This window comes from Physella acuta, unplaced genomic scaffold, assembly GCF_028476545.2.
Source record: "Physella acuta isolate Inbredline_101_S28 unplaced genomic scaffold, ASM2847654v3 ptg001595l, whole genome shotgun sequence".
Classification (NCBI taxonomy): domain Eukaryota; kingdom Metazoa; phylum Mollusca; class Gastropoda; family Physidae; genus Physella; species Physella acuta.
This window is the reverse complement of record NW_026733109.1, coordinates 1-115,631: the sequence shown is the minus strand read 5'-3', so window position 1 is coordinate 115,631 and position 115,631 is coordinate 1. Positions and strand designations below refer to the sequence as shown.

The following is a 115,631-nucleotide window of genomic DNA, read 5'->3' as shown; positions in this document are numbered from 1 at the left end:
AAGCATGGCATAAACTCCGTTTCTGACAGCTGTTCCCATCTAAAAAAGTTGTAGCATTTTATCATAGCTTAAGGCAGAGTTTATTCCAGAGCCTCCCCCCCCCCCCCCCGAAGAAGATCTACCGCCACCCCCCCCCCCCTTCCTTCCCCAGAACGAAATGGAATTTATATAGAAAACATAAACTTTTACCAGTCCCCCCCCCCCCGGGAGAAAAAAAACGTCTGGTAGAAACACTGGATATATGACCTATCTATAATCCCATTGGGTAATAACCACAATATTTTTTACCATTATAATTTTGCCTTTTTTATAAGTTGTATGTTTATTTAATCTCTCCCCCACCCCACCCCCACCACATACACACTTGACACTAAGCTCCACTTTCAAGTCGTATCCGTTTTCAGATCGAAAGCCTTGAGTGTGTGGCTTCCCTGGAAACGCCCATTGTCCCCCCAAAGATTAAGTACACCAATTATCGATAGCTCGCTTTGTAATCACAAGTGTCCAATTAATTCTCCCCCACCCTCCCCCACCCCGCGGGGTATCGGGTTTATGCCTGGCGGTTTGTTTGTTTAAATCTCTGCGCTTGATGTGTCGACCGGTTACGTTGATAAAAAGTGTTTTCTTCTCAGTCTGTTGCTATCATCCATATAAAATTATAACGGATATATACAGATATAGAATAAAGTAAAGTACGCTTTCGAACCTTACGGTCCATGGCGCAGGTGAAGTAGAGCTAACATGTTTCAGTGTTCACGGCATATAATGGGATGGTGTGGCCAGCACTGTGCCCAGTCGCTTTTTTTAAACACGTCAAGTACCCATCTGAGCTGTGTCGACTCTGGGACGCTGTGGGCTGTATATACATATATTGCTACATTGTGTTGTATATACATATATTTCTACATAGTGTTGTATATACATATATTGCTACATTGTGTTGTATATACATATATTTCTACATAGTGTTGTATATACATATATTTCTACATAGTGTTGTATATACATATATTTCTACATAGTGTTGTATATACATATATTTCTACATAGTGTTGTATATACATATATTTCTACATAGTGTTGTATATACATATATTTCTACATAGTGTTGTATATACATATATTTCTACATAGTGTTGTATATACATATATTTCTACATAGTGTTGTATATACATATATTTATACATAGTGTTGTATATACATATATTTATACATAGTGTTGTATCCCAATATTCCATCCTGAAATCCTGATGCCACTGGAACTACAATACTTACTTGCTTATTCAGTGTATTTTTTTTAACTTTTAAACATCCGGCTTTGTGGAGATCAAACGGAAATCAGTCAATCAATATTGATTTTTTTTTTTTGCTCTCTGTGTTTTTTTTTAACATCGAGTATTGCGAGGAAATATAACGGTGGGTCTAGGGTTTGATTTGTCATAGAGTTATTTTGTTTATGCGGCCATTAACATTGTTAGCTTAGTTGGCTTTAATGTGACAAAATACACACAGCACGATCGTGGCATCGTAGAGTAGTGTCCTGTAATGTTAAACAGATGGGTCGATTTATAACAACATTGTAACCAGTGTCTAGAGATATTAGGCTGATTGTAGTGTAGGTAGTTCTCAAGTTTTAAACCTAGGTTAGTTCACACCCGAGTTGACGAGGCTCGATAGCTGGGGGCAGGTACCCATCCAAAATCAAACAACTGCTGCCTTGTAGTTTGTTCTTGGTTGGACAAAGGCTATGTAATCAAATCCAAAAAGAAATAAAGGGCCTATTCAGAGCAAAACATGTTAACACGTAATTCTTAATTGTGTTGAAGGAAATCCCGTCCAACATTATAATTAAGAACGAGAAGAAGTTAGAATACAAAAGTTTGTAACAAAAATCAGGAAAAAAAATCAGAACGGGTAAATTTATTAATGACGCTGTAGAAGACACAGTAATAGTTCACTTTGAAATTTTGCAAAGATAAATTTAAAAAAAAAGGAATTGGATGGGCTCGTAGAAAAAACTAATGGATCAAAATATAAAAACTACGGTTAGCAAAATTAACTACGATTCAGAGAAGGAAGTAGCATAATCCGTATCTTATAGATTGATCGAGTAAGATAAGTCAGATCTACTGTACAGTGATATGAAATTATGGAGAAATAAATTACCGGCACACCGGGAAAAATCTAGCGGAGTTGGCCAGGAAAATTCGCGGCTGTTTGGTGAAAATTGGGAGAAAGTTTAGAGAAAATAAGTGGGATAAGGAATGGTAGTGTGTCATTCCTTTCTTAAGTCACCCATCGGCGTAGGCGCCAAGGCTTTGATGGTTTGGTTGTGGCGATGTGAGTGTGGGTTTTCTTTCTTCTTCTTCTGCGTTCTTAATTTTAGGGTTGGAAGAGATTCCTCCAACACAATTAAGTATACGTGTCAACTTGTTCTGCGCCATACAGAACGCTGACTCCGATTTCAGCCTGCTTTGCTTTTTTGATTGCTTCCATAGCTTTTATCCAACCAAGAACAAACTACAAGGCAGCAGTTGTTTGATTTTGGAGTTGTCTCTCCTAGAAGAGTGGCTGCACCCAGCTGTCGAGCCTCATCTGCCCCAGGATTCGAACTAGAGACTTTTCAGTTTAGCAACCATGAGCTTTACCGGCTCGACCACGTCTACCCCAGTGTGGGTTTCATGTTAAAGATTCTGTGAGCACACGGTCAAAGAAATATGCGCATGACAAGTACATGCACACACGCACACACACACACGGACACGGACACCAACACAGACACGCACACGTAAACATACATATTATTATATACAAACTACGAACACATACATTCACGTGACGTACCCATACCCATACAAATACACGTACACACACATACAATACACGAACACTAAGACGAACACGTACTATATACACTTGTAATGAATACACATATATCTATATACATAAAGGCTCCCCATATATATATATATATATATATATATATATATATATATATATATATATATATATATATATATACATATATTACATATATATATATATATATATATATATATATATATATATATATATATATATATAGGGGATCTTTGAATAATGTTGGAGTAATGTCTTATTACATCGACATATCGATAACTTTTTTTAACAACTAACGAAGTCTATCATTAGCCGGCTGCTATAAATAGCTCCCAAACAAGCCCTAATCAAATCGATTTCTACCGTTGTCCTATTTTTCTAGGGTACCCGTAGAGTCGACTGGTGTAAGACTGTGTTGGATTCTATTGCCATAGCCGGTGGCAGCAGGTCTGTTGTCGTGTACATGAATGTCTGGTTTGTTGTTGTGTACATGAATGTCTGGTCTGTTGTGTACATGAATGTCTGATCTGTCGTGTACATGAATGTCTGGTCTGTTGTGTACATGAATGTCTGGTCTGTTGTCGTGTACATTAATGTCTGGTCTGTTGTGTACATGAATGTCTGGTCTGTTGTCGTGTACATTAATGTCTGGTCTGTTGTGTACATGAATGTCTGGTTTGTTGTTGTGTACATGAATGTCTGGTCTGTTGTGTACATGAATGTCTGATCTGTCGTGTACATGAATGTCTGGTCTGTTGTGTACATGAATGTCTGGTCTGTTGTCGTGTACATTAATGTCTGGTCTGTTGTGTACATGAATGTCTGGTCTGTTGTGTACATGAATGTCTGGTCTGTTGTGTACATGAATGTCTGGTCTGTTGTGTACATGAATGTCTGGTCTGTTGTGTACATGAATGTCTGGTCTGTTGTCGTGTACATGAATGTCTGGTCTGTTTTGTACATGAATGTCTGGTCTGTTGTGTACATGAATGTCTGGTCTGTTGTGTACATGAATGTCTGGTCTGTTGTGTACATGAATGTCTGGTCTGTTGTGTACATGAATGTCTGGTTTGTTGTGTACATGAATGTCTGGTCTGTTAGTGTGTACGTGAATGTCTGGTCTGTTAGTGTGTACATGAATGTCTGGTCTGTTGTCGTGTACATGAATGTCTGGTTTGTTGTGTACATGAATGTCTGGTTTGTTGTGTACATGAATGTCTGATCTGTCGTGTACATGAATGTCTGGTCTGTTGTGTTCATGAATGTCTGGTCTGTTGTCGTGTACATGAATGTCTGGTTTGTTGTGTACATGAATGTCTGGTCTGTTGTGTACATGAATGTCTGGTTTGTTGTGTACATGAATGTCTGGTCTGTTAGTGTGTACGTGAATGTCTGGTCTGTTAGTGTGTACATGAATGTCTGGTCTGTTGTCGTGTACATGAATGTCTGGTCTGTAAGTGTGTACATGAATGTCTGGTTTGTTGTGTACATGAATGTCTGATCTGTCGTGTACATGAATGTCTGGTCTGTTGTGTTCATGAATGTCTGGTCTGTTGTCGTGTACATGAATGTCTGGTTTGTTGTGTACATGAATGTCTGGTCTGTTGTGTTCATGAATGTCTGGTCTGTTGTCGTGTACATGAATGTCTGGTTTGTTGTGTACATGAATGTCTGGTCTGTTGTGTACATGAATGTCTGGTCTGTTGTGTACATGAATGTCTGGTTTGTTGTGTGCATGAATGTCTGGTCTGTTAGTGTGTACGTGAATGTCTGGTCTGTTAGTGTGTACATGAATGTCTGGTCTGTTGTCGTGTACATGAATGTCTGGTCTGTTGTGTACATAAATGTCTGGTCTGTTGTTGTGTAAATGAATGTGTGGTCTGTTGTGTAAATGAATGTCTTGTCTGTTGTGTACATGAATGTCTGTGTACATGTGTGTCTGGTCTGTTGTTGTGTAAATGAATGTGTGGTCTGCTGTGTACATGAATGTCTGGTCTGTTGTCGTGTACATGAATGTCTGGTCTGTTGTGTACATGAATATCTGGTCTGTTGTTGTGTACACGTGTGTCTGGTCTGATGTCGTGTACCCAGGAATCTCCGTCTAATATGTACACGAATGTCATGTCTTTGTTGTGTACACATGAGTCTCTGATTTATCGAGTACACTTAAATGTCTGGTTTGTTTTCCTGTTCACATGAATGTCTGGTCTCTTCTCGTGTACACATGAATGCCTGCTCTGTTCTATACACATGAATATCTGGTTTGTTCTGTACACATGAATGTCTGATCTGTTGTGTACACGTGTAGTCTGATCTGTTGTGTACACATGAATGTCTTATCTATTCTCCTATTCACGTGAATGTCTAGTCTGTTTTCTTGTACACATGAATGTCTGGTCTGTTCTGTACACATGAATGTCTGATCTATTGACTTCTCATGTGAAGACATCTTGTCAACTTGTCCCCACGACGCGGCCCTCTAGTCAAATCATTAAACAGCTTTAGAAATATATTTTTTTCATAATTCATATCTTATCAATACTCCGACATGCATAATGAGATTAGGCCTAATCCTCTTACGATTGAGGATCAGCCTTGTATTACTTATGGTTTATTAGTTATTTATGCTGTTCATTTTGACCCAAGATCGAACTTTCGTTTTTTGCATGTCATTTCTAGAATTTTTAATATTCAAGTATTAAAATTTTGTTTTCACTTTTGGATTTAGAAGAGGTTTGAAGGGATAAAAAACTGTACCTAATGATACTTAGGAATATATTTCGGTTGGAATTTAATATTGGAAAATCAATGAAACTAAATACAATGCTAGTGCCATAAACTTGTATGGCACTTGCATTCGATTTTAGAACTACGGAATACAAGAAAACACAAGACAAGAGAACACAACACTACACAACAAAACACAAGCCAGAGTTTATTCCAGGCATCTCTTCATGGGGTGGGCCGAGCCCCCACACCTCCCTCAGAAAGTCTACCGCCCCCCTCCCCGAACGAAACGGAATTTATATAGAAAACATTTACTTTTACCAGTGTCCCCCCCCCCCCCCCCCAAATATCAAGTGCCCCCCCCCTGAGAAACAATTCTGGAAGAAACACTGCACTGAGCTGTATAAACCTACACAATACTACACTTTTTTTTACCCATTTGTGATAATTGATAAAAGGTGAATCCATAGCTGATCATATAACGAAAATAAGAAGGCGTACAATAACATGATAGGGACGGTGTAATGGAAATAATTAGCACTCGGTTCTTAACAACATCAAAGTTTCAAGTTGGATGCAAGGTTTCTTTCAGAATTTTTGCTCCGGGTGCACTTGAGTAAGGGTGGGGGGGGGGGAGACACTTGAAATCTCTATGAAAGATGCCTGAAAGAAACACACTGGTTTTGTGCCAGTGTTCGAGTCCACCCAGCTCTAATGGGTACCGGAATCGATTCGGTAGGAAATAGTACTGATTACAGGCCGAGGTTCAATTAACCCATTAACTCTACTTCATAAGCCAATCAAGTTCAACAGAGGTCGGCGTGGCCGGGTCGGTTAAGCTCATGATTACTGAACCGACAAGTTCCGTGTTCGAAACCCTTGGGCAGAAGAGGTCCGATAGCCAGGAGAGACAACTCTAAAATCAAACAACTACTGTAGTGTGCTCTTGGGTGGACAAAGGCTATGGAAGCCAATCCAAAAAGCAGGTTGAATCTGGAGTCAACGGCCTACATGGCACTTAACAAGTTGACACGTATTAAAAACGAAAAAATAAAAACATTTCCAAGTTCCCATTTTTTGCTAATAAAATAATTTCTACACACAGAATATGTATGGTTGCCTCTCCAGACCAAGTCCACACACCCCTTCCCCGGCACGAAATAAAAATAACGAGCCGACTCGCGGCATATCATACGCCGCTATTTAGTTGTTGTTTTTTCTACTTTTCAGTAATTCATAATTTGTGAATTCGACAGTACCAATGCTGCCACTGAAAATATTTGCTTTAAAACACTATCAGTAGCTCGTTAAGGACGATACTAGCCCCACCCTCCTTTCCCCCAATCCCTACTCTACACACCCCCCCCCCCCCCCCGTGAAAGCAGCCTCCTCTTAGTTACCTTCCCTAAGTTTAAAATCGTTTCAAATTAAATTATCTGCCCTTAATAGCCGTCACTAAACCCGGCTCTACGATGGTATACGTTTAGCGTGAACCACAGCTCACCAGACCATGAAGGGGTGGGGTGGTAGGGAGCGCGCTTACAGCTTGTTTTCTAGCGTCTCTAAGAAGAGAATTATATATATAGATAATTTTATAATGAAAATATATACTTTAACCATCGTCCACGCCACATCTCTCCCCCCCCCCCCCCCAAATTTAAGTCCTCCCTCACCACTCGAAATTTACAAGTGCCCTCCACGGGAAAATGTCTGAAAGAAACTGTTAGCATTTCACGCAACACCGAGCAAAGGAACGCAACTATTTTTAGACATACTCATAGTATCAACTCTACTTCTGTCACACCCCCCCTCCCTCCCTCCCCTTGGTGACGCCACCGACTGCACTTCATAACTCACTCATGGGTAAAAGACCATTAATTAGTTGAAATCAATCACCGCCGCTAATTCAATTGCTACACATGGACTGGTTCAGCTAATTAAAGCCAAATCAGCTGTGGCCAGCCGCACTGAACACACCCCGGTTAATGAACAGATTGATTCGGTCTTACGGCAAATAGCAATCTGTTATCGACAGCTAGCGTCCTTAGCAACGATGGATGACGAATCAAATTCGCGCATTTTCTTTTTACGTTAAATTTTTAAAAAAAAAATCTTATTTGTTGTGGTAATGGTGTATGCATGTTTTGAAACTAATCTTTTTAAAAACTTGCAAAAAGCTAAAAATGTTTGGCTAAAAAAGAAGAAAACGTATAAAAAAAAGGGTTTTGATGAATCGACCGTATTTTGATTGACTTGTTTTTATTTTGTTGTTTACCAGGCCCTCAGAAGGATCGTAGCCATGAAGGAACAGACATATGGGTGGTATCCGTCTGTTCAGGATATTTATAGACCTAAAGGGAGACCATCATCCTACCGTAAGTTATTGTGTCTACATACATGTGGTTTATATATATATATATATATATATATATATATATATATATATATATATATATATATATATATATATATATATATATATATTCCCTAGAAGCACGCCGTTCTAACTCAATTATTTATTTTTTTGGAGATATTTACACTGTTGTGTTCAAAATACACCAGGCATCATAGCAAAAAAAATAGTGGCCATATATCTCACCATTACACAACACTTCAATTTCACCAAGTGCTTAATATAGAAAATATAAGGAAAACAAATCTTTAAAGCCTTTTAAAAAGTCGAGTCAGGATAGTCTGGTTCCAGAGAAACGATATATAAGCCTATATATATATATATATATATATATATATATATCTAATATATAAAGCTCAGTTCTGTAACGTGTGGCAAAAAAGTTTGTCGTTGACAGTTCTACGGATTTAAGTGTTAGATTTTTTATCGTGCTCAAAGTCTAAATTTACGAGTCAAAAAATTACCATTGAAAGTCTTTAAAAACAATTTTCATTCTATTTACTTAGAAGATAAATTTTCAATTATGAACACGACATAAAATGTTTAAAAAGTGTATCGACGTTTATAAAATTTCTAAAATTGTGTCGGAAATGTATTGACTGCACAGTTACTTCCCTTTAATGAAAAATAAATCCTTAAGAAGAGAGAATTAACATTTTATTACTTTGTTTTTGGTGTTAAGAAAAAAAAAATAATTACACAATTAGCGGGGATTGATTAAGTGCAATGTCGTTAGGTATTTTTAACAGTGCCTTTTATTTATTCTATACACTGAACATACTGTTCAATAATTATTTATTTTTTTAAATCAATAACATTTAATAAGCCAGGTCCTACAAATCATATACATTTATTTCTTTTCATTTACGGATGAGCTTGGAGTATTATCATTTTTGTTCACTAAATTGAAACAGGCGCGTCCGCCGGCGCCCCTGCACGGTTTGATTTGGCACCCTGGGCTATCATGTGAGCGCTATGCTGCATCATTTTGTTTTAAACAGTGCGATAGACTATGGATAAGAAAGGTTACTATAGTCTTTAAGTGAATCAAATCCGGGCGTCCTCCGGCACCCCGACAGGGTGCTATTTGGCGCCCCGGGCCTTCCGGTGTACGCTATGGTATCTACGTTCGCGTGAGTTCAAAAGACTATAAATAAGTTATGCACTATAGGCGTTTACTAAGTTCAATCAGGCGGTGACGTCATGGTGCGTCCTCTGGCGCCCAGACAGGGTGCTTTTTGGGGTCCCGGGCCTCCCGTGTTCGGTTTCGCGCCTACGTTCATTAAAGTGAGTGCAAAAGACTATGAATAAGTTGGTGTACTATAGTCGTTTATTAAGTTGAAACAGGCGATTCAGCCCCGTGAGCACTTTGCGTTTATATTCGCGTTAGTGTTTTCTTTTTGTTTAGGTTGGGTTTGCGTTAGTGGTTGCGTTTTGATTTGGTTCGTTTTTGTTCTTTCTTTTTTCGTTTTCGTTTGTGTTTTATTTTCTTTGGGTTTGTGTTTGTATTTGTGTTTGAGGTTGGTTTTGCGTTTGGATTTGGTTTGTTTTCGTTTGTTTTTTCTTTTTGTGTTTTTTTCTTTGGGTTTGTGGTTGGTTTTGCGTTTTGATTTGGTTTGTTTTCGTTTGCTTTTTCGTTTGTGTTTTTTTCTTTGGGTTTGTGTTTGTGGTTGGTTTTGCGTTTGGATTTGGTTTGTTTTCGTTTGCTTTTTTCTTTGTGTTCGTATTGGTGTTTGTGGTTGGTTTGTTGTAAGTTTTTGTTTTCGTTTGTATTTGTAATTGTGTTAGCGTTATGTTTGCGTTTTGTTGTTTTGGTTTGTTGTGGTTTGGGTGGGCAATGCCGGGTTTATGATGATTACTAAACACACAGGTAATGGTCTTTAACGGAAAGGTTTTTCACAAAAGCCAGAGCAGGGCCTGGCCGGGACGGCTAGTATATATATATATATATATATATATATATATATATACTAGCCGTCCCGGCCAGGCCCTGCTCTGGCTTCTGTGAAAAACCTTTCTGTGTGTTTAGTAATCATCATAAACCCGGCATTGCCCACCCAAACCACAACCAACCAAAACCAAAACAACAAAACGCAAACATAACGCTAACACAATTACAAATACAAACGAAAACAAAAACTTAACAACAAACACAACCACACCCACAAACACCAATACATACACAAATAAAAAACAAACAAAAAAGCAAACGAAAACAAAAACCTAACAACAAACCCAACCACAAACACCAATACCAACAAAAAAAAAATCAACGAAAAAAGCAAACGAAAACAAACCAAATCCAAACGCAAAACCAACCAAAAACACAAATACAAACCCAAACAAAAAAAACACAAACAAAAACGAAAAAAGAAAGAACAAAAACGAACCAAATTAAAACGCAACCACTAACGCAAACCCACCTAAACACAAAGAAAACACTAACGCGAACATAAACGCCCGGGGCGGAATCACCTGTTTTAGCTTAATGAACGACTATAGTACCCCAACTTATTCACAGTCTTTTGCACTCACTTAAACGAACGCGCCTGTTTCAATTTAATAAACAATTTTAATACTCCAAGCTTATCCGTAAAATACCTACATTTGCACTTGATTAATCCCCGCTAATTATGTAATTATTTTTTTTCCCAACACCAAAACAAAGTAATTAAAAAGTAAATTATTTTCACGGAATGCAATGGTTTTATAAAGTTATAATGGGAAGTAATTGTGTTTTTCCTAATTTATCAAAGGGAAGTAAGTGCTATAGGACTAAATAAAGACATAATTAGAATTTTTGTAAAAGATAATATTTTTTTTAAAACTTGTGTTTAATGAACATGCCGACAATTATTACTATAATTTGAAAAATGAAAATTATTTCCCAACACTTTCAATAGTAATTTTTTAGCTCATAAATTTAGACAAATGCGCACGATAATTTTCTAACTTTTAAATTCGTACACTTCCAACGACATACAGATTACATACAGAACTGAGCTTTATATATTAGATACTAGCCGTCCCGGCCAGGCCCTGCTCTGGCTTCTGTGAAAAACCTTTCTGTTAAAGACCATTACCTGTGTGTTTAGTAATCATCATAAACCCGGCATTGCCCACCCAAACCACAACCAACCAAAACCAAAACAACAAAACGCAAACATAACGCTAACACAATTACAAATACAAACGAAAACAAAAACTTAACAACAAACACAACCACACCCACAAACACCAATACATACACAAATAAAAAACAAACAAAAAAGCAAACGAAAACAAAAACCTAACAACAAACCCAACCACAAACACCAATACCAACAAAAAAAAATCAACGAAAAAAGCAAACGAAAACAAACCAAATCCAAACGCAAAACCAACCAAAAACACAAATACAAACCCAAACAAAAAAAAACACAAACAAAAACGAAAAAAGAAAGAACAAAAACGAACCAAATTAAAACGCAACCACTAACGCAAACCCACCTAAACACAAAGAAAACACTAACGCGAACATAAACGCCCGGGGCGGAATCACCTGTTTTAGCTTAATGAACGACTATAGTACCCCAACTTATTCACAGTCTTTTGCACTCACTTAAACGAACGCGCCTGTTTCAATTTAACAAACAATTTTAATACTCCAAGCTTATCCGTAAAATACCTACATTTGCACTTGATTAATCCCCGCTAATTATGTAATTATTTTTTTTCCCAACACCAAAACAAAGTAATTAAAAAGTAAATTATTTTCACGGAATGCAATGGTTTTATAAAGTTATAAAGGGAAGTAATTGTGTTTTTCCTAATTTATCAAAGGGAAGTAAGTGCTATAGGACTAAATAAAGACATAATTAGAATTTTTGTAAAAGATGATATTTTTTTTAAAACTTGTGTTTAATGAACATGCCGACAATTATTACTATAATTTGAAAAATGAAAATTATTTCCCAACACTTTCAATAGTAATTTTTTAGCTCATAAATTTAGACAAATGCGCACGATAATTTTCTAACTTTTAAATTCGTACACTTCCAACGACATACAGATTACATACAGAACTGAGCTTTATATATTAGATATATGTATTACTAGCCGTCCCGGCCAGGCCCTGCTCTGGCTTCTGTGAAAAACCTTTCTGTGTGTTTAGTAATCATCATAAACCCGGCATTGCCCACCCAAACCACAACCAACCAAAACCAAAACAACAAAACGCAAACATAACGCTAACACAATTACAAATACAAACGAAAACAAAAACTTAACAACAAACACAACCACACCCACAAACACCAATACATACACAAATAAAAAAAAACAAAAAAGCAAACGAAAACAAAAACCTAACAACAAACCCAACCACAAACACCAATACCAACAAAAAAAAAAAATCAACGAAAAAAGCAAACGAAAACAAACCAAATCCAAACGCAAAACCAACCAAAAACACAAATACAAACCCAAACAAAAAAAACACAAACAAAAACGAAAAAAGAAAGAACAAAAACGAACCAAATTAAAACGCAACCACTAACGCAAACCCACCTAAACACAAAGAAAACACTAACGCGAACATAAACGCCCGGGGCGGAATCACCTGTTTTAGCTTAATGAACGACTATGGTACCCCAACTTATTCACAGTCTTTTGCACTCACTTAAACGAACGCGCCTGTTTCAATTTAATAAACAATTTTAATACTCCAAGCTTATCCGTAAAATACCTACATTTGCACTTGATTAATCCCCGCTAATTATGTAATTATTTTTTTTCCCAACACCAAAACAAAGTAATTAAAAAGTAAATTATTTTCACGGAATGCAATGGTTTTATAAAGTTATAAAGGGAAGTAATTGTGTTTTTCCTAATTTATCAAAGGGAAGTAAGTGCTATAGGACTAAATAAAGACATAATTAGAATTTTTGTAAAAGATGATATTTTTTTTAAAACTTGTGTTTAATGAACATGCCGACAATTATTACTTTAATTTGAAAAATGAAAATTATTTCCCAACACTTTCAATAGTAATTTTTTAGCTCATAAATTTAGACAAATGCGCACGATAATTTTCTAACTTTTAAATTCGTACACTTCCAACGACATACAGATTACATACAGAACTGAGCTTTATATATTAGATATATATATATATATATATATATATATATATATATACATATGTAGCCTATATATATATATATATATATGTGTGTGTGTGTGTGCTAGATATACGTGTATGTATGTGTGTGCTACACGTATATATCTGTAATTCTCACGGTGCCAGACAATGACTTATTTATAAGCTGACCTACTGTTGGGAGAGCTGATTGGCACTTGTCCAGCCTCGGGCATACCTAAACAAGAGGTGACCCAACGGGCTAACGGTCGTAAGTGGACGGGTAATTTTGTTTACTGGGCTAGCTGTGTGGACTTCCACAGAGTTGCCTATGTACACTAGCTAGTGGTCAACATTACAAACACGACTCTACATAGTATTGTGTACAGTTGAAAATGTGTACTTCTATTAAGGACTTAAATTAGCTATCCTTACGACGGCTTATATATTCCCCGATACACACTTTAACCTAACATTAAACATAGCCATAAAAGGAGATTGCTTGAAAAGCTTAAATTAAGAAAATGCGTGGGAATGGCTGACCGATACAAAATTGTTTGACTACGACGCCGTTGCTAGAAAAATCAAATTCTTTCGAACCGTTTATAGCTGTGTAAAGATATGTAGTGCTTTGTTTTTCGTAACTCTTTGTTATGTAGCTCTGTGTTGAGTTGTGTAGTACTCTGTTGAATTGGGTAAAGTTATGTTAATTAAGCTATGCAATGCTGTGTTGAGTCGTGTTATTGAGTTGTGTGGGATGTAGTGTTGTGTTGAGTTATGTAATGTTGTGTTGAGTCGTGTTATTGAGTTGTGTAGAATGTATTGTTGAGTAATACTATTGAGTTGTGTAGAATGTAGTGTTGAGTAATACTATTGAGTTGTGTAGAATGTAGTGTTGAGTAATGTTATTGAGTTGTGTAGAATGTAATATTGAGTAATGTTATTGAGTTGTGTAGAATGTAGAGTTGAGTAATGTTATTGAGTTGTGTAGGATGTAGTGTTGTGTTGAGTTAAGCTATTGAGTTGTGCCATGTCCCATTTACCTTCTCCCCCTATTGACCTCCCTCAGACCTCGAATGCCTCTACAAATATGGAAACTCCATGTACTACCAGTCGAAGGCTGTACCCCCAGCACCGGAACTGCTGGTCAGGGGCGTTTCCGGGGCGTCGCCACCCCCCACACCCCAAGATCTCAGGTTAGTAACATTTGAAAACATTTTTCTTACTTTACCTTAAAAAAAATCAAGTGACCATTTTGTCACTTTAAGGTTTTCATTACTGATGCTGTAGTGTTAACACTACGGTATTAGAGTTAGGACGTTATTCATTAATGGATTTGGTTCTAAAGGGGTCGTCCATAAATGAAGGTGTGTGATGAAAGGGAGGGGGAGGATTCAGATGGTGCGACGTCACCCTTTTGCATATTAAAAAAGCAATGTTAGAAAACGTATTTTAGACGTTATTTAATTTCGCGTTTTAGAAAACTGTTTTAATAAATTGTAAGAGGAATTGATTAAAATACTTTATTTTGACGGAGTTCAAACAAGATTTTGGAAAAATATCGATGTTTTTAAAAAAAATTCAACTACAATTTTAAAGGGGGGGGGGGGGAGTTGTAGACTGAGGTGTGACGTCATTTTAGGGGGGGGGGGTGGGCTGGCTTTTTGTGACGATGTGTGACGGAGGGGAGGTAAAAATCGTCCAAAAAAACGTGACGTCATTGATGGATGACCCCAAATATATATCAACGTTTTAAAGCACTAGTAGATCTAATGAATGCTTGCATCTTCTTAAACAAGACTGCTTTTGTAAATAAAATTTAATTATTCGAAATTTTAATTAACCGCACGATAAAAATTCGAATTTTTTTTTATTCCAGAAGATCAAAATCTGTACCCATCCCCAAGTTCACAAAAAGCACCAAGATCCACATACCAACACCATCCGAGTGCTGGGCGGCGCACCGGAAGTTACAAGAGACACAATGGGGCGTGGCCAACGACACGACAGACTTCAGTTCAAGGCCGCCAACGGAGATGTGCTGGCCCCTACCCAAGGAGAAACAGCAGGAGATGCTCAACCAACAGAGACAGATGCAAACAGCTCCACAGAATGCGTGGGGTGTGTATTGTAATGGTGTTGCTGCGTGTAGCCTAGGGTGAGGTGTATTGGGGGGGGGGGGGGTTAACCGGTGAAAGCGTTTAAAGCCCTTTAAAGTATTTTTTTTTTTAAATAAAGCAGAATAAAATAAAATAGAATAGAATCTCGTAGAAAAGAAGAATTGCATACCAAGTGAACAGCAAACAATTCGTGCGGAATATTAGTACTTTATAAATTCATATGCGTTTTTTTTCTTAGAAATCGGAAATAGCGTAAAGTACTACTTTCGGTAAAGGGAAATTACTCAAAATTTGACAGAAGGTAGAAAATTAGATCTTTTACGTTTATGCGAAATTTCGTCTATCTGTCTGAAACAGTGCTCAAGTTATAGGCTTTTGAAAAGCCAAAAGTAGAATAAGTTCGACTTCCGGTTACCGGAAATAGCTGAAAAGTTGTTACAGAACTAAAATTTAATATAATATTTATATATGAAATTTAATCAACTTAGCTGTAACGGTACTCAAGTTATCATGTTCACAGACACTAAGACACACGTCCACACAGACATGCGAACACAATTACAAAACTATGTTTTTCTGACTCGGGGGGGGGGGGGGGGGGGGGGGGGGTGTAAAAACGTCGAGCTTTGTAAACGATTCGTAAAAATCTTGATTTTTTTGCACGATTACATGACTTTCTCTATACTTTGTTTCGTATACGAGGAAGTAAAAACCAGTGCATGGATCTTCGCATATCAAAATAATGTACATGTATTGGGATATATGATTTAGATTTTTATTAGTTGATGCAAATAAAAATATTTTGATCTTTTTTATTTCAGGTCTCAGGTCGAAAACATCCCCAGATTTATACGGCTCAGGTTCTGTTTTAGAATGGCCAGCAGCGCATCACAACAAAGAAGAGCGCCCAGATTCAGCAAGGGTTTTGTAGTTTGTAGCCATTCTGTTGTTTTTATTCTTCGGCCACTTCGATTTATTAAGTTGTGTTTATTCCTTGTGTAGTATCCAAATATATATTTATGGAAGAGAGGGACAGTATAGTACAGGGGGGGGGGGTCTTTTTGTTATTGGGTAGGGGTTTTGTCGTTTAGGGATTAAAGTCGGTTATGGAGGAGTGAATATGTTTTTGACGAAACACCGATTGTCTCCTAATTACAAATTTTTGGTGTGGATGACGTTATGCTGCAACTCCCTATTGTAGGTAACGGTCGAGAAGATGTCACGTGACAAGAAAAGCAGACCAGCTACATCTTTCGTCAGGTCATCACAAGGCAACCAGAGACCTACAACAGCCAAACCTGCTGTAGTGCCAGCGCCCCCTAGTGGCAAAAATACTCATCGCTAAAACGGGCCCTGTCAGGTAACTAATTTTGTTGTAAAGCCTAATTTCAAACCTCGTTGTGAAGACTTCTTTCTCTTCTTCGTTCTTAATTTTTAGTGTTGGAAGAGATCGAGCCTTATCTGACAGAGGGTTTGAACTCGAGACTTTTTTCGAATTTATCAACCATGAGCTTTTGCCGACTCGACCACGCCTCCATCGCAATTAAGGATACGTGTCAACTGGTTATGCGCCATTGAGGCCATTGACTCCGATTTCAGCCTGCTTTTCTTTTTGGATTTGCTTCCATAGCCTTTGTCCAACCAAGAACAAACTACAAGGCAGCAGTTGTTTGATTTTGGACTTGTCTCTCCTAGATGGGTTGCTGTCCCCAGCTATCGAGCCTCATCTGCCCGAACACATACATTCAAAAACACACTCTCCCTCACACACAAACATTCACACCCACTCTACCACCCACTCAAAATAGAGCAAACAGTCCCCCCCCCCACACCCACACCAGCTAACAATGTCTTCCCTCTCCACCAGAATCCAAAGCGCCACTGTACGCAGAGAGAAGACCCCTCTACCGTCCCGCCCTGTCACTGCCGGGCCCATGAGGCTAGTTACACCAGAGGAATCCACTGTAAGTCTTAGGTCTTAGCCGGGGTTTCTTTCAGTCCTCTCCGGGGGGGGGGGGGGGGGAGTGTAGGCGGCTTAAATTTCCGGGGGGGGGGGGGGAGGGAACGGACACTTTATAAATTCTGGTGTGGGGTGATGGTAGACATACTTCGGAGGGGAGGAGCGGTGCCCCCCCCCCCCCCGAATGGATGCTTGAAAGATACTTCGGGGATGGGGTGACTGCCCCCATTTCATTAAGTTGTCGATATGATCAGAGTTTTTTCGCCCCCCCCCCCCTTCCGAAGAAAGTCTACCGTACCCCCGAACGAAATGGAATTTATATAGAAAATATGTACTTTTAACAGTTTCCGCCCCCCCCCCCCCCCCGAAAATAAAATTTTAGTCCGCCATCCCGAAAATTTCAAGTGGACCCCCACCCCGGAGAAAAAAGTCTGGAAGAAACACTGGATATGATTCCAGCATACATCATCAGCCTCATCACCTCACTTTAGTCATCAACACCATCAACACCACCAACACCTTCAACAATATCACCACCATCACCACTACCAACAATCAACACTACCAACGTCTTTACCCCACTGCAGTCGCCTCCACCACCACCTCATCACCACCATCGATAACCCCACAACCCTCCTCTACAGGTTGCAAGTTACAAGCCACAGGTCTCGTTTCCCACGCAAGCAGTCGACCAACCGCAGACGGGGGTCAAAGTTCACCACACAACAGTCTATGAGGTCAACGCGTTGCGGAGCGCACTGGGAACACCGGACGAGGCGGTGACGTCAAATCTGGTGACGGACGACTATGACGCCATGGTAGAGAAGTACGGCTGGAGGGCGCAGATCCACGGGGACCCGTACGGCATCAAGTAGGTCTTTGACGGTAACAAGTAGGTCTTTGACGGTAACAAGTAGGTCTTTGACGGCATCAAGTAGGTCTTTGATGACATTAATTAGGTCTTTGACGAAATTAAGTAGGTCTTTGACGGCATTCATTAGGTCTTTGACGGCATTCATTAGGTCTTTGACGGTAACAAGTAGGTCTTTGACGGCATTCATTATGTCTTAGACGGCATTCATTAGGTCTTTCATGGCATAAAGTAGGTCTTTTACGGCATCAAGTAGGTCTCTGACGGTAACAAGTAGGTCTTTCACTGCATTAAATAGGTCTTTCACGGCATTAATTAGGTCTTTCGTGGCATTGAGTAGGTCTTTAATGGCATTAATTGGTCTTTCACTGCATTTATTAGGTCTTTCGTGGCATTGAGTAGGTCTTTGACGGCATTAATTGGTCTTTCACTGCATTAATTAGGTCTTTCGTGGCATTGAGTAGGTCTTTGACGGCATTAATTGGTCTTTCACGGCATTAATTAGGTCTTTCGCGGCTTTGAGTAGGTCGTTGACGAGGCTATAAGCAGCACCATACCTATGTAGCATGTAATTTAAAGAGGATGGGACGGCGTGGCCTAGCGGTAGAGAACTAGACTGCTAACCCGACTCTGGTTTTAATCCGGATTCAAGTATGTAGAACGTCTCTGAGTCCACCTAGCTCTGATGGGTACCTAACTCAGGTTTGGGAAAGGTGGCTGGACATAGTGCTGAGAGTGAAAACACTACCCTTTGCAATGCCGAGGTCTCTAAAACAGATGAACTCTACTTTCTCTGCCCCGTGTGTTTTTGGGCACGAACGGGAAAAGATGATGATGATGAATTTAGATAGGGGGAGGGGGAAGATAAAGCTCTATGCGTTCGGTATTTCTTTTATTATTCATCTTTACTAAACTCTAGTTACGGACAGATTAACTTACCAAATTATTGTATAGGATGAGATGGGATGTGTGTGTGTGTGTGTGTGTGTGTGTGTGTGTGTGTGTGCGTGTGTGTGTGAGCGTGTGTTTGTGTGTGTGTGTGTGCGCGTGTGTTTGTGTGTGTGTGTGTATCCCATATGCAAATACTCACACAAACTAAACGCCTGCACATGTTGCTTGCCGTTCCACCCAGGAAACCAATGCAGAGAAGGAGCTACGCCGTCAACTGCACCGAGCCAGCCCTGCTGCCCGACCCCCCGAACGTGCACATGGAGTCCAACGAGCCGTTCTTCTACAACACCATCCCCCACAAGCCGATGAGCTTCGCCGTCCACAAGGAATGGATGTCTGAGGTGCTGATGGCCAAGAGGCTGGAGCTTCAGAAACGTCAGGGTGGCATCAAATACAATTACAAGAACTTTGCCTTCGTATATTAGAACTATTATATATATATATATATATATATATATATATATATATATATATATATATATATATATATATATATATATATATATATATATATATATATATATATATATATATATATATATATATATATATATATATATATATATATATATATATATTCACACACAAATAAAGTGTTTATGTTTGTGAGAAGGCAGCATCAAATTCCAGTGCTGATTATGAGGCTTGTAAGTCTACGGTCTAGAAATCTACTAGCTGGCAAGTACGAGAACGAGAAGTTGTGACCTACTTACAAGCCCTATTATTGTTATAAATGTAGATCTAAATTCTTAATACTTCTTTAACTAGGATATCAATAAAATTCACTAGGTTAGTTTGGTATTTATTTTAGAGGAATTGAAAGTCATGTATACTATTTATTCAAACATAAGTTCATGCAACGTTAACTATTTACATTTACGAAATTATTTTTGTTCACTGTTTAAAAAATGTAATGACTTGTGCTAGTTTTCATTCAAATTTTTGTTTTACACTTCAGTAAAATGTGATACTATTAGCCTTGTGTGATTATTGTTACTACACAATGATCAGCCAAACGGGAGCTTCTTGGTACCCCCTGTAAACACACACACACACAAATCTTACCAACTTTTAATGAACTGCTTACCATTTCTGCCCATTGATGTATTTTTATATCTGATGTCACAGACAACCTCACCTCACCTCACTATTGGGAAATCAACAAAGTCTGCCCCCCCCCCCATTTTAGATGTGTGTACAAAAAGGCAGTTTTAAAAAAAAATTGAAAAAGGGAGGTAAATCATATTTTTGTCACGCCAAAATTTTTAGAATATGTGCAACTTTGCAGCTGTATATAATCTAGGATAGCATGTGTTATTATAACATATTTATTAATGTTACAACGTAAAGCTTTACTGTGATATGTGTTTATATCTGACTTACTTGTTTCAATGTTTTAAAAATAATTTATTTTACCTTCAAATAAAAATCTTTAAAGAATTTTTAAAGGTCTCAACTATGTATATAATCTAAGTTCGCTAAATGATGTTTAGAAAATGTTAATAAGACTATAAACCATGGGAAGTAGGGAGCGTAAAAGGATTCCAAAACACACGTTGAAGAAGCTTAAAATATAGTTTTTTTTAATCTCAAAATGCAAAAAAACAACCTGGCAGCCTGCAATTCTAGGTTAGGACTATGCACTGACGTCAATGAGGTTTTAGATTACAACTTTGAGTGCTAAAATCCAGAAACAAATTGATGTTTCTGTAGAAACAAATTGATGTTTCTGTAGAAACAAATTGATGTTTCTGTAACGTCTGGTGGTGAATGTAATTTTTGTCATGTTTATCATGTCAGGAAGCCTATTGACAAACGAACATCTGTTGTATAAACGGATAGATTTTTAACACTGCAGTTTTATCTTTCAATCATTTCATTATGTTGATTTATAGCTAAATATATATATATATATATATATATATATATATATATATATATATATATATATATATATATATATATATATATATGTATATGTATATATATATATATATATATATATATATATATATATATATATATATATATATATATATATATATATATATATATATATATATGTATAGCCAATATATATGCCTAAATATTCATTGTATGTGAATGTTATAGTTATGTTCATTGAAGTAAATAATGACCAAACTATGTTTTTCTAAGTCTTTTTTGTATTGTGAAAGAAAATAGTTTCATAGTCATAGTATGATTTTAAGTGTGTCAAAGGGTGTAGTATATTTGTATAATGATTTAATTGTAAGCAAGTTGTAGGACTGAGGAGATAATAATAACATTAATCAGCTTTAATACAAAGGGATTAGTGATAAATGTTCTGAAAATCATTCACAAAAAATATGGTCCAAATTTGAAGTTTCAGGGAAAATATTATGCGAAGGAGAACATTCCCGTACACTATGGCAAGGAAAAACACGAGTTTCAATATTTTAAACTGTTAGTAAATTTAATCTCAGTGCTGAATTATTTAAACAAAGCGAAAACAAAAGAGAGAAATTGAGATAATGAGATATCATATTAATCAACGATCTAAAATAAATAAATTGATTAAAAAATAATAATAAATAAATAAAAACAAGGCACTGGAACAAACACTGGCTAGGAGGGAGAAGTGGAGTAAAGCAAAGACGTCATTGGGTGGAGAACATCAAAGAATGAACTGGACTGCAGGTTGCAGAATTATGTAGAAATATGGCCGAAAATTATGAGATTATGGTACCTCAACGACGCTAGAGGTTAAGGAACTATTGATTGATTGATTGGTTAATATAATTAGGTTATTGTGGACTCTGTAGACATTGTGAGATCACTTTAGAGCCTTTTCTCTTTTTTTTGTGGAGGGATCGTGAACATATCGGGCTATAGATTTATACACAAACTGGTAACGGTTGGTTAATGATGATAGCGTACACAGTTAACATTATGATGTGGTTTGAGGGCAGTATCGAGCATTGCATTTCGTTTTTCTTTATTTTTATTTCTGCAAACTTTCTTCCATTTAAAACTAGCTTGCGATGTTGTTGTTTTTTTAGTTTAAACATATAATAGGTTACCTATTTGATTTACACGCGTTCTTTATATTAAAGATGTTATTTTTCCCCCTATATAATGGTACAATTTGTACAATTTATTTAAATAATGAAATATTTTTGTGTCGTAATGCACAAAAATAGGCTACCCATTTTAACCTTTTACATCTACTGACTTAGCCTAAACCTACCATGGGCTCGAACTTAAACTGGGTAGGACTCCTATTGGCCTACGATAGACTTGTAGTCTATAGATCTAATACTTGATGCGATCATTGGCGGCGTCTGTCCTTCTGTATGGATGCAAAGCATTGACCCTCAACGTAAACTTCAAGGGCCTAGAAATTATGTCTACGCTGACTCCTATGCTTCTCATACATAGATCACATAACTAATGAAGAAGTCCAGGAAAGGACCTCTGATGAGATTGGTCCCTTTGAGAGTCTACTAAGAACAGTCAAAGCAAGAGTTGTTATGGGCATTTCACACAAGCCAACTGTCTATCAAAAAACAATATTTTAAGGCACTTTGTCAGAAGGGAGAAGAAGAGGAAGGCAAAAACGTCACTGATTGGATGACATCAACGATTGGACGGGGCTGCCCCTCTCAAGACCAGTGTTTCTTCCAGACTTTTTTCTCCGGGGGGGGGGGGGGGGGGGGGGGGGAATTGTGATATTTTCGAGCGGGCGGTCAACATTTGCCGAGAGGGGGGGGGGGGGACACTGATAAAAGTATGTTTTCTATTTAAATTCCATTTCGTTCTGGGGGGAGGGGGGAAGAAACTCTGCTCAAGACTAATCAGGACCGAGATGTATGGCGGAGAATTACTAGGTCAACGGTGGTACCCCAGCGACACTAATAAGGGCTATGGGATGATTGGTGATGATCTTCATTACACCATTTAGGGGGTAACAAAAGAAAAATTGTAAAATTTACTCTCAAAACAATGTTTCATAGAAAAATAGTAGGAAAGGGTTGGGGGTCATCTATAAACGACGTCACGCTTTTTTTTTGACGATTTTTACCTCCCCCCTCCCCTCCGTCACACATCGTCACAAAAAGCCAGGCCTCCACCCCAAAATGACGTCACACCTCAGCCTACAACCCCCCTCCCCCCTCAAAATTGCAGTTGAATTTTTTTTAAAACATCTATATTTTTCCAAAATCTTGTCTGAACTCTAAAACGCGAAATAACGTCTAAAATTAGTTTTCTAACATTGCTTTTTATGATGCAAAAGTGTGACGTCGCACCATCTGACCCCCCCTCCCCCTCATCACACATCGTCATAAAGTTACGGACCACCCCCTCCCCCCTACGAGTGTGACGTCATTTATGGACGACCCCTTGACACAAAAGATAATGCACAATTTTGGATGAAGTTGGTCAGATGCAGTAGCGTAGCGAGGAGGGGGGGGGGGCGGGGGGGGGGACATATGTCCCCGGGCGCCGAGCTTAGGGGGCGCCAAAATGGGTTGGAAAAATAAATTGAAAGGTTGAGGGGGGTGCAAATTGAAAGTTTGAGGGGGGGGGGTGCAAATCAAAATCTCGAGGGGGGGGGGGGTGCAAATCAAAATCTCGATGGGGGGGGTGCAAATCGAAAGTTTGAGGGGGGTGCAAATCAAAAAGTTTGTCCCCGGGCGCCGGGAAGGGTCGCTACGCCTCTGGTCAGATGTCACCCGACCTTAAGACGCCACTCTTCTACCCCACCAATCAATTCAATCCTAGAAATAGCATATTTTTATAGTGTTAAAGGTTTTGCTACTATTTTTACGCAAACGCATAGTATTTGTTTTTGAAATTTATAATTTGTAGACATAAGTAGACATGTGTGTGTTAACAAATATTTGTTTTCTCTAATAGTTTTTGTTTTTAATGCGTTTCAGCTGTTGGTCCCATTGATGTTTTAGAGTAACCCATAGAATTTAATGTCTGCCAAACTTTTGTTCAATGTTTGTAAATACCGAGTGCCGACAACGCTCTGCATATTTTCAAGAAATGCAATGCATTCTTGTTATTTAGTAATTTTGAATTGTTGTAAAAATATAGCTATGAAGTAAAGTAGACATCAGATCAATAGTTTTACAGCGCTGGTGTGTAATAGAAATTTTAAACCACTCGCGACAAAATTAAAATTGTTTACATTGGTTACTGCACATAAAGTACGAGTTTACCAATTTTCGATAACAAAAAGGGATAGTGTTTAAAAGTAAAAATCTATAAAAATAAGGGTAAAGGGAATAGTAGGCCCTACTGCATGGCACAGGCATACGGATCTAGTATAGTACAGTAGTAAACGTAATAAATTAACTATGATAGACCTCATTAATAGTAATTAATTAATTAAGTAGGCCTATTATTAGTATTTATTTAGTACACAAGTAGTAGGCAAGATCTATTCTAGCTACTAGATCTAGATACATTACAAATGTACTAATTTAGTTTAAATAGTAGTAATATAGTAATAGTAGGCCTATGTAAAAAAAGGAAATAATCCTCTTTACTGACTTTACTCTCTAGACTTAGAGATCCATTGACCATTGGATATCTAGATCAAGTCTAGTAGAGTTCATATGTTTCTTGACCTCAGCATATGAAGGGATGGTGAGGTCAGCACTTTACCCAGTATGAAGTACATCCTTACGTCTTACTGTCAACTGTCCTATCTAAAATTAATTTTTAAAAAAGTAAAGTAGGCCTATCGCAATGAGCAAAAAAAAAATATATATAATTAATATAGTTTATAAGCCTATAGGCCTAGTTAATTTAATTATACATTACTCACTTACTATATTGTATCTGGAATCGAGATCTTGCTTAAACATTTCAATCCACTGCTTCTTATGGCGGCATTAATATTGAACTTTTATTTAACCAATTTATACACCAATTTATACACCAATAGGAGGCACTTTGTGCTAATTATTAAATTATTCATTTATTCATTCATGTGTAAAAAATGTAATTGATTAATCCAGAATCACTTAATTCTTTTCCATCTAATTTCAGGGTCCTGTGTAGCATGTGACTTAATTAGCTTCTCCAAATAGCAGCTGAAGACTCAGTTTTTATTTAGGGTAGGTAATTTGGCTAGATTTTTAGTGTAAGGACTAAGTTGGTTCCTCTTCTAAGCTGATTCTAAATCAAAACCAATAACCATCAATTAAACCAATCAAGAGGAGAGGCTAATCCAAAACTATATATTGAGCTAATGCCTAAACTAGCAATGTTTAAATTTTTTATATCTTTTATTGAAGGTAACTTAGTATTAATATGTTGGCAAATAGGCCTTTTGTTTTGAAATTAATTTAATTGAACCAAAACTGTTTTAAAAAAAAATAATTTGAAACACTTGATTTGTTATAGAAAATAGAATGGACAACTATCATGTTCTTGAAATTATTGGAGAAGGATCTTTTGGAAAGGTGTATAAAGGCAGAAAAAAGTACACTTCTCAGGTAATACAGTACAGCAAGCTTACTTTATACACTTTGTATGTAATTGTTATATGCAAATACAGTGTTAAATACTACTACAGATCTATTTTTCATAAACTGTTGTTCCCTCATTGTCTTTATGAAATAAATGAAAATAAAAACAATAATATTTACTTCTAATTTATAAAACTTTATCATTATATTTCTTACATTTTAAAAGATTGTGGCCCTCAAGTTTATTCCAAAAATGGGAAAATCTGAAAAAGAGCTCAAGGGTCTGAGAAGAGAAATTGAAATTATGCGTGGCTTGAAACATGATAATATTATTGAGCTTTTGGATAGTTTTGACACTGATAAAGAGGTAAAAATGCTGGCAGTTCAATACTAATTTTTTAAAATCTTTATACTTTTATTTATAGCTCTATGAAAAAGGCCATTATTATTTTAAAATATTGATTTAAATAGAATAAAATTAAATAGATTCATAATATTTATTATAATTCATAATAAAAGTATATCAATATGTGAGAATTTACTGTCTTGTTTGATCACTAGGTTGTCGTGGTGACAGACTGCGCTGATGGCGAGCTGTTTCAGATTCTGGAAGACGACGCTAGTTTACCCGAGGAACAGGTAAACACCAGTAAAAGAATAAGTTTGTCTTTGAATAGCATTGCTGTACAAATGTTGATTCCTTGTGCTCAATCCAGATCTAGGGTTTCAATGTAATCTAAAGATTTGGATCAGTACAGTTAGGGCTATGATCATTTTGTAGAGTCTATGCTTGAGTTGTATTAGTTTTTGCTGAAGGGTTATAGTCATGAAGTAGAATGCAGTCTTAAAGGTAAAAAATTCCAGGATCAAACGCTTCCATCTTGAAGTTGTGGTTTAGTTTTTGATAATGTACCTGAACCTACTTAGTTGAAAGGGCACATGGCATTAAATGCAGTGTGGGTTGGAGAGAAATAACAGTTGGGATTGTGCAGTCTACAACTTTCTTAGGTACCTGGTTATCATAGTAACAAATGGACTTCCTGTTTTAGGCAACAACATTTAAATAAAGCAGCTTTAGTTTGTTTATACATGGGTGCATGCACTTCCCAACTTAAGAGCTCTTCATTTCTTTACCATTAGTATTCACATGACAAAATTTATTGTTTTAAAAAATAATCAGCATTAGTTTAAAAAAAAAGGAATACTCAGTAGAGCAGGCAATTGCCAATCTTGGTTCCCTGACATTAAGTTTGTCATACATCACTGTGTCCATATAGGGTACCAAACATTAGTCTGGGACTGTTAAGTCCACTAGGCCTAATTCAGACCATAAATTCCATATGTATATATATATATATATATATATATACATACATATATATATATATATATATATATGCAGAGGTTAATTTAAAAAAAACCTTTTCATCTACCCTATGGATTGTGAGGTCTCACAGGCGTCGTGAGGTCGGGGGCAAGGGGTGCAGACCACAACGAGTGACATTATTTATGGGGGTGTGACACCATTAGGTGCTGCACTTGGTGACACCCGACCTAGCGACGCCACTGTGAGGTCTGATATACCTTCTGTTGACACATGCACTCTCCCTACTGCTAGGTCCAGGTCATCGCCGCCCAGCTTGTCTCAGCCTTGTACTACCTCCACTCACATCGCATCCTACATAGGGACATGAAGCCCCAGAACATTCTGCTCGGCAAGGGCGGTATCATCAAGCTCTGTGACTTTGGTTTTGCCAGAGGGATGAGCACTAATACGTTAGTACTCACCTCCATTAAGGTACTTACTCCATTAAGGTACTTTCTCCATTAAGATACTCACCTCCATTAAGGTACTTACTACATTAAGATACTTACTCCATTAAGATACTTACTCCATTAAGATACTTACTCCATTAAGGTACTTTTCCATTAAGATAATTATCCATAAAGGTAGTTACTTCATTAAGATACCTATCCATTAAGGTACTTACTCCATTAAGATACTTACTCCATTAAGATACTTATTCATTAAGTTACTTACTCCATTTAAGATACTTATCCATAAAGGTAGTTACTTCATTAAGATACCTATCCATTAAGGTACTTAGTCCATTAAGATACTTACTCCATTAAGATACTTAACTATTAAGGTACTTATCCATAAAGGTAGTTACTACATTAAGATACCTATCTGTTAAGATACTTACTCCATTAAGGTACTCACCTCCATTAATATACTCACCTCCTTTAAAATACATAAAAAAATAATGTTGTACAATTTTGTGACTGCAGGGTACACCCTTGTACATGTCTCCTGAACTGGTGGAGGAGAAACCCTATGATCACACAGCTGATCTGTGGTGAGATTCTTGTTTGTTCTTATTTAAAGGATTCTTTAAATTTTTTTTTGTCATCTAATTAAAAATATGTATTAATGTCACTAATATGATGTTGATATATTTTTGAACATTTTTAAGTAGGTATGTTAGAGTCGTGTGTGTTTTTAAACTAAGTTATTGTTTAACTTCCATGTTATTTAACTGGGATAATGTTAAACCAAGCTGTTGTTTAACAGATATTGTTAAATTAAGGTTTTGTTGAACAATGGTGTTGTTTATATGGGGTATTTCTAACCAGCTTGTTTAGCTGAGATTCTGTTTGACAAAATTGATGTTTAATCAAGGTTTTTGTAACCAAGATGTTGTTTAACAGAGGTATTGTCAAACCAAGCTGTTGTTTAACAGAGGTATTGTTAAACCAAGCTATAGTTTAACTGAGGTATTGTTAAACCAAGTAATTGTTTAACTGAGGGGGTATTGTTAAACCATTGTGTTGTTTAACTGAGATATTGTTAAACCAAGTTATTGTTTAACTGAGGGGGTATTGTTAAACCATTGTGTTGTTTAACTGAGATATTGTTAAACCAAGTTATTGTTTAACTGAGGTATTGTTAAACCATTGTGTTGTTTAACTGAGATATTGTTAAACCAATGTGTTATTTAACAGAAGTATTGTTAAACCAAGCTGTCCTTTAACTGAGGTATTGTTAAACCAATGTGTTATTTAACAGAAGTATTGTTAAACCAAGCTGTCCTTTAACTGAGGCATTGTTAAACCAATGTATTGTTAAACCAAGCTATTGTTTAACAGGGCACTGGGCTGTATCCTGTATGAGCTGTTCTCTGGCACCCCACCCTTCTACACCACCAGCATCTTTCAACTGGTCAACATGATCATCAAAGACCCAGTCAAGTGGCCAAAGACAATGAGCTCAGTGTTCAAAGATTTTTTACAGGGTAAGTATGCATTGTATTATATACAATACAGTTTTAAAAATGAATTAGTTTGTTGAACTTATTTTAGGCTGGTCTGAATTTATAAAATAACTTGTAAAATCAAGTTGTTCTTTTTTTCTTAGGATATGCCAGTGTTTTAAAAAATATTTTTAAAAAATTAGGAAAAACTTGTTTTATTTATAGATGTATTGTTGTATTTCTTTGGTGTTTAACCTTTGAACTTTTGTCTCTCTAGGCTTGCTGAACAAGAACCCTAAGTGTAGGTTAGCCTGGCCAGATTTACTGCATCATCCATTTGTGGCCGATAAGGTCAAAGGTGACTTAAACATGTTAATCTTTCATACAAGCTACAGCATTTAAACCATTCATTAGATCCTAAGTTTTTTAAATATTATTTTACTTTATATTCTTATATCTTTATCTTTTAAATAGGGGGTCGGCGTGGTCGAGTCGGTAAAGCTCATGGTTGCTAAACCGAAAAGTCTCGAGTTCGAACCCTCGGGCAGATGAGGCTCGTTAGCTGGGGACAGCCACTCTTCTAGGAGAGACAACTCCAAAATTAAACAACTGCTGCCTTGTAGATTGTTCTTGGTTGGACAAAGGCTATGGAAGCAAATCCAAAAAGAAAAGCAGGCTGAAATCGGAGTCAATGGCCTCAATGGCGCATAACCAGTTGACACGTAACGCTTAATTGTGTTGGAGGCGTGGTCGAGTCGGCAAAAAGCTCATGGTTGATAAATTCGAACAAAGTCTCAATTTCAAACCCACTGGCAGATAAATCTCGATCCCCTTCAACACTAATAATTAAGAACGAAGAAGAAGAAGAAGAAGATCTTTTAAATTTTCTTCTTTTGCATTGTTACATTCTCCATGTCTTGTTTTTATAATTTCTTTATTGGATGTAAATGCAGTTATTGTGTATTAAAAAGATTGAATATGTTGCAGTGAACTTGGCTGACACGAAACTGCCCTCCCCCTTCACCCAGCCCTTGTCTGCCTCCATGATGGAGCTGAAGGAGGTGCAGACAAAGACCAAGTCAAACCCACCTGGCACATCCAAAATTTTGGCCAGAGCCAGGAAAAAGGCAATGGAGGAGGTTGAGAAAAATGTGAGTTCAAGTTAAACGCAGCAGAATAATATTTTATAGAAAAATTATGCCAAAAAAAATGTTTAACAATAAAAAAGAACAACTAACTAATGCTAAGTTAGTTTTAAGTTTTCTATGTATGAATTTGAATGAATACTGAGAGCTAACTTTGTAGGGAAATAGACCATTAAAAAATAGAATAGGTGGAGAGTACTTTGTAGGGAAATAGACAATTTAAAAATAGAATTGGCGGAGAGTACTTTGTAGGGAAATAGACAATTAAAAAATAGAATAGGTGGAGAGTACTTTGTAGGGAAATAGACAATTTAAAAATAGAATTGGCGGAGAGTACTTTGTAGGGAAATAGACAATTATAAAATATAATAGGTGGAGAGTACTTTGTAGGGAAATAGACAATTTAAAAATAGAATTGGCGGAGAGTACTTTGTAGGGAAATAGACAATTATAAAATAGAATAGGTGGAGAGTACTTTGTAGGGAAATAGACAATTTAAAAATAGAATTGGCGGAGAGTACTTTGTAGGGAAATAGACAATTATAAAATAGAATAGGTGGAGAGTACTTTGTAGGGAAATAGACAATTTAAAAATAGAATTGGCGGAGAGTACTTTGTAGGGAAATAGACAATTATAAAATAGAATAGGTGGAGAGTACTTTGTAGGGAAATAGACAATTTAAAAATAGAATTGGCGGAGAGTACTTAATAATACGATCGCAAGATATATTAATAAACAATATACAAGGGAAAAAATGATTTATCAATTCAAAGAAAAAAATTCAGTTTGATTTTTTCTTAATAAAACATTGATCTATGATAATATAAATCAGAAAATAATATTCCCTCGAGTGGTTATACCCCTGCTGCACAATCATTTTGTAAAATACATATTGCCTTGTTTTAGAGCATAGTACACAGCTTATTAATTTTTCACTCATGCTCTTGTTCCTTAGAGATAACCTTAACAGAACTTAATATTGTTTTCTCCTTTTCCACCCCAGAGACAGAAGAAAAGCCGCCTGCAAGCCTGGGACCAGGCGGATGGTACAGTGGGGGACGGCCCAGCCAAGGAGAAAGCCCTGAGTAAAGACTGGGAGGACCCAGGGGCTAGCAAGGTAAAATTTTATGGAAACTCTTATGAGATAAAGTAACTGAGCCCTGTTTCGTCTCACTAATGTGAATAGAAATAACTGTTAGAAAGATATTAACTCCTCCCACTTTGTATTTGAATAATGACTTAAATATGACTAAGTTTACTGATAACTTTAGTAATTTCTATTTTGTGGTTTGATATATAATAAATAGTATAATATGTGAAATAGTATTTCCTTTGGTTGATTTATAAGTGTTTTACCCATAACATATGCCTGTAGACAAATGTTAACAATTGTTTAGCTCTATAAAGTGTTAGATATCTCAAAACCTTAATAGTTAGTCTTTTCTCTTTAAACTTAGTTTAAAAGTTAAAATAGTTTAACACATTTGATTAAACTATAAACTTCACTCCTTTATTAACATGAAAACTTGTGCTTTGATTAATCACCCATACTGTCCCTCTTGTAGTTGTTAGCCCATAGATTATTTTAATTGTGGTGTAACAAGAAAATCTTCCTACCATACCCAGTGATATATTTTTTAGGGCTAACTTTTGTTTTTTATAACTAACTTTTCTTTTTGTAGCTGTGTAACTTTCATTTTTATAACGGTAACTTTTGTATCACTGCTCACACAGGTCCATGAGAAAGATGAGGTACTTATTCTGTCTGTTCCGTACTGCTGGCTTAGTAGTTCCCCATAGCAAATCATGTCACATGTCCTTATCACATGACTTGATACCTCCAACCCTAATCCTGACTCCGCCTCTAAAGCTAACCTTAAACCTGTGGTGTTGTACAGCTAAGCCAGCAGTACTACTCATATCTCTGCACTCTTTTAAAAGTCACAAATCATATTACGTCTGCACATATTACTTCACGTCTGCACATATTTTTCTCTTGGAGTTAATGGGTTCTTCTGTGTTTTACCATTTTTTAATTTATATTTTTTACAATTATGGGACAATTTCTTTCACATTGTTTATTCTTGTTTTTTTCTATTAAATCGCAAATACGTTGTTTATGTTAATCTGTTGAGAAATAAGTGAATCAATTTATTAAAGAAGGTTCAAATGTTTATTTTCCTGGTGGAAACTTTTGTTTAGAAAAATACTTTAAATTTTTTTTTTTTTAAAAGCAGGTGCAAATATAAAAATTTCATTAAATATAATTCCCATTTACAGTGAATATTAAAAAATAAAAACACATTGAATGCACTTTTTTATACCTTTTATATTTCTTCACAAACAATGGCTAAAACAGTTTTATAATCTCAAAATATGCCTATTTACTGTTTATTCATAATTTGTTTACATTTTCTTTGGCAATCATCCTACTTGCAAAACATGATTTAACAAATTTAAAAAAATACAACAACAACAACAGCTGATTTATCTGACCTTATGACCTTTTGATTCCAATATTACTACATGTAATCATCAAATTACTTTTAAACTTTGATACTAGCTAAACAAGAACTGTTTAATTGAACTAAAAATTAGTTGTGTTGCATCATTTTTTTTTGTTTGTTTAGCATACTTAGCTTTCATTGTTTGAAATTTGAATTTAAGAACTCAGTTCATCATAAAAATGGCAGTTATTTCCTAATAAATTTGTATATAAAGTTGAAACTCATGAGTACATATTAATTCTTACTCACTTAAGTTTTGTTCCTTGTCAAGCTAGGCATTACTTGTACAGAGATTTTATTAAGAGAGATAACTCTCATTTGTTTTATTTGTTTATGCTCAGGCTGCTGAAGTGACACCCAGGTCCAATCGCATCAGTAAAGACTACAAGGTGGAGTACCCCAGCATAGAGGTGGGCGGCAGGACAGTGGTCAACAAAAAGAGAAAGGAAGAGAAGGCAAACAATATGGAGAATGTCAAGCTGGATGGGGAGGTAAAGTGTGGCATCTTTTGGTTCTTGGAAATACCAACAATATTCTATTGAAGATTTGTCCCACTGGTTTTGTTATTTGCGTCTGTTTTAGGATTTAGGGTATCGTTAGCTTCTTTGTGCTTTAATGGTCTGTGTTTGGGTAATAGTTATTTAAAAAAATGATATGCCAGTAAGTTTCAAAATACTTTACAAATAAGATAATTATCTCTGCAAAAAAGGTTGCAGATGGCAAAAAACACACAATGGTTGTGTAATAAAATTTAAAAAATGATATTAGGACAAAAATCCATCATCAGAAATGTTTTTCAAATATATGCCCTTATTATTGTCTACGTACCAAAGTAAAGATTTCCTACATAACAATATTATACATATAGATTTTAATGACACCTAAAGCCTAATGGTTGTTGTTTAATGTGACGCAGCTTATGCAAATATGAGAGTATGGTTTAATAACAAGTAAAGATTTCAATAAGTCCAATTGAGACAATGTTTATTGTATCCTTTTCAGTATGAGTGAAAAGACTTTGTCATAATTTGTTGTTGTATTTTAATCTTGACTTCTCGAAAGGGAGGTGAATACCAACATTTTTTTTTCTCCCCTTAAACTGTGTCCAGGATGTAGACAGTGATGATGAGTGGCAAAAGATAATTGACCTCACTGATCAGGAGGGTGACCCTGACTACACCCTGCAGCTACTGGATGATGTGGAGACAGTTAAAAAACTTCATGCCAGATTTTCATCCAGCTCTGAGCAGGTGATTAAGTTGTTTTTTTTAACGAAAGAATATTGGTGTTGCATTTCTACCACATTTTGTTGGATGATGTATTTGTAGTCTAGTTTTAATTAGTTGTGTGTTGCTCTTCATCATGAGCACATTATCTTAATGAATTACACTCACAAAACAGTTTGCAGTTTGTTTTGACAATGTAAAAAGCATTACAAATTTTAACATCATGGTAACGACTACTGTTCAGTAAGTTAAAAAAAAGAGTAAAGATTCCTCTTTAGACCTAACGATCCATTGGACAGATGAAGTGGCGTTCATGTTTCTTGACCTCGGCATAAAGGGATAATGTGGTCAGCACTATGTCCAGCCACCTTAAACTTTCCCTAACGTTAGTTAGGTACCCATCAGAGTTGGGTGGACTCAGGGACGTTCCACTAACTTGAACCCGGATTTGAACTAGAAACTATCAGGTTCAGTTACTACATGGTTTAAATTTTAATTTTTCATCAGGTGAAAGATTGTTTATTGGAGGCAGCATCAAGGCTGAGGTCTGTTCTCAGGATCATCACAAACATCGTTACACTCAAGTGGTGAGTGATTCTTCATCTACCACATTTTTATGGTACAATAACACGATTGTTTTTCATTTCGTCACTGCACCATTAAAGTAAGTAAAGTTCCCTTTTTTTACTTGACGGTAAATGGGGCAAGTGGAGTAGAGTTCACATGTTTCTGTGACCACGACACTATGCCCAGCCGCCTTTACTTACCCCAACGTGAGTCAGAGCTGGATGGTCTCAGGAATGTTCTGCTGACTTGAACCCGGATTTGAACTCGAGACAATTGGGTTACTATCCCTACTGCACCATTAAGCCTTAATAAAGACCTTCCCTTACTCTTCTGACACATGCCCTAAGCTCATCGAAAAGATCACTTTTATTTATAAGCATCTCTAATTGTGATTTTAAATTTATTTTCTAAACCTTAGACACAGAAAATAGTTTTTTGCTAGATATTGCCTAATTTTTGCCTTGTTCTCTGCTTCCAGTGATGTGAAGAAAATTGCTTCTTTTTGTGAAGCTGTTGAGATTCCAGACAAAATTCTAGATCTCTTGAAAGTCATACTGAACAGTTCCAAATTTAAAGAGGTCAGTTCTAGCTATAGCTTATAATTGAAGAAATTATGTATTTGTCCTTTAGATTTTATTGCAAATTTGAAATTTACAACTATGATAGTTGAAAGAATCTTGAAAGTTTATATTTTTAATTAAAAAATCTGCTTATATTTTATCTTAGTTTTACACTGTTTTTATAATTTGTTGTATATTTTTCCTGAGACATTTAATTATTATAATATTTTTTTTACCTACTAAGTTTTAAGCTTTATTTTAACAAGTTGTAGCTTAAATTATACAATATATGGTATATGCAGATATGTTTTAGGTTGTACATATTTCACAATCAAATCTTTTTTAAAAAGTTTTTATATGTTTGGTTTAGGCTCTAAAGGTTAAGTTTTATGGGTTAGGTTGTGTGGGTTAGGTTGTGAGGGTCAGGTTGTGAGGGTTAGGTTGTGAGGGTTAGGTTGTGAGGGTTGGGTAGTGTGGGTTAGGTTGTGAGGGTTAAGTTGTGAGGGTTTGGTTGTGAGGGTTAGGCTGTGAGGGTTAGGTTGTGAGGGTTAGGTTGTGAGGGTTAGGCTGTGAGGGTTAGGCTGTGTGGGTCAGGTTGTGAGGGTTAGGTTGTGAGGGTCAGGTTGTGAGGGTTAGGTTGTGAGGGTTTGGTTGTGAGGGTTAGGTTGTGAGGGTTAGGCTGTGAGGGTCAGGTTGTGAGGGTTAGGTTGTGAGGGTTTGGTTGTGAGGGTTAGGTTGTGAGGGTTAGGCTGTGAGGGTTAGGTTGTGAGGGTTGGGTAGTGTGGGTTAGGTTGTGAGGGTTAAGTTGTGAGGGTTAGGTTGTGAGGGTTAGGTTGTGAGGGTTAGGTTGTGTGGGTTAGGTTGTGAGGGTTGGGTAGTGTGGGTTAGGTTGTGAGGGTTTGGTTGTGTGGGTTAGGTTGTGAGGGTTAGGTTGTGAGGGTTAGGTTGTGAGGGTTAGGTTGTGAGGGTTAGGTTGTGAGGGTTAGGTTGTGTGGGTTAGGTTGTGAGGGTTAGGTTGTGAGGGTTAGGTTGTGAGGGTTGGGTAGTGTGGGTTAGGTTGTGAGGGTTGGGTAGTGTGGGTTAGGTTGTGAGGGTTAAGTTGTGAGGGTTTGGTTGTGAGGGTTAGGCTGTGAGGGTTAGGTTGTGAGGGTTAGGTTGTGAGGGCTAGGTTTTGAGGGTTAGGCTGTGAGGGTTAGGCTGTGTGGGTCAGGTTGTGAGGGTTAGGTTGTGAGGGCTAGGTTTTGAGGGTCAGGTTGTGAGGGTTAGGTTGTGTGGGTCAGGTTGTGAGGGTTAGGTTGTGAGGGTTAGGTTGTGAGGGTTGGGTAGTGTGGGTTAGGTTGTGAGGGTTTGGTTGTGTGGGTCAGGTTGTGAGGGTTAGGTTTTGAGGGTTAAGTTGTGAGGGTTGGGTAGTGTGGGTTAGGTTGTGAGGGTTAAGTTGTGAGGGTTGGGTAGTGTGGGTTAGGTTGTGAGGGTTAAGTTGTGAGGGTTGGGTAGTGTGGGTTAGGCTGTGAGGGTTAGGCTGTGTGGGTCAGGTTGTGAGGGTTAGGTTGTGAGGGCTAGGTTTTGAGGGTCAGGTTGTGAGGGTTAGGTTGTGTGGGTTTGGTTGTGAGGGTTAGGTTGTGAGGGTTAGGTTGTGAGGGTTGGGTAGTGTGGGTTAGGTTGTGAGGGTTAAGTTGTGAGGGTTTGGTTGTGAGGGTTAGGTTGTGAGGGTTAGGTTGTGAGGGTTAGGTTGTGAGGGTCATGTTGTGAGGGTTAGGTTGTGAGGGTTTGGTTGTGAGGGTTAGGTTGTGAGGGTTAGGTTGTGAGGGTTAGGTTGTGAGGGTCAGGTTGTGAGGGTTTGGTTGTGAGGGTTAGGTTGTGAGGGTTAGGCTGTGAGGGTCAGGTTGTGAGGGTTAGGTTGTGAGGGTTAGGTTGTGAGGGTTGGGTAGTGTGGGTTAGGTTGTGAGGGTTAAGTTGTGAGGGTTTGGTTGTGAGGGTTAGGCTGTGAGGGTTAGGTTGTGAGGGTTAGGTTGTGAGGGTTAGGTTGTGAGGGCTAGGTTTTGAGGGTTAGGCTGTGAGGGTTAGGTTGTGAGGGATAGGTTGTGAGGGTTAGGTTGTGAGGGTTAGGTTGTGTGGGTTAGGTTGTGAGGGTTAGGTTGTGAGGGTTAGGTTGTGAGGGTCAGGTTGTGAGGGTTAGGTTGTGAGGGTCAGGTTGTGAGGGTTAGGTTGTGAGGGTTTGGTTGTGAGGGTTAGGTTGTGAGGGTTAGGCTGTGAGGGTCAGGTTGTGAGGGTTAGGTTGTGAGGGTTTGGTTGTGAGGGTTAGGTTGTGAGGGTTAGGTTGTGAGGGTTAGGCTGTGAGGGTTAGGTTGTGAGGGTTGGGTAGTGTGGGTTAGGTTGTGAGGGTTAAGTTGTGAGGGTTAGGTTGTGAGGGTTAGGTTGTGAGGGTTAGGTTGTGAGGGTTAGGTTGTGAGGGTTGGGTAGTGTGGGTTAGGTTGTGAGGGTTAAGTTGTGAGGGTTAGGTTGTGAGGGTTAGGTTGTGAGGGTTAGGTTGTGAGGGTTAGGTTGTGAGGGTTAGGTTGTGAGGGTTAGGTTGTGAGGGTTGGGTAGTGTGGGTTAGGTTGTGAGGGTTAAGTTGTGAGGGTTTGGTTGTGAGGGTTAGGCTGTGAGGGTTAGGTTGTGAGGGTTAGGTTGTGAGGGTTAGGTTGTGAGGGCTAGGTTTTGAGGGTTAGGCTGTGAGGGTTAGGCTGTGTGGGTCAGGTTGTGAGGGTTAGGTTGTGAGGGCTAGGCTGTGAGGGTTAGGCTGTGAGGGTTAGGTTGTGAGGGTTGGGTAGTGTGGGTTAGGTTGTGAGGGTTAAGTTGTGAGGGTTGGGTAGTGTGGGTTAGGTTGTGAGGGTTAAGTTGTGAGGGTTGGGTAGTGTGGGTTAGGCTGTGAGGGTTAGGCTGTGTGGGTCAGGTTGTGAGGGTTAGGTTGTGAGGGTTAGGTTGTGAGGGTTAGGTTGTGAGGGTTAGGTTGTGAGGGTCAGGTTGTGAGGGTTAGGTTGTGAGGGTTAGGTTGTGAGGGTTAGGTTGTGAGGGTTAGGTTGTGAGGGTCAGGTTGTGAGGGTTTGGTTGTGAGGGTTAGGTTGTGAGGGTTAGGCTGTGAGGGTCAGGTTGTGAGGGTTAGGTTGTGAGGGTTAGGTTGTGAGGGTTGGGTAGTGTGGGTTAGGTTGTGAGGGTTAAGTTGTGAGGGTTGGGTAGTGTGGGTTAGGTTGTGAGGGTTAAGTTGTGAGGGTTGGGTAGTGTGGGTTAGGCTGTGAGGGTTAGGCTGTGTGGGTCAGGTTGTGAGGGTTAGGTTGTGAGGGCTAGGTTTTGAGGGTCAGGTTGTGAGGGTTAGGTTGTGTGGGTTTGGTTGTGAGGGTTAGGTTGTGAGGGTTAGGTTGTGAGGGTTGGGTAGTGTGGGTTAGGTTGTGAGGGTTAAGTTGTGAGGGTTTGGTTGTGAGGGTTAGGTTGTGAGGGTTAGGTTGTGAGGGTTAGGTTGTGAGGGTCATGTTGTGAGGGTTAGGTTGTGAGGGTTTGGTTGTGAGGGTTAGGTTGTGAGGGTTAGGTTGTGAGGGTTAGGTTGTGAGGGTCAGGTTGTGAGGGTTTGGTTGTGAGGGTTAGGTTGTGAGGGTTAGGCTGTGAGGGTCAGGTTGTGAGGGTTAGGTTGTGAGGGTTCGGTTGTGAGGGTTGGGTAGTGTGGGTTAGGTTGTGAGGGTTAAGTTGTGAGGGTTTGGTTGTGAGGGTTAGGCTGTGAGGGTTAGGTTGTGAGGGTTAGGTTGTGAGGGTTAGGTTGTGAGGGCTAGGTTTTGAGGGTTAGGCTGTGAGGGTTAGGTTGTGAGGGATAGGTTGTGAGGGTTAGGTTGTGAGGGTTAGGTTGTGTGGGTTAGGTTGTGAGGGTTAGGTTGTGAGGGTTAGGTTGTGAGGGTCAGGTTGTGAGGGTTAGGTTGTGAGGGTCAGGTTGTGAGGGTTAGGTTGTGAGGGTTTGGTTGTGAGGGTTAGGTTGTGAGGGTTAGGCTGTGAGGGTCAGGTTGTGAGGGTTAGGTTGTGAGGGTTTGGTTGTGAGGGTTAGGTTGTGAGGGTTAGGTTGTGAGGGTTAGGCTGTGAGGGTTAGGTTGTGAGGGTTGGGTAGTGTGGGTTAGGTTGTGAGGGTTAAGTTGTGAGGGTTAGGTTGTGAGGGTTAGGTTGTGAGGGTTAGGTTGTGAGGGTTAGGTTGTGAGGGTTGGGTAGTGTGGGTTAGGTTGTGAGGGTTAAGTTGTGAGGGTTAGGTTGTGAGGGTTAGGTTGTGAGGGTTAGGTTGTGAGGGTTAGGTTGTGAGGGTTAGGTTGTGAGGGTTAGGTTGTGAGGGTTGGGTAGTGTGGGTTAGGTTGTGAGGGTTAAGTTGTGAGGGTTTGGTTGTGAGGGTTAGGCTGTGAGGGTTAGGTTGTGAGGGTTAGGTTGTGAGGGTTAGGTTGTGAGGGCTAGGTTTTGAGGGTTAGGCTGTGAGGGTTAGGCTGTGTGGGTCAGGTTGTGAGGGTTAGGTTGTGAGGGCTAGGCTGTGAGGGTTAGGCTGTGAGGGTTAGGTTGTGAGGGTTGGGTAGTGTGGGTTAGGTTGTGAGGGTTAAGTTGTGAGGGTTGGGTAGTGTGGGTTAGGTTGTGAGGGTTAAGTTGTGAGGGTTGGGTAGTGTGGGTTAGGCTGTGAGGGTTAGGCTGTGTGGGTCAGGTTGTGAGGGTTAGGTTGTGAGGGTTAGGTTGTGAGGGTTAGGTTGTGAGGGTTAGGTTGTGAGGGTCAGGTTGTGAGGGTTAGGTTGTGAGGGTTAGGTTGTGAGGGTTAGGTTGTGAGGGTTAGGTTGTGAGGGTTAGGTTGTGAGGGTTAAACTAAAAGTTAGACTGTAAAGGGTTACACAGTAAAGGCTCCTCACTGACACCTAATTACCTCCCACAGCAACCCTGGGCCCAGCAGATTGTCATAGACCTGGTCATCACCCTCAACGCTTTCTTTGCCAGCGAGATTGGCTGGGCGGACTGGTCCAACATTGACTCCAAAGATAGACACTTGTAAATCAGCTGTAGTTAATTAGTTACATGTTTGAAAATTTCTTCTTTGTACAATGTACAATTGCTAGAAACTATTTTTTAATATTTGATCATGGGAACAATCTAGTGATAGGGTCATCATTAAATATCATTTACCTTTTTTTTACACATTGTTACAAAATGTCAACGTTTACACATTGTTACAAAATTACAACATTTACACATTGTTACAAAATTACAACATTTACACAGTGTTACAAAAGGACATGATTTACACATTGTTACAAAATTACAACCGCCTCCCCCCCCTTAAATTAACAATTTTTAAAAAGATACTCCTTTTGACATGAGAGTCAATTAGGTTAGAACTCTTACATTAATTTCTGTTTTTAGTGAAAAAAATGCTTTTTCTCATTTCTCTCCCCCCCCCCCCCCCCCCCACCCCTACATACTTGGTGCATCTTATGTTTATTATTTGTTTGCTTAACAGTGTTATTCATTATGCCAAGGCCACTCACTCCTTCTGGTCCCTGCTGCCTAGTCTGGTAACTGAAAGTATTGATGAGGATTTGAGACTGCTGGAACAGAGTTTACTTGTGAGTTACCTCCCTTGCTTGTGTTGGGATTTTTTAAAACTCTCAGTTTAACATGCATCTTAACCCTAAAATACCTGTTGTGACTTAAGAATTACAGAATTTAGTATGGTAGTGACATATTAAAAAAAACATATTTTGAATTTTCAGCAAAAATTACTATGCATTTATAGTTCTAGCAGTAATTATAGAATTTATTCATAAATTATTTTTGTAAATATAACCAACAAGGTTAAGTTCACAAAAGCTATACAGGCATTTCATGATCTGCTACTTATTAAACATCTCCGATCTTGAAATATAATTTTTACTTGAGTAAACATTTTTGCAATGACAAGACCACCCTTTTTTAAATTCAGCTCTGTGATTATTTGTGGTAGCTTTAGTAATCATACTTAAACAATACAAATTTTTAAATTTTGTATCTTAAAATCATTGTAGAATTTAATGATAGCATGGTCTAGCAATCTTTTACCTGAATAACTGTCTTACAGTGTGTCATCTACCTGAGTGGGGCCTATGAACGAGCCCGCGTGGAAAACCCAGACAAATACTTTGCATCTCTGGTCACCAAACACAGGGATGGCCTTGACAGCATTTTTATCCTGACCCGGGGAGACCCGGGTGTCCTGAACAGATTGACAGGTTTGGCAAACATTGTTTGTGTTTGGTTATTTTGGGGGAATGAGACTTGTTCTTTTAACCCGAAGCTTTAAAAAAATGTTAGGGTTAAAGTATATTTATAATGATACCAACTTACATGAATATAATCAATTGATTATCTTTTTTAGCCTATGGCTTTTCCTTTTTTTCTGTAACTTCAAAATAATAATTAAACACTTTAATGGTTTTAAGTATATAAAATTATAAATGTTGGGGGTTAATTATCATGTTTGTTGCTTTTGATTTTACTAAAACTTTTTTGTTGTTTAAAAGAAAAAAAATGAATGTTGATATGTGAAGTAAAAAATCATTATGGCGATGTATGCAGTTAATTTCCTACAAACATATGCCTTTCCGTCATCTTCTTATAGAGCATAGAGTACTGACCTAAGAAATAATTTTTAAAAATTTATTTAGTTTTTTCAAGTTAACTTATAACTCAAAATAATGACTGTGACAATTTGCTGATTCTAAAGTCACAGTTTGCTTCTTCTTGTTCAGAGTTGATTTATTAAAATTAATTGACTTAAACAATAATAATTCAATATAATACTATTACATTGTATTAGTATAGTTTAAGTCATTTACTTTAAATAGAATTTTTTCAATAGAATTTAATTTTTTAAAAGAAAATCCTTGTACCATATTTGTTTGGTCCCAACAGAGCTAGCAGAAGGCAATGTTCAGATGGCGGCTGAGAGAATGGAGCAAATCATTCTGCAGGCCATTTCCTGTTTGGCTTCACTGACTTTTGTATCACAGGATGCAGTTGTCAACAAAGATGGCAAAAAAAGAGTAAGAAAGCACATATGCATATTAGTATTAAAAATATACTGATAAACCATTTCTGTAGTTGCATAACACCATTTATGGATGACTTCTTATGTTGAAAGTATCAGGTAGAAAGAAAGACTTGAAGTATACTGACCTACACACAAGTCATGTGATCAATACTGACCTACATATAAGTCATGTGATCAATACTGACCTACACACAAGTCATGTGATCAATACTGACCTACACACAAGTCAGGTGATCAATACTGACCTACACACAAGTCATGTGATCAAAACTGACCTACACGCAAGTCATGTGATCAATACTGACCTACATACAAGTTATGTGATCAATACTGACCTACATACAAGTCATGTGATCAATACTGACCTATATGCAAGTCATGTAATCAATACTGACCTACACACAAGTCATGTGATCAATACTGACATACACATAAGTCATGTGATCAATACTGACCTACATACAAGTCATGTGATCAATACTGACCCACACGCAAGTCATGTGATCAATACTAACCTACATACAAGTCATGTGATCAATACTGACATACACATAAGTCATGTGATCAATACTGACCTACATGCAAGTCATGTGATCAATACTGACCTACACACAAGTCATGTGATCAATACTGACCTATACACAAGTCATGTGATCATTACTGACCTACACACAAGTCATGTGATCAATACTGACCTACATGCAAGTCATGTGATCAATACTGACCTACTCGCAAGTCATGTGATCAAAACTTTTTGCTTGAGTAGGTTGCAGAGTACCTAGCAGAAAAGATTTCTAAAAATAGCAATGACATCGGCCATGAGTTTCTTCTTCTGATGAGGCACCCTTTACACTGTAGTAATGTGTTACGGGTAAGTTTATGTTGTATGGTAGTAATTTGTTACGGGTGAGTTAGTGTTATATTGTAATAATGTTCTTTGGGTGACTGTTGTATGGTTGGAATGTGCTACGGGTATGTGAGTGATGTATGTTAGTAATGTGGTATGTGTAACAGTAAAGTTCCCTTTCAAACCTGATGGTCTACGGAGCAAGGGAAGTAGAGTTCACTTGTTTTTGTGATCTCTGCATATGAAGGAGTAGTTTGGTCAGCACTATGCCCAGCCGCCTTTACTTACCCTAATGTGAGTGATGTATGTTAGTAATTTGTTACTGGTAAGTTTGAGTTGTATTGTAGTGTTGTGTTGTTATGGGTAACAGTAGTATGGTTTTAATGTTGTACGGGTAAGTAACTGGTGTATGGTAGTAATGGTCTACAGTACAGTGAGTATGCTATGCTAGTAATTTTGTACTATTTAGTAGTTATGTTCTGTATTATGGTATTTTGGTATATGTTGTATGGTATTGTAATACTGTGAGGTGTGTTGTAATTTTTTTGTTAAATATCCATTAGTATTGTTCTACTGATAAATATAAATTACTTGTTTATAAATAAATGTTGTGTGTAAAAACTATTGATGTTCAGTTAGTAAATAATCTGCTTAATAAACAGTGCACCATTTCACTACAGCAGTGTTATATTTGTATCAAGTGGTGTTTTTAACCATTTCACCACAGCAGTATTCTATTTGTATTGAGAGTTTTTTTTAACCATTTCACTACAGCAGTGTTCCATTTTTATCCAGGTAGTGTACTCATGCTGTCAAGCTTCTGCTGAATTTTGTCACTTCCTTGACAAAAACTCTGAGCATGTGGACTCCTTAATTGGCATTATCATGGGGAAGGTGAGATCACTAACTACATTTTATAGAGATTTTTATAGAGCAAAAAAAATTGTGTTTAATTATACGGCATTAATTAAGCACATACAAAAGATCCTTGTCAAGTTAAAAATGTTAAAAATAACAAAAGTTATAAAAATACTTTTATGCTTATAGCTGTAGATGTTAAATACAAATTTCTACCACAGAATTTCTTGATGGTTAAAATTTACAATAATGTTAACAGTGCAGCAACCTAATACTTATTACATTTTCATTTCCCTGGTAAATTTTTTTAGTAATTGCTGGACCTCTCACATCTTGTCTAGAGTTTTTAAATGACAAGTAGAGGCTATTATTTATTTCACTGGTAACATTTCTAAAATTGCTACACCTCCCTCATAGAAGCAGCCAAAAGTGCTAAAGTTTTTTGAAAAAGAAAAGACATTTTTAAAAAATCTCACTGGTAAAATGTGTCTGAGTCATAGATGCAGCCAAAAATTCTACAGTTTTTTTTTTTAAAAGAAAGCCATTTTAAAAAAATCTAAAATCTCACTGGTAAAATGTATCTGAGTCATAGATGCAGCCAAAAATTCTACAGTTTTTTTTTTTTAAAAAGAAAGCCATTTTAAAAAAATCTAAAATCTCACTGGTAAAATGTGTCTGAGTGATAACTATACCCCCCTACATACATGTAGCCAAAAGTGTTCGTTTTTTGACTAAGCGAAGCCATTTTAAAAAAATCTCCCTGTTAAAATGTGTCGGAGTCATAGCTACACCTCTACATAGGTGCAGCCAACTATGCTAGAGTTTTTAGATGAAGAGAAGAAGCAAACGGTGAGCAGTCTCAGTTCCTCTTCTGGCGCTGAGCATGTCGAGAAAATTCGCAGGATTGAGAATTATCAGCTCTCCCGCTTGTTTCTGCTCCAAGGGGTGAGCAGTCGAGTTCCAGCAAGTTGGCGTTGGTTAAACATGTGTTGATCTATGTTGACGTTGTTGGTGTTGATTGATTTAATTAGAAAGTGGAATTTTTTTTTTTAATTTTCAGTTTGTTAAAGGCTTTCTGAAGAAAACTTGAATGTTAGTTCTTTTTTTCAGTTTGTGATGTTAACACTATTTGACATTTTCTAAATCCAACAATCAAAGCTGTTAATTTTTATGGCTGGATTGTTTTGCTGTTTTTGCCTTGACAGATTATGATGCATCCAAAAAAGTGAATTTCTATGGATCCACTACTGTTTGACTATGCAGTTTTCTCTCCAATATAGGTTGATGCATCCATCTAATGAGCCTCATATATTAAAATTGTGTTGAGTTACAGAACTAAGAACAAAGTTGAACCTAATTTTTAAACAAAGTTATCCCCCTTTATTTATGTAAAGTTATCTCCCCTCTGTGTAATTCTCCTCAGGTGGAGATGGCAGACATGGAGGTGAACACAGTGATTGAGATGGTTATCTACACCCTCAGTGTCATAGTCATACAGATACAAGTCATGCCACAGCCGTAAGTCTATCATCTCAGCCACGGGTTCTCAAACTTTTTTTAGGTGGTGATTACTTTTTATAAAATTTAAGTAACCAGCGACCTTTAATACAATTGAAAAAGTCGTATATAAAAACATTTGAAAAAGAATACTTTTTTGTTGGCCATGAAATTTTCCCTATGATGCACTTATAAAAATAACTAAACACCTTGCCAATTAAAACTCACATTTTTATTCCAATCATCTCTTTAACATCAATGTACTATAAGAGAGCAATACATATTTTACCCTTCTCAACAGTTTCCCACACTTCCAAACGTCCATCATCTAATTCAGTTCCCCTGTTGTTTAGCATCTAATTCAGTTCCCCTGTTTAGCATCTAATTCAGTTCCCCTGTTGTTTAGCATCTAATTCAGTTCTCCTGTTGTTTAGCATTTAATTCAGTTCCCCTGTTCCTCACACTCACAAATGTCCACCATCTAATTCAGTTCCCCTGTTCCCCATATGTCCACCATCTAATTCAGTTCCCCTGTTGTCCATCATCTAAATCAGTTCCCCATATGTCCATCATCTAATTCAGTTCCCCTGTTCCCCCACACTTCCATATATCCATCATCTAATTCAGCTCCCCTGTTCCCCATATGTCCATCATCTAATTCAGTTCCCCTGTTCCCCATATGTCCATCATCTAATTCAGTTCCCCTGTTCCCCACAGACTGACTGACTCAGCAGCTATGATGGTTGGTCTGTTCTTAGATTCAACTTTAGCAAGTCACACAGTGAGTAATGTTCCTGTCTGGTCAGGAACTTCAAAAGAAACTTTGACCAAAACAAAATCATCATAAAATCAAATAGTCCAGTAGTTTCTTAATTGGTAGATGGATAATTTGGGTACATAGTAATATTAATAGTAGTTAGACATGTGGTAGTATAACAAATTATAGTTAATCAAGTGGTAACTAGACAATGGTAACTCAACAGATAATGGCAAGAAAAATGATAGTTGGACAAATGATATCTAGAAGTATGGTACTTAGTCTAGTGGTTGTTAGCCAAATGGTAACGTAGTAGTTAGACCAGTGTTAATTAGACCAGTGGTAGTGAGACCAGTGGTAGTTAGACCTATGGTAGTTGGACCTATGTTAATTAGACCACTGGTAGTTAGACATATGGTAGTTGGACCTATGGTAGTTAGACCTATGGTAGTTAGACCTGAGGTACCTAGACCAATCCCTCAGACACAACTTCCTCTGCCCTTGCAGGCAGCAGCAGCCCTGTTGTTTAGCCAGATGGTCACCTGTGGGGTCAATGCTGAGGTCCAGCCCTACGAGATGCTACAGGCCTGTTTGGCTGTGTTTACGGACCTAGACCAGGTTGGTTTTTATGTTAGACCTGTTACAGTTGTAGTTGTGATTAAGTTAAGTTGTTTGCATCATAGATTCAAGGAAGCATCCTTTGAAACCATTGTAGCCTCTCTTTTTATGGACTTGGTTGATAAAAAGTTTATGTGGCCTGTACAAGCTGAGCCAACTTCACTTGTCTTACCTGGACATCCCTCATAGCTGACTTACACATCCTACAGCCTTGAGCTGTCAAAGGCACAAACTTAAGTCCCTACTCCCACAGAACCAAATACTCTTTTTTAAATAACTTAAACCAAAAAAAACTGATTTTAAATTCTACCAAAAATTGGGTTCCCAGAAAAATACGCATTGGAAAGCTGCGCAAACAGAAAAATTTAGCAAATACAAACTAATTATACTAATACACTATAATTTTGCCATATTTAGTGGAATTATGTTTTATTATGCTACAATGTACATGTAGTCACTCTTTAGTAATGTCCATAAATGCTCGATTTAAAACACAAAAATACCCTTACGCACTTTTTTGTACTGAGCTTTCTGCTGTGCAGTTTTCCATTGCACATCTTTCCTGTCACTTGAAAACTGTACACATGTAGCACTTCTAATTTTAATTATTTTATTGACTAGATCTGTGTTCGTCCGCCTTTTGAATATGGAGTTTTAGACGGCCTCTTGATGTTATTGAATGAGCTACTTTCTGGGGTAGGTAGTAAAATATTTTGTCTATATTTGTTAAATCTTTATTTCATTCCTATGTACCAAGTTGTACATACAAGTTTCTTCTCTGTGGGTACTTTGAGCTTGTGTGATAATCAAAAAAAATTATGCTTATTGTTTTGCTTTTGATTATCAATTTAGAACTTTAAGTTTTAGCCAAGGGAGTCTACTCTCAAAAAGTTTTAAAGACATTAATGTTTGTTTTGTTGTTTTGTTTTATGTGTTCAAAGACCTCTTAACTAAAATAGGGCAAGTAAATATTTAGCTAATTTTGATAACAAGACCAATACAGCATACAGAGATATCTGATTGTTGTGGCATTAACCAAATTGCTCAGCAAGGTTATATCCATCAATCTTAATTCTGATTACCTGGGTATATTATTATGACCAGAGTTTCTTTCAGGGATCCCTATTGCCCCCTCTTCTGCCCCCCCCCCCCCCCCCCCCCCACATGAAAGGAAAATTATAATTTATATTGAAAATATACCCCCCCCTGATATTTGATTGTTCTACATCGCCATGTCATGTTGTCCACACACCCCCTTCATTCTTTTTGAAAGAAACACTAATTATGGTTATGACAGGTTAATTACAGGGTGGCTGGAGGGACATTTTTTTTCTCCCATAAAAACCTTGACACACCCTTAATAACAGTAATATTACACAAGGTATTTGATTCAGCAAATTTTTCATAAAACTGGTCCAGTTTTTTAAGTACTGGTTAATTATTCAAAGGTGATAGAAATGTTTATTGTATTTATCAGGACTACAGCAAAGACATAGAAAAGCAGGTATTGGTTGATGATTTAATTCACATGGTTCTTTTTTACTCACAAGATTTCTTTACACTTTTAATTTTGTGTTAGAAATTGTTTTTAGATTGTACATTTTGAATTCATTTTTTTAATGTTGAAGTATTTCTGTTATGTAAAATATTATAAATTTTTTTTTTTTTTTAATCCTGAGCTTTAATTTCTTATAAAGAATCTTTCCTTTTATTATGTGAAATATAAACATGACTCCATGAAAAAATGTAAGTTACATCTGATGAGATGTGTTGTCATCCATTACAGCTAGAGTTATTAATGCAACAGTTGAATTAAGTGGTGTAGAAATGCCCAGATTTTTAAAAAATTTTATAATGCCTAAGGCTAGCTGCAATTTGAAATATTTAATTTAAAAAATCAAACTCTTAGAGAATTTTTTTTTCTGGCTACACTTGACACCTAACTCAGGACTGCACATTTTAGGTGCACATTGTAAGTGTCTTGTAATTGTCATATTCACAATTCTTTGTATTGTAAAATTATAGGTTATTTAAGTCATTAATCAACTTCTATTTTCTTTACCACAAATATCAAAAACATAATGGGGGTGTACAATATTTTGGCTACTGTGCTTCTTGTTTGAAGTTAGTATTTAAATCTGTGACAGTAAATTACAACTATTTTCACAAAAATGAAATTCTGAAAAACAAAATAAAAACTTACTACATTTTTTGAATGACACAAGGTTTCTGCTGACAATATTTTAAAATCACACTTAAAAAATCCTTACAAATACTCTATAAGGTTTGAGTTTTTTCCTTCCATTAACAGATGAAAAACCAGTTGATTCAGGTACACATAGTTTGGTGTTAAGTTCTCTTTTTAATGTTTTATTTTTATTTTTTGTTGTTGTAAATAATGAAAAACATTTGCCCATTGAACAGTTACATTTGAAAGGTTTCTTGGCCATCAGGTGATTTTAAAAGTTTCTGTTTAGAAAGTTTCTTGAATCTTTATATTCTAGTTTAAATGTTAGTTATTTTAAATGTACATTATCATTAGAGATTTTATGAATGCAGTATTTTAAAATACCAAGCAACACTTAAAAATATGTCTTGTAAAAACATAAACTTTAGTAAAGTACCTTATGCCCTACAACCTCCCTCAAATATAATGAAACAAAATGTTAAAACAATATTTTATTGAGGAACAGTTAAAAATTATTCTTAATTTTAAAAAGTTTTAGTATATTTTATTGACTTGTATCTGGGCCTGAAAACACGCATTTAGTAGAAAAAGAATTTTAAATTAATTAAATTAAAAAATTTTTAATTAAAAAAAAAAACTGACATTATTATTATTTCCTTTAGACTGACAGCCCTGTGGCTAGCCTGTACATAGAGACAGGGATTTGGGGCGCCATGTGGCACCGGATTGCACAAGGTGTGCAGGTTTTGAACCTGGAAGTGGACATGCCGCTGCAGGACATGGAGGGGAAAACTGATGGTTTGATGGCATCGCAGAAGTTCCTTGCTCCTGATTGGTCATTGATATCCCCGCAGGGGTTAATGGCATCATTACAGATGGCTGTCACTGTGTTTACCAAGGTAGGTTTTCATTCTTACATTGTCAGTAATTACATTTTTAGAGACATTTAACATAAAATTAAAACGAGTGTATAGTTGTATACTAGAGATGCCCACACAAAGAACAGAAAATGTGACTATGCCACCTTATTTTAAACAGTCCTTGAACATTAAAAAAATAAAATAGGACATGTTATAAAATTTTTGAAAATAAGAAATCATCCTATTAGTGTTAGTTTTAAGATCAAAGCAATTTCTTTTCTTAATTAATGTCTAACTTGAATTTATAAAATAAGAAGACCTCATCCATTTTATTTCAACTATGGAGAGAGAATCTAGATAGTGCATAAACTCTGACAATGTTTTGACTTTTTGAAATTTATTTCAGGAAACATACCAGTGCCTGCCCAATCTGGCCACAGCTGATAGTATCCTAATGCTAACTCTGGTTCATTTTTTACACCCTCAGTTTCTTACACAGATTCATTCACAGTAAGTAGCATGGGATCATTAAACTATCTGTGTAGCATGGGATCATTAAACTATCTGTGTAGCATGGGATCTTTAAACTATCTGTGTAGCATGGGATCTTTAAACTATCTGTGTAGCATGGGATCATTAAACTATCTATGTAGATGGGATTTAACTACTTATCGTGATGGGATTAAACTACTTAAGTAGATTGGATTAAGTTATCTATGTAGTTGGGATTAAACTACTTATGTAGATTGGATTAAATTATCTATGTAGTTGGGATTAAACTACTTATGTAGATTGGATTAAATTATCCATGTAGTTGGGATTAAACTACGGTCATAACATATTCGCCCAAGTCATTTTTTTGGGGGATTTTGAGTTAATAGTTGAAATACAATGTTTACACATTATTCTATTATATGGCAAATCACCTAAGTCATGAGCCAATCAGAAAACTGTTTCTTCTTTAAATTGTACCATAGTGACATAGCAGATGTAATACTAAAGTTATTCCTTTTTTCTTCAGTTTTCTCAAAATATGAAAACATGACTTAGGCAAATGTGTTATGACCGTGATGTTATGTAGATTGGATTAAATTATCTATGTAGATGGGATTAAACTACTTATGTAGATTGGATTAAACTAATTTTGTAAATTGGATTAAACAGTCTAAATGTTATATTAAACAGAAACGGCTCTTAAAAATTAATTCAAATTTAACAAGGACTAATGTTTGTTGAAGTTAAGGATCACTTCAGTTACAATTTTTTAGCATTAAAATACCTTTAATTCTTTTTGTCTAGAATTCGTTGGACAAAAATATTGACTTTATGATTTACTTTAACAATGATTTACTTTAAAAATGACACTTTTTACAATATTCTAGACCAGTTAAACTTACAAAATGTGTTTCTAGTTTTAAAGCTGAAGGGGCTCAGTTGGTTGAAGACATCATACTGGCTGTCACACAGATGGGTTGTTTCCCTTTTGCTGTAGACACAACAGATGAGCTCCTGGCTGAGATACAACAGTATGTAGACAAATTATTTCCCTTGTGTGTAGAAAAGAATGTGGAAAAATTATTTCCCTTGTCTAATACAATGTGTGTAGAAAAGAAAGTAGAACAGTTATTTCCCTTTTCTGATACAACTTGTTTTTAGAAGAAAATTAATTTCCTTGGTTTTGTAATAGTAATTAGAAAAATGATTCCCTTTGGTTTTTATACAACTGATGAATAAAATATTTCCCTTTGTTTTATTTAAAAGTTAATGGCTAAAATATCTCCCATTAATTTAATACAACAGTGAATAAATAAAATATTCCCCTTTGTTTTTATACAACACTACATGAATAAAATATCTTCCTTTGTTTCAATTATATTCTTGACCCATGTTTCTGGTTGATGTGGCCCTTTGAATATTTATGACTTTATATAATGCTATAATGATAAAATGTTTTCCTTTGATTTATACAAAGGTAATTGAATAAATTATTTCTCTTTGTTTTATACAACAGTAAATTAATACAATAATTCCTTTTTTTAATACCATGCTACAATGATAAAATGCTTTCCTTTGCAATATACATTATACAACAGTATATTAATACAATATCTCCCCTTTGTAATATACAACAGTTAATTAATACATTTCCCCTTTGTAATATAAAACAGTTAATTAATACACTATTTCCCTTTTGTTTCCATGACTAAACTTTACTTTGTAATTGTGTTATCCTCAGCTGTTTGTACACCTCCAAGTTCCTCCCTCGTCTGCTGGCTGCATGTGTGCACCACTTGTCTGGGTCGTCTCTGGAAACACCGCTGGGTCTTTTAGCCAGGCTGGTTCTGGGAAATGTTATTTTTGTGGAGCAGTTCGCCACAGCTGTCAAAAAATATCAGGTTCTGATTTATGCTTATTTTTACTTTTTTTATACCCAAATTGTGCTTTGGTAACTTTAATCTTTTGTGGTAATTTTAAATTTCAACTATCTCAGCATCTTAGGTTATTTATACAGCATCAAATCACATGTTATTTCACTTAAGATTGTATACTAATTTCATTTGTTTTCTTCAATGACAAAATAAAAAAGTTTATTCAATAAGATAATTATTATTTAATTAATCACTGTCTTTAGTAGACAGCTCCACAGAGTTTAAATAAAATATTCAGCTTTCCCCTAAGATAAAACACTTGATTAATTGTTGAAATTTTTTTTTCTCCAGGCAGTGCCATTTCTACAAAAGTGTATGGAGAACCAGAGTCCACTGTCTGTGAAGTGTGATGCCATCTCTATCTGCAGTCACCTCGTGAGGACATCACCAGAACACCTGGACCTGGTCAAGAATATTTTCAAAGGGACAGAAGGTAACACTTCTTTCTTGCATCAGATATTTTTAGCAGTGCAAAATAACTCTATACTCCAACTAAAATTTTTTATAGCAGTAAAAAATTAATACATCAAACTTCTATCCTCCAACTAAAAATGTTTAATAACAGTAAAAAAAACAACAACTAGATCACTCTATTTGCTGCAACTTAAAGGTTTATTGCAGTGAATAAATAAAAATATGTATAAAAAATAAAATACATTGAACCTCTAAACGCAAACAAAAATGTTTTATTTTATTTATAGCAGTAAAACAGTACCATTCAGCTTCTGTACTTCAGTTTTTAAATTTTACAGCGGTAAAAAATAAAAAGGCATATAGATAAACCTTAATGTTACACCTAAATATGTTGATCTGTAGAATTAAAAAAAAAGGAATTAACTTAATGTACTCAAACTGTTGCCAGGTAACTACAGTTTGATGTCAGGCTTCATCAATCACAGTACAGCAGCAATCAAATCTAGAACATGCAGTCTACTTGGCAATATAATGAGACATGATGGCCAGCTGTATTCCATTCTTAACAAGCCAAAGTAATATTTTTGTTAAATCAGAAACTTATTTATTGAAATAACTAGTGCTTTTTTTTTAAGATAAAAAATTACTTGGAATCTTAAATTTAATCTACATCAAACAATTTATATGAATAAAAACATCTAAAAAAAATTCATGGCATTTACTGTTTGTTAAAAGTTTCTTTTCTCATTTTAGAGACAAAATCCTCAGTGGCCTCCTGGCGTGCTTGCAAGATTCTGACTCAAATGTCCGAAAGGTTGTCCAGCTTTATTTTTCTGTATTATAAAAATGTTATCTCAATTAGTGGCAAATAGGTCTGGTTCCATATCGAAATAACTTATAAGACTAGTTTTAATGCCACCTTAACCGTCATCAACTTATACAGCTAAATTTGTTTCATTACTACCTTTAAAAAAAAGGATAATTAATTCTTCAGAAAAAGGTGTACTGTGCACTTGACCCTACTGTCCTTTAACTTTTAACCTCATGTATGGGTTTTCTTTATCACGTAAATTTCCAATGTCCTATTCCAAAAGTTAATAGTTTATTTAAAAACAACTTTCTCTGCTGGTATCCACACATTATTTAAAAATTACCCTTACAAAATTTATTTTGATTTATGTTTTGGACAGTGCTATATTTATGACACTAAATTAATTTAGCCATTTATAAAGTGAATTGTTTATTTTGGTTCCCATGTTATGCAGTGCCATGTTTATGATATTATTATGTTAATTTAGCTAGTTGTATAGTTGTATTTTATTAATTTAGCTAGCTGTAAAGTTTTATTTTTATTATATTAATTTAGCTAGCTGTAAAGTTGTATTATATTAATTTAGCTAGCTGTAAAGTAAATTATTTATTTTTGTTCCTGTGATACACAGTGTGCTGCTTACGCTGTGGGCAATGCCTGCTACCACAATGGAGAGCTTTATCAGAAGCTGAGACCAGCACTGCCTCATTTAGTTGACCTACTGCATGACCCAGTCACCAAAACAAGGGCTAATGCAGCTAGTAATGCTTTCGTTCACTCATACTTTTCATTCATGTTCAACATATTTGATCTTATTCTTCAAATAATAGTGTTACATAATGTTCTTAAAAATCTTGATTTTTCTTAAAATTTTGATTTTAAAAAAAATGATCTCAAAAATATTTTCTTCTAAGTGTTGTTTTACTTTTTTTTTTTACAGGTGCCTGTGGTAACCTTGGCATGCATTCCTCACTTTTATGTCCAGATATTAAAAAATGCAAATTAGTAGCACAGTAAGTATAAAAATTAAGGGATTGCATAGAATATTTGAAGTAAAATTTTTTAAAAATTACTTTTTATTATTTCCATTGCATTGTTGCCACAAAAATGACATCTATATATATAATTCTCTTCTGGGAGACTCTTGAAAACAAGCTGTAAACGCGCTCCCTACCACCCCCACCCCTACATGGTCTGGTGAGCTGTGGTTCACTCTAAATGTTTACAAACAGAGCCGGGTTTAGTGACGACTATTAGGGGCAGATAATTTAGTTTGAAACAATTTTAAACGTAGGGGGGGGGGGTTTACTAAGTGGAGTTTACTTTAACGGAGCGGGTGGGGGAGGAGGGGGGGGGGGTTATCGTCCTTAACGAGCTACTTATAGTGTTTTAAAGAAATATTTTCAGTGGCAGCGTTGGTAGTGTCGAATTCACAAATTATGAATAACTGAAAAGTAGAAAAAACAACTAAATAGCGGCGTATGATATGCTGCAGGTCGGCTTGTTGTAAATAAAATACTTCATCTAAAACCTGTTTAAAAATTATGTGATGTCAGTATGCAAAAATTAGTTGTAATATTAATAACCAAATTTCTTAAAAAATAATATTAGCTAGATAGTATTAAAGTTTAACAGTGAAATCACATAGCTATTGCATGTGCCTAACTGAATACCTTTATCACAACCCAAAATGATGTTGATAGAACAGCCATCACTATGTTAATCACTACACCTACTTGATTTTTTAAATTCAATTTGTTGTCTTAGTTTGCTGGAGACTGCCTGCCATGATACCCAGTCATCAGTGCAAATTAATGCTATGCTTGCTCTAAGGAGCTTGTGTACCAGAGATGAGCTCATCAAGGTTAGTTTGTAGTTTGTCTTGTTAAATGTTGGGAGACAAATGTATTGTATTGTGAACATGTCCTGCATGCAAGTAATTTTTTTTAGGACCATTTATTTAAAACTTGTCACCATGGTCCCTCACATTATGAAGAAAAACTAGGCGAGACGCTATTGACAATAAAATACAAAAACGCAAATTGGGAAAGAATGGACACACCCTGCGTAAAACCAACTAGCAACATCACCAGACTAGCACTAGATTGGAATCCTGAAGGAAAGAGGAAAGTAGGGAGGCCTAAACAGACTTGAAAAGATCACTTGTCTGTGAAGCAGAAGCAGCAGGAATGTGGTGGACCAAGCTTGGACAAATCACACAGAACCGAGTACGATCAAGCGGTGTGGTTGCGTGACTATGCTACACATGAATGATGATGATTCCCCCTCACCCCTGGAGCAGTGTGGTTGCGTCACTATGCTACACATGAATGACGATTTCCCCTCACCCCTGGAGGGCTGTGGTTGCGTGACTATGCTACACAGGAATGATGATTTCCCCTCACCCCTGGAGGGCTGTGGTTGCGTCACTATGCTACACAGGAATGATGATTTCCCCTCACCCCTGGAGGGCTGTGGTTGCGTCACTATGCTACACAGGAACACTATGCTACACAGGAATGACGATTGGCCCTCACCCCGTCACAAAAGATCTAAAACTCATCTCTTCACTTTGAAATGTGATTCTTACATAATACTGACTCATAGCACTGGGCTTTTTCTTTATGTTGACTTCTATTGTATTACCTGTATTGTTTTGTGCTGAAGAATAAAAAGTAGAGCACCCATTCAAAGTAGAGTTCACCTGTTTCATTGACCTCTGCATATGAAGTTATAGTGTGCTCAGCATTTTGCCCAGTGCTAAAGAAGACCTTAGGTTTAAACACTTTGTACTCATCCTGCCATCAAACTGTTTTGTAATATTTAAATTTGGAATTTTTCAGGATCTTCTGACCTTAAATGCTGTAGAAAAGTTGTCTCCCCTCCTCTCAAGCCACACACCTCGTGACCTCATCACACCCCGTCCATTCTCACCTGCGTCCAGACCTGGGAGTGTTCTGTCCAACAGGCCAAGTACTGCCACAGCCAACGGTGTTGCCACATGTGCTAGCAAATTACAGAGAATACTTCAGGGAGCTTCAGTCTGAGGTAAAAAAAGTTTCCCTTTCAAACCTGACAGTCTATGGAGCAAGTGAAGTAGAGTTCACTTGTTTCTGTGACTTCGGCATATGAAGAGATAGTGTGGTCAGCACTATGCCAGCCGCCTTTACTCTCCCTAACGTGAGTTAGGTACCCATCAGAGTTGAGTGGACTCAGGGATGGTCTACTGACTTGAACCCGGATTCGAACTCGAGACTTACGGGTTAGCAGTCCAGCCGTCTACCGCTAGACCACTCCATCCCAGTCTGAGGTATTGCTCAAAAACTTTTTAGGTTCAAAACTTTTGGTTTTATTTTGATTTCAGTCAACAAATTACCTGGAAAATAATTAAGTCCAATTTATATTTCCTTTGACAGAAACCTGTGTTCATTGAAGGGAGATTAAGATGGGCCACTTGAATTCTCCACTAGTGTAAATATTATTAATAGCAACTTAATTTACAAATGTATATAATTGTTCTATTCCAATTACTGTTTCACTTTGCACTGTATTTTTATTCTTTGTAATATTTGAAGTGAATTGTTTACAAAGCTCACTAAGTATGATGTCTCATTTTTAAATCATGAATCATTTTACCATTTTCTTTGATAGTCCAAAAATGTTCTAGGTGATTCAAAAAGTAGGCTTATGTATGAAACAATTAAACCTAACAAAATAAATTACATTCTGTAGCTTGAAAAGCTAATTTTTCTTTTTCATAACTTTAAAATGTAGAAGTAGCCCTAATAGGAAGTAAATTTTTGTTTTTGTGGTTTTGAGATGATTTGTATTTTTTAAAAGTTTGAGATGATTCAACTACAGCCTTTAATTAAATTATTTTCTAAAAACATACCTCACATGAAATTCATTTTTAATTAAACAAATGTAATTTTGTATTGGTGTTCTTTATTATAATTATGTTGTCATAAATCTGTTTAGTGTTTAAAAATGCAGCTTATTGAACTTTAATTAGGGGTCAGCGTGTTCTAGTCGGTAAAGCTCATGGTTGCTAAACCGAAATGTCTCGAGTTCGAACCCTCATTCAGATTTGGCTCGTTAGCCATTTTTCTGGGAGAGACAACTCTAAAATTAAACAACTGATATAGTCCTAAATTATACCCCACCCCCCTCAATTAAAGAAAATTAGCACTGGGTGAAACTGATTGTCTACTATATAATTCACAAGGCTCTAAGAATGCTAAATTATGGAATTGCAAATATTTCTTTCCAAAATTTTTAAAGACTTATCTCTTTCAAACATGATGGTCCATGGTGCAGTTAGAATTAACTTAAGTCTGACTCCTCCATTGAAACCACAATTTTGAGTTTGAAAAAAAACTAGGGCCCATATAATTTGTGAGTTTATGTACTGTACAAGATGTGCACAATGTCATGATACACAAGTGGGATCCAATTGTTCCTGTAGTGTTAATATACCTGTCAGTACGGTCACACATAACTTTGTTGACAGGCTGAATGTTAAAACATGTAATTAAGTTAAGATACTCAGAAGAGCAAATGTCCATAAGAATTGACATATGATGGCTACTTAAATGCACCTCAAAATACAGACTGCATACTACGCACTACCCAGGTTTTCTTTTTATAAACCAAGTCTTAAGTTTTTTCCCCGGTACAGTCAAATGAGTCAAGTTTGTTTCTAGAGTAGGGTTGTGGTAAAGGCACTGGGCAAAGCGCTGACCACACTATCCCGAGGTCACGGAAACAGGTGAACTCTACTTCACCTGCCCAGTGACCCGCCAGTTCCAAAAAGTAACTTTAAACGTCTCCTGTTTAAAGTTTGGGTTATATTTAAATAGTGTCATGCAGTATATTTAGAAGTGAACCAAGGAACTCAGTGGTGGATGACTTCAGTATAATTGTTATCAGGACATTATCAGCAACCTTATCTGCCTAGGATGGGATGTGTTGAAAACTAAGCTGATTTATACAGTACATGATATCAACACACATTGTTCAGGGATGAAAAGCTAGAAATATAATGCCACTCTTTAGTAGGTACATCTGAGCCTGTCAGCTTAAGAATAGATTTTGTGGTTAAGTTTAAAAAAAAAACAAGATAAATGTAATAAAACAGTTATAGTAGTAACAGTGTTTTATTAATTATTTGCATGAATATAAAATGTGGTACACAGAGGGTGTGTGCATCAGTGAGTAGAATATCAGTCTACCCACCAGTCAGCAATTTTCTTTTATACTAGTTTTGCTATTCATTAAATTGGTTTAGATATTTCTAGACTGAAGAGTAACTTGCTAACCGCGATAACATGGCGGTTGACTAGTTTTACAAAAAGAATAGATGTCACTAAATGCCATGACTTTTTCACATCCAAGAAGTTACAAAATAAGTGTGTTCTCATTGTACAAATGAGATTGATAATACAGAGATCAAACAAGCTCACAGTTTAAGTAAAATGTATACACAAAAAATTTACTTCTTAGCGCATTGTTGAATGTATTCATGCTGTCCACCAACAGGATGGTTCAAGTCTATGTGACACACCTACTTTTGTTAATATCACACCACAAATTCAGAGATCTATTTTATCAGTTAACACTTTTCTGGACTGATTATCAAACTGAGTTAAAACATTTAACAGAACTGATTAACCATTGGTAAAAACAGATGTGACAAGTTTTGTATAATTTTAATTTATTTAAAAACTTTATTGAGCACAATGTTATAAATACTAATAATTAGCAGAGAAAACTGTCATATTACAAATGAGACTGGATAGCCTTAACAATGAAATTATTATTCAAAGCAGTATATAGGTACATTACCATTATATTACACAGCACAGTGGCTAGGTTTTGATATAAATATTCTCAATCTATAAGACAAGAACCAGGCTACTGATTTGTTACATACTTTAAAAAAATAATCAACAAATAAATTACTCAAGAGATGATTTTTTTATGATGAAACAAGACATGACAGAAAATTTCAAAATTACTATGTAGCAACAGAAAAAAGAAAAGCCTATTTTTTTTATTAACTTGTCGTAACTGAAATGAATTATTTTACAAAAACATACATTGGAGGGGACATTTTATAACCAACTAATGCTAACACAAAAGAATAGAAGTTATATTTTACAGATTTTCAATGACTTTTACAGTAATGAACATTATAAGCAAAATAAAGGGAAAGATGATGCTTGTTGGTAAATTTAAAAACATATCCCCAGTTGTAACATTTCTTTGTAGGATGAGTGTAATGGTTAGCATATCTATTAGAAAAATGACAATTTAACAATGAAAATATTTTTATAAAAATCCAATAACCATCATAATGTTCTCAAAAATAGATTTCAAGATTGTTGCAAAGTTGTTGCTAAACCTAAAAAATTCCCCTCCATACAAGAATCCTACACTGATGTCTCAAAAAGCTGTTAGCACACCTGAAAATAAAATTGTGTTTATTTAACTGGGGAATAAAAACTAAGAACAATAAAAAGGGTCCTATTCCTGTGAACCTACAATTTGCAAGCATTTGCATTTTAGTAACATCAACATGGGTGAGCTAAATTTACCTAATGTTACTAGATTTGCTTCATTATTTTAGAAAAAGGGCACAGCTGTTTCAATATGTGGTGACCGTTTAAATGTAATAAATATATTCATTTAAACTGCTAAATAAGTTTCCAAAAACAGTCATGTCTAATCATTTTTTTTGTTTTTAATTATTTTTCTGCTAAAAGATTGGAATTACAATCAAATCATCTTTTGGATCAGAAGTTTATAAAATACCTTTGATGACACTTTATTAACTAGATAGGTTTTTTGTTAGTTACCAAAGCAAGTGGACTCCTCAAAATAGCTAGCAGGTTTTTTTTATTTTTGTATAATTATTACTATTTTTAGTTTCCTTTAATTAAGCTATTAAATGCCAATAATGAGAAAATATACTCTCAACTATTTTTGACCATGGCAACAGTGCTTCTTTATAGCCTATACTTTCCACTTATTTATTCAATTCAAAACTACTGATATTAGATAACTATAGAAATCTACAGAATGTCCGGTTATATAACAGTTTTAATATAATATTGAATAATACAAATATAAAAAGCATGAATTTTAACTTACCTATACTAACTAATAAATTCCTCTTCATCTTAAGCTGCTTTCCATCCAAGTTTCTCTAAAACTGCTTTAGTATCAACTTCACTATAGTTATCTCCTTCTATGACATTCTTGCTAACAGAAAGTGCAGATTTCAGGGCATTGAAGGAAGAGGCACAGATCATCTTTTTTCTGACAGAGCAGCTCTCAGGGTGCCTAGCAGAATAATATAAAAACATTTAAACACAATGCTAAGTAATAAACATTCTAGGGGGTAACAATGCAGAGTGCCAGTTTTCACTTGTAAACAGTTCTTGTTCTATTGTTGCATTTTAGAAGTTGCTTCTTTAAAAAATGTGCACATTTGATGAATACCACATAATGTCTTGCCTCTACTCAGTTCACAGTTGTGTGATAATGCAAAGCAATGAGATTAAAAAATAAAATAGTACAACAGCTAGATTCTTTTTATCCCAACTGTCTAGATCTATTAATATTTTACAAAACAAGCTTTTAAAAATTTCTCAGATGTATTATTACTATTCTTTTCTTGTAAATAAACAGTGGTCTATTACTTTTTAGACTTGCATAAACTAGATTTAACCTGAAGAGGATGCAATAGAAGAGAAAAACCAAAACAAAGTAACAGGATCATCAACTACTTTATCAGTCATAACAAACAAAGACCATTCAGATATTTTAATAGACCTTTGAAAAAGAAAAAACCAGCTGGGTCTCATCCAAGCAGTATCAAGTTGCTTTCAGTTTAAAATATTATCAAAACAACAGTAGCAGCCTTTTACTCAGATTTACTGAGTTTTGTAACATGTATTGGAAAAAAATTACCACAAAATAACAAACAAAAAAATCAGGCTTGCAACATTACATTAACCCAAAATGTATTGGTCAGCTAGCTGCATGTTTTCAAAATGGTCAAAATATTTTAATAAACCAGGTGTTAACAAGTAATTGGGTGAATAGCCTTTTTGCAGGTCAAAAACTTGATGTTTCATGGTTTCCTGTGATAGTTTTATCATTTTTTTTTTGTATAGCTAAAAGGGGCTTAGGACCTATTAATTTAAAAAAATATATGAGCCAATTTAAATTCATCTTTACATCCTGTCATTCTTTACGCAGTCATTATTTGGGCACAAAAAATTGCCCAATTAGTAGGCCTACATTTTAAACAAAATATTTTTTACCCTAATAGCTATGTCAGCAGGCAAAAAATAGAATTTTTATTACTAGGCCTTGGGTAATTTTTCTCAAGTGGCAAACTTAGGCTAATTGCTTTTTTCATGGACTTAAAATTATGCTAAGGACCCAGTCGTTTCCTCAGTTTTAATTTAATTATAATATAGATGTAGAGACTGACAAGAAACATTTTTTCTAAAATAAAAAATAAAAAGCAGGCTTTTTTCTGGCATACAATAGGGAATCCATTTCTCAGTAACCTCACATTGAAATAAGATTTATAACATTATTAAGGCTCTTTAGGCTTAGGACGTAGATCTATCTGGCAACAAACAACCTCCTACCATCCTGCCAGTCAGGCATTCTACCAAGATCTAGAATCTAGATCTTTTCTAGATCTAGAAGCGTAGGGCCCTATCTACTGACTAATCTATCTTAGTACCTGGAATTTGAAATTCTATGTCTAACAACTAAATTTTAGATTCAAGACTATCTCCAATACTATGCGTAGGAATACAATATGACTCATACCTAATATAGTAGAATGGATGTAGACTTACAGGATACTTTCGGTTTGTTTGTATGTGAAACGGTCATTAAATAGCGCCTAATGGAAATTGAGAGTTCCGCTCACGAGTGCAGATCGGACGGCCACTCTAGATCTAGACTAGAGATCTTATATCTTATAGAAATCTAGAATTCTAATCATTCAATCTAAAATCGAATCAGTGACTAATCATTGCAGTTGCAGTATGAATGAAGTGGCCTGGATGCTGGACATTTCGGAACATTGCTATTTTACTTGTTACAAACTAGATCTAGATCTAAATCTACACTAGACCATATCTAGATCTAGATTCTTATATTTGAAAGCAAAAATAAAAATTATTAGGCCTAAACTGACGAGCATTGTAATATTTTAAAGTATTTTTGTCAGCGATCTTCTAAACTAGAATCTACTTCCGGATTTTTAAGCCTTGGTCAGGAAGTTGACAGAATAGAATCTAAAAATGTCTAGATTGAACAAAATCAATTACTTACCATGAAACCAGGATCATCTCACTTTTCTTGGTGCCGTCTTTGTTGCAAAAATCGAAATCATACGCAAGATATCGAACATCATCAGCAGGCAGACTTCCGATAACAACATCGTATTCGCACGGTTCTCCGTCATCAGTTGAGCCGGTCTTCTCCACTTCGACTTTTTTTACGTCGTCAGAGAATTTGAAAACAGCATATTTGAGTTTTTTGGATTTTACACTCATCATACTACATCCAGCCCATGCTTTTTTAACCGAATCGTCGATTTTTATTCCCGATGCCATGTTTACCTAAATTAAATTTAAATGCTAGTAAGAAAGAACAGTTTGCCGGCGTGACGGTGGGATGTTCCACTTCCTTTGAAGGTCCAATGTAATGTTGCGCCCCCTATCGGTCATATGATAGATAAACTAATTTATCAAGTCCGATTCAACACAGATAATGACAGGCAGAGACAATTGTTCAAAAGTTCTTTATTGATTACAGACTAATAAACAGTTTTTAAAGAACACTTTGTATGTAGCAATATTTATAGGTAACTTTTTGTACGAAACTAACATTGAAAACACTATGACAAATATCTATTTTAAGCTTTTCCATAAATGGCTCGGGCTATTATTGTAAGCTAGCAATTCATTGGATTGGCCCATAAGATCCTAATAAGGAAGAAACTGTTACGTTAAGGCTCTTACACTTCACCATTCATAATTTACCATTAGATAGAGAGCGGCCGATTGCAAAGAACTTTATTGTGTTGCACTTTATCAGCTGGTGTATCTTTCAGAATTATTCCTTTAAAGGTAGTTCGTTTAACTCTACAGGTTCATCCATAAATGACCACACAAAAATTTTTGGGGAAGAGATTAAATTGTACTTTAATGACAATAAGTTACACGGGGGGGGGGGGGGGGGGGGGGAAATGGGAGTTAGTAGTTTTTGTAATAGAAATAATGAATAACACTAACAAGTTGATTTCATGTATGATTATTCTTTTGAGAGTGTCGGGGGTCGTCCATAAATGACGTCACACTCGTAGGGGGGGGGGGGGGAGGGGGGGTCCGTAATTTTGTGACGGGGTGTGATTAGGGGGAGGGGGTTAGATGGTGCGACGTCACACATTTGCAATATAAAAAAGCAATGTTAGAAAACGAATTTTAGACGTTATTTCGCGTTTTAGAAAACTGTTTTAATAAATTGTAATAGAAATTGATTAAATTACTCTATTTTGACAGTTTGTAGGCTGAGGTGTGACGTCATTTTAAGGGGGGGGGGGGTCTGAGGGGAGGACGGCGAAGTAAAAATCGTCAAAAAAAAAAGCGTGACGTCATTTATGGATGACCTCTTAGGGAGAAGCTTCAAAACACCATTTGGTAAAAGGATGTCTTTTTTTTTCTTTTTTAAAGGCGCTGTGTCATGTATAGTTATGCAACTCCATTACGACTGTTTAATACGATAACATTATAAATACACCCCCCTTCTCTGAAAATAATGAAACAACGCTCACAAAAACGACAACAGTAATAATATAATGCCTGCCATTTGTTCAAACAGTTGTTGTATCAGCCCTATTTTGAAAAACGCTGTTATAAATAGGCATATAAACGTGTCTAGACACCATGCTTTGAAAAAAAAAAAACTCACTATAGTTTCATATCATTTACGAATAAAAATATTATTATGAAGGGGTCGTCCATAAATGACGTCACACTCGTAGGGGGGAGGGGTCCGTAATTGTGTGATGGTGTGTGATGAGGGGGAGGGGGGGTTCAGATGGTGAGACGTCACACTTTTGCATTATAAAAAAGCAATATTAGCAAACTAATTTTAGACGTTATTTCATGTTTTAGAAAACGGTTTTGATAAATTGTAATAGGAATTGATCAAAATACTCTATGTTGACAGAGTTTTGACAAGATTTTGGAAAGATATCGATGTTTCAAGAAAAATTCAACAGCAATTTTGATGGGGGTCGTAGGCTGAGGTGTGACTTCATTTTAGGGGGGGGGGGTCTGGCTTTTTGTAACGACGTGAGACGGAGAGGAGAGGGTAAAACTCGTCAAAAAATGCGTGACGCCGTTTATGGGTGACCCAGAAGTATAAAGATACTATGATGTAACAAAAACATTTTTTAAACAGAAAATTATTTCTAATTTTCTTTTTAAAAAGAAGATAAAATGCGACATAGAGGCTGAATTGTGGTTATTTCATTCTTTATCAATAATTTTGAGTACAACAACAACAAAAAATTTAATTAACTGATGAAATTGATACTCAGAGGAGAACTATCAATTCTGAGCCGCATTAGCGGATGTCACAGTTCGAGAAAAGAAACTACTAATGATAGGGGATGTTATGTTATTTAATATTAATAAACGACTAGGCTATACCCCATTGACCGCTACTGTGCATTTTATTATGGAAAACTATTTTTGTGATTTGCATTGTTTTACTCTCCCTGGCCACTCCTGTTGACTTCAAGGGCGCTTTTTAAAAAATGTTTGAATTTATAAAATAATTTTAAATGGGTTTGCAAAATATGAAAATAAGTGTTCTCTATGGTTCCCAAACGGCCTTAATTTAAAAAAAATGTAACTATATTTTTATCACTTGCCATACATTTTTAATGATTTTTTTAGTATAACATAATATTGGGTAAAAAAAATTGCTAAAAAAATATAAAACAGAAAAGATTTCGAAATTTAAAATTGACCTTAGCTAAGTAGATTTAGTATTGGGTAACAGTTTTTGTCTGTATTTTATATTTATACTCTTCTTCTTCTTCGTTCATAATTTTAGTGTTGGAAGGGATCTCCTCCAACACAGTTAAGTATACGTGTCAACTGGTTATGCGTCATTGAGGCCATTGACTCCGATTTCAGCCTGCTTTTCTTTTTGGATTTGCTTCCATAGCCTTTGTCCAACAAAGAACAAACTACAAGGCAGCAGTTGTTTGATTTTGGAGTTGTCTCGAGGGTCCGAACTCAAGACTTCTTCGGTTTAGCAACCATGAGCAGTGTAAAAACATTCCTCTACGCGCCAATCAGGTGAAAATCCTCCCTATTTACGTCCGTGAAAACGTGGCACTCGTCCAATTATCCTGGTGTCGCTTTTCACATGTCAACAGCCTTTATCGGTTTTTATTTTGCACAATGGCTATAGACAGTGGCGTAGCGAGGTTGGATGTCACCCGGTGGGCACCGGTGTCACCCCCCCCCTGTAAGAAAAAAATCAATATACATACATATATATATATATATATATATATATATATATATATATATATATATATATATATATATATATATATATATATATATATATTCCATATACACTTGTAAGTATGTGTATAGGCATGTGTAGGGCCTATATGTTTTTTTTTTTAAATTCTTCTGGATGTATTTAATTCTTTTACCCCCCCCCCCCCATCACATATACATGGATTAACATTAGGTTATTACGATTCCCAACCAAACCGTTTTCCTCAGGCATATACATATATTGCGACGTTGAGTTGATGTAGCTCCCCTCCCCCCGTCATCCCCAAGGTGATTGCTTTAAACTGTGCTCAGATAATACCAACATTTTGTATATATATATATATATATATATATATATATATATATATATATATATATATATATATATATATATATATATATATATATATATATATATATATATATATATATATATATTCGGTTATAAATTCAGCTGGATGTTGCATGTTGTCTTTATCATTAGCAGGTTTACGTCATGGTGTCACCCCCCCCCCTCCACCCGTGACTATTTAATTCACTCTACTTAATCATTTAATTAAGTGACAATATCATTTTTCTGTATATATTTTGCTATTTTTTGCCTTGGTGTCACCCCCCCCCCCCCCTAATTGGTGTCACCCGGTGCTTTCCACACACCCCGCCCCCCCCCCCCCCTCGTTACGCCTCTGGCTATAGAGAACATATCTAAATCAACTTGTGTCGAGTCCGATGGAGAGGTGTGGCTGATGCCCTTTGCTCCCAAGGGCCACAAAGGAATAGTGAAATGAAATTGTGGCCGAGTTATCTTCCTTTTACACTCATTTAAGGGGTAGGCGTGGTAGAGTCGGTAAAGCTCTTGGTTGCTAAACCGAAAAAGTCTCGAGTTCGAACCCTCGGGCAGATGAGGCTCGTTAGCTGGGGACAGCCACTCTTCTAGGAGAGACAACTCCAAAAATTAAACAACTTCTGCCTTGTAGTTTGTTCTTGGTTGGACAAAGGCTATGGAAGCAGATCCAAAAAGAAAAGCAGGCTGAAATCGGAGTCAATGGCCTCAATGGCGCATAACCAGTTGGCACGTAACGCTTAATTGTGTTGGAGGCGTGGTCGAGTCGGCAAAAAGCTCATGTTTGATAAATTCGAACAAAGTCTCGAGTTCAAACCAACTGGCAGATAAATCTCGATCCCCTTCAACACTAATAATTAAGAACGAAGAAGAAGAAAGAAGAAAGACTCATTTAAAACACGCTGCTCCGTCAACAAATAACCGAACTGCATAAAGTAGAATCTAGTATAAAACTGGATTGGAAAATCTTCAAGCCACTTCCATGACGGGGAAAAGGGTAGTTGGTTGTAATTGTATGGGCAAACCACAGTTATACATTGGCAAACTATGGTCTTTTTGCAACGCAAATTCTTATGGCGAAAGTATATTGTTCGTTTAAAGGTGAAATAATAGCCTGGTATATGGGGGAGGGGGGGATGGTAATAACACACAAGTAAAATAGATTAAAATAGCCCAGACCTTTGCAGCTTTACATTTTAAAAATTCATAAAAAAATATTTCTAGCCTCGTTGCAATTCTATTGTTTCCTGTATTCAGCCGTGTAATGTAACAAGCCTAGGCCTACTAGCTTGGCTGAAGCGTAACGGGGAGGTAACTCCGTATGACATAAATCAATCATGTACATTTATGGGCATGCTATTTGATTTTTTTTTACTGCGACTGATCCGTGCCGATAACGAAGATAATCTACCTGTAGTTTAAAATTGAAAAGCTTTGTTTTGTAGATTTAGTAACCTAAGACACTACATTTGACGCTAATATGGTGTGGAATAGTTACTTAACTTTAATCATTGCCTAAATTAAACCCAAATATTTATTACAATCTCGACCAGAACATACTAATGGTATTTATCATGTACGAAAATATTAAACTAACACCGTAAACTGACTTGTATGTTTGTAGCACCGTGTTTATTTATAGGCATAAGCATGACGTAATAATTATCAGAGTTTTCTCCCTTGTACTACGCAGCTTTGCCAACTTTATTTAAAAAACACTTGAGCGACCACGAATGTGACATAATCTGTGCATAATGTTATGTCTATTCCTACTTCATTTTTTTTTTTCAAAATTACAAAAGCTGTTTCATATACACATATTTCAAATTTGGTGTCTTTGCCCATAAATGTGGGATATAGAGGTGTGATCTGGTGGTAATAAAAGTGGTATGTGGTGGTAATTAACGTGTAATACTGTGATGATCAAGGTGGGATATGATGGTAATAAAAGTAGAATTCAATGCTAAAAAGGTAACAACTGGTGGTTATTAATTAAATTAATTATATGATGGTAAAAAGATGGAATCCGGATGTAATAAAGGTGGGATTTCTCGGTATCACTGAAGTTCTTTGAGTTAAAATTAAATGTGCACACGAAAGACTATTATAATTACACATCCTTATGTGGAATGTCTTTTAAAAAAACACGGCTGGAGATAGGACTTACAAACAACAATAGATGGGAATGCGTGTAGTTATTTCAATGTTCCTTTATATGGTAACAAACCAGGTAGATATTCATACAGAAACATTTATAGTGATTCTTTTTTTAAAATAGTGTTGAGGATTTTAACTCAGCTCATGATCACCAAAAGGGGCAGGGGGTGGTACATGTCGCACATAATGCCACCATCTAAGTGGTGACACCGTGCAAGTGGGTGACACCATCAATTTGGTGAGACCATCTAAGTGGGTGAGACCATCAATTTGGTGACACCATCTAAATGGGCGAGACCATCTAAGTCATGACACTATGTAAGTGGTGAGACCATTTAATTGGTGACACCATCTATGAGTGAGACCATCTAAATTGTGACACCATATGTGGGTGAGACCATCTAAATGGTGACACCATCTAAGTGGTGACACCATCTAAGTGATGACACCATCTAAGTGGTGTCACTATCTAAGTGGGTGAGACCATCTAAGTGGTGACACTATGTAAGTGGTGACACCATCTAAGTGGGTGAGACCATCTAATTGGTGTCACTATCTAAGTGGGTGAGACCATCTAAATGGTGACACTATCTAATTGGTGAGACCATCTAATTGGTGTCACTATCTAAGTGGGTGAGACCATCTAAATGGTGACACTATGTAAGTGGTGAGACCATTTAATTGGTGACACCATCTATGAGTGAGACCATCTAAATGGTGACACCATCTATGAGTGAGACCATCTAAATGGTGACACCATCTGTGGGTGAGACCATCTTAATAGTGACACCATCTATGAGTGAGACCATCTAAATGGTGACACCATCTAAATGGTGACACCATCTAAGTAGCTGAGACCATCTAAGTAGCTGAGACCATCTAAGTAGCTGAGACCATCTAAGTAGCTGAGACCATCTAAGTAGCTGAGACCATCTAAGTAGCTGAGACCATCTAAGTAGCTGAGACCATCTAAGTGGGTGAGACCATCAAATTGGTGAGACCATCTAATTGGTGACACCATCTAAGTGGGTGACACCATCTAAATGGATGAGACCATCAAATTGGTGACACCATGAATTAAAGTTATACATGTTTAAGCAAAGCTCGATTCCATTAGGAATTGTAAGTGAGTGATGGGGGGGGGGGTGACACCAAAACAACGACAGTTCTTGTTTAGCTTGTTTTAAAATGACACCCTGAGTTACCGCACCTGGTACTACCCTACCTGGTGACGCCATTGTCCCAACTCTCCCCGCCCCACCCACCTTCTCTGACCCGACTTTATCCAATGTACTGTAAAGTCTATTAAACCCACCCCTAAACCTATGTATTGTAACAAAATCTCAAAAGTAGTCTTCGTTAAATATCGTCACGCTTATTTTGAGATGTTACCTTCCCTATTCCCATCGTTAATAAACCGGGAGTGATCTCCCCTAAACTTTCTCGAATATTCTTATATAAAACAACAGGGGATGGGAACTCGGGCTATAGACATGAATTTTGATCCATTTTAAATACTTAAAGTTTTAAAAATAGAATAAAATCTCGTAGACAAAAGAATTGCACACCAAGTGAACGCCAAATAAAAAAGTGCATAATAGTGCGCAATATTATTAGTACTTTAAAAAATTATATTAGTTTTTTGAGGAATCGGAAGTAGCGTAAATTACTACTTCCGGTCAACGGAAATTACTCAAAATTTAACAGAAGGTAGAAAATTAGATCTTTTACTCATATGTGAAACTTCATTTATCTATCTGAAATAGTACTCAAGTTATAGGCTTTTGAAAAATTCAAAGTAGAAAAAGTACCACTTCCGGTTATCGGAAATAGCTCAAAAGTTGATACGGATCTACGATTTTGATAAAATACTTATATATGAAATTTCATCAACCTAGCTGTAACGGTGATCAAGTAATCGTGTTTACACACAGACACACACAGACACACACACAGACACACAGACATACGGACAGAATTGCAAAGCCCAGTTTTTCAGACTGGATTACGCATAAAACCTTTTAATTTTGATAAATCTGGATTGATAATTTTTGCCCGATTAAAATAAGTTCTCTATACTTCGGATGTGAAGAAGGACTGAGGTGTAATACGGTGAAAATTGTTAAAATTTAAAGTGATTTTTGTGCACGATTACAATACTTTCTCTATACTTCGTATATACGAGAAAGTAAAAATAGACCAAAGAAAGTGACGTCACACTTTAACACCCCCCCCCTCCCACCAATCAATATTAAAAAACCGATATCGATCTGCTAGGATTACAATCAACATTATATTAAGTCCATGGGAAATCCGAAATAACTGCAAACAATGTAGTTTAATAAAATGTTTTTGTTTTATTCTTTTTTTTTATTTTTAACGTTTGCCAATAAGGGGCTACATGCAGGATATATATATATATATATATATATATATATATATATATATATATATATATATATATATATATATATATATATTTATATATATATATATATATATATGTGTGTGTGTGTGTGTGTGTGCGTGTGTGTATAATAGTATTTTCTATTTAGATTTATTTATTTTTATTTCATCCGAAATGGCGAGGGGGGGGGGGCACTGTTATTCTCTGCCCCCCCCCCCCCCCCCTCCCCCCCCCCCCCCACTGAGATATGCTAGAAAAAGACACAACCTACATGTTATAACCATTTTTATGAACGTATCCCCTAGCCTAAACCTGGACTGGATTAACGAGGAAGTGAGCTAAGAAAGTTGGTCCATTTGGCGCGCTGCCTGTAACACCACGAACAGATCTGCTTATGCCGACACCTTCATGGTGTTTCAGTTATTGGGGTGTTATAAATACCCAGACGTTTCTTCATAGTGTCCCTACGCTTATTGAGAAAATGGAATGCCGCGGTGAAAAGGAACCCAAATTTGGAAGTGTAAGCTGACGTGTACAGGAAAGTATCTTAAAATAGCATACACTCGTGTGTAAGATCTATGTGGGCCTTTAACTTATCCAATACGGGTCTGCGACAGTGTTTCTTTCAGTCATTTATCTGCAACACATCCCCCCGGAACGAAATAGAAAATACATCAAATTTAAATCGAAAATATAGGCTTATATTAACACCCCCCTTCTTAATTTTTTAATAACCCTCTTATATAGGCCTATACACTGTCGTCGCTAGGTCGGGTGTTGCCCGGTACGGCAGCTCATGGTGTCACCCCCCCCCCCTCTTTTCCCCCTCTGTAATAGCTTTAAAGTGTTCACATTTAATCCTTACGGTGGTTATCTATAGTTGGTTGTTAATAAAGATGCGTGTAGCATTTTTTCTTTATAGTTTGCATGTTTACGACATTGTGTCACCCCCCCCCCCCCCCCCCCCCAATCCCTGTCATGATCGTCAATATGTACTTAAAATACTTTTTAACAATTCATTGAAATGGCAAAAACACATATTTATTCTATATAACTTGGGCCTATTGGCTAAATATAGTTTATCCGTCCTATTACCCAGTGTCACCAAACTTCAGATCCACCACCACGAACATTTTCTCATTCATTAAAATACAGATTTTATTTTTAACACTCTATCGGAATTTTCTAATCGGTCAACATGAATAAAAAAAACTTAGATACCAATGATAATTTAATTAGGGATAATTTACTAGGGAAATTTGGCAACATTTTAATTTTAATCTCTTAAAAAATTATTACTTGCAAAAAAAACTTACAAACCAACAAAGGGGACGCAACTAAAGAAAATTGAATTGCCTCAAGTCTACAATAATTACTTCCCTTACTTAATTCTGAATGCGAACGAGACATTGAATTCTAGCCCACTTCGCTTATATCACCGCAGCCATTATTAAGTTTAAAAGATATACCGTCCATATCTTGCTTCAACTCATCACAGGGTGTCCGTCTCCACCCCTATTCCAAACTCTAAACGAGAGTTTTAATTCTACACCAGAGAAAGACGTGACCAGAGCCGTACACTTACATTTGAGCAAGTAAGTTCATAAATAACAAAGACAGCCTCGACACAATAAACAGATAAACTCAAAACACAGACCTTCACATTACACAATCAGCCCTCTAACAATTAGGCCTATTTTGTGCTTAGCTATTGTTTTATCATGTAACAATATCTAACGGTAAATAAAACGTTTGTAAGACTACAATAGTTTTACTTGCCTGAATTATTGATCTCAGCGCCACCTGCCAACACAGGTAAGATTAGAAGAAAAATCGCTTAAAATAATAGCATACAAATATGGGCAAAAGGACTATTTCAAGTACAGGTGTCGTGCATAGAAGACTTCTTACACGTGAAGGAAGTGTGTGTGTGTGTGTGGGAGGGGGGTGCGGACTTTTGAAACAATTATGACCAGGACGGGTGTGAGGGGTTCAGAAGTTGTGACGACACGTTTGAAGTTGGAAATGTAACGTTAAAACATAACCGTGTTGGAACAGGATATGGCAACAAGCATCTCATGCCCAGGGTGCCATCTTCTAACGAGCTTGTACGCAGAGTTTCTTCTCGGCATCTCTTCGAAAGTCTACCCCCCTCCCCCCCAAAGAACGAAATGGAATTTTTACAGACAATTCCATACTTTTAACAGTGCCCCCCCCCCCCCACCACGGAAAATTTACCCCCCCCCCCCCCCCACATACACACCGGAGAAAAAAGTCTGTAAGAAACACCGCTCGTTCGTTTCTAGAAGGCAATGCATTGATTTACTGTTTCGGAAATATTAAACTGGTTAACTGATGGGGATCAACAGCGACTGAACAATTTGTGTCCATATTAGTTGTGAATATACTAAATATAGTCTATAAGTAGACAACCTAGACAGTAATCCAAATGTGTGTGAAGATACAACAGGAATTACTCGAATAAAGATCACTCATACGTTTTTATTCTGTAATAATGAACAGCTGTCGCCTTGGAGATCGATGAGCATAGGCCTACTCGACTGCAAATTGAATGCACAGACTGCAAAAAAAAATATGATGTAGCTGGACAGAGATGCATATAAAATGACTTGATTTTCTTGACTTATTCCTTTTTGCTCCTTATTTTCTTCTATTTCATCCCAGGCTATAAATTTTACATATAAAAATAGGAACCGACAAAACAAGAGTAGCTTGTAGGATCCCCAGTGAGATCCGAGTGGCCTAAAGAATCAAACGTTCTTTACAGAACAGTGGAGTAGGAGAACAGATACAACAAATAAAAAGAAACTGCACATATTTTTCAATCCATTCCTTAGAATCAACAGGACAGAGGAATGGGAGAACCGATACAACAAATAAAAAGAAATTACATATATTTTTCAATAGATACCTTAGAAGAATACCTAGCATTCACCGGTTGAAATGTGTTACCAACGAAGATTTAGAAATGCGACATGCTGAGGATGAAATCCTGGCAAGAAATTTTGTCTTGGTCATACACTCAGATCACTCCGTGACGAGAAGATTGAAACAGGTCCTCACTTGGATTATAACCGGGAGTTGCAGGACAAGGACATACTGGAGAATCAGCTTGAACAACGACACAAGAAAGATGGGTTTACACAGGGGGATGGCAGAGAAACGAGTTGCCTGGAAAGTTCGAAAATAAAGTAATTGTGTGTCCTTTAGACAACGGTAGCGCCTCATTAACACACATCTTGTAATATGCACTTCTGTGTTATTGTGGAAGAAGTCAACCCAGATTAGTCACGGAATGGGCTAAGACCAGTGTTTCTTCCAGACTTTTTTCTCCGGGGGGGGGGGGGGGGGGGGGGGGGGGGGTTGACTTTCATCTCTTTAAGAGATGCCTGGAAGAAACTCTGGCTAAGACACGTATCAGTTTTACAGTTTAAGTTTAATGCAAACTAAGCTAATACGAAATAACATCGATGGATTAGTAACGTTCTTCTGTCCCAGGTTCCTCCATTCCACTCTTATCTTCAGACATCCTCTCCCATGTCAAGCCCGAACACCCCCTTATGTTGTCTACCCATTTCTACTTTTCCATTTGTCCCAGACATCCCTTGTGCCTTCTAAATTTTGAACGCGTCCATTTCCCGATGCTAGCCTTGTGACACGTGCCAACTACAGAATGAACAACCCAGTTTTGATACAGGCCTTACATAAGTCCTTATAAATATATTTCTGTTTTTCTTTTGTCATAGGCAACCACATTATTATCAATAACAACACAGCTGCTGCAAACATAATCTCTACAATAAAACGTACATTAAAACAGAACGCCTAACAAGGGTCTATTTCTAGTAAGTCTTTGCCTAACATAATCCCATTTCATCCTATTCGCCGTAGGTGGTTATTTATTACAATATAGAGCGTCTGTTTTTTTTTCTTTAGAAATTTATTTTTTCAAATAAAATGGAATGGTATACCACTACTAGTACAAGATCATAAGCATGTGCTTCGAAAAGTATTCTCGTTTAACTGTTAGAAAAGCGCGTTTATAAACGCTCAACAAAACATTAAAATACAACATAACAAAATCGCAACTAAAATACCACACAGCGAAACATCACGTAAACAAAAAACACAACAACTTTGATAGATGGATGTGTTATTCATATATTGTGATCACTTTAAATAATATGTTCAATAGTCGTTTGTTACATCTTCATTGAATTCATTAAAACAATATTAAATAATGTGTTAAAGAAAAAATACGCATTGAGCCTTAAACTTATCCAATCATTCAAAGTAGCCGATCCTTTGGGGCAGAAAATCAAAAGCAGTGTTGCATACAATTTTTAAAAATCACATTTAACACAATGAAAAGCGACCCGTACCTTCATCCTTTTGCCTCAAAGTACCTTTCAAATTTTGGATCAACATACAAACTTTATCAAGAATGAAGTATGCCTACGGGAAGAACAATCTTGGACCTCGAGTGTGTTGTCGGTCCCCGACAGTGTTTCTTTTTTCAGACTTTTTCTCTCGGGTGGGGGGCACTTGAAATTTGCATATATATATATATATATATATATATATATATATATATATATATATATATATATATATATATATATATATATATATATATATATAATTCCGTGGGGGGGGGGGGGGGGGGGGGTTCGCCACCCCGAGGAGATGCCTGGAAGAAATTCTGGCCCCCGAACGTATATTTGGTAGTTAATCCGGCCCTCGGGCTGAAAAGTTTGGAGACCCCTGGATTAGAAGATTCTCAAATATTTAGTTCCAGTCCACCTTTTCACTTTGGTGGGTTTCTAACATAGGAGCCATAGAAAGGGAGACTAAGCACATTATGTTTTTAAATATATCGACATTTTGGTAGAGGCTTATATCTTTCCTGGTTTTTATATATTCCATGGTGTACCAAAGGATTGGCTAGCTTTCCCTGTTCTATTATTTACGTCTTTATGACAATCTCCACCATTTATGACTTCACTAAGACATGCCAAATGAACGCTTCCGGTGTTGGTGATAGTTTATCTTATGAGCAGTGGGTGCTTTACTTTTGCATTAAATTTTAACTTTTAAGACCAGTTTTCCCGGTTTTAATAGTTAGGACTATCGCTGCAGCATGTTCTGCCAATCTATTTGCATTCTGTTCAATGCAGTGGCGTAGCGAGGTCGGGTGTCACCCGGTGTGACACTTAATGGTGTCAGCCCCCAGAGGCGTAGCCACAAACCTTCAATTTTCGATTTGCACCCCCCTCAAACTTTCGAGTTGCACCCCCCCCCCCCCCTCAAACTTTCGATTTGCACCTCTTTAAAGACTATTTAACACTCGAATTAATCACTTAATTAAATGGAATTATCATTTTTCTCTAAATATTTTGCTACTTTTTGCCTTGGTGTCACCCCTCTAAATGATGTCAACCAGTGCGGTCCGGTCCGCACCCCACGCCCCCCCCCTCGCTACGCCTCTGGTTCAATGTCCTGGTGACTGCTAGCTAGCAAACTCTGATCATCAGTATAGTCTGTTCTCTAGGGTGGGTATGTCCATTGTTACAGTATTGTAGGCTAGGTAGTAGGTGTGTGCCTTGTCTTTGGCTATCAACAATTGTGCACCAACCAATCAATATACAATAACCATAGTATAGGCTAGGTGATAGAATACATCACTATCTTAGAACACTCTTTATTTGGAAAGTGTCAGAAAGTTTCTTTGTTGCGATCCACATCTCGTACAAAGTTTTATTACTTTTAAAAACAGGCATTTTGTCCGGTATTCCGTAGATTAAATGAAGGAGATATCTAAATATCTTCCTGTGTCTATTAATAGAATTTGTATTGCCAATAAAGAGTTTATTTTAAAAACACCAAATAAAAAGATCTACCTTTCTAAATATTAAATAAATAAACTTTATTCAAATATTTTAATTTATTCTTACTATAATAGAATATAAAGAGAGTGTAATATAACGCCAAGTAATTAATAAAGAAATAAAATAATGTATTGATTACCATTTCTAACTTAAAGAAATCTGGCATACTATTTGGTTTGTTGATATTGATCATGAGACTACTGCTGATGACTTATGTCAACTCACCCCTTGCGATAGTGGAAGTAAGCAAGGAATATTTAAATTATTTATTAGATTTCTATTTCTATATTCTAGATCTAGGCCTATATTATTACAATTTTTTCCTTCCAGATATACAATACACATAATACAATAATTAATGGTTCCTTCTTTATTCTTTATTATAGTAGATGCAGTAGAGTAGAGTTTCAGTTTAGAATTTACTTCAATTTAGAAGTTTAGACTTTAGAGATCTAGATCTAGAAATCTTAGATGTCTTAGATCTTCTCAGTTACACACACAGTTAGGCCTAATGCCCTTGTAATGCCAGTAATGGCTAAGTCTTAAGATAAAACTTAAGTCTTTTTAGTACAGATTATCTGACTGAATCACCCAAGAACAAAACTCAATTCAGTAAATTCAAATTGTGTAAAGTGTAAATTAAACTTAGATTTGAAGTCTTGAGATTCTAGATCTAAAGCTAGCTTAAGATAGATTCTAGATCTAGAGTTTTAGAAAGGGTGTGCGGACTGTCACTGAGACTGAGTGTGTACTTTTTCTTACTTCATACTGTAGGGTGTAGAGTTGGTTGTACTAACTTGTACACTTCACAATCACGCCACTGTACTCAAGTCAGGAAAGTGTACTGACTAGAAATGTTTAGTGCAGGGCAGGCCTGTGTGTGTAATATTAGGCTAATATTATCATTATTTTATTAACTAAAATCTGACTTAATTTAAAGGAATTGAAATTAGCTATTAGACCAGTTACGAGATCGGAACCTATCTAAGCAATCCTTTTTGCGAGAAGTGTATTTAACTAAGTCATATTAAGTTTAATGTTCTATCTCCATAGTTGAGTTGTTTGCATAGGTGTCTTTTTTTTAATAGATCTATATCTTTTCTAGATTTAGGTTTTAAACACGCCAATTATAAACATCGTTGCTCCATTGAACACCCTATCACATTTTCTCATCAGCGTGACACTGTCTATATTGCTGCTCCTATACTGGTGTAATCTGCTTAATATTTTCTTACATTGAAAGAATAGGTTTAGTCCTGAACACACTATCCCGATCAGATTGTATGCAGGGTGCCCTGTCAAAACGGCCCGGGACAAATCGGCCCCGTCAAAACGGCCCCGTTAATACGACCCCGTCAAATCGACTCCCGACAAACAGACCCCGTCAAAATAGCCCCGTCAAAAGGGCCCCGACGTATTGGCTCCCGTCAAATGGGCTCCCGTCATATTGACTTGCGACATATAGGCTCCCGACAAATGGGCTCCCGATATTTAGGCTCCCGACAAATGGACTCCCGACATATTAACCCCTGACAAATAGGCTCAGGACATATTGGCTCCCGACAAAGCGGCTCCCGACATATTGGCTCCCGACATAAGGGCTCAAGACAAATGGGCTCCCGGCAAATGGGCTCACGACATATTGGCTTTTGACAAAATGACTCCCGACATATTGGCTCCAGAAAAATGAATGATATGACCACTCTTGGCATAAAAGTAACCATTGTGTCCTACCTCCAATACCACCATAACCTCTTTTTAATGCCCGAATGAAATTATTTTTACATGAACCAACATTAATTCACAAACAAATCGAGCCCATAACAGCTAAATTCCACCAATTCTAAAGTTTTGATAATGTTTAATTTACAACAGAAAAGATCTGTTGCTTAAAAGCGAGCACAGAAGTGTAAATGTATGATATACATGATGTTAACATGATAACAGCATTTTGTTTTGATAACCTACAAGCACACTGGCGTAGCGAGGTCGGGTGTCACACGGTGCGGCACTTAATGGTGTCACCCCCCCCCCAGAGGCGTTGCGACCCTTCCCGGGGACAAACTTTCAAGTTTTCGATTTGCACCCCCCCCCCCAAACTTTCGATTTGCACCCCCACCCCCTCAACTTTTTCTCTATATATTTTGCTATTTTTTGCCTTGGTGTCACCCCCTAAATGATTTCACCCGGTGCGGTCCGCACCCCCCCCCCCCCGCCCCCCCCCCCCCTCGCTACGCCCCTGTACAAGCATATTGCAGTTAGGAAGGTACAGCGTGGACCCTTCTCCCCACACAATGAGTTGGAACAGCATATAACCGACTTAATTATGGATGTCATAGATAGATGACCCTTAAATTAAAACATACTATCTTTTATAATCGATAAACTAATATAAAAATAAGGCCTGCTGAACAGGAGATACATACGTTGTATTACATAAGAGTGTTGGATAAGCTAACTCTAAAGAATATTGATGAAGGGGTCCCAATGGCAGGTGTCATATTCAATGAGACCGCTTTGCCGGGAGACTTAGTCTCTACAGAAACGGTATTGTCAGTGCAGTGGCGTAGCTAGGATTTTTGGGCCCCTATGCAAAAATTATCAGTGGGCCCCTTCGTCAGCCGTTAGGCCAGTGGCGTCGCTAGGTCGGGTCTTACCCGGTGCGCTCTTCGTATTGTCACCCCCTCCCAGGAAACAAAGCATATATATATATATATATATATATATATATATATATATATATATATATATATATATATATATATATATATATATGTGTGTGTGTGTGTGTCGGCCTACATAGGCCTAAAATTTATATATAGGCCACATACTGGTACACGTACGTGTTTAAGCTTTAATCACTGCTGACTTAATAGTAACGATGTTTATCTACAGTCTGTTTATAATACAGTTGGATGTAGCATTGTTTTCTTTATAGTTTACGTTTACGTCGTGGTGTCACACCCCCCCCCCCCCTCTTGATATAATTTTCGATTTGTACTTAGAAGACTATTTAACTTTAACTAATGGATCTGGAAAACGGCATTTCATTCTATAAATTTTACAATTTTTTGCCTTTGGTGTCACCCCCCCCCCACCTAAATGGTGTCACCCGTTGCGGTCCGTACCCCCCGCCTCGCCTTCGCTACGCCTCTGCGTTAGGCTACAGAGGAGTTAAACGAAGAGATCAACTTCTACTTACGATGGATAGTTTTTAATATATAAATATTCTGAAGGCAACATTTTGTATTTTATATGTCCTGATTATGTATTTATACTATATTATTATGCTTGCCTACTACTGCTAAAAAGTTTATTTATAGGCTGATTCTCTCAATGTCTTGCACGACAAAGTGATATAGCCTGTAGTGTTATTATAACGATTGGGCTCTGTTTGACCCACAAACACTGAATCCCACTGCCGAAACGGTGGGGGGGGGGGGGCTTTTTGGAACTTTTAACCTTTTTCTTTTTTTAAAATTATTTATATGTAACAAATATTAAAATTCCATTGTAAAAGTTTTAATTTTTTATGAGGGAAAAGGGCCCCTATGTGCCTTGGGCCCCCATGCCTTGCTTACGCTAGCTTTACGGTAGCTACGCCACTGTGTCAGTGGTCCTTTTGTCTGGAGCCAAATTGACAGGAGCCTATTTGTCGGGAGTCGTAATGACGGGGGCCGTTTTGTGGAGAAACTAAATGGCGGGAGCCTATTTGTCGGTAGTCGTAATGACGGGGGCCGTTTTGTGGAAAAAACTAAATGACGGGAGACTATATGTCGGGAGCCAAAATGACAGGAGCCTATTTGTCAGGAGCCTTATTGACTGGAGCCCTTTTGTCGGGAGGCTATATAACGGGAGCCTATTTGTCGGTAGCCTAAATGACGGTAGCCTATTTGTCGGGAGCCTATATGACGGGGTCCATATGTCGCTGGCCCTTTTGACGCCGATTTGACGGGGTCGTTTTGACGGGGTCGTTTTGTCGGGGTCGCTTTGACGGGGCCGTTTCGTCATTGGCCGAATTGACGCCGCACGGTATGCAGAGGTTACAGAAACAGGTGAACTCTATTTCACCTGCCCCATTGACCGCTTGATTGAAAGGGTATATTTAATTCCACCCTGCCTTACTTAATCTTGTGAGGCCCATATGAAGTAAAGAGTTGCAACTCACTTGCTTCTGTGCAGGTTTCTTCAGTAGGGGTTGCAGCCTTTGCTTCAATTTCTATAACCTCCTCCACATTTCTTATTCCCTGTCTGGCGCCTACATGGCAATATATGATATATCCTTCAATGTTACTCAGTTTGCCCTATTGAGAACTAGTATCAACACTTTGAATTACTCAACCCATGTAAAATGCTCTTTAGTGTTGATATTACTTATTAATTGAAAATGGCTCACACAACTTTAGCCCCTGGTGCAATATTAGTGCCACTTGGGCTATGAAATAAAATGCTACCTTCAAATTTTGTGTGTTTTCTTTTGCTTTAAATTGTTTAAATGTAGTTTAGCTGATGGGCAATTTGAAAAAGAAAATTAAGACTTGGCCATTTTAAAACCTAATTTAGATTGTGTTATCTTTTGCTGGAGATTATTCAAAAGTATTTCTTTAATTTAAATTATTCTCTTATCTCCAAGAGATGTTAATTACATTGTTAAACTAAGTTTATGTAGTTATGCAATTAAGTGTGCTTGTTTTGTTTTAGAATAATGTAGCAGTCTTCTCCTTCCTTGAACTATAGACACAGGGTTATTTATGTTAAATTAGGCAACTTATTTATAGGTGTTGTGCTTTACTTCCTTGTTGTGCATTATTCTTTTATTTTATGCTGCTTTTTTTTACTACTTTTTTATTTTATTTGCAGGTCTAATCCAACACCAAATAAAATGCAGTCTTTTTTAAGTAGCTGAATTTAAACACTCTCTGCAAAACTGAGATGCAGAAAATATGCTTAAAGTAGAATCGCAGAAAATTATCTAAATAATTTTGGTGTAGCGGGTAAAAAAAAAGTCTGTTCAACTTGGCATCATGCTGGCAACAAATGGACAGAACAAAAAGAAAACATTCCACTTGGATGAAACAGACCTGCTCTGTAAAAATGGATGTGGGTTTTATGGTAATCCGGCATGGCAGGGTTTCTGTAGTAAGTGCTACAGGGAAGTCTATCAGACAGCCCGGCAGGCACAGATGCAGCACGATGCTGCTAAAGAAGCTGCACAATCTACCATCATTAAAAAGTAAGTTTTTACACATACACATATATAAAACAAACTATTTCGTTATGCATGTTAGTACAGAGAAAAAGAGCTAAGGAGTGTATAGTCTTTAGAAGATATATTAAATTGTATTTATCATGCTTTTAATTTTATTAACAAACTAAAAAATAAAATATTATTTGGCTTTTAATTGTCATTGCGATAAAGTAAATTATGTCATCATCATATAAGCATTTTTTTTTAGATTGTCTTCCTTTATTACATCTGTTGTATTTACCTTTAATTATTTTTATGTTTAGATTGAGTCTTGGGTTAATTAATTATTATGCAGCTAAGCATTGCTACTTTTAGCCCTGATATACTTTTTAAAATTCCTATTTATTTTTATGGTTGTAGGAACTATAGGCCTACCCACTTTAAAATTAAATGCATTGAAAGAAAGCAAATGTAAAATGCATGTAGATATTTAGATAACAATTTAGGGCTAAAATTTCTACATTGTATATTCACTCAGGGTTCCTGGTCTAGCTGATGTCAGGGCATCATTTTCTCGATTTGAAGAGAAGAAAACTCAGCAGGTCAATAAGCGAAGCAACACATTTAAATCTTTTTTAAGAAAAACTCCAAATAAAGGTAGGGTTTTTAATCAGATCTGTTTTACTAACTTTCAATCTTATTTTTAAATAAGTCTGGTACCCCACAGAAAATCAACCACTTTTAAAACATCTTATAAAAAACTCTACGTTGTGACTTATGCCCTAAAGAAAATCAACCACTTTTAAAACATCTTATAAAAAACTCTACGTTGTGACTTATGCCCTACAGAAAATCAACCGCTTGTGAAAGAGCCGAGGCGCATCAGTGCTGAAAGCCAGAAAATTGGTGGTGAATTTGCTGAGTTTTTGAAATCTATGAAGAGAAAGCCAGCAGCATTGGAAATCTCTAAACTGGTTAGGCTTGCATATTTTTTTAAATAGGATAGTCACTGTCTTGTGTTTTTGGGATTGTGGGGTCTAGTGTTTCCCATCTGTATGGCTAAGCTTTATCTTTTCAAATATTGGGCAGGCATCAAAGTAGATCAATTATACTTTACTTGCTGCAAAAAAGGTCTGGTTTTGAATGTTTGTGCAGTTGTACAATAGAGGGTTACTTGTGTAATAAAATAAGATTGTTTAACTAAAGAAACAGTGGAAAAATTACCCTTTCGAACCTAATGGCCCATGGGAAAAATGAAGTTGAGTTCACCCATTTCTGATACCAATGCATATGAAGGGATAGTGTGGTCACAGTGTGTTCATCATTCCTTTGTGGCCCCTGGGGAGCAAAGGGCTGCAACTAGACATTTCCAGCGGACTCGGTTTTGGGCTGCTCCCTTAATCTGTGCCCATGTGAACCCACCTGTTTTCCCCTTTTCTTCAACCGTCCTTTTCCATGTTTTCTTTGGCCTGCCCACTTTCCTTTTTCCCTGGGGATTCCAGTCCATAGCATGTTTTGCAATATTTTCTTTTTCTCTTCTTAACGTGTGTTCAATCCATCCCCATTTACTGGCTGTTGCTTTAAAATTTGCCACAGGTTTTTGTTTGATATTTTGCGTTAGCTACATTAAAAACAGGCAGGTTGTAAATTGTATTTATAAAGTTTTAAAAATATTTTAGGTGCGTGGGTTTATTGAACGGGTGCAGCATCATCAGGATGTGTCTGTAGATGATTTGTCAGAAATGGTGCAAGACTTCTATACAAGCTTGTCGGAAAAGTTAAATTGCCTACCAGTGTTCAAAGGTAAGTGTGATGATACTTATGATGAATAATTCTCATGTTGCCAAGATGCTGTGAGAAATCCCTTAGTAATATATAATCGTATGGGGATCTTCTTTTGCTTTAAATTAACCTTGGCATTTGACACTTATTAAATGGAGCTACTAATGAAATAAATGGAGTCTTGTTTAAATAGTACAATTAAATTACAATGTTTATTCTTTACAATTACACACTTCATAAACAATGAAAATAATAACACATTAGCTATTCAGCTTCAAGATTAGAAATTATTACTAATAATTATTCCCTAAACTAAGCTTATCCTCTAATTTCAGTGAGTCTAATCACATGTTTTCTAACCCTAACCAATGCCCACATTCTCATTGGTTGGTTCAAGCTGACCTAGTTACTGCATCACTTTTCCCATTGACATTCTGTTGTATAGAGTTTTATTATGTAACATTACATCCAATCCACCCTTTAACTACAAATTGGCTTTTCCATCTAGTATATCAGTTACTTTTCATCCACACCTTTTATAAGAGTTCATCGTATTGTATTTTGTGTAAATAAGTTGGCTCTGTTCTTGATTACCATATCATTGTATGATTCACTTATATAAAAAAAAAATCATCCTTTAGATAAATCAACTGAATACTTGGGTTTCCCCAACCGATGTAATTCTTTATAATTCCCTACCCCCATTTGTTAGTTTAACGGCACAGCACAATATTACCTTTTGTAAATGACTTTGGTATATTAATTTCAATAGATGTAAAAAGCATTCTGCCTAACGTAAATATTGTGGATTTTTTCAGGCTTTTCCCCTGATGTGATAGACAAGGTAATGGACTTCACTGAGCGTTACATTTTGACCAGGTTATACCCCACAATTTTCTGCCACCACACTACCAATGATGAGGAGAGAGACTTAGCCATCCAGAACCGGATTAGGAGCCTCCACTGGATAACAGCAGCCCAGTTGGACACACTCATCAATGAAAATGACCCGGCTATTAGATATGAACTGGACAGTGCAATAACAGGTGCCGTTTTAAAATACCATCAAACCATTTTATTTGCTTAGTGCTTGGTCTCTGCTGCTGAATTTCCTTGTTTTTTTTTTAACAGTATAAAAGCTCACACTTACAAGATTATGTATTAACTAATGAATTATATGAATGTAGTAGTTGAAAGTGATAGCCTAAGAATACTAGATGTCCCAAAGCCACCTTGATTGCTATGAAGGTTACCTGATATGTAAAATGTGTTAAATTTAACATACCAAAATCGTTACTCCAACTTTATTAAATAGTTTTAAAAGTTATAGGCAATATTTATTTTTTATAAACCTGGCAACCTAATATTTAATGTTAATATGAGTTTAAAAGACTGATATAAGTTAATAAGCAAAGATATTGGTAGTTTTTAAATCCTATAAACGTATGGTTTCTTGAGATCACATTTTCTGCATTACACTTACAGACATCATAGAACTTGATTCAAAACGAGCTACCCAAGACAAGCTCCAGTGCATTGTAAGCTGCAGCAAGCATATCTTTGAGGTGCTGCGCCAGTCCAAGCAAGGCCCTGCAAGTGCTGATGAGTTTCTACCAGCTTTGATCTACATAGTGTTGAAGGCCAACCCTCCCCTACTGCAGTCAAACATCCAGTACATCACACGCTTTGCAAACCCAACACGGCTTATGAGTGGGGAGGAGGGATATTATTTCACAAATTTGGTAAGCAAAATACTTAATTTTCTGTGATGAAAGAAACACGAAGTAGAGTTGTCAATTTATTCCTTAGTCACATTAGGCTGTGGTGAATCCTAAACACTAACCTGACATTGCAGTATAAGTGCTTCTTACTCAGATTTCAACTCTTATCAGATCTACTAACCCAAATGTCATGAGTCCGTAGGATTTTTCTTGAGTTCACTAATCTCTGATGGGGATCTGACTCAAATCAGAGAAAGCAAAAACAGTGGGGCATGGTGCTGACAACGCAATCTATATATGTTGAGACCAGCTAAACAAATAATTTCACTTCTGATGGCAAATATGTTTTCTGTTCTGAAAGCGAGCTTAACTTAATTAAGTTTGGATCATATGTTATTTTTCGCTATGCAGATTGTTAGAATCTGTTCTTTAAAAATGGTTTACAAATATAAGTTTTGTTGCCTTGTTTTGTTTTTAATTCTAAGATTTGAGAACATGACTTACTGTTTAAGAGTCCTTGCTGGTGTTAAATATACTGTACTTCAAATTTAATGAGAAATTCATGATTTTGAGATGAGTTATTTTAAACATGTAACTTTTTTTTATGATAGTCTAAGTATATCTTTAAACTTAGGATTGAAGTCAAGTGTAAGATTGTAAAAATGTAATGAGTGTAGATTTACAAAATGCTAATTTCTTTATTTAAAATCCTTAACCTAATTTTTTCAACTTCTTAAATTTTTCAGTGCTGTGCAGTGTCTTTTGTGGAGGGCATCAATGCAGAATCTCTTAACATCAGCAGTACAGACTTCGACCGCTACATGTCGGGTGAGGCTGTGCCACCTGGGTCAGGCAACGAGCACCTGTGCAGAGGTCTGCAACTGATGCATGAGAACCTGAGGGAACTCGGGGAACTCCGTCAGCGACAGGAGAAAGTTATGGCAGAGGCTCTGCAGCTTCTAGCGGATATGAATGAGTTCAAAGAAAACTTTGTCACACAAATTGAGCAAACTAAACAAAAGACCCCTCTCACTATACGGCCACGTAAAGTGAAAGTAGATCCAGATGCTGAATTTTCAGGAACCAACAGCAATCTTCCTTCACCTTTAACCCCACTGAGAGTACATCTGGATGGCACCATTGTTCAACCAGGGGAGAAGCAAAGGGATGACTTGTCAAAAGATGGACAAGAGATGGACACGGGAGAGGATGGCATTTGTGTGAATTCTGTGTTGTCATCACATAACAGCAGTGCAATAGACAATAACTGTGATATTGATGATATGCTACTGGGTGACGAATCTGTCAGCACCAATGATTCTACTTTGGTTGTTGAGTGATTAATTGGCATTTTTTAATTAAATGGCTACTTTACTCCATTGACTTAAACTAATTAGATTTAGATCTAGTGAGAAATCGGCAACTTAGCATCCAAATATTTCCACAGCTTTCAGAAATTATTTTTTTATCGTTAAAATTTTATTTATTCTTTTCAGAATACTCATGCTTTTGTCTTGTATAGAAAATTTGCTGGTACTTCTCTGTTCCTTCTAAATTTATGTACATTGCTCTAATCCTTCTCAAAGGTTAGTTAAAAATGGGTCTTGGAAATTTTACAAGTAAATACTATGTAGTTTTGTGTACTTATTTAAATTGTGATGAGAGAGAGGAATAAAACAAGCGTGTTGTATTGGTTTGAAGATGAGGATGGATATTTTTTTAAGATGGTGCAGATATTTCTTTTTATATGATTAAATGATTTCAGACAGAAAATACAAAGGTCTTTGAGTTTTTCATGTTTTAATTTGTGTGAAGTTTTTATTTTCACCATTTATTAAAGAGTGGTAGATTTATTGGCATGTTATTTCTAAAAGTAAAAGGTGTAAATAAAACATTTGGGCTTTGTATTGTAACATATTTGAAGGGAATGTGTTCTTGTTTGACTATTACTTTCACTTTTTTTTTGCACTCAATGCAAATGTGGTGGTGTCATGTTTTTTTTTTAAATATACCATGTATTAATGATTAATGTATGGTTCATCTTAAGTATCATAGAAATGTTATTTTCTTTTTTTGCTTGTATATGGTTAGCTTTTTTTTAAAGCTTAATTTCCAGACAAATGTATTGAATGAGGTTGCCTAGATTAGATTTATATACGACTGATAAAGCTTTTCAGAAATATATTGACAATACTGAGACCTGATTTTTTTGTACATTTTAGTCTAAGATTCCAAACAAAACCTCATAGCAACATTGGTTCATGTTCATATTTGTTTTTTACATTAAAAAAAAAATCATCATACAAAATAACAATGCTTGGTTCATATTTTTTAATAGCTTATTAAACAAATATTGTGCATGATAAGACATTTCAGTAACACAATATGCAAAAATGCATATGGTGTCTACAGAAATGCAACACATCCATAGAAAAGGTGGAAATAAGGAATTTCAAATATTACTAAAAGTAATTAAAAAATATCATCAAAAACATACAGCTAGACTTACACTTAGTAGCTATAAATTAGGTTTGGGAAATATTACTTTAATTTCTTTGGTTACTCAATGCTGGTTTGGAATTTTGAAAAGTTTCAAATGTTGTCTATCAAACAATTTCTAGGTAAATTGCCATATTTAAATTATTAATTTATTGTTTTTCTACATTTGGTTAACAGATGTAGGACCGAAATTTGTACCCAATTATATGCAAGATTACTTGCTAAGCAAGCATATATGAACCCAACAACTGTATATTAAAAATGCACACAACTTAAACTAATTTATATAATCTAAGAATATAGAGATAAAACAAAAATTAGGTAGTATGTATATTTAATTTTTTATTTGCATAACAAAAATTAGTGGTATTATGTTCAAACAGAATCATGGGTTGTTTAAGAAAAAGAATATAACATGAACACAAATTTGTAAAAATACATTGATAAAAAATAAAACATGTAATAATGAGCTGATTACATTTTAGATGGAAAACAAATGTACAACATTCACATATCAGTAATTTTAATATTAAATAATGCATTTCTTTTTAATCAAAGTAGTTACAAATGAACAACAAAGTAACCCAGGCCTTCTAACCTTAAATCAAATGTACCATTATTTTACAGTGCAATGGAAAAACATTGCGAAAATATTTGATTAATAAGAAAAACTATCTTAATAAATATTTTCTTCTTCAAATATTTTATAAAATTTTTAACTTGAAGACAATTCTTAGATTTAAAAAAATAACAACTGTACTTTTTGTGCTTACAAGCACATTTAGTCAAGGAAATGTTCTCAGTAAATTGGAGGAGAGAACTGTGTCATTAAGTCAAAAGACAGGGCTAAACAAGTCTTTTTTTAGTCAGGTTTTTAAGTGAGATATTTGTGAATATTTGCTAGGTGTATGGGAAATGTGAATGTACCAAGAGTATGTCTATTTATAATGAACCTCTATTTATAATGAACCTGCTAAATATTGTCAAATTAAGTGTTACGATCACTGCAGTATTACAGCCTGTGTACATTTTGATGTCATGAAAATCAGAGGCAATGTATGCAAGAGCAATCTGGATACAGGTTAATATGGCTCCACAGTTTATTGTAACTGCCTGAAAAAGCTGCAATTAATGCACATACAGAATTCCCAACAATTAAAGGGTGCTTTTTTTCATTTTAGCCAAAATATTTAGCAAAAGCTACCTAAATTGGGTTTGTTAGTTCTTTATGGATAGGATTTGCTGGTGTAGAAAATCAGCAATTCTCCCAAGTGCAGAGATTTAGAAGCTTTTAATAAAATAGATAACATGCCATTAAACACAATGGCACTGGTAAGATGGTTTGATAAGACTTTTGTATGAGGTCAAGTGAGATTGTTAAATAGAAGAGTGGTGTGGGTTCCACCCCTTTCCACATGAGTTTGGTCTGTGCATGCAAATCTTAATGGTTTTCCAAGGACCCAAAATATAGTTGAGGTGTGGTGTTGTGATGCATGTTTCAGGTAGAGTAAATGTTGGTGTGAAGGGTATATTGAACGCATTAGAAGTATGATGCAGTTTTGAAGATAGTGACAGTTTTGGGTAGGAACTTGGCTGCTAGGAGTTTGTGTGTGAGTTAGTCTTATCTTGATCATCATGGTGAAAGGAAGTATGCTGACCAGTGTGACTCAAGTTGGGAGATTGATTCATGAGTTGTGATTGTAGATGAAGAATATAAGCAATTCTAGTACCAGAATAAAGGAGAAGGAATTATTGAGTTCATCTATGAATCTCATCTAGTCATCTGGATGTGAAATAGCCTAATGGTTGCTTAAGGTTGTAACCTCAATCTGGTAGTGGTATTTCATAGCATCGATCAAGTGACTCAAACCTCTCGCATAGCACGACACATATGAGCAGTCGTAACTGGTGGAAGGTAATTGTAAGAAAAGAACTCTATGGAACCTTTTGTTTGCTTGTAATAAAATTCAGGAACAAAGGAAGAGTTGAAGCTGATAATATGAAGTATGAAGGCAATAATATTTGGAGAACCTCTCAAGAATGAAAGAAACATACAGAAAGAAGACGGGCTAACAACAGTTATTGTTGTGTGCAACAACAGAGCAACACTAGAACTTATAAAATGGAGTTTATTGTTATAGAAAACTTGTCGGCTTTATGTCCAGTCAGCCTATCCTCCTATCAGCATTTTGTCCTACACCCAGTGGCTACAGCTGCTCAAAGGAATGCTGAAAAAAAACCCCACTGCTCTACAACCTGACTGGAAGCAAGATTTTTGTGAACAAAAGCAATTTTAAAGCCATATGATAGTCAAACCGGTTTTATCATCAAGTATTTATTATCATTAAGTTAATATTCTAAAGTGCAAAAAATACCCAAGAAATCATATAGTGACTGTTGATCAACTGAAATTGTCAACCCTGTACCCCACATCATGCAACACTTAGAGAGTGGTTAATAAAGGCATAACAGTGAATGTAAAAAATCTAAACACTAATTATTACATTTATATAAGTGACATAGCAGTATTAGAATCAAAGAGTAGCACGGAACAGAGATGCCATCTCACAGTCTAATGAATGGGCAATCATAGGGCAGCATGTCTTTTAGAACAACAAAAAAAAAGGGTTGAAAACAATCCCGCCAATTACTTCTGAGAAATGGTCATGCTCTATTCGCCATGGCGTGATGAAGTCAAAGAAATCGAGGAGGGAAACTGTGAGGCAATCTTCGTCGAGAAAAAAATTGTCATCGATGCCAACTACAAAAATTACAACAAGATCGGTGAAGACTTGAACCAGATTTACATCGACATTCAAGCGGAGCGCGATCAAGAAGAAAATGCGAATGCCGAATAACTATTCTCAATGAAAATGGCCAAGCCATCAAGCCTGATGTGAATTATTACGACTATGATGACACAGTTATTGTTCCTGATTTGCTAAACGAGCTTGGACAAGACGTCGCAGTAGGCGAGGAAGTCAAACGCTACAAAGTGCCAGGAATGCTCTCCAACGATGATTACAACAAGCTTATCGATTTGCTCAACACTCATCAACATAACTATCACCAGCATTTGTTAAGTTGTCTCAAAAATGGCAATCTTCCCTTCTATCACTTTATCAGCGGCGGCGCAGGTGTAGGCAAAAGCAAGCTGATTGAAGCCATCTATCAGACGGTGACTCGCCACTATTGCGGTGAAGCTGGTTCAGCTGAATCTATAAAGGTATCCGACGGGCAAGGATCCCAAAGAAACATCAGCAATTAAGGCAAAGGCCGAGTTTCACATTACTGGAAAGGACAAAGGCAAAAGAGTCAAGAAGCCGAAGCCTGTAAAAGATATGGCAGCTCTACCGACAACAAATTACTTCACGGTGGGTGTTAAGTATATGGTGACATCTAATATTGATACGCAAGATGGCTTGTTCAATGGTGCAACGGGTGTTCTTCGCCACCTCGAGATCAAAGACCATCACCTGAGAACCATTTGGTTCGAATTTGCCAACCTGGAAGTCGGTGCGACTGCAAGATCAAAGCGTGGAAGAGTTTTTATGTAGACTAAGGTTAAGATTTAACCACCGTGGGTTTCACCAAGGTTGCACTGACCAGATTAGTTAGAGAAGCCTAGAAGGGTAGATAGATTAGTTATCCCCACCCCTAGCAGGGCTTACATTAAGAATAAAGATTTTAGCTTAAAAACTTTACAAAATGTTTATTCTGGTGACACACGTAAATGTATTTTTTGTAACGTGTGGCTTATCCGTACAATCCATACTAGACATTGCTAGTGTGTACGAACCTCTACCTGAGGCCTATCTTGTATAAGCGTGACGTTTTTCTCAGCAAGGTGGACCCGACCTATGAACAGTTCACTATCCATGGTCCTCGCATGTTAACTCTGCACCGTGGCTTTATTAGATTAGACTGGGGTCTATCGACTTTTAGTTATCCGTAGTCTGACCGGTCAAGTAAGCATCCGTCGTGTCAATCTAGGCTTGCCTAGTGTGCTCGTTTCGTCTTGCACCACTGCTGGTGCCGCTGCTTGACTTGTCGTGGGTACCTGTCTCTATCTCTGGACCAGAGGATTGTTTGTAAAGTCACACCATGGATAGCTCAAGTGCAGAAGTCGCGTAGTTGTTATAAAAATTGCTTACTGTTACGGGTCACAACAACTAAGCGAAAAACTTGTGTTAAGCTCAGAGGACAAATCGTAAAGTTTCTGCTGTGAATATTTCTAATGTTATTGATATTGTTTCTAAAAATATTTTTCATTATGTCTTTAAAGATTTTCCTTCTACTCAAACCTGTTTTAATATGCTAGCGGAGGGGTATATTATTCATAATTTTCAAGTAGCTGAAGCTGTTATACAATCAAATTCATGTACATTACATAGTGATGGGACATCCGGAGACCACAAGAAGATTGTTGGTCATCAATTAACTTTAGATTCTAATGAATCATACATAATGAATCAGTAGCTTAAGAAGATGCTAATACTCTTTTAGATGTAGCCATAAATTGTTTTAAGAATTTAGCTGTTAATTATGATTGTTTTGAATGAAAGTACATGTAATGAAACTTATAAACAATTGTTAAAAATAACTAGTTTGATGTGTAATAACGCAACAACGAAATCGTTTAATAAAAAATTTGAAGATTTTCTTAAAACTCAGCTTGGTGAGTCTACTGTTGTACATTTTTTATTTTGTAATGCTTATTTTTTTATTAGGACTTTTGACACTCTTGTCAAGTGGCAATTAAATCTGTAGAGTTAAATATAAAACAAAGTCAGGGGGGTAGTTTAGGGAGGGATAAAGACAATAGATTTAAATCAGGGGTCTCCAAACTTTTCAGCCCAAGGGCCGCATTAACTATCAAATATCAGTTCAGGGGCCAGAGTTTCTTTAAGGCATCTCTTCAGGGTCGTGGCGCCTCCCCCCCTCCCCCTGAAGAACGTCTACCACCTCTCACCCCCCCCCCCCCAACGAAATATAATTTAAATAGAAATATATACCAATTTCAAGTGTCCACCCCACCCCCCACCCGAGGTCCACGTTTGTTCTCAAATTGTTCTTAACGTATTTCATTCTTGAAAATGTTTGTTCACACAGGTATGATGTTCGAAAATTTGAAAGGTACTTTGATGCAAAAGTTTTAATGTAAGGAAAGTCTTCCTTGTGCAAAAACGTATGAAAACCCATCCGCCCTTCTTTGAACGTGTCTCTAAGGAAGTCATTTTCTTGCAATTCAATGACCTCCAGTTGCAGTTCATCTTTGCAACTGGCCACATTTGCTTCAAATGGGCTTTGAAACAGTCTCACCTCTTCTGCCGTTTTAGGTTCAGAAAATTTAAATAACTTGTTATGTCTGCAGCAGAGGCAAATTTCTATACCAACTCTTCTTCAGACAATAATGGCTGTGACTTGCCTTTACTATCAGGAAGTCACCTGTTTCTTTTCTTAGATACTCTGCTCAGAATTTTCTCGCAAAATTAGCAATCTTATTGATGTGAAATATGGTAAATCATGCGGTTTTGTGTTTGTCTATGAACTATCTATGGTTAGCTATCCTCTTCGGTAACAGTGTCATACATTATATGTAGGGAAGCCAGCTCTTGTGGTATGTTCAGGTCTTCATCCACACCTCTAATGAACACAAGAAGTTGAGAGGTGGAACAGCTGCCCAGCGACTCATCCATTGCAACTGAAAAATGGCGAAACTTATTTGAATTTTTCACTATTAGAGTCATGATGTTTTCAACAATGTCTGCAACACGGCGAGTAATTGTATTTGCACTCAAAGCTACATTTTCAAATTGTTTTGAATTGTCTGTGCAAAGCTCCTCAGCCACCTCCAACAAACATTTATTCAGTGGACAAAAAGATCGTCGCGGGCCGGATAAAATAACCTCGCGGGCCGCATCCGGCCCGCGGGCCGTAGTTTGGAGACCCCTGATTTAAATCATATGCTGCTGTAGCAGAGACTTCTACAAATAGAATAACTAGAACCATTTGTGATGTTTCGGGACCAAGGGGGATCAAAAGAATGGGTGTATGAGCATTTGTTAGAACAAAAGTTTTTCTGCAGCTGAAAATGGTTTGATAGTTCTTGTATGCATTTTCAGCTCGGGTAGCAAGAGGGATATGTTGTGAATGGACTTTAGTGTATTGAATGTTTGAGAGTATGTGTGTGGTGGAATATGTTTAATAAAGATATTGAGGGTTTGAGATTATGTGTGTAGTTGGATTAATAAAAGATTCTGAATGCGTGACAAAGTAAATAAGTATGTGACTTAGAAGAGTATGTGCTGGTTGTTAGGAAAGTAGTTTACGGCAGTCTTTGCCCTGTCTGTCGATGTAGTCGTGTAAAGTTTATGTAATAAAATATGAAAATGAAGAACGCTGTCGTGTCTTATTTCTGTATTGGATCGTTGTACGTTGTTCGTCAACTTTCAGCATTGACCCCATCCAGATACTCACACCATAACAGAGGGTACAAGGGAAGCGACTGGTCGAGTGACAGCAGGTGTGTTGTGAGCAGGAGAAAGGAGTTGTGTATCAATCAATGGACAGGACAATTGAAGGTTGGAGTAAAAAGTGAAGGTTTGTGTGAAGAGAGAAATGATTGGACTTGACTGTCATACCTAGCCTTAGTGAGTTGCTGGTGTATTCCTATATGAGATTCCTGACACCCTCACACCAGTAAATCCCAGTATAAGAAAATCTCTCACTAATTAGTAGTTATGATATTTTGAAGTGGCATTTGTTATAGGTCAGTTGTAGGTTAGATTAGAATATGCTAGAATAGTCAAGAACGTATGGGAGAGGTGTGTTTGAGTTGTTAACTCCGAGGTGTTTAGGTATTCAGACATGCCTACCGTCCCGCCAAAATCGGAACCGTCCCGCTTTTTCACCTAAAAAAGTAATTTGTTCCGTCATTCCGAAATTGACTCAGTTGGTTCAGATTTTTTTGAAAAAAAAATTAATAAAGAGAGGTAATAAAGTAAATTGAAAAAATGTCAGGAAAAAGCGATTACTGGTTAATTTATTCTTTAAAATGTAAGCTGACATTAAGCAGTATTTAAATGTATCCTAGAGACTAGTTATTTAGGACTAGAAGCCTACTAATGTCATTAGAGTAATTTTTAATTAATTATTTTTATTTTTGACTTAGTAAAGTTGCGTCCGCGCGTATGTTCCTCTTTTTGGCTTCAAATTCCTCTTTTTAGGCATGACTGTTCCTACTTTTGGCTGACAGGGGTAGGCATGTCTGGGTATTGTTATCCCAAGAACTCTCTTGTAAAAATAAATTAGATCTATTTCACAGTCAATTAAAAAGTTAAACCCTTCAGCAGGAAAACAGGTTGTCATGGATGATCTGTCATACCATAGCTGTGAGTGATAAAAAAAAAATTGCTACAACGTCCAAAATTATTGATCTAGAAATTTCTAGATGTTCACATTTTCATTTATTAAGTAAAATGTTTTTAATGAAGTGGTTGCACTGTATAAAAAGGCACTGGCCAAGGGAATAGTGCCACTCAAGCATGCCGTCTCAACATTTTTGAATGTGGAAGTTGCAAACTACATGCATGAAGTTTATCTTAGAATGTCGAGTGATGAATTATTGACCAGGTGTCTACAAGGCAAAACACAGAACGTAAACGAAAGTGTTATGATGCATGTTTGACTGGGGAAATCGGTACGCATGATCGATGGTGCGGCTGTATATTGAACGAGTGAATGTGTGACGAGATACGAAAGATAGTGACGTTTTAGGTTAGAGAGTTGGTTGCTATGAGCTTGTGGGTGAGTTAGTAGAATCCTTAGCGTCGGTGTGAAAGGACGTGTGCTGGTTGGCATGACTCAAGTTGAGAAATAGGTTCTAGGAAGATAGATATATGTAGATACAAGAATAAAAGATTCGTACAAGGAGTACTTAGTTCCTCTTATTTCCAAACGTCGTTGATCTGTCTGAACGTAATACAGCCTTAGTGGTTCTCAAGGTTTAATACTCTCTCCCTGGTATTGGAGGAGTTAAATGGTAGTTGGCTGAGTCAAGTGACTCGAACCCTCTCACTGCAGCCCATAAGCGTAACATGGTGGAGCAGTCCAACAACATATACCAGATATAACAAGAGTATAACAGGGCGAAGCAGCTTGAAAGAACGTGATATACGGACTGTTATTCTGAAAACCGTGTGTGAAGATCCTGGCGTGAAAAACCGTGTGGAATACTCGTATCTACCTTTGAAAACCCATCTGGATAAGAGGAATCGGTTGTTGCAGTTTCGAGCTGGGAGGATCAGCTGAAGTATAGACACCGGATAATTAATTTTCTATATCGTGGGAACATATCAGTACAGCACATTCTACTGATAGAACGTACCTCTGGAGCGTACAGCGAATTGTTCAACAACGGACATTTCTCACCAGCTGTTTTCCCATCCTCCGTCAGCCGTGTATGTAACATTGACACAACCTTCAGCAACACGGTACCGAAAAGACGAAATTGAAAACTCAAAGACTTGTTAACCCTCATAAACATTGGATCCGGAATAATCGCGGAACACCTAAGGACATTTGTTGGGAACTACAAGTCAAGGGGATCTGTGTGTCGGGACCAGTGTGTGAATTCATTAATTAAGATAAGTACCACCATTTTTAAATTTTATTAGCACATTTGTGGTAGGTTCATAATTTTATTGTAATAGTTGATCCAGAAGTTGCCAGAGTGTATAGATCTAGATCTGGCATACTCTAGGGAACCAGGATTGTAGCTAACCTGGCTGAAAATAATTGTTCAAAAGAAACAAAAATGAGTGCAGAGCGAACAAAGAAGCTGCGTGAATTGGGCAAAAGTTTAGATTATAGGGGTGAAGAACTAGAAACATGGGTAAGGGAACAATTAAAGTTACTAGAAAAATTATCCCTGATTCCCACTGAATTGGAAGCTTCAAAATTAGAAGTAGAGAAGGCTAAAGCTCAAACTGCAGATCTAGATAGAATTAGAGTGCAGGTTGAGGAGCAAATGAAACTAAACGTAGCAAGAGTCATAACGCAGGTTGAAGAACAGGCTAGAGTAAGCATGGAACAAATGAAATTAGATTACCAAGCAAAACTGGAATCGGGCCAATTAGGAATTACTAAGACAACAATTAACAGAAAGTATCCACTCGTTGATATGGTCCAGGTGTCCCAAACACATTTTTGTGCAGAGGCCAAGGCTTGAAACAGCTGTGGCTATAGGAGTTGGAGAATTTAATATGGGGTCTAGGGCTTCCAAGGAGCTTATGTTAGGCTTGGGGTTATCTGTGGGTATGGAAACTGAAAAATTAGGAAAACATCGGGACAACATGAGAATTTATAAAGCTGATAGTGCCATTAGATTAGGGGTGAAAAGGAGGAGGGAAATAGAGATGCAGATAGAAGGGAATCTGATAGGCTAGTACAGTTAGAGGGTGGGTCCTCATTATTTAGCAGGGTCTTCTAATGATTTTTAGGATAATATTCTGTTTTTTGTCAAATAATTTTAGAAGGGGTGGTTTGTTAAAATATTTTTTTAAAACTGTTCTCTTCCTTTTATTTATGCACATTTGGTTTATTTTGAAGCATATGTTGTATGTTTCCATAAAACAATTACTGAGTTAGTGATGTTATCATCTGTAAACTTCTAGCTGCTGTTTAAAGTCGTTTTTTGCGTTTTTCTCCATTTCGTGTTTTCTGTTATTTTTTAAAACATAATGGTCCATAAAATGAAAAGTATTGCAGCTAAAGTCATGAAATTTGGTGTACTTGTTTTTAGTAGTCTTTTCTTTTAAAGCAATAAATTTTATATTAGATTCTATGCACGTTTTTTTTACTGTACTGGTAATTACAAAGTTCGGCAAATCTCCCTGAATTTGGGGGTACGAGTCGTGTTAATGTGGATAACTAATTTTTTTTTTGAGGAAACATTGACACAAAATTGTCATATTGTTTATTATATCATTGTTTATGTCTGTGCACAGTTTCATTGATTTTTATAAACTATTTTTTTGTTTCTGATTTTTTTTGTAAATTTGTAAAATTGTAACAAAATAACACCTTTTCCTCAATAAAAGTAAAAAAAAATAAAAAAATTTAAAACTAATTTTTTTTTTGTCTTTTAATTGTCATACTGTTAGTGTACATTTCTTATTTGTGGCTGAAATTCAACAATCTTTAAAAAAAAGGGTCTACCTGTGTTGGTATCACCTTAATCAGGGAAAAATTATTTTAGCCCTGCTCTGGTACCATGGGGTCAATATGACCCCAAGCCCTTTTTGGACCAGATTATTTTGAAAACGGCCACGATAAATGACCTCACCTGCCATGTATTTTTTTGTAAGGCCTTCCTAAGTACGGTACACATGTTTGATAGTTTTAAAGTATTACTGATTATTTATTATATATTTTTACTTTCCCTTGGGGTCATATTGACCCCATAGTACCGTCAATGTGATGAAGGTATTTTCTCCCCATTTGCAGATTATACCACGGGCGCAGCATAATAGCATAGCCTCACGAAACAGATTTTCTGCAGATGCAGTTCTACAGTTATTAGATGATCTAAGTGACATAGATAGTGAAAACGAGGACATAGAAAATGATTTGAGCTGGGATGAAAGTGACAATGAACCAAGTAGAGAAGAACCGGATGTCACCAGTGAAGTTAGTGCTAATGAATACGAGTCATCAGAAAATGAATTGGACGATTATGACACTCAAGATATTCTTGGAAAAGACGGTTATGTGCGGTCACAGAAGCCGAAAATTCTCAGAAGAACACCGATGCGAAATATTGTTACACAGAAGCCAGGGCCAAAAGGGAATGGGTGTCATGCAGACACACCATTGAAAGCATTTGATTTATTTTTTGACGATTCCATGATAACAGAGATTGTTACCTGGACCAACCAAAAAATTGAAAATGTGAAAGTCAGCTACATTAAAAACGCTGGATTTTTGTACCAAACCAACGTTGTAGAAATTCGAGCATTTATAGGCATCCTACTCTTCTTGGGTTCCACAAAGAACTCCAAGGAAAGTACTGCAAATATTTGGTCGAAAGATGGTACTGGCAAGCCAATTTGCATATCAGCGATGAGTCAAAAACGGTTTTTGCTGCTTGTGTATTGCCTACGGTTCTACAATTCCACAACAAGGGCCCAGCGAAGAGCTAACGACAAGTTGGCGTGTGTTCGCGACATATTCAGCAAATTTGTCAAAGCTTGTGAAGCAATCTACACCCCAGGAACTGGGTGCACAGTGGATGAATCTCTCCTTGCATTCAGGGGAAGATGTAGTTTCAAGCAATATATACCAAATAAACCAAGTAAATACGGCATCAAGATATATGTATTGGCTGATAGCAAAACGTTTTACTCTGTTTCTTCAAAAATTTATATGGGAGCTGGTACTCATGCACCAGGGATGCAAGCTCCAACCCAAGCAGTCTTGGATTTGGTACCCACGATTTCTGGAACAAACAGAAACATTACTGTTGTGAATGGACTTAAGTGTATGGAGTGAGTTTGAGAGTATGTGTGTTAGTAAAGTTGTAGATGGTTTGAGAGTATGTGTGTAGTGGTGTTAATAGAAGATTATGAATGCGTAAAAAAGGAAATAAAGATGAGATGTAAGAGAGAATGTTTTTGGTTGTTAGGAAGATAGTTGGAAGTCAGTCTTAGTCTTATCGTCGTCTTGTGAGGATGTCTAGAAGTCGTCGTCCCGTCTATCGTCTATGTAGCTGTTGGTATTATATGTAATAAAATATGGAAACATCGTAGCGTCGTTCAATGTTCTCTTCATTGGATCGTCGTCATCTATTGTTCGTCATGTTCAGCATCGACCCGTACCGAAACCACTTCGCAACAATTACAACCGATAACTATTACACATCAATTGATTTGGCCAATGAACTAAAATCCAGAAATCTTACATTGGTTGGCACTATGAAAAAGAACAAAGCTTGCATTCCACTGTCATTTTTTACGAAAGCAGCAGAAGGAACATTTCAATACACATTTGATCATGCAAACGATTACACTCTCTTGTCTATTGTTCCAAAGAAGAACAAGAGAGTTGTATTTCTTTCCACCATGCATTCGCAAAAATCGACTGATGTAGCTACTGGGAAAGAATAAATGTATTTTACAACCAAGAAAAAGGTGGTGTAGACAGCCATGATCAAATGTACAGCTTTTATACCACGGCAAGAAAAACAAATCGTTGGCCAATGAGGGTATGGAATGATTGATAGTGCTGCCTTGAACGCATTTGTTATTTTTTTACTGAAAATGTGCCCAACTTTGGAGAACGTAAGAAAAACAAACGACAGGCATTCTTGAAGAAACTGGCCATCGCTTTGATTACACCACATGCACATCATCGATTGGAAATGAAGCAGACGCCAAAATATGTCAAACAGATCATCCGTACCTGCGGCATTGTGGAGGCACCAACACAAACAGCAAGCACCACACAACCTCATTCAGGACGCAAGAGATGTTATATTTGTCCCAGACCTTGTGAGAAGAAAACCAAACTAGTCTGTAATGAGTGCAATCAGTTTGTGTGTGAAGAACATACCAAGCGAGTTTGCAACCAATGCCAGCAATGACATTTTTCCTACATCGGCTTGATAGAACCGAAATATTGTCTACAAAACATGAATACATATTTGTCCACATGTATTAACACATTGTAGTATCATAATTAAAAATTAATTAATAACCAAAATTAAATAAATGTTATAATAATCTGGTATTACTCTATTTATATAGCCTATTTTTCACCATGGGGTCAAACTGACCCCATGGTACCAAACTGGTAATTTTTTCTAAGGTACCAGAGCAGGGTTAGAGTAAAAAACTGAATTAGAGAAACATTGTTGCCATCTTGAACTTATTAAAGAAGATATTCAAATAAATTTTAAAAAGAGATAAGCTAAAACAAGATAAAATCTAATTAGTCAGACCATGGTTGCACTGACCAGATTAGTTAGAGAAGCCTAGAAGGGTAGATAGATTACTTATCCTGACCCCTACCAGGGCTTACATTAAGAATAAAGATTTTAGCTTAAAAACTTTACAAAATATTTATTCTGATGACACACGTAAATGTAGTTTTTGTGTGATGGTAAAGTTTCTGCAGTGAATATTTCTAATGTTATTGATATTGTTTCTAAAAAGATTTTCCTTCTACTCAAACTTAATTTTCAAGTAGCTGAAGCTGTTATACAATCAAATTCATGTACATTACATAGTGATGGGACATCCGGAGACCACAAGAAGATTGTTGGTCATCAATTAACTTTAGATTCTAATGAATCATACATAATGAATCAGTAGCTTAAGAAGATGCTATTACTCTTTTAGATGTAGCCATAAATTGTTTCAAGAATTTAGCTGTTAATTATGATTGTTTGAATGAAAGTTCATGTAATAAAACTTATAAACAATTGTTAAAAAAACTAGTTTTATCTATAATAAGGCAGCAACAATAAAATCTTTTAATAAAAAAATTGGAAGATTTTCTCTAAACTCAGCTTGGTGAGTCTACTGTTGTACATTTTTTATTTTGTAATGCTTATTTTTTTATTAGGACTTTTGACACTCTTGTCAAGTGGCAATTAAATCTGTAGAGTTAAATATAAAACAAAGTCAGGGGGGTAGTTAGGGAGGGATAAAGACAATAGGTTTAAATCATATGCTGCTGTAGCAGAGACTTCTACAAATAGAATAACTAGAACCATTTGTGGTGTTTCGGGACCAAGGGGGATCAAAAGAATGGGTGTATGAGCATTTGTTAGAAAAAAAGTTTTTCTGCAGCTGAAAATGGTTTGATAGTTCTTGTATGCATTTTCAGCTCGGGTAGCAAGAGGGATATGTTGTGAATGGACTTTAGTGTATTGAATGTTTGAGAGTGTGTGGTGGAATATGTTTAATAAAGATATTGAGGGTTTGAGATTATGTGTGTAGTTGGATTAATAAAAGATTCTGAATGCGTGACAAAGTAAATAAGTATGTGACGGAGAAGAGTATGTGCTGGTTGTTAGGAAAGTAGTTGAAGGCAGTCTTTGCCCTGTCTGTCGTTGATGTAGTCGTGTTAAGTTTATGTAATAAAATATGAAAATGAAGAACGCTGTCGTGTCTTATTTCTGTATTGGATCGTTGTACGTTGTTCGTCAACTTTCAGCATTGACTCCTTCCAGATACTCACACCATAACAGAGGGTACAAGGGAAGCGACTGGTCGAGTGACAGCGGGTGTGTTGTGAGCGGGAGAAAGGAGTTGTGTATCAATGAATGGAGAGGACAATTGAAGGTTGGAGTAAAAAGTGAAGGTTGGTGTGAAGGTTGGTGTGAAGAGAGAAATAATTAAACTTGACTGTCATACCTAGCCTTAATGAGTTGCTGGTGTATTCCTTTACAAGATTCCTGACACCCTCATACCAATAAATCCCAGTATAAGAAAATCTCTAACCAATTAGTAGTTATATTTAGAAGTGGCATTTGTTACAGGTCAGTTGTAGGTTAGATTAGAATATGCTAGAATAGTCAAGAACGTATGGGAGAGGTGTGTTTGAGTTAAGTTAACTACGAGGTATTTAGGTATTGTTATTCCAAGAAAAAAGAATAAATGTGCATAAAAGTGCGGGATATTATTAGTACTTTATAAATTCACATGCGTTTTTTAGATAAATCAGAAATAGCGTAAATTAATACTTCCGGTCACCGGAAATTACTCAAAATTAGATAGAAGGCAGAGAATTAGATCTTTTACTTACATGTGAAATTTCATTTATCTATCTGAAATAGTACTCAAGTTATAGGCTTTCGAAAAATTGAAAGTAGAAAAAGTTCCACTTCCAGTTATCGGAAATCTTTCAAAAGTTTATACGTGTTAGGGGTCATTGTGAGGTCAGAGTAGAATAGTCTCGAACTTAGGGGAGAGTGCGTGTTATGCTCAGCTTTCCATTTCATTTTGGAACCAGGCACAACACAAATTAAAAACAGAATCCACAGTTAATTTATAACATTCAACTATAATCTTCCAACTACAACAGAGAAACTGAACATTGAAACAAAAACATCTGACTACATGCTACCCTAAGTTGACGATATACCACACACTAGAGTTCACACACTTCTAAGGGGAGGCCACTCGCACACACAATCTCTTCGTGCCTACACGCTTTCGTTATGAACATCTAGGCCATGTCACAGTGCGTGTGTCAGTTGAGTTCACCCTACTGTGTAGTAACCCCAGTGTGTTTATGTATTGTTATCCCAAGGTCGAATGCAGGTATAAAAGCGCAAGTGAAAGATTGTGGGACGTCAGCGGGTGAGTTGGTAGCGATTAGGACGAGGGCTACTCTGGAATGTATATATTTGAGACAGAATAAAATTTGTGAACATAGTCACGAAGCGTTGTTTATCTGTAACTAACCTAGACGTAACAACTGGTGACCAGTATGAAACAAGTAGAAGCAAAGACGGGCTAAAACGGCAATCGATGTTAACACCCGTCCGGAATACAACTTCATTAGCCTGACGCTGTCCTGACATTTTCCTGATATTTGCCTGATGCTGTCCTAACGTTTGCCCGAAGCTATAGCTGTTTGGCATAGTATGTAACAACATTGACTTGAGTTGGAAATGGGTTGTGTGATGTTAAAGGTTTGAGATAGGTTTAGGAGTCATAAACCATTGTAGCCAGAGAGCGCAAAGGATAGACTCTAAAATGTTAGGGTGAGGAAAGTTCTTAGATTTGGTTCAAGGCAGCAGAGTGAGAAAGACTTTGCTTTTGGTTACTTACACGAATTTAATGTGCTAGCTCGAAATTGAAGCAGTTCGTATGTTTGGTTAAATTTGAATGTTGTATTTTTAGCGCAATTTCCATTCTGGAGAATTGCGTTTATTAACTTGTCATTTCTGGGAATGGATGGATGGATGAATGAATGAATGGATGAATGTGTGTCCGGGCTTTAAGTCGTATCTCCTCCTCAACGAAGCAATATCGATGACTAGTTCCAAAAGCAATTATGTTAAGCAAGTTACGAGAATGAGCATAGGCCATAAAAATTCCGGGTTTCTTTCATGTATTTCCCGTAAAAGCCAAAAAACCTCGAAAAAATGCAGTTTTTGGCCCATATCTCGGCAACCAGACCACTTAGCGACTTGAAACATGTACCAATCGATTCCTGCCATAATTTAGAACAATATTGCCGAAGAAAGTTTTCAAAAATATCCTCTCGTTCGGTCACAAATTTTAAAATTACATAAACACCTACAAACCGATCGCTCTTCTAGCTTGAACGCACCCCATCATTATACGTCAGAGCTATTTTTAGATAACATAAGGAAATTGCGCATAAATGTCACTAGACTTTTTTAATTAACTTGCGCGCCTACTGAACGTGATGGCGCAGCCATGGAACGCGATGACGCATCTATTGAACGTGATGACTGTGTGGTGTGGTTGTATATACATGCCGGAAGTAGAGATCTATCATCTTAATGATTATCATGTTGATAATCAAGTTCAACAAACCAATGGTTTTAATAACCCTGCTCTTGATTTCAAGGTGCTTAGTTTAGTTAGTAGTTAGGTTTATTTAATAAAAAACGTTTTAATAACTAACCAATGGTTTTACTAACCCTGCTCTTGATTTACGCTACGACAGAGCTATTTATAGATAACATAAGGAAATTGCGCTAAAATTGTCACTAGACTTTTTAATTAACTTGTTTTTCTTCATAAGAGGCTGACTAGTAGTCTAATGTATAATCCATGGCAGTAGCAATTCTGTACAGTGTATATTTTCATTATGTATTCTATTGAATATACAATCTGTACATATACATTCTTTGGAATGTATATTTTTAACTTGTGTACTAGTGTATGTGAATGAAAGGCTTTGGGTTTGTTATTTAGCTAGGATTTGGTAGTCAGTATTTGTAGTTATTACTACAAATACTTAGGTGGGGGGTAGTTGTTACGGGTCATTGTGAGGTCAGATTAGAATAGGTTAGAATAGTCTCGAACTCAGGGAAGAGTGCGTGTGTGAGTTGGGTTCACCCTACTGTGTAGTAACCCGGTGTGTTTATGTATTGCTATCCCAAGGTCGAATGCAGGTATAAAAGCGCGAGTGAAAGATTGTGGGACGTCAGCTGGTGAGTTGGTAGCGATTAGGACAAGGGCTACTCTGGAATGTATATATTTGAGACGGAATAAAAGTTGTGAACGTAGTCACAAAGCGTTGTTGTCTATCTGAAACTAACCTGGACGTAACAATATGGATCTACGATTTTGATATTATAGGCCTACTTGTATTTATTATATACTTATATATAAAATTTCATCAACCTAGCTATAATGGTACTCAAGTTATCGTGTTTACAGACACACACACGGACAAGATTGCAAAACTATGTTTTTCCGACCCACTTTACTTACTTAATCCTCATCACTCCCTGTGGAGTATAGGGCAGCAACAAATCTCCACCATTCCACCCTGTCCTGGGCGAGCCACTTTAGTTCATGCCAGGTTTTGCCAGTAGCCTGTACTTCTTCTTCCATCTCCCTCCTCCATGTTCCCAGTGGTCTTCCTCTATTTCTCTTTCCGGGTGGGTTCCACTTCAGCGCCATGTTGGGGAGTCTTTTTTTGCTCATGCGTAGGACATGGCCCAGCCATCTCCATCTCCTCGTTCTAACTTCTGAGACAATGTCGTTTAATCCTGTCCTTCGCCATATTTCCTTGTTCTGGACTTTGTCGTCCCACTTTATCCTGAGGATGCGTTGGGGGGATCTTCTTTCAAAGCCTCTGAGTCGGCTCTCTCCTTTCTTGTTTAGTTTCCATGACTCTGCAGCATAGAGGAGTACAGAACGTACATTTGACTTATAGATCCTTATTTTAGTTCTCTGCTGCAGTGAGGATGATTTCCAGATCTTAGCGAGTCTGTTGAAAGCTTGTGCTGCCATTGCTATTCTGGTGTCAATTTCTTTCTCCATGCTGCCATTTGCTGATATATAGCTGCCGAGGTACTTAAAGTCTTCGACCTCTTCTAGCTCTGCTCCATTCGCAAAGGTCTTGAGAGCACTTTTGGTTTTTATTTTCATTAGCTTGGGTTTTCCGGAGTTTATCTTTAGCCCAACGCTTTTGGCAATTTGCTCTATTCTTGTGGTTTTCGCTTGGATGTCTTTTTGGGCATGTGAAAGTAAAGCCAAGTCATCAGCAAAGTCTCAGTCCTCTAGGTGGTTGGTAAGTTCCCAAACAATTCCTCTTGGCTTATCCTCAGTGGCTCTTCTCATAATCCAGTCTATTACCACCAAAAAGATGACAGGTGAGATGACACAGCCCTGTCTGACTCCTGTTTTTACCTTGAACCATTCACTTTGCTGATTTTCGTGTCGCACACAGCATTGGTTATCATAGTACATGTCCTTAAGTATGTTTATGACTTTTCTTGGAAAGCCATATAGCTCTAGTATCTTCCATAATGATGGATGGTGGATGCTATCAAATGCTTTCTCGAAATCTATGTAGTTGATGTAGAGAGACGAATTCCACTCCAGGGACTGTTCCACTATAGTGCGCAAGACAAATATTTGGTCGTTACATGACCTGTTGGCCCTGAAGCCAGCTTGTTCTTCACGAAGGATCCCATCAATTCCTTTCCTCATTCTTTGTAATAGGACTCTGCAGAAGACTTTTCCTGGTACTGACAGAAGATTAATGCCTCTCCAGTTCTCACAAACATTAAGGTCGCCCTTTTTGAGTAATTTGATAATGATTCCCCGTTTCCAAGAATCTGGGACTTTTTCTTCATTCCATACTTTATTGAAGATCCCTGATAGAGTTTCTGCACCCAGGGAGGTGTAAAACGTCGAGATTTGCAAAAATCTTTTTTTTTTTTGGCACGATTACGAGACTTTCTCTATACTTTGTAAATACGAAAAGTAAAAATAAAATTTAGTGTTTACAGACTCTGGTAGCCTCATGCGCATTACATTTTTAATTAAAATTAGCTTTTTAATGAACATTAGTACAACCCTAGATAAGTAGGTGTATTCCTTTAGTTACTTTTATTATCAAATTGAATTACTAAGAAATGTGCTCTAAGGGTTATTTAACTTAATGTAAGATGATTTTCATCAATTTATTCTAGGTTGTACAGGATTTGATGGGTTTGTACTTAAAGTTGGATATTTTTTTGGGTTGATGTAATATACTAGTTATTCCGTGTATGGTCTCTAGGTCACTGATAGTTCTGATGTATTGTATTGTGTAAGTATAATGTGATTTACTATGTATGTTACTGTGTTGACATGATAATGGATATTGTGTTTCAGACACTTGTGACTCAAAATGTTATTGACAGTGATGTTGTTATGATAGGAACAACCACAAATGTGTACCAAATGGTGGCACTGTGGCTTTCACCATCACCAATATTTTTGGGTTGAATTAATCAAGTGTTTTTTGTTTATAGCAACTGGGAATACTTGATGGACAATGATGATGTGGGAGAAGACATGTACCCATGAGAATGGAAATGTAGGCCAGCCAACTGTGAAATATGTGGAGTTACCAAGTTGGAAACTACATGATTTTTTAAATAACATTGTCAGGATAATGTATATTAGAATTTAAGCTAATAATATTAGCTTGTGGGTAGAGGGGGTAATGTTATGATGCATGTTTTATAAGTATAAATTGGTGTGAATGAATGTTGGTGTGTGTGTACAATGAACAAATGAAAATGTCAAGCACATAAAAAGAAAGTGACGTGGAATGTAAAAAATGATAGAATGCAAGCTAGGGAGTATACTGAACTGATGATAGAAATAGAAAGTGATAAGCCTTCTGCCAAGTGAATTCACCCTGTTTGTGACCAAGTGATAACCTATGCAAAGGGATTTTTGGTAGTGGATGTTATGATAGATTATAAATATCTATCATGGTGTGTCCACCTCTCCCCCCTCGGAGGTACACGTTTTTTGGTGCTAAGGCACTAGCCATTATAACATTATACTTATTTTGGTGCTACGGCACTTGTTCTCCAGGGAGAAATTAAACTTACGTTTTGGCAACGTGTGTAGAGTGTTGTGAATGGACTTTAGTGTATTGAATGAGTTTGAGAGTATGTGTGTGATTGAACGGAGTTAATAGAGATGTTAATGGTTTGAGAGTATGTGTGTAGTTGAATGTGTTTAATAAAGATGTTGATGGTTTGAGAGTATGTGTGGTATGTATTAATAAAAGATTTTGAATGTGTGAAAAAGAAATAAGGATGTGATGTAGCAGAGTATGTGTTGGTTGTTAGGAAGATAGTTGAAGTTAGTCTTAGTCTTGTTGTCGTTGTGTGAGGATGTCTATAAGTCGTCTCCAGTCTGTCGTCAATGTAGCTGTATGTATTGTATATAATAAAAGATCAAAATATCGTATCGTCATTCTGTATTCTCTATTGGATTGTCGTCCTATATTGTTCAACGTTCAGCATCGACCCTGTACAAGAGATCACTGTACAACAGAGGACTGTGTGGCTTCTTTGGAAGGTAATTGACACTTACTTTTATTAACTGTACTGTTATATATATATATATTAATTAATAAGTATGAAATGCATATAAAACAACGTATGAATGAAAAGGATATTTTCTAGTAATGTTTATGGTAGGCCTTATGTAATGCTAAAGTAAATGTTTTATTTATGTAACAACTGTAAAATTTTATGTGTCTGAAGTCTGAATGAATGTGTACATCACACAGATGTTAGGAAGTTTGTCAAATGTATTTTACAGCCGGCCAGCTTGGGGCTAAAGCTTAGATGATACAGAGGTCTGTGTGAGCCCTGAAGACCAGTTGCCCATTCCAGGCTAATCTAAGTTCTAATGTGCTCCTATGTCAATTATTCTATTTAACTTCATGTATTAAAAGTTAAATGATAGTTTAATTATTGACTAATAATTTTAAAACCTTTTACTGAGCCAAATATTGGCAATGCGGCAATAATAATTACATAACTATTAATAAATACAATATTAATTATTAAGGGACCTCTTGTCCAAAGAGACAACCCTAGGCCAAACAAGTCATTCTGTAGCTGCGGCTATACATATATTTATGTGCGGTATGACTTGCTAGAGCATATTTGCCACCGTGGAATGCCCACAGTGGTTAATAATGGTATGAAAAGGTGAAGCCTTCTCACTGCAACCTTAACAGTTAGTAGCGTGTTTATATAACCTGTCAAAAAGACCGGTGAAATTACTTGTGGGTGTTAGTCATATAAGAAACAAGCTCAGCATGACAAGAGTTATCTAGTGTAATGTCAAAAATAATAATATATTGTCCATTAGAGAGATGAGATGCAGGTTATTTGCTCCATGAGAGAGACACATAAGGTTGTTTGAGTACTCATAAGTGGTCAGTGCAATAAAATTTTTGTTATCAGTGACCTTTGTAATATAAACTGCATCAGCCTAAATATTATAATTATAACATATTAAAAAGATTATTGATTACGTAATTTTAAGGAATTTTCTAAAAATAATAAGAAAATTTAACAGATATGTGAAAATAAAATTCAAGGAAATCAATAACCATTACAAGAATTAAGTTTATAAATGCAAAATATCAGATCTATAAGGTGATTAGAGATTTGATAAATTACTCACATCCCTTCTTCATCTAGAGATTTTGGACAACACTTTAAAAAAAAACTTTTCTAACAAGCTTATAAATGCACTACAATGTAAAAAAAAAAAAAAACCTTAGCTTCATAGTACATCACCATATAGTAAAAAAATATTTTCAAGTTTTGGTCAATATGATTAATTTAAAAGATGTAGAATGTATAGGACGGAAGCTTTTAAAAAAATATGTCATGCAGTACATTTATTGCTAAGCATTTTTTTTTTAAATTTACATTTGAGTGCATTTAAAAGCTTGTAAGTAAAAAAGCTTTTTTTTTAATTTTCTTTTTTAGTATTTTGATTTTGCCATCTTAATTTTTCCCAAAACAAATTGTTTTTTAATTTTGTAGTGCTTACAGCTTATTAGCTACAATGTGTGACATTACTAATCTTATTGCTAAAATAGTTGCTGCAAGTCATTAACAACTACTTGTGCTTTAGTTGTTATTGTTGCATGCATTAAGACTAAAAACAGTAGGAGTAGTTTCCGTGACACTGATCTAACATTGTATTTGCACAATTAAATAGAAATATACAGTCATGCACATGCAAAGTCATACAAATCACAAACAAACATACCCGAGCTTACTCCCAGTATGTAATCTAGTTACATGTTTGTCAGAGTGATGAATTGCCTCTCACTCCTTCCATTTCTTAAAAGGCAGAAGTATTGGATGCCATTGCTCCTGTAAGCTTTGAGCAGTCTAAGTCCTGAATTCACAAGACAGAACAACGTATGCTTGTCCATCAGCAAATAGCTTGGGTCCTTGGTATACAACGTTGCAATTTACTGTTGTGACTTGCATCTGGCTGATGCCCAGGGCAATACTAGCAGCAACATTTTCCATTGGTGGGGAATTAACGTTTAAACTCTCAATGAAGTGTCTGCTGGTAACCTCTGGATATTTCTCAATTAAGCGCTGCACTTAGATGTAATGTCCAGTTCAGAGTCTTGGTTTGATTGTCTACATGCTATCAACAGGGCCTTATGCTTATCTATCCATTTTAAATCATTGCAAGTTAAGAAGTATGTGGGTGGTACTTCTGGCTGTATATAGTCTATTGGTGCAATCATTATCCACACTGGTATTGTCAATTGTTGGGGTATCACTGGTGGGGTGTAAGGTGGTATTTGGGCAGGTATTTTTGCTTATTGAGGTGTCAATGTTGAAACTCCAACCTCCTGTATTGGTTACTACTGTGCCTTGTCATGTTTAATATCAACACTGATGTAGTCTTGTGTAAACTGCATGTGGCTCAGTGATCCTGTCAAACGTACACACATGTTTGCACACTTAGTGGAGATGATCTATGCTGTCACACTCAATGATGCAGGCTTTGCCTTCTGCTGCTGAAGATCCTTTGGAATGACATGAGTGTGAGCCTGTGAAGTAGTATTTGCAAACACAATTCATTAATCTCAACTTTGAATCCCAAGTTAATATACCTGCTTAGTGTGTGGTTAACAAAGCACGTAAATCTTCCATTAATGTGGTTCCAAATGTGTTGATGGATACCAGGAACAGGATGATACCTGTGTTGATAAGCTGGAGTGTCTCAGTCTTTCTGTGTCTGTCCTGTTGTTTTTATTCTATAAATTGCAATGTAGTTTTTGTCTGACTTGTTGTTTACATGCTTCATGCTGCTCTTACCTTTGACATATATCATCATTTATGATGTTATTGTACTGCATGTGCTGTTTCATTTAATTTGACTTGTAACATTTGTACAAATCAAATGCCAGCTGAAGTAGAGATCCTCCAGAGTAAACGGGAATGGATTGGTCACACACTCAGGAAGCCTGTATCCAGCACAACAAGACAGGCCCTCACCTGGAATCCACAGGGCAGGAGGAGAGGCAGACCAAGAAAGACCTGGAGACGTGACCTGGAAGCTCTTGTCAGCAGCTTATGTCCCAGGAGGGGCGACAGGCAAAACTAACCTAACCTGTAACATTCGTTGGTATTGACAAGGCCATCTCACTATTCTTGCCTCCAAAATCTCTGTTGCTTTGCACATCTGCTGTCTTTTCTTCTTCAGTCTTAAATATTTCTTTTCAAGTTCTCGAAGCTGACACTTTTCCTTTTCCAGCCTTCATGTTCTCCGTGTAGAATTATCTGTTTCTTTTTTGGCAGTTTTTTATCTTTATTAATGTAAAAGCATTCTTTGAAACTTTTTCCTTGTCTAATCTTAAAGATTTTCTAGCTAGTTGCTTCGTCAGTGGTTAATTTAATTGTCCCATTTCACCTATAAAGAAAAAAGTTAAGGTCTTTGTTAAAATAAAATTGGAGAGGAATATAACTAATAACAGTGTAATAAATTATTAAAGTGGGGAGTGTTCGCTATTCGGACGTGTTCACTATTCGGAACTTTACTCTAGTGAGTAAGGGCCTAATAACTCCACTTTGAGGGCTTGTTGTAGCTTAGTTCTTTTCTAAAAGTAGAAATCTAGATTTTTAGATGCTGACTGTCATTGTCAAGTCTAGTTGATTCATTCATTCTAATCTAGATCTAGAATCTCTTCGTCTAGATATCTAGTCTACTTTACTTAAGTGACTAAAAATTCTACTCTATTAGAAATCTATCAATTAATTATTAAATAATTAATAAATAGAGCAGAAATCTTTAAAAAAGAATAGATCTAGTCTAGATCTATCTACTAGATAGATCTAGTAGGCCCCTACAGTAACAATTATTCTACATACATGGCCTACAATACAAACAATCTACAAAATAATCTACTCTACATCAAACCAAATGTTGAAAATTCTTGGAGAAAATAACACTCCATTAAATTAAATATAAATAATGTATGTTATCTCAGTCAGCGTCAGTTAGATCTAAACGGTTGATCTAGATAACTATGTTACCGTTCGCAGAAGTCAGTCTTTGATTGCCATGCCATATAAAATCTAGAATCTATTCCAATTTTTTTGGGAAGCTGCCAGGTGATCTACAGTACAGGCACAGGGCTAGCACACTGACACTGGAAAGGCCCAGGCATTGGGTTGGTATTAGCCAGCCACTATTAGTATTAGCCTATTAGATTAGGCCTACCGCCTTTTCCCTTTAAAATTAGATTTTGTTTAAATGAACGTTCCAACCTTTTCACCTACCCAGTTAGTATTTTTTTAAAAATATCAACTTTAAAATGAGCGTGAAATGGGAAAAAAAATACTGATTTAGCCGTCTAATTTTTTCGTTCACTTAAAAAGATGGTTCCAATCGGTTCCAAATTTTTGTTGCCAGAAAGCATACTTTTAACCAAAATTGACTGTTTTATAAAAATTACAAGTAGGCCTACTAAGCTAAAAATAGTAAACAAAATAATTACTAGTAATACAATAGTAATTTAGCAAACACTTTTATTTTTAATTTTTTTAGTAGAGTCAGAGTGTTGTGGTGATTGTGGATGTCATTAAATGTAAATACAATACTACGCTATACACCATAAATCACTATTGTGTATTTTTATCATGGAAAACAGTTGTTCTGACTTTTATTGTTTTACTCTCACTGGCCATTCCGGTTGACTTCAAGGAGAGGTTGAGGGCAGTTTTTTTTTAAATATTTGAATTGATAAAAATAATTCTAAACGGCTTTTTAACGGCTTATATTCGACACAAAAATATAAAAATGAGCGATCGTTCCCAAACGGGCCTCAAACGGCTTTAATTTTTACAAATTATTTTTTACAAATGTAACTATAATTTTATCGTTTGACATAATTTTTAAAAGATTTTTTTTTTAAATTCGCATGACTACCAGTGTTTCTTCCAGACTTTTTTTCTCCGGGGGAACGGGGGGGGGGGGGGGGGGGGGGGGGCACTTGAAATTTTCGGGAGGGCGGACTAAAAAAATTTTCGGGGGGGGGGGGGCGGACGCTGTTTAAAAGTATTTTCTATATATATTCCATTTGGTTGGGGGGGGGGGGGGGCGGTAGACTTTCTTCGGGGGTAAGGGGGATGCCTGGAAGAAACTCTGATGATTACATAGACTTTTCATGCCTATTCGGGCGCCACCCCCCCCCCCCGAACGAAATATAATTTATATAGAAAATATATACTTTTACCAGTGTCTGCCCCCATCCCCCCCCCCCCACCCCGGAGAAAAAAATCTTGTTGGATTTATAGCTTCCAACCGTTTCTATCTAACGCACGTAAGAGCTATTTGGACTCAAGCACTCGCCGTATAGCATCCCAAAGCTACTTCGACAAGAAGGCTCGCCGTCTTGATTCCATGCCCATCGTAGCTAGCTGGATTTAATGCCCCATCACCCAATATCAAGCACACCAGAGCTTTAAAATGGGAGAGGAGGGCGTCGTCACTAGCCTAAGTCGGGTCTAAGCTAGCTGGAGTCAGCGACGACTGTCTCCAACCACGGCATCTCAAAGCTACTTGGACTAGAAGGCCCACCGTCTCGAATCCGTGCCCATTAGAGTTAATTGGATTTGAGGCCCCGTCGTCTCTAACCCAGGCACATAATCAGTAGCGTAGCGAGGGGGGGGGGGTGGACATGTGTCCCCGGGGCGCCGAACTTAGGGGGCGCCAAAATGGGTTGGAAAAATAAATTGAAAGGTTGAGGGGGGTGCAAATCGAAATTTTGAGGGGGGGGGGGGTGCAAATCAAAAATTTGAGGGGGATGCAAATCGAAAAGTTTGTCCCGGGCACCTGGAAGGGTCGCTACGCCTCTGCACATAATAGCTTTAACTTTAAGAAATGGGGAGGCATCGTTGCTAGTCTAAATTCGTCTAAGCTAGGCGGCCTCAATGGCACCCATTTGCTATTTAAAGTAAAAGCTAACAACGGTATTAGAGCTAGGTGGACAAAGCTTGGTGCTAAGGCAAATGGGAGCTAGGTGGAAAATGGACCTACAGTCACGAACCAATGTCCCAAGTGGACAAAGATATGACATGTCGTACAGTGTTTCTTCCAGACTTTTTTCTCCGGGGGGGGGGGGGCACTTGGAATTTTCTGGGGGCGGTAGACTTTCTTCGGGGGGGGGGGGGGGCGGACACTGTTAAAGTATATATTTTCTATATAAATTATATAAATTTCATTTCGTTCGGGGGGGGGGGGGGGGCGGTAAAATTTTTTCGGGGGGGCTTTGACCCCCCGAAGAGATGCCTGGAAGAAACTCTGATGTCGTAGATGTCGCCTAAAATAATGTCAGTCATTCTGATTTTTCTTTGACGCGAATGGCACATGATACATTTTTAAGCCGCTGAAATTTACACAACGTGGCAATACGAGTAGGAAGGAAGGGGTCAAGCAACGCCTAAGGGATAACACCAAAATATGGTTTGGCGCATGCTATACATTGGTCTATTTAATAACCAATTATCAAACATAAACTGATAAACGACAAATCCGAGTAAGGTTGCGGGGTGGGACACTGAATTAAAAAAAAAAGCACATTGAAATTTTTAAAAATATGGTAAATTAAAAACAACAGTTTATGTAATATCTCAATTAACACTCTTTTATGTAAATATTGTCTGTCTGGAATAGAGTAGTGAGAGCTACCCCCTCCCCCATTAATAACTAATGCATACCTCCCGCCCTTCTGTGCTGAAACATCCCACCCTCTCCATAGACCAGAGTTTCTTCCAGGGATCTCACCGGGGTGCTCAGCCCCCCCCCCCCGAAAAAAGTACCGCTCCATCCCCCCCCCCCCCGAACGAAATAAAACCTATATAGAAAATATATACGTTTACTAGTGTCCGCCTCCCCCCCTCCCCCTCACGTCTTGGTGCAATGAACTTTAAAAAAGCACATACAATGTTTATGTTTTATTTTAATACACATTTTGAAAAAAAAAGTATATTATCATAATATATCTGGATCGGAGTGATAAAGAGTTTTGTTTAAGAAAATAAATAAATGAAACTTTCAAGCCTACCCACCCCCTTCTTTGCAGAGACACCCCCCCCCCCCCACTCCCATACACATGTCTTCACATCGACGAGTAGACCCAGTTTGTCATAGTAGCTCTCCAGTGACAGTCCTCACGTGGAGGTCCTGTCTGCCATGGTACCTATACGTCATGTGTCACCGTGAAGGATGGGTCACCGATCTAGACGCATGGTGTCGGACGGGTGTCAGTCAATGGGCCACACCAGGTCACTGGGTCATGTGGATGTCAGTGACTGCATCTGAGCCGTGTTTTGTGGTTGGTTTAAGT

At 36.8% G+C, this 115,631-nt stretch overlaps 5 protein-coding genes across 5 annotated transcripts; 4 read left to right on the top strand and 1 right to left on the bottom strand.

Moving 5' to 3' along the window:
• The first annotated feature begins 7,865 nt into the window (after window positions 1-7,865).
• On the top strand, window positions 7,866-16,584 carry LOC131929094 (uncharacterized). Its single transcript, XM_059285287.1, has 5 exons — window positions 7,866-7,962; window positions 14,189-14,315; window positions 14,999-15,240; window positions 16,061-16,161; window positions 16,441-16,584. The coding sequence occupies exons 1-5, from the start codon at window positions 7,887-7,889 to the stop codon at window positions 16,582-16,584; spliced, it is 690 nt and encodes a 229-aa protein (XP_059141270.1). The 5' UTR covers window positions 7,866-7,886.
• A 502-nt stretch (window positions 16,585-17,086) lies between these two features.
• Window positions 17,087-19,483, top strand: LOC131929093 (uncharacterized). Its single transcript, XM_059285286.1, has 3 exons — window positions 17,087-17,203; window positions 17,844-18,070; window positions 19,203-19,483. The coding sequence occupies exons 1-3, from the start codon at window positions 17,087-17,089 to the stop codon at window positions 19,444-19,446; spliced, it is 588 nt and encodes a 195-aa protein (XP_059141269.1). The 3' UTR covers window positions 19,447-19,483.
• Window positions 19,484-25,065: 5,582 nt separating this feature from the next.
• Window positions 25,066-56,143, top strand: LOC131929092 (serine/threonine-protein kinase 36). The gene is made up of 38 exons (XM_059285285.1): window positions 25,066-25,134; window positions 25,424-25,515; window positions 25,715-25,855; window positions 26,050-26,127; window positions 27,107-27,286; window positions 27,781-27,848; window positions 28,639-28,784; window positions 29,020-29,100; window positions 29,730-29,893; window positions 30,892-31,005; window positions 31,623-31,640; window positions 32,737-32,886; window positions 33,505-33,645; window positions 34,129-34,208; window positions 34,667-34,766; window positions 39,667-39,779; window positions 40,249-40,354; window positions 40,846-40,996; window positions 41,679-41,809; window positions 42,584-42,688; window positions 43,460-43,558; window positions 44,946-45,040; window positions 45,737-45,800; window positions 46,284-46,394; window positions 47,016-47,090; window positions 47,872-47,898; window positions 48,706-48,726; window positions 49,245-49,481; window positions 49,849-49,952; window positions 50,855-50,968; window positions 51,679-51,838; window positions 52,163-52,304; window positions 52,734-52,860; window positions 53,039-53,099; window positions 53,728-53,857; window positions 54,037-54,109; window positions 54,864-54,960; window positions 55,940-56,143. The coding sequence occupies exons 2-38, from the start codon at window positions 25,432-25,434 to the stop codon at window positions 56,141-56,143; spliced, it is 4,092 nt and encodes a 1,363-aa protein (XP_059141268.1). The 5' UTR covers window positions 25,066-25,134; window positions 25,424-25,431.
• Window positions 56,144-58,239: 2,096 nt separating this feature from the next.
• On the bottom strand, window positions 58,240-62,961 carry LOC131929091 (uncharacterized). Its single transcript, XM_059285284.1, has 3 exons — window positions 62,460-62,961; window positions 60,249-60,440; window positions 58,240-59,560 (listed from the first exon to the last, which is right to left on the bottom strand). The coding sequence occupies exons 1-2, from the start codon at window positions 62,741-62,743 to the stop codon at window positions 60,278-60,280; spliced, it is 447 nt and encodes a 148-aa protein (XP_059141267.1). The 5' UTR covers window positions 62,744-62,961; the 3' UTR covers window positions 58,240-59,560; window positions 60,249-60,277.
• A 13,741-nt stretch (window positions 62,962-76,702) lies between these two features.
• LOC131929090 (rab5 GDP/GTP exchange factor) lies at window positions 76,703-87,546 on the top strand. Its single transcript, XM_059285283.1, has 8 exons — window positions 76,703-76,774; window positions 81,393-81,765; window positions 82,259-82,377; window positions 82,570-82,694; window positions 83,400-83,523; window positions 84,321-84,548; window positions 84,988-85,244; window positions 85,970-87,546. The coding sequence occupies exons 2-8, from the start codon at window positions 81,557-81,559 to the stop codon at window positions 86,561-86,563; spliced, it is 1,656 nt and encodes a 551-aa protein (XP_059141266.1). The 5' UTR covers window positions 76,703-76,774; window positions 81,393-81,556; the 3' UTR covers window positions 86,564-87,546.
• Window positions 87,547-115,631: the final 28,085 nt, after the last annotated feature.

What these genes read in the sequence shown, in the direction of transcription:
- LOC131929094 (XM_059285287.1), top strand. Translation starts at nt 7,887, where the DNA reads ATGAAGGAACAGACATATGGGTGGTATCCGTCTGTTCAGGATATTTAT. An exon ending in CCCACACCCCAAGATCTCAG is followed by an intron (nt 14,316 to 14,998) that starts GTTAGTAACATT and finishes TTTTTATTCCAG; the next exon opens with AAGATCAAAATCTGTACCCA. An exon ending in AGCTCCACAGAATGCGTGGG is followed by an intron (nt 15,241 to 16,060) that starts GTGTGTATTGTA and finishes TTTTTATTTCAG; the next exon opens with GTCTCAGGTCGAAAACATCC.
- LOC131929093 (XM_059285286.1), top strand. Translation starts at nt 17,087, where the DNA reads ATGTCTTCCCTCTCCACCAGAATCCAAAGCGCCACTGTACGCAGAGAG. An exon ending in TTACACCAGAGGAATCCACT is followed by an intron (nt 17,204 to 17,843) that starts GTAAGTCTTAGG and finishes CCTCCTCTACAG; the next exon opens with GTTGCAAGTTACAAGCCACA. An exon ending in GGGGACCCGTACGGCATCAA is followed by an intron (nt 18,071 to 19,202) that starts GTAGGTCTTTGA and finishes CGTTCCACCCAG; the next exon opens with GAAACCAATGCAGAGAAGGA.
- LOC131929092 (XM_059285285.1), top strand. Translation starts at nt 25,432, where the DNA reads ATGGACAACTATCATGTTCTTGAAATTATTGGAGAAGGATCTTTTGGA. An exon ending in GAAAAAAGTACACTTCTCAG is followed by an intron (nt 25,516 to 25,714) that starts GTAATACAGTAC and finishes ACATTTTAAAAG; the next exon opens with ATTGTGGCCCTCAAGTTTAT. An exon ending in TGTCCTGAACAGATTGACAG is followed by an intron (nt 40,997 to 41,678) that starts GTTTGGCAAACA and finishes TGGTCCCAACAG; the next exon opens with AGCTAGCAGAAGGCAATGTT.
- LOC131929091 (XM_059285284.1), bottom strand. Translation starts at nt 62,743, where the DNA reads ATGGCATCGGGAATAAAAATCGACGATTCGGTTAAAAAAGCATGGGCT. An exon ending in GAGATGATCCTGGTTTCATG is followed by an intron (nt 60,441 to 62,459) that starts GTAAGTAATTGA and finishes TTATTCTGCTAG; the next exon opens with GCACCCTGAGAGCTGCTCTG.
- LOC131929090 (XM_059285283.1), top strand. Translation starts at nt 81,557, where the DNA reads ATGCTGGCAACAAATGGACAGAACAAAAAGAAAACATTCCACTTGGAT. An exon ending in CATTGGAAATCTCTAAACTG is followed by an intron (nt 82,695 to 83,399) that starts GTTAGGCTTGCA and finishes AAAATATTTTAG; the next exon opens with GTGCGTGGGTTTATTGAACG. An exon ending in ACTGGACAGTGCAATAACAG is followed by an intron (nt 84,549 to 84,987) that starts GTGCCGTTTTAA and finishes TTACACTTACAG; the next exon opens with ACATCATAGAACTTGATTCA.